A 135,471-nucleotide genomic window follows, 5' to 3' on the forward strand; every position below is an offset into this window, starting at 1 on the left:
AATTTCTTGCTATTGCACAATAGTTAATATAATAATTTTGGATCCTGATTTGGACCAACTTGAAAACTGGGGCAATAATCAAAAATCTAAGTACATTTTAAGATTCAGCATATCAAAGAACCCAAAGAATTCATTTTTTGTAAAAATCAAACTAAGTTTAATTTTGGACCCTTTGGACCTTAATGTAGACCAATTTGAAAACGGGACCAAAAATTAAGAATCTACATACACAGTTAGATTCGGCATATCAAAGAACCCCACTTATTCAATTTTTGATTAAATCAAACAAGTTTAATTTTGGACCCTTTGGCCCCCTTATTCCTAAACTGTTGGGACCAAAACTCCCAAAATCAATCCCAACCTTCCTTTTGTGGTCATAAACCTTGTGTTAAAATTTCATAGAATTTCTATTCACTTTTACTAAAGTTAGAGTGCGAAAACTAAAAGTATTCGGACGACGACGCCAACGTCATACCAATACACGACCAAAATATTTTCAATTTTTGCGGTCGTATAAAAACCAAGAATAATGCTTATTTGGTCCCTTTTCTGGCCCCTAATTCCTAAACAGTTGGAACAAAACTCCCAAAATCAATCCCAAACTTCCTTTTTTCAAAATTTCATAGATTTCTATTTACACTTAAGTTATAGTGCGAAAACTTAAAGTATTCGGACGAGGAGGCTGACGCCAACGTGATACCAATATACATATGTACGACCAAAAAATTTTCAATTTTTGCGGTCGTATAAAAATAGATAAATTATGCAACATTATTTATTTATTATTGTAAACAATGCATTTGACAGCTACATGTACAAAAAGGGTTGATAACACATATTTTTGATAATAATTTGGGTTTTCCTATTCATGAATTGGAATTTTGAAAGCTGAAATTGACAAATTGATTGGGTGTTTGAGCTCTGATTTATTTAATTATTCTTGCTTTTGGTTTGTATTGAGATCTATAAACTAGCAATAAAATGAATTAAAAAGAGGACTTATTAATTTATTATGGTAACTGTATTTGGTCAGGTTCTACAGAAGTCCCTGTAACTTTGAACACTTTTATATGAACTGCTGAATTATTTCTTATGAAGATTTCTGGTTCATGTTCATCTGTTTCAGGTTCTAAGTCATCCACAAGTTCCACTGTGGAGGTCTGTGTTTCTGTTTCCACATTTCCTATGGAAGATTTTTTCACTTCTAATGAAAGATTAACTGCCCTGTTTATAGCTGCACCTAAGCCATGAATATACACCTCATTTCCAGAATTCATTAGTTTATGACATCTCTCCAGCTGTTGTTTGAAATTAGTTCTTCTTGACACATACACATCATTTGTTCTCTTTGGTAGTTTTCTTGGCAATCTTTTACGGAGAGAAAACTCCTCTTTATCTATTAAATCTTTTATTTCTGCAAATTTACTCCTAAAATAATAAAAATGTAAGAAACTTAAAAAGAATATGCATCAACATATTTTTTTAATATGAAGGAGTACAGGTATTTGATGTGAAATCACTACTGCACATCTCACACTATATTTCTGACTCAATTGGAAGAAGTACCTCATTCAGAGTGAGGCCAGCTGAATTGTTATGGACTGTCCAGTGAGGTGATGAAATCTTGTTTGGATTATATAATGGGCATTTTTTTTTCCTTCCTGCAGAAGGTGTAAAAATTAACTAAGTTGGGAAACAACTTTGAGATGCTTCCTCTCAGGTAACAACTGGTTTGTTTTGTATTGATTGTCCTTGATTGGCATGGACAATAGATATCTACACATTTATAGGTGAGTGAAAGGTAGGAATTAAGTGGATCGTATCAAATGCAACTCAGGTGCTTGTTTATTTTACATTGTCTGCAGAAAGGAAAAAAATGCCCAAAGTCCATCAAAATCTAAAAACAATTTTATGTTCTGATATGCAAAATTAAAAATTTTATATATATCTAGTGGATGCCAGGTCTTAAAACTTTCCATACTGCACAGGTACATGTAAGTATGTATATAGCGTAGTATTTGAGGTGTAAATACAGCCATATTTGTCCATTTGTTATGATGAACCTTATAATAATTTTTGTTGTTGTTATTGATCAATATATAAAATAATAGCTTTCATGTCGATCCTGACCAAAGTCGATCCGGACCTTATTTTAAGTCGATCCGGCCCCAATAAAAAATATATTTATAAGGAATCAAAATAAAGATATATATTAATTGTAATTCATAAATGTTTGTGAATTTTATTATAATGTAATGGTAAAGGGGTTATGGGAAAAATAGGACTTTGAAAAATATAGTCTAGTTGAACAAATATTTTATTTGCAAAAGCATATAGAACATGATATATATATATGGCAATACATAATATATATACATAATGTGACAAAAGACTGGTAACAGAGAACAATACAAAAATACATGTTGTAACTAACCAATAATATCAGATCTAGCTTTCCATGCACTCTTCAAATAGATAGTCATACAGAGCTTAATTGTTCGAGATCTAGAATTAGCTTTCAACAAACAAGATAGTTTAAAATTAGTAGGCTATAACAGAATTTAGGACAATCAACAGTGAACAGACACCAACATTAATCAGCAGTAATTAGCATTTTCTTTCAACTGACTGTGATCCTAACCAGTCTTTCACCCTGTGTTATAACCAATAATTACATACACAACGGTACAAGCAGACAATTAATTTTATCTAAAAGATCATGGCATTCTATAGATAAAATATGTTTTTGACCTTTGTGGATAACATCGTACATCATGTACATGGCATGTGTGACTTTTTTTCTAAATCAGTAATGTTATATTTTAATACTATATTTGAAAAAAAAACTACAATTTTGCTTTTATTTACATTAACCTTCAATTTCCGAAGTTCACAATAGTTGTACAAAGAGTCAAGGATGTGTATAGTTAGACTATACAAATTCTTGAAAGAGTCAATTTAAGTTACTTTTGTAAGTCATTATTTTATTATATGTTCCCATTTAGTATCAAAGAAAGAAAAATAACAGTGACTGTATGCATGTTTCCTGACATTTTAAGGAAAAAAAATATTGGAATCTTTTGGACAGTTTACTTTTATCAACATATCAAGAGAGAAAAACAGAAGACACATTTTTACCATTACATTCTGGCTGCATGATCACCTTAAACATATAGATATTTGTTAAAATAATCTGTATAATAAATAATGAGTAATCGATTATTTTGTTAACAACGTAACAGTATTACTTACTTTGGCTTTACTTCTTCTTCAGAAATCATTTTTGTTTTTATAAGAACCGGAAATATCAAAACAATTATAAAACTAATTAAATCGGAAAAGAACCGTTGGAAAAACGGGTAAGATACGGATTGCATAAACAAGGAATCTGTATAAAGTTGTCACTGTATGTTGAGATAAATGCACATTTCATATTAGAAATATTGATTTAATGTAATATGTATTTTTCCTTGATTGCGATCAGTGAACAATAAAAATACGGATAATTTGGACTGTCCATACACCTTTCGTTTATTATTTTACTAATGTAAACATCCGCTATAAACAATGAAATGCATCAACTGCGGAACAAAGTGTAATAGTCTTTATAGACATTACTCTAAAGATATAATACAACTGGAACACTGCGTAAGTAATATTTCATATTTAGAAGACAATTTATAACCCATAGCATACCAAAACATTGAATGCATCACATATTAAACTTCGATTTGTTGCCACACGATTTCACATGTCTTCTTCTTCTTCCCGGTTACGAGTCAAACTCTGTTCTAAAGTGAAATTGACTCGTGCGCAACTCAAACAGACATCTTTGTCCTTCTTCTTCCAGTAAGCGGCCATCGTCAACTTTTTGACTGTTCTGCCACGTTTATGGAGTGCGCGCATGAATAAAATTTTAAATTTAACAAAAACAAAAACAAAAACTAGGTGAGATTTATATACAAGTGCAAATAAAAACGTGTCAATTTAATTTACTGACAGAGCTGAGCCTTGAAAGATTAAGGACTCGGGGCAGAGACCTTACAGTTGGGCAAGGTGTTCCACTCTCTTATTGTTCTAGGATAGAACGACGGGTAGAACGACTCCTTTCGAACTGTTGTTTTGCATGATGGAATTCTGAATGCTTTTTCGTTGTTATTCCTGGAAGGACGTTCATTTGGTATATATCAGTTTATTTGATGTATCAATCTTTACATAGTTGTTATTAAGCTTGTACATCATTATCAGTCTGCTCTGTTTTCTTCGTTCTTGTTGTGTAGTCCATTCTAGATGTTCAAGCATGTCACTAACAGATGAAGTGTTGTGGTATCTGTTAGTAATATACCTTGCTGCTCATCTTTGGACCATTTCCAATCTATAAATATCCTTTTGTTGGTACGGGTCCCATACTGAACTAGCATATTCCAATCTTGGTCTGACGAGGGACACATATGCTTTTTCTTTTATATAGACTTGTTGGAGATGTTTAAGTTCCTTTAAAGAAAACTGATGGTATTGTTTGCTTTGGAGGAGATGTTGCTAATGTGTTTACCCCATTTTAGATCTGTTGCAATGGTACATCCCAGGTATTTTGCTGCTGCAACATGTTCAAGGTTATGGCAATGTAGTGTGTAACTGTATTTAGCTGGTGTTCGCTTTTTGGAGATGACGAGTACGTTACATTTATCAGGATGAAACTTCATGAGCCATTTCGTTTCCCATTCAGCTAGTTTGTCAAGGTCCTTTTGAAGGTTTTCTGAATCTGCATCGGATGAAATTGTGACATACGCAATTGTGTCACCAGCAAACAGTCGTAAAGTTGATTGGATCCCCTGGGGCATGTCATTTATATAGAATAGGAAAAGACTCGGTCCCAGGACAGATCCTTGGGGTACGTCGGACTCCACAGGTATCGAGGTTGATGTTTCTCCCTCCTTCACTACTGATTGTGTTCTATCATCGAGGAAGTTCTTTATCCACTCATTTGTTTTACCTGTTATCCCATAATGATTCAGTTTGTGGATGAGAAGGCTATGACAAACCTTGTCAAATGCCTTTGAGAAGTCCATTATGAGACAATTATGTCATCGATGAATTCAATGAGTTGTGACTCACATGATAGTCCTCTCTGGAAGCCATGTTGTAAAGGATACATGATGTTTTGTGCATCAGCATGAGACATAATGTGACTAGTTACAATATGCTCCATTAGTTTGCATGATAAACAGGGGAGTGAAACTGGTCTATAATTAATTGGATCGTTTTTCTTCCTTTTCTTATACACTGAACAGATGTTCGCTGATTTCCAAATACTTGGCACATCCCCTGTAAGATATGAGCGGCAGAATATAATTGTCAGTATTGGAGCTATGTTTGATGCAAGTTCTTCAAGGACTCGAGGTGTTATGCTGTCTGGTCCAGCTGCTTTGTTTGGATTTAGGTTTTTCAGAAGTTTGTTCACATCATTTTCTGTAATATTGATGTCGGAGATGTTTTGAAAGTTACCAGACATATTACACTGCTTTTGGAATTCTTGGTTTGATATGTTGGTTTTGTCTGAAAAGGCTTTCTGAAATTGTCCGTTGAGTATATCTGCCTTTTCTGTTGGTTCTGATTGAAGAGTTCCATTATATTTTAGGGGAGGTATTGTAATCCCATCTGATCTCTTGTGTTTTATAAAGCCTTAAAAGGTCCAGAATCTCTTCATGCAGTTTGGTTTTTCTATACTGTCGATGTAATTCCAGTAAGCTTTCCTGATTTCTCTCTGTGTGCGACGTTTTAGTTCTTTGAATTTGTTTTTGTCGCCTCCATTTCCAGATTTTTTCATTCTCATATACCATCTATCCCTCTTTCTTATTAGGCGTTTGATGTCAGTTGTAATTCAGGGACTACCATCCTTCTTTCTGGCGGTCTTTTTTAGTACATTTTTACTTATGCTTTCTTCCAATTTAGTTTGAAAATGTGTCTACATTGCATTTGTTCCCTCTTTCTGTTCATTCATTGAGATGATATCTTTATGTAGGTTATTTAGGTCAACTTTCATATTTTCCCAATTTGTCTTCCTGTATAATTGTATAATCCTCGGTTTTTGGAATTAATTTACGGGGATTAAGATTTACTTCGGCAAAAACGATATCATGGTCAGAATGTCCGGGTAAGGTTTCAACTCTCATGAAGCTATCTGGATGATTTGTTACAACAAGGTCCAGTGTATTTGGTCCTCTAGTAGGTTTGTTTACAAGTTGTGCCATGCCATTATCATCCAATAATCCAATATGTCAGCAAACTTTTCGTGATTTGCAACTCATTGAGTGCGTAACTTTATTTCTTTGCTAGACAGTCCCAGCCTGGTAGATTGAAGTCACCAGCTGAGATGATAAAAGCATTTCTTATTTTGCTAGCTCTTTCAATGCTTATTCCATATTCAGTATATCTCTTTTGGTTTGATGTTTAGGGTTGTAATAACTGGAGAGATGGACAATGTTATGACCAATCAATATCCACCTTGCACCAAACAATCTCACAGTCGGTTTGCAGTTCTGGTACTGAAGCTGTAATGTATGAATCATTCACGTCTATGAGTACTCCCCCTCCACTTAAGTTCCTGTCTTTCCTGTAAATATTATATTCTTCTGGAAATATTGTGTATCTTTTATTATACTGCAATTAGCTATTTTACTATACAGATAAAGCTATACGTATAAACGTAAGCTTTATACGTCAATGACCTCGACTGACCTATAGGCCACGCCTACTTACCGGAACTACTTTTTAACAATGTCACGTCACTTCCTTGGGAATTGTGTCAACAATCGTTAAACTGTCGATAAACTGTCGGTGTTAAATAATAGAAATAATAAAAAAAATAATAATAGATTCGATAGTTGTGTTTTCTTACACCAATTATATGTTTGTTTTTATAATTTTTGACAATTTCAATGCATTCTTGAAAAGCCAACATATTCCAATGCCATAAACCCTCCCCCCAAACTTCGTCTGCTAAATTTCCAGAAAATGTCGGACGAAGTCGCAAATTTCAATCTCCTGTGGTCTCCTATGAATTTATTACAAGACGAACAAGATGTTAATCCAGATATTGATGAAGATCTGGAAAATGTCCTGATCCAAATAGATATGTTGGCTGATCAAGGAAGTACTGAAGTATGTCCTGAACACTCCCTTGAAACAAACACCACTGAAACTACAAATACATGTATTGCAACGGTTCCAACTGTTCCAGACACAACACATGAAAACATGGAACTTGAAGATAAACAGTTTGATGAAGAGTTTTTACATCTTGATGACAATGGTGTACAAAACTTTCTAGACAAACAGCAAAACAAAAACACTGCAAAGAAATCCTTTTATGATCTAGCATTGGTTACCAGGTTTCTTAAAAAGAAAAAGGAAACAAGAGAAATACAAACTATACCAGTCGTTGAGCTTGACTCGCTTCTGTCTAACTTTGTTTTAACTGTAAGAAAAAAAGATGGCCAAGAGTATGAACCGTCCACTATCCGTGGCTTCATAAGTAGTGTAGAAAGAAAACTGAGGCGCCACAAATATGGCCACTCTATCATGGGAGATGATAATGATGAGAGTTTCCATCTTACCAGAGAAACATTGAAGGCAAAGCAAAAACTATTGAAACAAAAAGGCAAGGGCAACAAACCTAAAAGGGCCCAGCCATTAACAGATGAGGAGATTGCCATGTTGTTTGACAAGAATGTTCTTGGTGACAATTCTCCAAAAGCCCTCCTCAACACAGTATGGCTGAACAATTGTGTTCAATTTGGACTGAGAGGTGTCTCAGAACATTACTCACTTCGGTATGTTTTTATAAGAAATAAAATTTAAAGTTATTGTTAACACACACCTTTATCTCCTAAATCTTGTCCAGTTGTTTCATAAGCAATCATATCACATCACATTGTTTCTTTTTTTTAAAACATGCAGAAAAAAAATCAAAGGAATAAATCACATTTTATTTCTATAAAATATTTGGAAACCACAAGGATAATTTTTACTGCACATTTTCTCTAGTACAAACTAAATGGATCATTTTTACTGCTCATTTGCTCTAGAAACCACAAGGATAATTTTTACTGCACATTTTCTCTAGTAGAAACTACATGGATCATTTTTACTGCACATTTGCTCTAAAAACCTCAAGGATAAATTTTACTGCACATTTTCTCAAGTAGAAACCTCAAGGATAAATTTTACTGCACATTTGCTCCAGTAGCAACCACAATGATAATTTTTAATGCACATTTGCTCTAGAATGTAATCCAATTTTCATCAGTTGATTGATTGATTGAACGCCACTTTCCGCCCGCACAGTTATACATGTTTTGTGGTAAACAGTTACGTGTAACATATTTAGTGTACAAACTGCATCTGGTTGTCGCTTTTAATACACTGAATAATACATTTGTACATGCATAATAAATCCACTCGATGAATAAACTTAATACCAACTCATTCTTTACTATTATTATCTTCATGTATGTTTGTATCACATCTTCATCTGTTAAAAACTACTGCCAGTGAAATTTTGCATCATACATTTAGTATAAAAAGTTTCTGTCACAGCTTCGAGTTTTTAATTCTATAAGTAATTCTAGCAGAATACTTGAGATCACTTGCAAATATCTATCAAATTCAGACGAATACATGTTACAACTCCTTAGTTAGTGAATGGTACATTTGTAGTGTTCAACTTTTTGCAGCTAGCTATATAGCAGAACAGAATCTGAAAATATAAATAAATACAAAATTTAAATGAGACTAGCCACTTAATTAAGGTGATTGGAGTATAATTCATAATAATAAAATTAAAATACACAACAAACATGACATAAAGTGTACGATTAAATAAGACATTTTGTTTTCTTGTTAAAATAGAACATTTTGGCCCTTTATATATTTTCTATACATTGTAGAAGGCTCAAATATCAGATACATTTTTGTCAATCTACAAACAAAATTAGTCCAAATAATTATGACACCTTGGACGGCTATATAATTTTTTTGCTTTGACGTCTTCCGCCTTTCTATAGATGTATGGCGTCAAAGAAAAATATATAATAGCCTTTCAAGATGTCATAATTATTTGGACTACAGCAAAATAAAAACTAATTGTCTAATATCATGACATTGTTAACTGTGATTGACATAGTCCACTTGTGTAACTGTTCATAAATAAACTATTAAATTTTCAAATTGTAAAAAATATGATAACACTGTTGTTTTTTTTCAGTTGGGGAGATGTTACTTTAAACACAGCATCTGATGGCACAAAATACCTAGAATTGAATGAAAGACAAACCAAAACTCGTTCAGGGGCAAATGTCGCAGATGTTAGAGAAGTGTCCCCAAAAATATATGGAACAAATGGGGATCATGATCCAATTAAGTATTATGAAATATATAAATCCAAGAGGCCACAAAATTTCTGTGATGCAGAGGACCCATTTTACTTGGCACCGCGCACCATTTCATTGGCCGACACACGCTCCGAAATATGGTTTCTTCGCCAGAAAATAGGAGAGAGAAAAATGGGTGCAATAGTGAAATCCATGAAGATTGAAGGCGGGCTAGATGAGAACAAGCGGTTAACAAACCACAGTGCCCGAAAGTATCTCGTTCAGAAACTTAGATCAAATGAAATTCCTGACACGGACATTATGCAAATTTCGGGTCACAAGAATGTGAATTCCATAAACAGTTATAGTTCAATTTCAGAAAACAAACAGAGAAAAATTTCACATTTGTTAAGTAATACAAGCAGCGAGGAATCTTTAACTTGTCACACTTCCACCGGGCCAAACTTACCGTGCACATCAGCTTCAACAGTCCTCCCATCTTTGTCTCAGCCTGTCAGTCAACATAACAACCTTGATATGATGGCACCTTCTATTAGCTCTCAAACCAACATGTCGAGCCGTATTAATTCCATGTTTTATGGCGCTACTCTCCATATCAACTCCCTCAATGTTTACATGGACAAACCGCCTCAACAGTAATGGCCGCGCGCCAAATACCGTTGGATCACAACGTGTAGTAACATTTGTCAAACTTTTGTAAATTTAAACTTTTTATGTCTTCAAACTGTTAATTTACATATTATATCTATTAAATGTCACTCTGTAATTAATCTTGTTCATTTTCTATTTCAATTTCCTAAAAATATCAATGTCTTATCGCCTGGACTTTTTAAATTACTACGCTATAAAGGGAAATACCCATAAATTGTACCCCAAAAGGGAAATTCTGAACACTTTTTCTTCTTTTTAACAATAAATATGTTACGATATTTATTTTTTATATTTTTTTATCGATTTCAGTATAAAAACAATATACGTATAGTGTCTTGAAATATGAAATTTATTTGTATTCGGCACGAAACTGGGGGAAATGCTCGGTAGAACCTCGCATTTCCCCCAGTTTCTTAGCCTCATACAAATAAATTTCATATTTCAAGACACTATACGTATATTGTCTAATTGATGCATCTAGCCAGGTCTCAGTTCCAAAAATAATGTCTGGCTTTGTGCTTGTATTAAACGTCAACTTCCAGTCTATAAGAAACAAACAGGGTGAACTGATTAATCTAAGCACAATAAGATTAATCAGTTCACCCTGTTTGTTTCTTATAGTTGGAAGTTGACGTTTAATACCCGTATAGTTTTAGGATTTTTATCATCTTGCTCTTTTTTCTTTTCCTCTCTGGCGTTGATGTATGTAGTGGTTTATGATACCAGGTGTTGGACTGTTGATGACGATATTTGATAGTATGCTAAATTGATTTGAGGTGCTGAAAACTAAAGAAAAGCAGAAGGTGGAGTAATGTGGACAATTACACATGATGCAATCCCATACAATGGCTGAGTCATTTACATGTTCTAAGTATGACTTGGTTTGCATAGACTGGCAATTGACGTGGTACCATTGGTTGCATGTATCACACACGATACCTCTTTCTTGCCATGTTACTGGTTGGTCGCATGTGCCACATGGATAAACAGTTCCACTTGTATCTAAACATTCAGGGTCCAGGGTTCATGTTTACATCATTTGATAACAAGATCAGTATCATTGAGATGTATCTTTAGTTCCCATTCTTCCAGCGTCTGGCGTACTAAATTATAATCCTGGTACCTTTGATAACTATTTGCAGCAAGTCTGTATCTTCTGTTTTCCTAATGCGGCGGAAGTGTAGATAGTCATCAGCAAACAGTCGAGCGCTTGATGTTGTTGCGTCTGGGAGGTTGTTGATATAGGCTAGAAAGAGTAAGGGGTCCATCTTAGTACCCTTGGGGTACTCCAGATACCACGTCAAGAGTGGTTTTCGAGAATCACACAATGAGCCATGTTGGACAGAAACTGTTTTATCCATTGAAGCTAGAAACTTCTTGCCCCGTAGTAATCCATTTCATGAAGTAGTCTAGCATGTGGTACCTTATCAAAGGCCTTGGCGAAGTATAACAGGATGATGTATGTCTGGTCGCCGTTCTCCATATTCTTAGCTATTTCGTGTATAGTTATTACCAGGTGGGACTCGCATAATAGTTTGGTACTAAAACCATGTTGTTCGTCGCAAATGATGGTGTTTTGGTAAAAGTGGCCCATGATAGAACTGTTGACTATGTGCTCTAGCAGCTAACATGTGATGGATGTCAAGGACACTGGACGATAATTTGCTGCTGTGTGTACTGTGTTTTCCACCTTTCTTAAAGACTGGGACTATGTTGGTTGTACTATTGGTCTGGTACTGATCCCTGGTACAATGCTAATCAAGTATAGAGTGTGCATTGACGGATAATTGAACTACTATATAGTTCCTGCCATCTCTAACAACTACCCAAACTAATACAATAAGGCAGAGACAGAGAGAACACAAAAAAAGCAAAAGCAAGTTGCAAAAAAGTGTACCAACGCTACAATCATTAAATGCTAAATTTCCAGATAAGTATTCGTCAAGCTCACATAACTTTTTGAAGCCCATGACCTCATAAGTTCAAAACCAAACTGGAACACTAAGACCTTCTGGTCCTTTATCAAGTAGCACAATTGCGCAGTGTAGAAGGTCTGGCAAATGATTTCTATCTACATAACGATAATAGGTGGTATAATCGATACCATATACCACCCCATGGCCACACTATAGAGACGGATACTGTTAGCAGATACTTTGACCCTTCAACTTTATGCTTGTCTGGCTTTCTAATTGTTAAGATTTGAGCGTCAGTGATGAGTCTTGTGTAGACAAAACGTGCATCTGGCCTATCAAATTATAAGCCTGGTACCTTTGATAACTATTTGACCATCAGCCAAGATCTATAATGACACAATCACATTGCTCAGACAAGAGACAAAGCTTAAAGAAGCTCAAAGAACAGTTGGGATCTGGGGACGCATCAACATGAATTATCCACAGTGAGTTAATCCATGGCATTTACTAGTGTATTTGAGTAACTTTTAGTATAAGTCTCAGTAGTCTAGGTACCATATTATTACAATCAAATTCAACGATACATAAATAAGATATGCCAGTCAGCAGTATTTTACCATGTTTACTACAGGAACTACAAATCACGAAACCCTGAATGTTCACTTACTTGCTTCACTAATTACCTCTGGATTCTTAAAACAACGAATGGCGAGCGATATAATCTTCTTTTTTCGTCAATTACCTATAGCTTTGTAAATTCCCCGTCCAACACGTACTAGATAAAGGCAACAGTAGTATACCGCTGTTCAAAACTCATAAATCCATGGACAAAAAACAAAATCGGGATAACAAACTAAAACCGAGGGAAACGCATTAAATATAAGAGAACAACGACATAACACTAAAATGTAACACATATAGACAAAATCCCACGAGAATAACAAATATAACATATATATATAACATCAAAACCAAATCCATGAATTTGGGATAGACAAGTACCGTGACACGTCTTATCGCAATGTGAATTTACCCTCAAAAATAAGAGAAAACAAACGACACAACGTTATAATGTAATACACACAGAAACGAACTATAATATAACAATGACCATATTCCTGACTTGGTACAGGGCATTTTTAAAGGAAAAAATGGTGGGTTGAACCTGGTTTTGTGGCATGCCAAACCTCGCACTTTTATGGCCATGTGAAATATAACATCAAAATGACAACACAGGACTAAAATATAAATAAATTGGAGAACACAATTGACAAAGAATCACACGAACAACAGCCAACAAAAGGCAACAAGTTCAAAATTTTAATACGCCAGAAGTGTATTTTGTCCACACAAGACCTATGTGTGACGCACAAATACAAAAGTTTGAAAGCCGAAACGAGTACAAAGTTGAACAGCATCGAGGACCAAAAGATCAAAAAGGTTGTGCCAAAAACGGCAAACACAATCAGTGGGACGTGGACTTCCCAAGCTAACAAGATCAGGCAATAAACTCATCATAGATATCAGGACTAAATTTTGTATATACGCCAGACGCGCGTTTTGTCTACAAAAGACTCATCAGTGACGCTCGAATCCAAAAAAGTTTAAAAGGCCAAATAAAGAACGAAGTTGAAGAGCATTGAGGAACAAAATTCCTAAAAGTTTTGCCAAATCCAGCTAAATTAATCTATGCCTGAGGTAGGAAAGCCTTAGTATTTCAAAAATTCTTAGTACTATAGTTGAAGTATATAAACACTTATTCATTCCTCATACTATTAAGATGTGGATCGAACGCTTTGTCTTCATATCTAAGACAACTGCACACTACAAACTGTTAACAAATCTACATACAAACTTTTAAGTAATCATCCACAGAACCCAATCATTTATTTTTAAGTGCCGATACAGTTTTAAAATACCATTTTTTACTGTACGGCCAATAAGTGCCTCAGAGTCTGGAGTAGTTAATCTCGTCTGATGAGCCAACTCCATATCTGGGGAAAAAGATTCAAATCATAAATCATATAGGAATATTACAAATGTACCTTTAATATCACAAGCATGGGATCCCGAGTCATGGAAGGCAAAAGGAGTACACCGGTGGATCCCGAGTCAATAAAGACAACAGTAGTAAACTGGTGTTTAAAAGTCATAAATCGATTGAGAGAAAACAAATCCGGGTTACAAATCAAAACCTGGGGAAACACATTAAATATAATAGGAAAACAAAGGAACAACGGGAACACCGAAGTGTAACAAACCACAAACGCCGACATACATATAACATGTAGAAACGAGCTATTTGATAACAACTGCCATATTCATGACTTGGTACAGAACATGTTAAAAAAATATCGCTAAAACACTATGTTACAAAAATACAGCGCACACAAATAGTATAACAGCCGACACAAAATGCAAACCGCAAAACAACAATGAACATATTCCATTAACGACAAACACAAAAGGATATCGGAATCAGTGACGCGCTTACGTAGCTAACATGCAATCTCGAACTTTTTTCAATTATTTTAACAATATTCGTCCAAACAATTTTCATGACAATAATGGTATGGATAGGGAATTTTATAATTATTTGGACTGCAAACGATAACACAAAACAGATTTTCAAACCGAGACTATATCAGAAACACAAAAAATAAATCCATGAATGTTGGATGTACAGGGAATGCACAAAACACCGAGATAAGCCGCACAGCAATGCAAATTCTCATTCAGTATAACTGCCATATTCGGGAATATGACAATGATAATATTGAAACTTAACTTTATATTTATTTGGAGAACAAACGATACTGCATAACACATTATTCATCCGCTGCTTCAAGACGATCTGTTCGAGTAGTACTAGTGGACCAGAATCCCAAAACATGATCAAAGTTTTGTGAAATCAACTCCTGATATCTGACCTACATCTAGAATTAAATATGATTGTCGGTTGAGAATAACACACTTTTGGATCCTCAATGCTCTTCAATGCTCTTCAACTTTGTATTTGTTTGGCTTTATAACTATTTTGATATGAGCGTCACTGATGAGTCTTTTGTAGGTGAAACGCGCGTCTGGCGTACTAAATTATAATCCTGGTACCTTTGATAACTATTTACGACAAAAAGATAATTCGAGCTTTCAAATCGAGAACTTTCTATTAAATGTTAAGAAGCAAATTCTAAGCAGCGTATGCATATGGAATATATATCTCCCAGTTGATCCGATATTCCAGAACTTGCATTTCCTTAGATTTTAGTTTCAGAAAAGGTGACAAAAGATGATACCATTAATGTGTGATTAACACCTCTTTTATTTTCCATACAAGAACCCTGAAAGTTGATGGACAGATTGTATCCATACATAGTTGTAATCCAGTTTTTACGTATATATTTTAGGATTGTTTTTGAGATATTACCAAAACCATGGACAAGATTTTAAAACTGGGAATGACAAATAGATTCACAATATTTGTTTTATAGATCTAGAATGTTTTAAAAATGAAAATAAATTCATATCATGATTTCAAACGTCATAAGCGCTTACCTAGAGTAACCTTCAACAGGAAAGCTCATACCATGATATGTCCAAGCCAGGCGTATAAATTTTTGGTTACGAAAGGAGCATTAAGAAAAATAAAAATTTCTTTTGAATATTTGTTTCAACTATTTTGCACCTCTAAATTCTAATTACCATGATTACCGTTTACTAGTTATGTATCATCGAGTCAACAACATTTACGGTACTAATTTTACTGCACCAGGTGTGTACGTTGTATTTCGACAATAGTTGGCTCTTCAGTGATACTCTAGACAAAATTTCAAATTTATAAAAAAGTCGAATAGCTTATAACAAAAACTGAAAAGTATAGACAGATTATTGCATAAATAAGAGGATTGCACCAGGGAGAAAAATGTATTTTTATACATCTCCGTGCCAAGATTACGTATATGTTGAAAGTACGAATGTTATTATGATAAGTACATATATATATTTGTTAAATTTTAGATCCACTGTAAAGAGCTTGTAGACAAATATATTGAGTTTGACCCAGTTATCATATGTCTTGATGCTTTATTGTTGAAGAGAGAAGCATTTCAGCATGTTCTCAGCAATAACTCAACCCAGGTAAGCTTGTACCGAACAACAACTAATACTGTTGATCCATTTGTCATGATAATAGATATTACAATTGCTTCCAGTACTGAAAATGAGTTATGTCTCTGAACGAGTTCCACAAAAATCAAATGACTAAAACTATTAAAACAATGGTTAAAAGATATTCTCATATCTAAAAGCAAAACAAAGGTTAATTAAGGGCGTGTGATTGGCTGATTATGATCTTTAAATTGCTAGTCACTTATGGTCGAAAAGTCTTGTATTACGAAAATGTCGCTCTTATCGTATTTTTAAGATTTTATGCTTATATATACCTCTTTATTTTTTTTTTAACTCTAGGGGATAAATGACTCATTAGAAATCAGACCACAATTTCTTATTAAAAACTAGTACGGAATTTATTTTAGGAGTATGTAGGGAGTATGTCAATTCTCCAACCTGTCATAGTTTTCCAGTGCTGGTCCAAACTTCCCGTTCTTCAACACAGAACTATTTTTTAGAGCTTACTTTTAAGATTGTTTGTTAATTTGTAAGCGTCCTGGGTATGCAATCAATATCTGTAGATGGACGTCAAGCAAACAACTATTAATCTTGTAAATAAGACATATGAATTACCGGTTTGTACTATCATGAGCAACAAGATGCGTGCTACATGTGTGCAGGATCTGCCTACCATTCCGTATCACCTGAGATCAAACCTAGGTTTTGGCGGGGTTCTTTATTATTCTGTGTTGTGTTTTGTGTACCATTGTTTGTCTGTTTGTCTTTTTCTTGTTAAGTCATTGGCGTTGTCAGTTTATTTTTGATTTATAAGTTTAAATGTACCTCTAGTATCTTTCACCCCTCTGTTATACTTAAGTACCAATACATTTTTTATTAGCCTTTTTCGGGGAAGTATGTTATGCACAGTAGGCGGAGAAATGTCTGATAAACAAATGTGGAATTCATACCAATAGTATGACATGGCTTTATAGAAATTATTTGAAGAGAAATCATCCTTATTAAGTCAAAACAGTGTTATACCTCTTTCGCATACCTTTCGGGTATTTTAAAAAACTTCAATAAAAATTTTTGATTTTTTTTTTCTTTATATGAATAGACAAATATGTTCTGAATAATTCAGCAAGAAAACACATTTACAAATATCTACGATAGGTAGGTTTGAATATAAAATCTCTACATTTGAACCTATAAATCTATATATAATACTGTCGACTATGAAATAATATTACCACTGGTTTCTTGACACAACAACCTGTCGAACAAGGATTTTGTTTTATTATAACAATTTCCAGCCGCTGAAAGCGGATCGTGTTGCTGTATTGCCTATGATGGACGAACAGCCCGTTTTAGCTCGAACGGAAACAGCATCACCGCGGTTAGCCTCTACTACGACTATTTGTGTTGCTGATGCGTAGTCATTATCATGCTGAGAGTCGGGATAAGATTTCCAATAACAGCATTATTCAAGACAAGCCCGGTATCGCAAACTGTATGTACTACAATAATTGTCCATGTAAATACATAGACCCCAGTTTCAGGTACAGTATATGCTCCAGTGTAAGGGTTGTAAGCTTGTCCTTTATCTGTCATCTCTTTGTCAAATTTTATCGGGTGGTTGATTCCAGAGGGAGAAATATCAATTGAAAGGTACGCATGGAAGGCTATCACTTGATTGCTGCTAATTTCCCTTTTCCCTGAAAAATATCATCTTTATTTTTGAAGACAGTATTTAGATAGTTTCAGTTTTTGATAGAGTTCGTATTGCTCAGTCTTTGTATATAGTTTTCTATGGTGTTTTGTGTTTGTGTTTGTCTTTTTTAGCGATGGCGTTGTCTGTTTATTTTCGACTAATTTATATGAATATCCCTCTGGTATATTTCGCCTCTCCAGGGTAACATTTGAATTATGTTTTTTTTAATAATTAAATCTCTACTCATAAAGTAAGTACTCATCGGGTCAATGAATGCATCTTATTCGTCTGGCCGTTCGTCACACACAATATTTTCGTCATACTTTTCTAACAGCAGTATACTACTGTTGCCTTTATATTCCCCAGAAAATTATGAAAAGAATGACATCATATATAGACTGATATGTATATGTAAGTATTGTTATGCGTTTACTTTGCTATATTGGTTAGAGGTATAGGGGAGGGTTGAAATCTCATAAACATGTTCAACCCGGCGGCAATTTTACGCCTATCCCAAGTCAGGAGCCTCTGGCCTTTGTTAGTCTGGTTTGATTTTTAATTTTAGTTTCTTGTCTGTAATTCGGAGTTTAGTATGATGTGAATTATCACTGTACTAGTATACATATTTGTTAAGGGGCCAGCTGAAGGACACTTTCGGGTGCTGGAGTTTCTCGCTACATTAATGACCCATTGGTGGACTTCGTCTGTTGTCTGCTTTATGGTCTGGTTGTTGCCGCTTTGACACATTCCCCATTTCCTTTCTCAATTTTGTGATGAATATGTCTCAAATCTGATCGATAGCCTTGAGCGTAGGTATCAAGACAGGGGACAACACCCATCAGTCTACATCGTATATTATATATATATATAATAAATGTAACGTGTATTTTTTTAGGATCTGTCCAAAAATTTCTTCCTGTTTGCCGATCCATTGAACTTTTTCACCTTGTTGAATTAACTTAAACATTTTCGTCACATTTTCCCCAGCAACTGCTGAACAACATGATCTCAAATGTGGACATGTAGTGGTCCATGCAATAGAGGTAAATTATTACGCTTTTACAGTTTTCAAATCGATCTGTCAATATAACTTCTTTTTGATACTTTGAAATACGAGTTGAGGTATGCTTAGCACGGCAACATGAAATCCAGGTGAAAAAGATTTGATTTTAAATGTGAATTTATTATGCTCTTTAGTAACATTTCGCGCCCTTCTGAAAAAAAAACCACGATGGCAATAGAGATGATATCTTACTAGATGATGTCTTGTTAAAGGTCATAATGGTATGACTACTCTTGAGATGGGAAAAGGGTGACCGACGGGATTACTGTGCTTAAGGAGGTTCGCTTCTCAGTTTCGAAATAAGTTTTTCATAACACTAGTATATATTGATAGGGGATAAATAAAGGAACCAAAAATGCAAAAAAAAAATATATATATAGGTCAATGTGATTGTTTTCGAGATATTAGCCATTGAAAGTTTGGCGGGAAAATGTTCTCTCTTGATTTTTTCATAGATTTATCATTGACAAATTAAAGTTCTCAAAACTATTAAAAAATAACAAGGATTTTATATTTTTATTTACCAATGACTTATAATTAATTATACAAGTAAAAGATAAATAAACAGAAAAATGGGGGTCAACGGGCAAAAACTGTTTAGCCATTAAAATGGATAAATAAAGGCAACAGTACTATACCGCTGTTCGAAACTCATAAATCGATTAATAAAAGAAACAAATCCGGGTTACAAACTATAACGGGGGAAACGCATCAAATAAAAGAGGATTCGAAAAATCTGACAAAAAACTCAAAACATGACAAGTAGTATATAATTAGTCAGGCTGAATCGGATAAGCTAGGAATTTCTTATTTAGCTCTTTTGGTTAGAGAGCTGACCTGAAACATAAAGATCCCGGATTCGAATCTGGGAGGAAAAAAAATGTGATTTTCTAATATGAATCATTCTCTCCGTTCACAAAATCATGAAGGTTTTTTTTCTCAAATTTTCTATTAAACTTAATTTACACGGATTGTTTCGAATCTGACCATACACATGTGATCCATAGAGTCCGTTATTAAGAATCACAAATGGTGTTCAAAGGAAAATCCCAATCTGTCAATAAAATTTATTGCCAAATAACTGTTAGCAAAACCCCACCGCATGACACGAAAAACACTTCTTAAAGCGTGTTGTAGTGGAAACTATTATTTTCCTTCATGACTCAACTGTACTCTTTCATTTTAAAGGACATTTTGCAACACATTTTTTAAAGGGTTCGAAGTTGGTCGTTAGCGAGACAGATTTTTTTTATCCCTATCAAACACCCCCTCAGTTTCCAGTGGCTGCCAAAGTTTTCATCCGCAATGTCGGTCACATTTTTATCTATAGGATTTATTGTTCAATAAGTTCCTCGTACATTGTATGCTAAATGTATTTTATTAAGAAGAAAAACAAGACAAAGAAAAATTTGAAAACAATTAAGATACTTACGCGTAGAGCGTAATTCGACTATATCATCTGACATTTTGTTTATCTCCGATTTAATTCTTTGAAAATCTGACAACTGCTCTGTCATTATTTTGTTCTCATTCTCCAATCGTTACAAGTCTTTGCGAAGGGATTCTATTTTTCTATCACATGTAGATGTTTCCCCGTGACTATCATATACCAATAGTACGAACACTAGAAGCGACAAAACCAACATTATAATCCGAATACGCAGCTTTGTTGACTATTAAAATAATGTCAAAATGGCTTATCAGTTATAAAAAGCGTAGTACTACGAATTGTCATTCAAGTGCTACTAAACTATGTTATCTTCAAGTAAAGAATATTGAAGGTAAAACTTAATAAATAAACGCATATAAATAATATGCACTTTCCAACTTGCTGGTCTCAAGCGTTATTATTTAAAGCTACCAAAAGAAATAAGTGACGTGTTCATGAAAATCAGTACCCAATCACAAATGTCAAACAGTGAAGGAATATGAAATGCTTAAAGAATATGAGAATACTTTCCGCGCATTGTATATTGAATTACATGATACAGACTGAAATGATTTTTTCATGTCTCTGATTTCATGATCAGAATAACAAAAACAAGTTATATAATTATTTAAATTTTAAATTTCACATGTTAAGTCATATACGAACGTTTTTTGTTACAATTAGCTACTTGTTTCTGTATTTATGTTAATGTCAACGCATGAAGTCATGAAATATCCTTACGCATTTGTAGTTTCGTCAAAGACCACGATAGAAAGCAAAGTTGATGAACATTTTGTAGAAATTAGCAGGACATTAAGGCTATTCATTTTGTGCTTTTCAAATACACACTTTCTGTTGGACCAAATCATTGACACTTATCAATTAAATATTGAAGCTGTCACAGAAAATGAAAACAAACTTCTTGGTTTTCCCGTTTTAATGGTTTTACAGTTAGTAATTGTTGGGCCCTTTATAGCTTGTTCGGTGTGAGCCAAGGCTCCGTGTTAAAGGACGTACATTGACTTATAATGGTTTACTTTTATAAATTGTTATTTGGATGGAGAATCGTCTCATTGGCACTCACACCATAAATTCCTATATCTATTATAAGTACGAATTTGTAACGCAACAACTCCATCTTATTTTTTTTTTTAAAATAACAAAATGGAAACGGATTTGTTTTAGGTATCACCATGTAATTTGGCCTTTAAAATGATACCAACTCTACCATTACTCGTGATGATTAACATGCCCTTAAAAAACAAACAGTTTTTGATCCATATTCGACACACATCGAGTTATTCATTTGAAAATCGAAATGTGTATTATGTCTGTTTGAAATAACGGTCTCTTTATGAGACAAAGAGATAACAAAATTTCCAAAAACCGAAGTTGACTAATTTAAGTTCAAGGTTTTCCATGATAGAATTGTTTTTACATTAAAGTTTTACATTCGGTGCACACAAGTGCATGACATTTGGCGAAATATTCAACTGAACAGAGTTGATTATTATCAGATATGATTTACCATTCAAAAATAACAGCACGTCGTAAACTCTTGCATCCAAAGCGATTTTTGTCGAGACTGCGAATTTTGTTGCAAAAGCGAGACATAGCGATCTAACATTTCATCGTCGTCCTCGGCGGCGGCCAAAAGTATTCACTCTGTGGTTGAAGTTTTTTTGAAATTTAAATGACTTTCTTTAATTATTCTGGATTTGTACCAAAATTGGACATACGCTTGATTATGATTTATGATCAAATAATAGTAAGCAGGAGAAAAATGTCTGCCACTTAACACTACATTAACTCTGTGGTCAAAGTTTTGAAAAGTTAGATTACCTTCTTTAAAAGTATCATGGATTTGTTCCAAACTTGGACAGAAGCTTGTTTATTATCTAAAATGACATTTTGTGAAATATTATTTCCTATTTTGCATATATACCTTGTAAAAGAACTTTGTTTTCCTTCAATTTAACATACAGTCTGGAGGTAAAATTTTTTAAACATTTATTAGGTCATAAACCATTCTGATTTTTAGCTCAACTGGCCCGAAAGGCCAAGTGAGCTTTTCCCATCACTTGGCGTCCGGCGTCCGTCGTCCGTCGTCGTCCGTCGTCCGTCGTCCGGTGCTAACTTTTACAAAAATCTTCTCCTCTGAAACTACTGGGCCAAATTTAACCAAACTTGACCACAATCATCATTGGGGTATCTTGTTTAAACAATGTGTCCGGTGACCCGGTCAACCAACCAACCAAGATGGCCGCCATGGCTAAAAATAGAACATAGGGGTAAAATGTGGTTTTTGGCTTATAACTCAAAAACCAAAGCATTTAGAGCAAATCTGACTTGTTCATCATGTCAAGATCTATCTGCTCTGAAATTTTCAGATGAATCTGACAACCCGTTGTTGGGTTGCTGCCCCTGAATTGGTAATTTTATGGAAATTTTACTGTTTTTGTTTTATTATCTTGAATATTATTATAGATAGAGACAAACTGTAAACAGTAATAATGTTCAGCAAAGTAAGATTTACAAATAAGTCAACATGACTGAAATGGTCAGTTGACCCCTTTAGGAGTTATTGCCCTTAATAGTCAATTTTTAACCATTTTTCGTAAATCTTAGATATCTTTTACAAAAATCTTCTCCTCTGAAACTACTGGGCCAAATTAATCCAAACTTGGCCACAATCATCATTGTGGTATCTAGTTAAAAAAATGTGTCTGGTGACCTGGCCATCCAACCAAGATGCCTGCCACGGCTAAAAATAGAACATAGGGGTAAAATGCAGTTTTTGGCTTATATCTCAAAAACCAAAGCATTTAGAGCAAATCTGACCGGGTGTAAAATTGTTAATCAGGTCAAGATCTATCTGCCCTGAAATTTTCAGATGAATTGGACAAGCCATTGTTGGGTTGCTGCTCCTGAATTGGTAATTTTAAGGAAATTTTGCTGTTTTTGGTTATTATCTTGAATATTATTATAGATAGAGATAAACTGTAAACAGCAATAATGTTCAGCAAAATAAGATTTACAAATAAGTCAACATGATTGAAATGGTCAATTGACCCCCTAATGAGTTATTGTCCTTTATAGTCAATTTTTAATAATTTTCATAAACTTTGTAAATTTTACTAACATTTTCCACTGAAACTACTGGGCCAATCATTATAGATAGAGATAATTGTAAGCAGCAAGAATGTTCAGTAAAGTAAGATCTACAAACACATCGCCATCACCAAAACACAATTTTGTCATGAATCCATCTGTGTCCTTTGTTGAATATTCACATAGACCAAGGTGAGCGACACAGGCTCTTTAGAGCCTCTAGTTTTATTTCATTGACTGTAAATCTATTATGTGTATTCCCTAATCACACTGAAAACATAGACAACAGCAAAAGTAGTCGAGATACTGGGTTCCACGTCACCCTTACAAGTTTTTGACTTCAGCAGTTAAGGTTTTGTTTATCTATCTTGTGTTAAATATAGAAATACGTGTTTTTGAGCAATCGAATGAAAATATGTAACATATATTGTTATTGGACCGACAAAGTATTGAGAGACTAAGAACTAGTATGCTCCATGTTCAGTTAACATATCACAAAAATTACAGTTGCTCGTATATGAATAGTAAATAGTTATCAAAAATACCACGATTATAATTTAGTACGCCAGACGCGCGTTTCGTCTCCATAAGACTCACCAGTGACGCTCACATCAAAATATTTATAATATACAAGTACAAAGTTGAGCATTGAGAATCCAAAATTCCAAAAAGTTGTTCCAAATACAGCTAAGGTAATCTATGCCTGGGATAAGAAAGGTAAACGTCGCGATATAGTCTTTTGCAAAGATACTACGGAAAGCATTCAATAATCAATCAATTTATGAACTGCAATTTATTCTGATGATTTAATACACCATTTTTGTTCGGAAATTGCCTGTGTCATCCATGACATGACATTTGTTTTTTACTTGTTCCTTTTATTGATTATTTTTGATTTTGTCACTTTTTATTTATTTCCCCTTTTTATTTTACCTTGGAGTTCTGTATTTGTGTTACAAATTGCGTTTCATATATTCGTCTGTGAAAATGACAAAAACAGCATGTTATTGTACCCAACATCGTTGGTATCTATAATGAGAAAACTGACACATGCTACCATTTGAATTTACTTTCCCATGTATTAAGTTTGTTCGAATAAGTTTGAATTATAATAAACCGTGTAAGAACATGTCAAGGCATAAAACAAGAGAAGTACACACACAAATGGTTGTATAGTTAAAACTAGATTGAATTTTAACATAGCTGTCATTAAAATAGTTCTGTGAAGTACTAGTAATATGCAGCAAATAATAAAATGAATGGTAAAGATATGACTTTTGCAGTTTAATTGAGAATAGTACTGTACAAAGTACAAAAAGTATGTTCAGTTGTTGTCCTCTTATAGTTGACGTGTTTCCCTAAGGTTTTGGTTTGTGACCCGGGTTTAAACCCGGGTCACAAACCCGGGTCAAAAACCAAACCTTAGGGAATTCAGTTAACGACAATTTAGAATTGATGACTTGTGAACAGCGGCATACTTCTATTACCTTTATTTTTCAGAGTCTTCACAGTTCTAATCATTACATACAAACTGCATTCATGTCCTAATTTCTTTTATTCAATTATCTTCCAGGCTCAATGGAAACTAACTTCAATATTGTTACTTTTTGACGCATACACAAAACTTGTTCATCAGAGACAGAACGGAGACCAGATCAACAGGCCTATGCCAGATAGCGTTTTATACTCTGCATTCGAATGGGATCTCTACTTCAACTATTTTATAGCCGTTATAGGTATAAAACAATCCGTAAATTATGAAAGGATGTTTTTATTCAGAAAAAGAGTCATTACATGCAATAAGTACTCTTTGAAATTCAATTTGATGATTAGATTAGAATGTTAAAGAAATGTTTGCAATATAATATCGTTTTGGTGTATATCTATTGTTTTTTGTGTGTTAATTTTAAGTTCATTGATTTGAGTAATTTCATTAAAACTAAGGTCTCTACTAAGTTGGATTACGCTTATTCATTCAAAGAGTTCCTTCAATTTCTTTTTATTATTTTAAATATCCCAGAAACGAACGAAACGCAATTTTATTCACTGCTATTATATTGTACTTTTTTCAGAACTAGTTATATGTATATGTGTCATATTGATGGTGTTTGCCATCGCCAGTAGGATAAAGCCTTCCTTGGAAAAACTTGGGTAAGTTTCATTTGAATAGGTTACATCACCCTAATTATCAGATCCTTTTTGTTTACATATTTACACCAATCTCAATCACACTTAGAATATTTGGGTTATTAATGTAATTTTGAAGACAGTAAAGCATAGTTTAAACGGCCAATTTTAAGTTTATTTTTTGGGGCGTTTTCTGTCACATTTAGTTTTAAACTAATCGTATTAATACAAAAATATTATACCCTGAGGTAATTATATAAATACTGATTATACAATGAGCTAGTGTTATTGAAAAGTTCTAAGATAGTAATGGACTAAATCAAACGCCGGACTACCAAAAGCGTGGCAAGGTCAAACTTATCTATAAAATAGAAAATACAAAAAAAATACTAAGTTGTATTTTGTTATAAACAGGATTTAAAATTTGTATACTCTTTGCTGCAACGTATTCTTTTTTTTTTAATATCATAATTGATTAATGTTTCCAAAACTGTATAACAAAAAAAGTGTTGACTTGTTTAAAACGTCCTTAATACAGATATTGAACGGACACATTTAAATTAATTAAGGTTATTAGGAACTGCAACTACTCGTGGTGCTTTATATTTAAATATAGAAATTTGAGAAACAAGCATGTAAAAACGAAGATGTGACAAATGTCTATGCATAATGATAAATCGTTAATACCCTTTTCTTTATATTTTGTTTGTAGATTTAATGAAATCGTAAGAGCCATTTTGTTGTCAAATTTTGGTAAGGTATTGGTGATCCCTGCTGTGTTTTGGGGTTATAACGAGATGTATGTGTGGTTAACAGCAATATTTGTCTGTGCATCAAATGTTCAAGCTTTTCGTGGTAAGTTACTTTTTTTAATGATTATTTAAGGTTATGCATTTCTTATTTAAGGTCTCTTTCATGGAACCACCAGTTATGTAGATATCATTTTATATATTGGATCAGATTTATTTGGTTTAGATATAAGGGAATCAAAATTGCTACATTTGTAGAAAATGTGTTTAAACGCCTGGGAGATGCTCCGTCGATTGGTAAAATTAACCTTTGAACTATTTATGTTAAATTATGTTAAAAATACCCTATTAAAAAGGGTTTACATCAGGCTATGTACTATTCCCGTACATCATGAACATACCTACCAAGAAAGTGAGATCGCCTGCGTTGATCGTGTCAACTTTTCCTTGTCGAGATGTGTTTACCACATAAAGCTAGTTTTCCTGTCTGAAAGTCAAAGTTTCTCTCCTGGTACGTTGGCTTCTTCCGCCAATAAAATCTGGCGTCCAAGTTAGCCGAAGCAGCAGATAAATAATGCGTAGTTCTTTTTGATTTTGGCATTTGACTAACAACCCATTAAGTTGTTTGTTATTCAATACGTCAAAGTCCTCGGTTATAACATGACTAACAGGAATGATTATAGAAGAGCAACTAATCAAGTTTAGTTTGAAGATTACAATAATTATTATTCGTCTGTATATTTTTTTGTGTGTGAATTTAATAGTCTTATAATTACATTAGATGTATGTTTCATTTTAATACTTTATTCTGATTGGCTAACTGCACATTACATGTTATTCCGTAAGCAATTGCATCACTCAATAAAACTGTTCATTCATGATAACACGTGGTCCCACAATAAAGTGCACAGGTGAATTAAATAAAAACAATATAAAATTCGTGTTTTCTTGATCATAGCTCAAAAATGTAATTATAAGTATTGAAAGCTTCTTTTTGTAACTTCATAGGGTTGTAAAAGCTTTGACCGTGCGCACATTTTTAGAATCAAGCGCTTCCGCGCTTCATACAAAATGTACTACGGTCAACGCTTTTACACCCCAATGAATTTACAAAAAGAAGCATTCAATTCTTAAATAGAGATTTTATTTGACATGGAGTTCATTTTCAATGTCCAGTTATTTGCATATTTATAGGTCGCGATATGGTCACTGTTTCTATAATTTAAGAAAAGAGTCGAGACTATGTATGTGCGTTTGTTTCTGTTAAAGTACAATTGCAAGTCAACCTACCGTGATCACTGTTTTATAGAATAAACAAATAGTGTTTTTTTTAATATTATCTAATCTAAGACCATTATTTGTTGAAATGCACATCTGGTGCATAATCATTTTTACTGTTGATGTTATTTACATGATTATCCTAATGATATATTCACTTTTTTTTCTATTTCAGTTTTATGTCCTTCATGGCCAGCTATTTTTAGTGCAGTTGTTGTCATTTCAAGTCATGTCATAGCGTCTACAACTGGCAGCATAATTTATAATTTTCATTTTGCGTTCAAATAAACTTATAAGTAGTTTCAGTCTGTATTTTATATCTAGCAATGTTCTGGATGTTCATAATGCTCACAATCAAAACATTGAACCCTCATATTGTTTAAAGAAATTAATAAGCTGTAACACCTTGTCATACTGTTCCAATTGCCAATTTTCTAGCTTCAAGTTTTGTTTTATACATTTTTCTTTGTAACACCGTCACTTTGATTAGCCCCAAGTGCACTCTTGTTTGTACATCTGTCTTGACGAAATAATACTGCGAGAGGCAACAGTCAGAAAGGAAGAAATTGTCAGTTTATATGTGTTGAATAGTATTATTGTGCTAGGGTTAACATTGAAAACCAAGGACGGCGGACAGACAAGATCATGATCATAGACAAACAATAGTACCCAAGACATTATGTACACAGAAACCTGAAACATTGAAGGCTAAATAATTCCTACCCCACTAGTGACACATGTCGTGTTGCTCATTACAAGTAAAAAGTTGTATGATGACAGATACTTTTTCGCCATATATTGTTGAGCCTACTTCTTACAGCAAAAGAAGGCGAGACATTTGGTTCTGTGGAACCCTTACACTTTTTTTATTTTAATCTTAGTAAAAACATTGTTTAACGAACAGTTACTTCTATTTCTGAGTTTTGTTTCGATTGACAGACTACTGATTCGGACCTTACTAGTTTGTCTTATTTTTCAACAATATTATTAGTTAAATGCCAATCAAAACAGTCGGAATATAGGTTACCCACATATCTCTGAATTAAGGACAAAAAGTGATCTGAAAAGGGTTTTTTTTTCTTAATTATTTTCTTCAGAAAAAGTCGAGGGTCATGTGGTCGCAGATAACAAGATAAACACATAACAAACTAATCAAGTGCAATTAACCTTAAAAAAAAAGAGGAAGTGTAAAAATATTATGATTCGTTTAATGACAAATCAGTATCTTTATTGAACAAAATAAACCATAACAGAATGTATAACAGAATAGATAATGCTTAAATATAACAATAATCGAAAAAAAAAACACTACACGAAACTCAATAAAAAAATATCACAAAAAATAATGTATAACCGTAAGTGTGTACTAGATAATAATTCATTGAGTAAAGTGTTATGTGAATAAAGATATTTTTTATTGTAAAATCGGAAGCACTCCGACGTAGAACAAGAAATGCAATATGTAGATCGCCTATGAAAAATCTTTTATCATTGATATGGTAATAATTATAAATTAAGTGTTTACGAAACACTATGGATTTTATATCCTAGGAGTGTGCAAACGGTGTTTGGATAAACCTTTCGGAGTTTTGTGTATGAAACTTTAGTGAATTGTTTATATCTTTTGACGTGACCTCCATTTCGATTTTTACAAATTTTATTCATTACAAAAGGGAAATTTTCCCTTTCCGGACATTAACTTGAAAACGCTTTGAGCAATTTTCTGATCCTTTGATGTATTGTTTTTATCTATTGACATAAGCTCCCTTCAAATTTTCAGATTTTACATTTACTATTTATGGGTTTTATTCATAAAAAGGGGTGATTTTTAGGTTTTCTAAAAATATCCTTAAAGTGCTTTGAACAGGTTACCTAAACGTTGGTGTCTAATTTATTTCTATAAAGATAACATTCCTTTAGTGTTTAAAAAAAAATCTGATTTGACATTGGGAAGTAATTGAACTTTATTCCTTGAAAATGCGACGTACGGGTGTGTCATGCGCTCACGGCGCAGCTGTTTATTCATTTATTCGAAAACCTTTAACGTTTTCCGAAAAATCAGAACTTCATTTTGACTTTCACTAAATATGATCTTAGAAATATTCTTAAATACGACTACACGAAAAGCTGGGGTATACGTCAATAAGACAGAAAGCCAAGGAGAAAAAAATAACTAATATTTAGTTATGGATTAACATGTCAGTAGTCTTCAAAACTTCAGACGTTCGATCGCAAGACCTGTTTTCAAGTAAATATTTAACAATTGTCAAGGTTCCACACCCTCCAATGTCGTCAAACGCCAAATTATTGTAGCAACTGATATATGAGGATGCAGGAGTGCAAATATACTTCGCCACAATTCCAAATGGGAATACACAACCGAATAGTAAAAATACAAACAGCAATGACATACTTATGCACATAAATTCTTTTTGACAATTTTATTTACACAGATGAAAAATATATTTTAGGGCTAATATGGTAGCACGAATTGCATGATTTTAATACAACAGTATAATTTATTTACTTGCAATCATAACAAATTGTAATCGTAACAAATAAAGTAAATACATTACTAAACATGAAATATATAGATGCTTGGAAAACCTGTGTAGTATATGCATTTGTAAGTGAATCTGATGCAGATAATAACCACTTGTCTTAAATCTTGTTCAATCGCAAACTTCCATGATTGTCATGCTACCACAACAATATTGACAATATAAATTTTGTCATACACTTTCTTAATAAACAACGTAAAGCTAAAAAAAAAATTTGTTCGGATAAGTTACACACATGTGCGCGTATTTATGAAAATCAGCTGTATAATTGACAATCCTGATCTGATTTTTATAATACGCAACCTTCTACGTTGCGAAAAGAAAGATCACAAAAATACTGAACTTACAGGAAAATCAATTCGGAAAGTCCATAATCACATGGCAAAATCAAATAACAAAACGCATCAAAAACGAATATACAAGAACTGTCATATTCCTGACTTGGTACGGGCATTTTCAAATGTAGAAAATGGTGGATTAAATCTGGTTTTATAAAGCGCTAACCCTCTCACTTTGATGACAGTCTCGTCAAATTCCGTTATATTTACATTGATGCGTAAACTAAACAGACACAATAAATAAAATAGTCAAAATATGGGTACATCAGTCGTCATCGTATAACAATTTTAAAAGGGACAATTTAACAGAACACAAAAACATTTATCTACAAACACATTCATTGATTTGCAAATTTTGCATTTTTAATGCACATAGCTGGTAAGCATCATCTCCTTTAGGATACATTATCAACGAAAATAGAATACTTCAATGTAAAAATAATAGATAAACACAAATTGTCATTCATAAAAAAATGGATATTGCCTTCTAGTCGACAGGAATTATTATATGATGAGAGCACCCTCTAAGATGGTTACTTTTTTCTATTTTCCCGACTATTGGACTAATCATAGGTTTTTACAATAGTAAAGCTGTATCCAAGTTGATAGGACTACAAAGAAAGTGAAATTCACAGGGATTGTGCAAATGCCAGTATAAACTTAGGTCAGTTGCGAATTCAGAGAGAGGTTGTTGACGCAGATAGAAGTCGTGTGAACACCTTTGATAAGAAGAAAAAAATGATATTTTCGCATAAAAGCATCCAAAAAATCGCTTCACATTTCGATATCCAACTTTTTTCTTTTGGGAATGAATCCCTTTACTATTCTTTAATCCAGGATCCGCTTATGACAGAGATGAGGCATAATTTTGAATGTGATCAAATGACTTAATTGGTAGTAACTTATGCTTGTCGTTCTAATTTTTTGGTACCAATTATCCAGAGAAAAGTTATTGCTCAGTACTTATGATACATAAAAAAATTGGTACAACATAATGCTTGAAATATGTTCAAATTAACAACGAAAAAGAACATATTTATTCTGATCCAATAAAGACATTTTTATCGTTGCTTTTTTGGCAAAACTAAACACCGAATTATAGCATCAAGAATACATTGAGATGTTTCATTGGGAGTTTGTAATAGATAGAAGTTAACACTTTTGGCTGTCGGTGTCACATGATCAGACACTCTTTTATAATACATAAATAGTGGCAAATTTGTGTTATTAAATGGAAAACATTGGTACAATTTTTTATCAAATAGCTTAAGAGATATTTAGATAGCCATATACGGTTGAAGTTATAAATCCATTCGGATGTTTTTAATAAGACCACCCCTGGTATTAAGCTACTGTCGCCCTAATTTGATTATTTAATTATTCTAATTTATAGAATGATGATGTTCTGATATGATGATTTTGTTCTATAAATATAGATCAAGTAAAAATGATTTCTATATTTGATATTTATACATGCTGCCTTTTTATAATTGGATGGAACATATTTTGTATTGAAAACATAAAACTATTGAGCATATTAATGAACATTTTATTGGAATTTGTAACAATTGAAGTTGTTTTTGTTTTTTTTTTGTTGTAAAGGTATACCTTTAAGGGTAGTTACAACTTATTAATGAGTAAATGGTACACCTAGGAACGTTATTTCGACCAATTGAGTCCCACACCATCAACCAGCAAATCTGATCTGTTTGAATTTGTAAAACTATAAACTGAACGTCAGAATTTATTAGAATTAATTATATAAGATTTTATTTAAGTGGAATGTCGATTTCTTCTAACACTATAACTTTGCCAAGGTTTATGTAAAAAAAAACCTACAATATTATGACAAATCATATAATAATAAGGGGACAATTTTGTCATTCTTCAAAATTAAAGGAAGCTTTAAATCAAATCTTTAAACCATACAACAGTACTCTTTTTGCAAAGAAGAATAGGAAACTTGAACATTTGGTTTGTATATGTCTCCATTGTATTGTAGTTAAGACATCAGGATCAACACATATGTTTTAGAAATAACTTAAGTAAGGCCTTTAGATAAACAATCTTAAATTTGTTAACACAAGTCATCATTAAAATAAATAGTTTTATAATAAATTGTGTACAGCGTATCATAAATACTGTCGTCACAAAGACAAGCAAAACAAAATCCTAGGTACATCCTGAAATAAGTTGTAGTTTTTGAAAGAATTTCTAAAAGTAAATTGGATGTACAATAGCAGTTGATTTTATTATAATGTAAAAAGTTACAACCTATTTTATAAAATTTCAAGTGTTTTGTATTCAATTTTATCATTAAACTCCAAATAAGTTCCTGGAAATTATCTGCTATTGATTGAAAAACATAAAAAAAATTGCATACCAATCATGAAAACGTGATTTTACGAAAACATTAATGGATAAAATAACAACCTTATGGTCATTTACATTTTTAACAAGCAGCGGTAAGACCTCTATAGCCTTCTCCTACAGAAAAACGTTAAAATACTCTACATATAACATAGCTGCAATTTAATAACAACAGATATCATTCTTATTGTCATTATTTTTTAAATTAACAGTCCTAGACTTCAGAAGTCTTGTGACAATTCTTTTCATGTTTCTTTGAAATGCTTTCTTTATTTGGGAAAAAAGATTATCTGATCAATTTAAGCGCAGTCACGTGAATATATAAAAGTGGCAATTAATAGCACAATTTTATTGGATGTGCTTATTATATCTCAATAAACAACCATAAGTTATACAGTAATTTCTTTACTCACAGATCATATTCAATTGGTAATGGTGCAAATATGTCAAATATAAAATCCAGTTAATAATCTTATAAATATAAGAAGATGTGATATGAGTGCCAATGAGACAACTCTCAATGCAAGTCCCAATGTGTAAAAAGTAAACCATAATAGGTCAAATGACGGTCTTTAACACGAAGCCTTAACTCACAACGAACAGTGAGCTATAAAGAGCCCCAAAATGACTAGCTGTCTGATGGTAAGTAGTAATAGTCTAATTAAAAAAAAATGAAAAAGGGTAGCACAAACATTGTCCATTGAGATGTGGAATTTATTAGTGATAAGTTCAAAATTAAATTCAGGATCATAATGGGTAACTAAAGTTTGAACCATGTATTAAAAGAAGTTTAACGATCTCGCGTACAAGAATGAAAAGGAAAAAAATAAATAAAAGAATGTGTCCAAAGTACACGGATGCCCAACTCGCACTATCATTTTTTTCATGTTAAATAAACGGAGAAATTGGGTAAAACATCTAATTTGGCATTAAAATTAGAAAGGTCATACCATAAGTAACGTGTGTACTAAGTTTTAATTAATTGGACCTCGACTTCATCAAAAACTACCTCGACCAAAAACTGTAACCTGAAACTCGCACTTTTATTTTCTGTGTTTAGTCGACCGTGAAATAGGGGTCAAAAGTCTTATTTGACTTTAAAATTAGAAAGATCATACAAAAGGAACATGTGTACTAAGTTTCAAGTTGCTTGGACATCCACTTCATCAAAAACTACCTTGACCAAAATCTTTAACCTGAGACTCACACTTTCATTTTCTATGTTTAATGGAGTGTTAAATTGGGGTCAAACGTATAATTTGGCTTTATAATTAGTCAGATTATATCATAAGGAACATGTGTACTAAGTTTCAAGTTGATTGGACCATAGCTTCATCAAAAACTACCTTGACAACAAACTTTAACCTGAAGCGTGACAGACGGACGAACAGACAGATGCACAGACCAGAAAACATAATGTCCCTCTACTATCGTAGGTGGGGCATACAAGTGAAATAGTTTTGTCCTGTGCATGTCATTCATGCCTAGTTATGTCTATCAAATATCAGAGGTACATCTGATTCCATATAATAATAAGTGTGTCATTAACCTTCTTTTCTCAACAAATATAAAACATGATTCATTCATTTCTTCTTTTATATCCAAAATTAAAAAGTAAGCAAGGCCAATATTACTCCAAGACCTTGATACATGCATATAGAGTACTAAGCTAAACCATAACTTCGCTTTCAATAACAACTCCAACTGAAATTTCAATAAGTTCCTTTTGTCTTTCCGCCGCTTTTGCCCTTGATTTTGAAAGTTTTATTTTAATGTCCTTTACCTTTTTCTTAGGGGGAGACACTGCTGATGATTCGTTAATGGAATTGGACTTTGATATGATTTGCATGGGACTTTTTTTCTATTTTATCTAACTCCTTTTCTAACTTCGTTTTCTTGTGTTCAGCACCTTTATTAGTTTCTGAGAATAATGGATTCTTTGTTACACAAGGATTAGTGTATTTGGTCCTCTAGTAGGTTTGTTTACAAGTTGTTCCATGCCATTATCATCCAATATGTCAGTAAACTTTTCGTGATTTGCAACGCATTGAGAATTTGAGTGTGTAACTTTATTTCTTTGCTAAACCAGTCCCAGCCTGGTAGGATGAAGTCACCAGAGATGATAAAAGCATTTCTTATTTTGCTAGCTCTTTTAATGCTTATTCCATATTCAGTATATCCCTTTTCGTTTCATGTTTTAGGGTTGTAATAACTGGAGAGATAGACGGTTTTATGACCAAAAATCTCCATCTTGCACCAAACAATCTCACAGTCGGTTTGCAGTTCTGGTACTGATGATGTAATGTATGCGTCATTCACGGCTATGAGTACTCCCCCTCCACTTAAGTTCCTGTCCTTCCTATAAATATTATATCCTTCTGGAAAATATTGTGTATCTTTTATTGATGCATCTAGGCAGGTCTCAGTTCCAAAACTTATGTCTGGCTTTGTGCTTACAATAATATTAATCAGTTCACCCTGTTTGTTTCTTATAGTTTGGAAGTTGACGTTTAATACCCGTATAGTTTTAGGATTTTATCATCTTGCTCTTTTTTCTTTTTTGTTTTCCACTCTGGCGTTGATGTAGGTAGTGGTTTTATGACACCAGGTGTTGGACTGTTGATGACGATATTTGATAGTATGCTAAATTGATTTGAGGTGCTGAAAATTAAAGAATAGCAGAAGGTGGAGTAATTTGAACAATTACACATAATTCAATCCCATGCAATGGCTGAGTCATTTCCATTTTCTAAGTATGACTTGGTTTGCATTGACTGGCAACTGACGTGGTACCATTGGTTGCATGTATCACAAACGATACCTCTTTCTTGCCATGCTACTGGTTGGTCGCATGTGCCACATGGATACAGTTCCACTTGTATCTGAACATTCAGGTGCAAGGTTCATGTTTACATCATTTAATAACAAGATTAGTATCATTGAGATGTATGTTTAGTTCCCATTCTTCCAGCGAGGTAAGGTATTTTTGCAGCAAGTCTTTATCTTTTGTTTTCCTAATGCGGCGGAAGAGTAGATAGTCATCAGCAAACAGTCGACCGCTTGATATTGTTGCGTCTGAGAGGTCGTTGATATAGAATAGAAAGAGTAAGGGGCCCATCTAAGTACCCTTGGGGTACTCCAGATACTACGTCAAGAGTGGTTTTCGAGAATCAATGAGGTATGTTGGTTAGAAGCTGGAAACCTCTTGCCCCGTAGTACTCCATTTCATGAAGTAGTCTGGCATGTGGTACCTTATCAAAGGCCTTGGCGAAGTCTAACAGGATGATGTATGTCTGGTCGCCGTCCTCCATATTCTTAGCTATTTCGTGTATAGTTATTACCAGTTGGGACTCGCATAATAGTTTGGTTCTAAACCCATGTTGTTCGTCGCAAAGAATGGTGTTTTGGTCAAAGTGGCCCATGATAGAACTGTGGACTATGTGCTCTAGCAGCTTACATGTAATGGATGTCAAGGACACTGGATGGTAATTTGCTGATGTGTGTTTTCCACCTTTCTTAAAGACTGGGACTATGCTGGTTGTCCTCCAATCTTCTGGTACTGATCCCTGGTACAATGCTAATTAAGTATAGAGTGCGCATTTTAAGGTTGACGGATAATTGAACTACTATATATTTCCTGCCATCTCTAACAACTACCCAAACTAATACAATAAGGCAGAGATAAGGAGAACACCAAAAAAGCAGAAGCAAGTTGCAAAAAAGTGTATCAACACTACAATCATTAAATGCTAGATTTCGTCAAGTATTCGTCAAGCTCACACCACTTTTTGAACTATGCCCATGATCTCATAAGTTCTAAACCAAACTGTAACACTAAGACCTTCTGGTCCTTTATCAAGTAGCACAATTGCGCAGTGCAGAAGGTCAAGAAGGCCTCATACATGTACAAAGCCACTAAATCATTAACACAACATCACAAGTGAAAGACAAAGGACCAAGCACATTTCTACGTACGACTCGTATAACTGTTACAGTTACATTAGTGTACACGCTTCTAAAAAATCTTTATAAACACACAAATCTCAAGGACCCGACTTAGTAAGTACCAGCTACCTTTTCGAAGGAACTGCCCAGTGCTTCATCTAGTACATCAACCTTTACACGGTTTCAGACGTCTAGATAGAAGGAGAAGTGGGACATGTCTTAAAAAAAGAAACAAAAGCAAAGCTGCCATCTATTTGCCCAGGGTCGTAACTGCCTATGAGGCAGGGGAGGCAGTTGGAGGAAGGCAACTGCCCCCCCTGAATTTTCTACACCAAAATTATTTTTTTTGAAGTAATAAAATGAAATATTGACAATATGTACACGAAGAACTTGAATTTATATAATAAACAACACAAGTTTACAGTTTTAACAGTGTTATCATGATACGTGATTTATATGTCATTTTCAGGATTTTTTACCGAAAGTGAACCGTTTCAGTATTTTATTTTTCGTGTGGCTGTCCGTCTGTTATTCAGTATTCGTACGAGAACACATATGAAACTTTGCTTTCGGCAATTTTGAATAAAACTTAACTATTCACATTTATTTAGGGGCTCCATTAAGCAGAGGAAGTTCCCTTTGTATTGTGAATCTTTTATGATATTGGAAATTAGTTACCGGCTGAATCAGCTGTTGTGTTATTTTTTTAACGTCTCTCGGCAGATCGTACGAGAACATTATGGTCAATGCCTTAGTAGTTAAACACTCCCATTTGTTGAAGCAGAGACTTTCTAAACTAAGTATATAGTACTAGTTTAGAAAGTCCCTGGTTGTAGTTATATACATGTCTGTTCAGCTTTCAACAATATTAAAATTCAAGGTCCTCGACAAAAAACATATCTTGCTTTTTATTGATCTTGCTTTATATGTTTTTTAACTTACCAGTTTGATTTCTAACAAAAATATCTTTAAATACAGATAATAATTGTTTGTATGAAAAATTTGCTTCAAGGATCCAGCAATACTGATGTTTCTTAAAGTAAGAAAATCGAAGGAAGACGGGTGATTTTTAGCCATATTGAGAACAGAATCTGCGGTCACAATGTATTTAATGTTAATAATTATAGGTCAAAGTACGGCCTCCAAGACGGAGCCTTGGCCTAACCCGAACAGCAATCTCAGTTTGTTTTTGCATAAAAATTGCTTCCAGGTTCAAGCAATACTGATGTTTCTTAAAGTAAGTAAATCGCTTATTGATGCTTAGAGTAGATTCTTGAGCAGACGTTCTAGTGAAACATAGATCATCGCATCAACCAAGACTTTGCAAAAGACGTTCAATATATATAAGACGGATGCCGTAATACTTGATTTTAGGAAAGCCTCTGTCAAGTTTCCACATCAAAGATTGTTCCTCTCAAGTTCCAATACTGTAGAATCAGTGGTTCAATCCTGAAATGATATGATAACTTCTACGCAGAAGAAGGCGTGTCCAAGTAGAAGGAGCATGTCATCGTCATATGACCCTATTATTTCTGACCTTCATTAATGACCCTAATATTTCTGACTTTTTCATTAATGAACTAACTTAACTTTGGCATCTTCTTTCAAACAGTTTGATGATGACTGTTTGATCCCCAAGAACATAGAAACAACAAAGAACTCGAACAGCCAACCAGAAGCATGACAAAAGTGGGGGAAATCAGGCTAATGATTTCTATCCACCATTGTTTTGTCCACAAAGCGATAAATGGTTGTATAAGCGATAAAATATACCATACTTATGGCCAGACAGGAATTGTAAGCAAATACCGTGCACCGTAACCCGAGATATATCACGATACAATCACATTGATGAGACAACAGTAAAGGCTCAAAGAACATTTGGGTTCTCGAGACGCATCACCAGAAACTTTCCACAGCGAGTAAATACTTGGCAAATACCACAGTAACCAGTATATGCCTACAAGTTTTAACATAAACCTCAGTAATCTGTCATTACAATCGAAATCAACATCACAAAAATGTACAATGCCAGGCATCAGTATTTTACTTCAGGAACTACAAATCGCGAAATCATGGATGGTCACTTATTTGCTTCATCAATTACATGTACCTTTGGAATCTCTGAACAACAAATTGTGAGAGATTGAATCATCTAATTCTTTCAAAGCACCTATAATTTTGTAATTTTGTAAAGTCCCTTTCCAACACCTACTAGAAACGCCACCAGCGTTTAAAAAAAAAAATCCCCATAACGTCCTCAGACTTTTAACAGAACCTCAGAACCCAATCATGTATCTGTAAATACGGGACTTCAAATGTACCAAATGGCAAAACAGGTTTAAAAGACCAATTTTAACTGTACGGCCAATAAGTGCCACAGACCCTGGAGTAGATACACCCCTCTGAAGGCACAACTTCCTTTGGGGGAAAATATCAACTCATCGTGCTCACTCATAATCATACGAAATTGTTTGAGATTTTCTTTCTTTCCAGAATGGTGATGAATTTGCTGGCATTTGGAACAGGATCTTCCAACCCTTCACTTGAGATAACATGAGATAACCTCCGGTTTTTTGTGGGGCTTGTGTTCCTTAGAATTATGTTTTTTATAGGGTTTTTTTACCAGGTCATTGTAATTTTATTTTTGACTCGTGATCGAATTTGTATACTTGATTGATATCTTTCGCAAAAGCCTTATTCCAGCTAAATTTCAAAACACATTTTTTACATTTGATATGGCTCTGTATGTCTGTACTTATACATCCCGTTGTGCTATTTAGTCCAGTCAACCTAAGTTTCAACATCAAACTGATTGCAACAGAAAATGTATTAGTTCTAATCTAGCATTTAGCCCCAAATATACACAGAAAAAAGTCCCATCAAATCTAACTTGAGGAAAACTCAAAATCAACATTTTTAATTTTTATAGAAATTAACATTGGAAAGGGAGATAACTCCGCAAAAATGAGTCGTTTGTTTGACAGTTTTTGGGTGATTTTCTTAACACTCATGTAAAGTATGATACTTTGATGGGGTTATAAGTTCGTATTGGACTACCTTACATAATCTCCTACTCATTAATGTACAAAGCCGAAGTGTTGTTGGTATTTTTTGTATTTTTATTGCACATTTTTCATTAAAGAAATTGCAAATTTAATTTGACATCCTTTACCTTGACATGTTGAAAAATCTAATAAATGGTCACTCAACTAATGAGTTGTGAAGTCTGGGTTGTACCTTACCAAAATATATGATATCCCCTTTACAGTTGTTTGTTATACTCTAAAGACAAGTGAGGAACAATACCAGGTGTTTTGACATTCCTACTAGTAAAACACCGCAACATTCAAATTCATTCTTTGTGTCCACAATAGTAAATTGGAACCATCTAGAAGACACTATTGTACGCGCAACTAATGTCGAGAGCTTTAAATCTGCTCTCGCGAAACGTCAGTAAATCGACGCCGCCTTCACTCCCGTTGTATAAAAGCCAGAATTGGTAGCTACGACGTATCCATACAGATACAGATACAGATACGGCTAAAATATCAAGAATCATTACATACTGTCGAATAGAAGCGGTAAAGTAATAATTTTGTATCAATTTTTATTGATTTTTTCTGCCTTTTTTGCAGAGCAGTTCAACATGTTCAATGTAAATCTCCATAGGAATTTTAAAATATATTTTTTTTAAGTTTTCATCACGTTAGATGTTGTTTGACATTATTCTGTGTATAATTGGGGTATAATTCTAAAGATTAAAACTTAATAATCTTCTGTTGCAATTACTTCAAGGTTAGGGTCAAATTTATGCTACATTGACTGGACTTATTGTAAAACATTTTTGTATTCTTGTCTTTTACTTTGCTAATGTGCTTTGTCTATATGCCTTTTTATGTTTCTTTGATACATATATGACTTGGGTCTGCACTTATACATCCCGTCATTGTTTTATTGTAGGTAAATTTGTGTATTCTTGTCTTGAATTTTAAAATGGGAAGAGTAAATAAAATCACAATATTTGTTTTATATACATGATATATAAAGTCTGTTTTAAAAGTGAAAATGACACTCATATCTTGATTTCAAGCGCCATAAGTACTTTTCTATATTCACCTTCACAAGGAAAGCTCATATCCTGATATTTTTAAAGCCAAGTGAATAAATACTTAGAAACGCAAGACGCATTAATCAAGAAATTATTTGCAAATGCACACTTTTACATATGTTGCAACAAGTATTCCTTCATAATTTTTAACCTCCTTTATTAGTCATGTGTTATCGTATAAATAACATTAAAAGTACTTATTCCACAGCACCAGCGGCGTATTTCGACAATAAACGTCTCTTTAGTGATAATCTAGACAAAAAAACTCATACAAAAGTCAGCGATCTTAGCATACCAAAAAGGACATAAATTGATAGCTTAATTGTGGCAATGAACCAAATCTTCCCAAGGGGAAGATCAGATAAAGTAATCCACTCATCTCCATGCCAAAATTACGTATTTATTGAAAGTGAAAATGGAATTATTATACAAATATATAAAGTTTGACCCAGTTATTATCTGTCTTGATGCTTTACTGTTGAAGAGAGAAGCATTTCAGCATGTTCTCAGCAATAACTTCACCCAGGTAAGTTTGACATATAGCTCTTCAACAGTTTCGGTACTTATAGATCTTCGGATTTCAAAAGTTTGGCTTTGAGCGTTGCTGATTAAGGTTAATCCAAAAAAGGGCTTCGGACGCAAGAAATTATTAAACGTATTGTTTTCATTTTTTTTACATCACTGGATCAATACCTCTGCTGGTGGACTATCAGTCCCCGTGGATATCATCAACTCAGTAGTCAGTGCTTCGGTATTGACATGATTTAACAAACTTTACTAAATTTTCCCGTTTATAAATTTTGAAATTATCAAGAAGCTAAGGTTTCAACTCCCTCAGGCAGAGTTGGATTTAGATGACTTTGGCTGTTAATTTGAGGTACTTTTGACATATAGCTCTTTAACGGGTTTGGTACTTATACATCTTCGGATTTCAAATGTTTGGCTTTGATCGTTCCTGATGGAGGTAAATCCAGAAAAGAGTTTCGGACGCAAGAAATGATTAAAAGTGTTGTTTTCAATTTTTTACTAAACAACACCTGACACTTCATTATTGAATCTCTGATCATAGCAGTTTAAGCTTAAATAGATATTCCAGATGATATATTAGAAGGACACATTTCAATTTGAAGCAAATGATCATGTTATTTTTGTTTGCTTGTGTTGTTGATTTAACTTAATCTATTTTTTCTTAAAAAAACTATATACTTTAAACGTTTAAATGATCATGTTATTTTTGTCTGCTTGTGTTGTTGATTTAACTTAATCTATTTTTTCTTAAAAAAAACTATATACTTTAAACGTTTAAATGGGTCATATTGACAAATATTTAATAAAATTAACAGTTCCAATTTTCTTGCACCAGATGCGCAATTCGACAATACATGTCTCTTCAAGGATGCTCGGGGCCAAAATATTTGAAAACCAAAGCTTATTTAAAAGATGAAGAGCTATAATCCAAAAGGTCCAAAAAGTATAGCCAAATCCGTGGAAGGAATCAGAGCTTTTCATGAGGGAGATACATTCCTTAATTTATAATAATTTCTATCATTTTGTAACAGCAAATTTTAATAACACAAAAAAAAAATCGTTTTTTCATGCCAATACCGAAGTACTGGCTACCGGGCTGGTGATACCCTCGGGGACTAATAGTCCACCAGCAGAGGCATCGACCTCGTGGTAGTAATAAAATTAACGGTTCCAATTTTCTTGCACCAGATGCGCATTTCGACAATACATGTCTCTTCAGTGATGCTCGTGGCCAAAATATTTGAAAACCAAAGCTTATATAAAAGATGAAGAGCTATAATCCAAAAGGTTCAAAAAGTATAGCCAAATCCGTGGAAGGAATCAGAGCTTTGCATGAGGGAGATACATTCCTTAATTTATAATAATTTCTATCATTTTGTAACAGTAAATTTTAATAACACAAAAAAAAATCCGTATTTTCATGCCAGTACCGAAGTACTGGTTACTGGGCTGTTAGATTATTCTGAATGTCTGGCTCATCTTTGTTGTATAGTGGTAGAACGCTCGCTTCGTATTCATGAAATCATGTGTTTGATTGCTGAACAAATCAAAATTAAAGACTTTAACTATTGAAACCTCAAACAAATATTTAACACAAAAGCACATGAAGCATCTATCAAATTTAAAAACCACATTCATTGCTTACTTATATATGTATTTTAAAGCAACTTTCCCTTTTAATGACTCGTATACAAAAGTGTCGTGATTGTTGCATGTAAAAGAACCCTTGCAACATCTCTTTGGAGGGTACGTATGGGTTCTGTAGCGAGACAAAAAGATTGTGGTCTCTGTTACATTCCCTGTTTCACTTCACTTTTATAATAGGTTCGAGACAGACTCTTACATGAGTTTTTTTAATAGTCCTTTATGTGAACTTTCTTCACTGTACAGAAATGAGGCAGTGTGTAACAATGCTCTATTCCATCGCAAGGAATCCAACTTGGCCTTCTTTCTGACCGTACATGATGAAATGATTGGTTTCGATGAACAAGAAGAAACGAGGAAGTATGTTTCGGTGTGGTTGGTATCTTTGATTTCAATACAAGTTCGCCGAGACTAGAAGATAAGTTAATGTAGGTGAATAAAAGGAGATTATGGATATTTATCTAAGGAACACTAACCCAATAAATCAGAAATTTAGAGATCAGCATGTGGTCTGTAAGAGAATATAGCCGACTTAACAGTCTTCTAATCGTTATATCATCCTGCGTGAGTGTGTATTTAATGGACTAATAGAGGTGGTGACAATGATCTCTCTTCCGAATTAGATGATTTTATTTAATTTTGACAGTGATTGAGTCAGTTCAGAGGGAAACACTTATTATAGTTCAATGATATTTGATATATAGTCAATACGGTACATGTCTGAATTTCATCACGAATTTTCAGTCATGGTTCAGTGTCTATTGATATTTGCTTTTGATGACCCCGCTTTATTTTGCATTAAGTTGTACACTTGTCCGTATGAACGTCCGTACGTACGTCCCAAAGTTGGTTTGGTTCTCTTACTTTAGTTTGCCTTAACCAAATCTTATGAAATTAATACACAAAGCTAATCACTACAAAATACAGAGCAAGTTCGAATTTAGATGGCGCCACCTTAACCGTTCTGCACCCCTTTGCAAATGAAAATAATCGCTGATTTTTTCTTTTTTGTTTTTTTTTCAACTTAATTTGCCTTTTGTGAAGCATATTCAAAATGCTTATTAACACAAAAAACAGATCCAGTTCGTTTTTTTTACCGTTCTAGAGTTTTGCCGCTTGCTGAATTTCAAGGTAGTTATGTCCTTTTATAACTGTATATGTATAGCTCTGATTCCTTTCACGGATTTGGCTATACTTTTTGGACTTTTTGGATTATAGCTCTTCATCTTTTATATAAGATTTGGATTTCAAATATTTTGGTCACGAGCATCACTGAAGAGACATGTATTGTCGAAATGCGCATCTGGTGCAGGAAAATGGGCACCGTTAATGTTATTATGCAAGCGGGGGCATCGTTTGCGTCCCATGGACACATTCCCCATTTATTTCATGTTTAGTTTGTAATTACTTGTTAAGTAGTTCAGCTTAAAAGACGGGCGAAAGATTTCAGAGGAAAATTCAAACTCATAAGTCGAAAACAAACTGACAACGCCTAGGATAACAAAAAAAGGCAGGCAGACAAACAATAAAATTGAGAATGGAAATGGGGAATGTGTCAAAGAGACAACAACCCGCCCAAACAAAAAACAACAGCAGAAGGTCACCAACAGGTCTTATATAGTATAGAATACACAACCTAGAAAACTAAAAAAAAGACTGGGCAACACCACCAAAAACTGGGGGTGATCTCCGGTGGTCCTGAAGGGTAAGCAGAATCTGCTTCACATGTGGCACCCATCGTGTGCTCATGTTAGTACAAACCCGGTAATAAAGTTGAAATCGGTAGATCACATTCGTGAGAAGGGAAAAGTGATAATCGAAATGCGTATTTTTCCATAGCTGTTTTGGGTTCCTGTTTACAGATAAATTTACGATACTTTCTGATAATTTTGGTTTTTATATATTAGACCTTAAAATTTCAATATTTTTGTATGTTGAACCGTATAACTCCTCTGAAACCTAAATGCAAAATGATCAAGGGCATATAACAATTGTAAACAATGTACAGCAGATAAATATAACTGACTTTAATCTTTATCAACTATTATAGTTTCCAGCCACTGAAACTAGATCTCGTTACTGTGTCGCTTCTTATGGACGAACAACCACTTTTAGCTCGAACAAACACAGCATCCCCAACTTCAGCTTCTCTGATGACAATTTCTGTTGCTGACGCATTGTCTGCATCATGCTCAGAGTTCGGATATGATTCTCCAATAATAGAATTATTCAATACAAGTTCGGTTGCGCAAAGTGTAAGTTTGACAACAAGTGTCCATGTAAATACATATATCCCTGTTTCAGGTACAGTAAATGTACCTGTGTAGTGGTTATAGGCACTTCCTTTATCTGTCATTTCTGTTTTAAACGTTATTGGATGGTGATACCCCAATGAAGAAATAGAGTTCGCAAGATACGCATGGAAGGCGATCACTTCACTGCTGCTACTTTGTCTTTTTTCTGTAAAATAAATTTGTTTTTATGATGAAAAAATCGGGATCATGTGTAACGATAACCTTTTGTTTGAATGAATAATGGATAAAGGGTAAACTAGCAAGACTACCGAAAGGAACGTCTATTAACCAATGCAAAATCAAAAGCTTAAACACATCAAACGAACGGTAAACACATGTTACATTCCTGACATGAAGAAAATGAATGATACAACCTTGGTTTTTAGCAAGCTAAAATTTTCACATGTTTAAAAGTCCCTTTGGTATCCTTTGTCTCTCATCGCATATATTTTTATTATTTTGACAACAATGTGTGAGCAACACAAACAAACATTATAGGTGAAATTTCAAAAAAAAATTGTTTAAAACTATGCAACTCCCATATTCTAAAAGAAATTCATCCATCTTATAAGAAACATTTTTTCATCGAAGTTAATTAATTAAGAAATAATTCAAGGAAGCCATAGATTGTTGGAAATTTATACATGGTCTGGGCCGTGATATTCGAATTTTATCCTGAGCGTTTGCGAGGGATAAAATAAACGAATATCACGGCCCAGGCCATGTGTAAATTTCCTATGCAAACTAAGGATTTATTAAGATATTTGATCTATTAGGGAGTAAAAAAGATCAGCCACACACACACCAAACCAACCCTCGCTTCAGTATTTTAATGACCGTGTTTGTCCTATTAGAATCGAAATAATTCATGGAACGCCCAGGCCATGTGTAAATTTCCAACAATCTATGGTTTTTATGAATTATTTCTTAAATATACTTACGTGTTGAACGAAACTCCTCTATATCGTCTAAGATATTAGTTTGAGTTTGGTTCAATCCCTTTAAATTCCTCTCAAATTCAAGCATTTTCGATTTCATCCTTTGAAAATCGGACAGCTATGCCTTCATTATTTTGTTTTCATTCACAAGGCGTGAGACATCATTTCGAAGTGTTACAATTTCATTATCGAATGGTTCCGCGTGAATTTCATTTTTCAGAAATACTAGCACTAGCAGTGAAAATGTCAACATTGTTCTCTGGTTACCTTCTTGTTCAAAATCAAAATCGTGTCATACTGCTTATCAATATAAGGAAGTGCATGACCTAACTTATTTATTGATAGTATGCACTTAAATTTCAACTCTTCACGAAATGAACCTAGATAATTATAGAGATATATAAAATAATGGTTTTCATTTATCATGTTTATAGATATAGGAAGATGTGGTGTGAGTGCCAATGAGACAACTCTCCATCCAAAAAACAATTGATAAAAATAAACCATTATAGGTCAATTTACGACCTTCAACACGGAGCCTTGGCTCACACCGAACAACAAGCTATAAAGGGCCCCAAAATTACTAGTGTAAAACCATTCAAACGGGAAAACCAACGGTGTAATCTATATAAAAACGAGAAACGAGAAACACGTTTAAATTACATAAACAAACGACAACTACTGTACATCAGATTCCTGACTTAGGACAGATGCAAACATCTGCAGCGGGATTAAACGTTTTAATGGTACTAAACCTTCTCCCTTTTTTTCTGAAACAATAGTATAACATCACAACATAGAAAAACACACGATAAAATATCAATTGGAAGGCTTAACTCAATCAAAAAACGTAAATAAACACACTATGAACGAATAAATTTGATCTGTGATACCTGAATGCAAATACAAAGTTAATAAATTATTATTCTCGCGAATTAATTGACTGTTCTGTTTAAGTACTCAGTATTGTTTCACATCCTCTGAATATTTAATAGATATTTTATCTTTTCAAAATTTTACTTATTCCTGAAACGTGTTTTATGTACCATAATTATAGTGTACGTTTTTTTTTGGTTGTTTTTTTTTCAGAATTACTTGTGTGTTTAGTTGTTATATTGACAATATTTATCATCTTTAGTAATGCCCGCGTCACACTGTCCCGATTTTTACGCCGATTGCAACACGATTATGGAAATTTTCAAAATCGGGACTAATCGTATCCAGATCGGGCTATTCGTAGTGCCATCTTTAACCATCGTAGAACCATCGGCCACCTTTTCTAGCCTTCGGGGACAACTTCGGGAAGGGTTCTAAATTTTTTAACATGTTAAAAAATCCCCGAAGGTGCGTCCGATGTTGAGGGTTCGTATTGAGTTCGTATCACCATCATCACCATCGTAATGTCACCGGGAATGCATCTTTGAACATCGTATTGCATTCGTGTTTCCATCGTTTCCATCGGGCAGTTTTGACATTACGATGTCTACACGAATGAATCACGAAGCTACCCGACGGTCTTACGATGGCAACACGACTTCGTGAAGACCTCGTAATCCAGTCGTGTTGCCATCGAATAAAAGTACGAAGGCGACAAGATGGAACTACGACGGCAATAAATCCAGCTAAATGTAAGTTAATTTTCGCGCTAAAATACATTTAAAGTGCCATGCGCGAAATGCACTGGTCAGTCTAATACGACAGTTAAGAAAGACGTTCACAAAACATGGAGCTCATATCATCTGATTCTATGAGAACAAGAAAGGCGACAGCGTTGTTTCTATTAATTCGAATGGAACAAGAATAGCAGCTATTACAGGCTCAGGATTTACTTTTACAAATAAAATATTATTTCTTGTCAATTTTTCATATCAAGTAACATAATGAAAATCTTAAACGCGCCTCGTACATCAACACTGCAGGTACACGTACAAAAATGTATATAGGGAAACCAACTTTTTCTTCATTATTCTGATTTTTTATCTATCGTATGAGTTGTTGTCACACGAATGTTTACTCCATAACCATTTTTGTTTTCTATACGTCATATTTTGCCGCATTTGTTGCTTTCCCCACATCCTTCCTTTTGTCTATATTATTATGATATTCTCCTGGAAAGAGCTCTTTTTGAATAAAAGTGACCAACGAACCCATTAACTTACCTTTAAGACCGATCAGTAAACATGGGCATAATTATGGGTGATTTTTCAGACTAGCACACATTTTACAGTTCAAACAAGGCAATGCCGAGCGTGGCATCCCCTCGTATGTAACATATTGGGGACAAATATGGACACTATATTTGTATATGAAACATGCAGAAAATGGTAAATTGAATATGCATATTTGATACATAAACTATTTTTTAGAAATCAACCAAAACATTCAGTAACTGGAAATATCTTTAATATTGTCTTTAGAACCAGCAGGTAAAAAATGAGCAACCAATTTCCTGTGCATTATGCTATTTCAAGGAGCAAAAACAAGTCCATCTGCATGACCTTGACCTTTGGCCTTGAACGTAAAAAATGTCAGATCATTACAAGGAGGAATAATATACCAAATGTGGTTAAAATCTTTTGAAGCATATTGGTTTTAGAGTGTCCACAATGGTGATACTGCCTTGTATTACAACTGCCACTGTGGCCTTGACCTTTGAACTTTGAAGTCAATAGCGCTTAAGATATTCTTAATGAGTAACACCATACAAAGTTTTGAGCATTTTGGTTCTAGAGTGTCCATAACAATTTTATTTACACGCAACTTACATGTAGTAGGCGAGGGGATAATAAACTAAGTTTTATAAGAATTAGAAAAAAAAAGATCGATTTCCCGACATGCATGGCAGACTTGTACAGAAACGATATGTTGTAGAAATTCTGTTCGTATCATAAAAAAAGTAAGCTGTACACGACGTCTTTTAGACATCGTATGGCCATCGCGCATCATCATAATCCATCGTGTAGCCTTCGTAAGCCATCGTGTAGCCTTCGTGATCCATCGTATAGGCTTCGGCTGAGATATGAAGCTTAAATACCCGTCTTCGGTTAACCTTCGTATGTCCATCTTTTGCTATCGTATATAATTTCGGCACCATCGTATAGACATCGTTATTCATCGTACTTGCTTCGGTCACTTTTTGGTATTTTAACGAGATCGGAACCAACTTCGTACGAACTTACAATTTTCGCTTTCGGGTGTCCATCGTATATATAAATCGGGACAGTGTGACGCGGGCATTAGAAAAGGCCTTCCTCAGACAAACAAAGTATGTATTATAAATCCTTTAAACACATTTTGTTGTATGTCGGTGTTGTTTTTGGGGGAGGGGGTATATAAAAATCACTCTACTTGTCTATTCCTGAATCTTCCTTGAAGGATTTTGTTGACACTTCAATTTATTCAAGAGCTGGTATCCATGATGATTTTATTCACAAAGATGGGAAACTGCTTATGACTATGAATATACATGCTACTACATGATAGTGAATCGAATGCTTCAATATATAAAAAGAATTGCCGGCAGGGTCTATCATCTGTCAGTACACTCAAAGATGTAGTTAAATACGTTTGTATAACAGTTTTATTGTGATCTCTACATATGATAATTCGTCTCAACTCGGCCGATTCCGGATAGAAGGAGAGTAGCGGTTTCTACCGAGGATTGCCGAATGTACATATAATATCACCAGTATGGTCTGTTTAATAATAACCTTTCTTGTTCATATCTTACTCATATTTAGAAACAATTAAATGACTTTGACGCTGTCAACTACATAAAGAATATGGCGGGTTTGTTTGTCAATGCATTCTCTATCATGATACAGTGGTTCAACTGAGCTTATTTTTCATTATCTATTAATAAAAGTTTACACTACAATTCGTATTTATTTTCATTTTAAAGAGAATATTATGTTTTGGTGCTAATTATGCAGTGGACATAATTGGAAGCTTCACGACAAGAGATTAATTTAGCGGACAATCAAAACCATGAGCAAAAAGAAAGAGATTTAAACATAAAACAAAACTCATTATATAATAATTGAAATGAAATAAAAATGTATATTTTACTCTTTTCACAAAAAAACCTAAAATATATTGTTCTTTTGTAGATTATATGAAATTGTAAGTGGCATTTTATTGTCCAATTTTGGTAAAATCTTGGTGATACCTGCTGTATTATGGGGTTATAGTGAAATGTATGTATGGTTGTCAGCAATTTTTGTCTGTGCATCAAATGTTCAAGCTTTCCGTGGTAAGTGTATTTCAAAAATTATTTAAGGTTATGCATTTTCTATGTAAGGTCTCTCTCATATTGTACAAATTCTGTAGATATCAATTACCATTTCATCTCATTCATTTAGCTTTAATGAGGGAATGATATTTGTTTTCCTCTAAGAAAATATATATTTATCAATAATACAAGTGTGGACACACGTCCGTGTGGATAGTATGTTTGGATGTTTGACAGTGTTTTGTATGACAAAAGAAGTTCTATGTTTTTCCCATAGGGTTCTATATTATTAACTGTGTTGCACAATATGACAACCAACCTGAGCATTAGGAGAGTTGTTTATTTAATATTTACTTTTTTATGTTCAAAACCGGCATGGAAGAGACACTAATTGCATTAATTGCAAAATGATTATGATAAAATATGTTCCACATCTTTGATTTTGGATATATTCACAAAAAAATAAGAAATAAACAAATGAATGATAAATGTTAAACATGTACAATGAAATATAGTTTTAGAATTCAATTAGGACAAATAGGCCTTACACATTTTTTTTAGCATACTGGATGACCATTTACACTCAGGACTAAGGTGTCATGTAGGCAGTATAGATGTATAAAATAAAGTGTAACATAACAATCAGGGGTCATATTGCTAGTAGCTAGAGTAGCGTTGTTTGGTAAATTTAAGTTTTTTTAAATAAATTTGCTAATGGACAAAATGTTTGATTCAAATCTAAATAAAATGCTATTATCTCCCTATTACTTACATTGTACATAAAATGGATACAACTTTGATAATTACTTGTACATGAAGAGAGTTGTCTGTCAAATCTTTATTTCCCAATGAATGAATTGCATAACAATGAACTGAGATCAAAGCAAAGCACTTTAATAATACACTTGGACAAAGAGCTCAATCCAGTGATATACTTTGTACTACATATATATACAAGTCCTTCATAAACATCCATCGACCAAAACCATATCTCAATAACATGCCATACTACGTATACATGGTTTGATCAGAAGTCCTGAAGTGAAAAACATGAATTTTATTATTGTATTTTAAGTATAAATACCGGTTAAAACTTTCATAAATTTGTGGTAAAAGCATTCAGTATCTATCAACTATCAATCACTAATGCACAAATTGATATAAGTTGAGTGCCCCTCTGTTGGAAATAAGAACATATATCCACCTAATTTTATTTAACTAATGAAGAAACATTCAAAACTATAAAATTTTATCTTAGACTTGTGAGTTTCTATTTACCATCACCACTGAATCAATAATATATGTAAACATATATAAGAGTAAAATTGACAAACATATATAAGACTAAAACTGACATTCTGGCTGTGCTCCACCTTCATATATCAAGTCCATGTTCAAATCTGACTTCATGATAAAATACGATTCCATATCGATGAAATTTATCCCTCTGATAGACTAGCCGCAACGAAATACCAGTTTTAAAATAACAGGTGGGACCTAAATTTTAAACGATATATAATAAGTATTGCTAATATATATCATAATAATTCTTCTCAAAGCTGTTCTATATTTTTCATTATTTTGTCTTTTGTTTAAAACTGTGTATTGACCTCTAGATGTCTTTTAATTACATCCAGGTTGGCTTGGGTTGATGTCTGATTATTGTACATGTTATATATTGTACAGCAATGTGGGATTTGTTTACATAAATAACAACTATTCCTTAAAATTCAAATAAAATGGATGCAAGAAATTAAAAGTCATCCATAGGCATTCTACTTTCAATAACCAGCTCGGCCATGAGCGCATGAACATGATGATAGGCTTGTCACATGTACATGTACTAAGAATAAAGTTCAATTACTTCTCAATGTCATATTAGAAATTTATGAAAATCAAACAGGGAGTTTACATCAATAGATATACACAATGCACCAAAGTTTAATGAAAATTGTTGATAACATTATCAGAAACTTGAAAATTCACCCTTTTTAATATATAAAACCACCATGACTTGGAAATGTAAAACTTGTAAGATTCTATCTAAAGGCAGCAGCTTACATCACCACATATCAACAATTCACCAATGTTTCATGAGAACTGATGAAAGCATTTTTGAGTTAAAATTTTAAAACTGGAATATCCCCCCTTTTTTTAGGACTCAGACATAAATTCTAAAATTAGTAAAAAAGAAAGAAAGGGAGATAAGCGTCGATAGATATAAACAATTCACCTTAGATTTATGTAATTTTATTTAAGCCTTTTAAAGTTAATGTCTGACATGTTTACAAAGGACGGACAGACAGACTAACAACAGTATTCAATTATACAATGTACATCCTGTAAACAGGCCTATACAAATGAGAAAACCTTATACTGTATATTATGCTGTAGAAGAGCCCAACATGTTCATATATTGATATCAAGATCAGAGATTTATCAAAACAAACTTTCATGGCATCAAAACTATAAGTATTTGCATGTGTTCTGTTTATTAATATAGCTATAGTTATGGTACATGTACATGAGGACTGGGATGAAATCAATTATAAATGTATACATGTATAGTTCAATTCTGATCAATTGTTTCATAGTAAATAAGTAATTTTTAACTTGTAGTAGGCTATTTGAAGTTTGCAGCATATTCAACTTTGAACATCTTTTTCAGGTCTGCAATCCATATTGAACAAAGTATATGTGGTATGATTGCCAATGAAACGACTATCCACAGAGGTTCAATTAAGAAAGTAAATATAGGCAACTATATAGCCTTCAAAAAAAGAAAGAAAACAGTCCAGACCTGTTAAATACGCTACAATTAAATTGAGAAAAAGTAATGGCCGGATTTACAACTTATTAACAACAGGTTCAAACCATCCCCCCCACCCAAAAAAAAAACAAAATTCTAAAGAAGGTAAGAAATAAATAAAGCCTTTTCAACCTCTTAAGGGGGATCTGGAGGGGATTCATTTCATTCCGAACAACTTTTCTTTAGGGTGGATACATATAAAAATTATAAAAAAAGGCCAATAAAAAATATGTATGTCTGTTTTAAGTCAAGGGACTTATTGAAATACGGGCTGTCGACATTGTCTTTACTTTTGACATGAGTTCAGTTTATTTTTTGCTTTATGGCGGATAAAATAACTTAGGGTCGACACTCAAAATAGGGTGGGGTGGGTCGTGTAACCGTAGCCAGACATATATTTTTATTGGCCTAATATTTGATACGATTTCCATTGAGCATGATGAGACAACTATCCACAGAGGTTCAAATAACATAGCAATTACAGGCAACTATGCAGCCTTCAAATATGAGGAAAACTGTCCCGACATGAAAAGTACCCCCTTAAAAAATGAGGGATATTTTGCTGCTTTAAAATAAGGGTAAAACGATGTAACTTATAAAAGGTGTGTTTGTGGGGGGGGGGGGGGAGGGGAGGTCATTGCCATAAGAACAACTTTTCTAAAAGATGATTCCACATATATTCATTATATTTTCAATGAACAATAAATATTGAAGTGTATCTCAGGCATCTGAGAACAGACTATTGAATTGAATTGGTACATCTATACATTTTTGTTCGGGGTCAATCAACATCAATTTTTTGGCCTCTCTAATTGACGTCCAATTTTTAGCTTCTCGAATTGACGTAAGGTTTATGGCCATATGCAAAGATCCAAACTCCAAGATATTTGGTCTGACATGCTGCATTATATGGAAATGTCCAAAACAAATGTCCACACTGCAAATTGGGACCGAAATGATTTATACTTGTATACCAACTGAAACTTTGATTGTCTGAGAGAGATATAGACAGTTCTAGGTCAATATTTTTATAACAAATAAAAATTTGTTGAAAAATATCTAACGAAGTCAAAATTGTAATACTCTCAAACAGTTAGCTTTACCTCTTTATTTTGTCCATCGTTGAAGACTGATTGTTGCCCTCTATATGTCCTATATGTCGTAACGGTTTTGTTTTCTTTGTCATTGGGTCCTCATTAACGTATACTCGCATTTAATTTATCAATGTGAATATGAATGAAATTTGTCAACGTAGAACGACCTTACCCCTCCCTCTATTGTCGTATACTCGCATGTAATTTATCAATGTGATTATGCATGAAATTCGTCAACGTAGAACGACCTTACCCCACTCCCCGTATTGACGTATACTCGCATGTAATTTATCAATGTGAATATGAATGAAATTCGTCAACGTAGGATGACCTTACCCCCTCCCCGTATTGACACATACTCGCATGTAATTTATCAATGTGAATATGAATGAAATTCGTCAACGTAGAACGGCCTTACCCCCTCCTCGTCCTTTTCTAGATAAAAATAAGGATAGGGGTTGGGGTGTACCTTTCTATTTTTTGATTCTACTGTGATAGTCGAGTTTGTCATATCTTTACACCGTCATCGCTCGAATTCGAAGTTCTGTGATTATACATGTACATGTTTAAATTTGTTTTGTAATTGGTAAATTCGATATGGCAGTATGGTATTTGCAGAATTCCCACGTAAATGCCATGAGTAAAATTGGGATATACGATTTTTATGACTGTAATGTAGGTCATTTAGACACACTCGAGTGTAAATAAACTGTGTCATGTTTCTGTATAATTAAGTATCATAAAATTGAGCTGTTTTCATTAAGAAACACCAAACATACTTTTATTATACAACCCAAAATATAAACAACCCCTAAAATACAATGTTAAATGGAATCGTTCAACAAACACTTATCATACGACTCAAAATGTAAACATCCCCTATAATACAGAGAATCGTCCATATCCAAAATGATAGCAGGTGAATGACATAGAATTCACGAATACACGGTTTACGCTGATTTTGTCAGTTGGTCAGTTGGTATGACTGACATTAGATGAAATAAAAATAGATATGTCAGCTGATAAAATATTCAATAGTTTTTTTGTTTGTTGAAATGTTTGAAATGTGATCAGAACATTTATCCCTTCACCACTTCACTGGCTTCAATTTTAAATATAGACTAGAGTAGTATGGCACGCCGTTTTTATATTTATTCAAATTTGAAGATATCTTATTTATTTAACAAGATATCTTATTAAGTATTAAGATATCTTTAATTTTTATAAGATATCTTATTTAATTTGAAAGTAAATAAGATATCTCTATTAGTTTATAAGATATCTCTATAAGTTCATAAGATATCTCTATTAATTAATAAGATATCTTATAAAGTATGTTTTTAAAAGATATCTTTATAAAGAAGTCTGGTCTGTGGGTCCGTTCGTCTGTTCGTCCGTTCGTCCCGCTTCAGGTTAAAGTGTTTGGTCGAGGTAGTTTTTGATGAAGTTGAAGTCCAATCAACTTGAAACTTGTACACATGTTCCCTATAATATGATCTTACTAATTTTAATACCAAATTAGAGTTTGAAAATTAGAAACTCAACATAGAAAATGATAGTGCGAGTAGGGCATCTGTGTACTGGGGACACATTCTTGTTTTAAAAATGTTATAAAGGATAAAGATTCTTCGAAAAGTGTTAACAATTTATTTTAAAAACACCAGGAGATAGAAAATAGATTTGGTGAAATTGACACAATTAAAATTTGTTAAAATGTAATTTATAAAAAGTGACAAAAGTAGTAACCTACCTATGTTCCATACGTGTAAATATTGGAACATACATACAAAGAGAGCGAGGTCAGATAAGTCGACAGTTTAATATTCTTCTTAACCAGATGTGTTCCATCTTAATTACCAGATTGCCAGTTTTCCTTTCTTTGGTGAGATGTTGTCTTCTTTTACTCAATCTCCAATAGTAAAATGCGGTCGTACATACATATTCAACGTTAATGTTACAAACATGATTAATTCTTATAGTATATTAAGATTTGTTTTCTATTTCAGTTTTATGTCCTTCATGGCCAGCCATATTTTGTGCAGTTGTGGTAATTTCGAGTCATGTTGTAGCTTCTAAAACCGGTAGAACACTCTATAATGTACATTCAGCAATCAAATAAATTCAAAATTAAACAATTGTTTAGTTTTAGTCTGTATATTATATTGCATGTGCTGACCTAATCAGTAGAGGAAATTTCCACCAAGTTATGTTCCTATTTCCGAATACGTTTGTCTGGTTTTCCTCTTCGAGTTTTCTTTTGGACTGATGTTGTTTTTTTTTATAGTATATGCGACCATGACAAATTCATCGTTATGACAGTTTTATTTTTAAATTTGTCACGAGCTTACCTATAGAATATTTAGGTCATGACTATTTTGTATAAGTCAACGTTGGAAGCAAATATTTCATAAACATACTGAGGTACTATTGATAAAATGAATGATGAGCAATTGCAGATCTTAGTTCCACCGAGATTGTCAAACTTTTTTAACGTACACGTTATTACGACCATAATACCTCTCATTCGGCCATTTATATTGTTAAAGATGAAGAATTTCTATATTGATGAAATACTTTACATCACTTCAGAGATTTCCACGTTAAACCTAGCTACTAAAAACAATCATTTCATTTCCGACGACGATCTTTTACATATGAAGAATAGTTTTTTGACGATCAGTACATTTGTTTTCCTCTGGAGATTTAAAAAAAAAATCTAAGTACAGGTAATGGTTAAGGGAGCACCTGTGATCATCCCCCGTTATTGGTGGCGTTCTTGTTGCTGTTGTACCGCTATTTGTTACATTTTTACCTATTGTGTTTGTTTTGTTCATACATCGTTGTCAATATAATGGAATTTGATGCGACTGTCATACAAGTCAGAGGTTTAGATAGCTTTAAAACCAGGTTTAATCCACCATTTTCTACATAAGAAAATAACTTTACCAAAAGTCAGGAATATGACAGTTGTTAATATCCATTCGTTTGATGTGTTTGAGCTTTTGATTTTGACATTTAAATAGGGACTTTCCGTTTTGAATTTTCCTTGGAGTTCAGTATTTTTGCGATTTTACTTTTCACTTATCGTACTGAACTTTGTCTCGATCGACTAGTCGCCTATTGATTCGGACCTAACTAATTTGTCTTGTTTTTCGACAGTATTAATGGTAAAATGCCAATCAAAACAGTCGGAATACGGGTCACCCACATTACTCTGAATTTAGGACAAAGAGTGATCTGAAAAGCGGGGTTTCCTAATTATTTTTGTTTTCAGAAAGAGACGAGGGTCATGTGGTTGCAGATAACAAGATATAGACTTAACAAACTTATCATGTGCATTTTTCCTTAAAAAAAATAAGTGTAAAAATATCATGATTTGTTTAATGACAAATAAGTATCTTTATGGAACAAAATAAAAGAAATATATTCAGTATAACACAATAGATAATGCTTAAATATAACAATACTCGACATAACACTTTACGAAACTGAATAAAAAATATTACAAAATCAAATAATTACTGTAATTGTATACTAGATAATAATTCATTAAGTAAAATGATATTTGAATTAATTTTTAGCTCACCTGGCCTAAAAGGCCATGTGAGCTTTTCTCATCACTTGGCGTCCGTCGTCGTCGTCGTCTGTCGTCGTTAACAATTTTTCAAACATCTTCTCCTCTGAAACTACTGAATGGATTTGAATGAAACTTAAAATGATTGTTCCTTAGATTATCCTGCACAAAGTGTCTGCTTCGATTTTTGATCCGTCAAAAAACATGGCCGCCGTTACTTAAAATAGAACATAGGGGTCAAATGCAGTTTTTGGCTTATATCTCAAAAACGGAAGAATTTAGAGCAAATCTGACATGGGGTAAAAATGTTCATTTGGTCAAGATCTATCAGCCCAGAAATTTTCAGATGAATCAAACAAACCATTGTTGGGTTGCTGCCACTTAATTGGTAATTTTAAGGAAATTTTGCAGTTTTTGGTCATTATCTTGAATATTATTATAGATGAAGATAAACTGTAAACAGCAAAAATGATCAGCAAAGTAAGATCTACAAATAGGTTAATATGACCAAAATTGTCAATTGACCCCTTAAGGGGTAAATGTCCTTTAATGACAATTTTTCACAATTTGTTCATCATATTTGCTAACTTTAAAAAATCTTCTCCTCTGAAACTACTGAATGGATTTGGATGAAACTTAGCATGATAGTTCCTTAGATTATCCTGCACAAAGTGTGTGCTTCGATTTTTGATCCGTCAAAAAACATGGCCGCCCTTACTTTAAATAGAATATAGAATGATTGTAAGGTGTACATGTCTAGCTGACAGGTGTCATCTAACCTTGACCTCATTTTCATAATTCAGTGGTCAAAGTTAACTTTTTTAGTTTTGGTCTATTTTTTTAATAATTTATGCATTAGGTCAACTATATTTGGTGTATGAAAATATTTTATGATCTATATGTCGGTTACGCAGGTTTTATTTGAACTTGACCTCATTTTCACAGTCCATTGCTAAGTTTTAAGTGTTTGTGTTTTGGTCTCATTTTCTTTATTTATAAACAGTAAGTCATATATATTTGTAATATTGAAGAATTGTTAGCTGTACATGTTTGCCTGGCATGGTTCAATATGTTCAATAAGGCATTGTTTACCAGGTGAGCGATTCAGGCTCTTGAGAGCCTCTTGTTTATAGTGAAATCGGAAGCACTCCGACTTACGTAGAACAAGAAATGAAATATGTAGATCGCCTATGAAAAGACTTTTATCATTGATATGGTAATAGTTATAAATCAAGTGGTTACGATTTTATATCCCAGGAGTGTGCAAGATGTGTTTGGAAAAACCTTTTGGATTTTTGAGGCCTCGATGCTCTTCAACTTCGTTTTTTTATTTGGCCTTTATATTTTTTTATTCGAATGTCACTGATGGGTGTTTGAAGACGAAACGCGAGTTTGCCGTACACAATTTTAGGTATTGATCAAATATTGGAAGAACTGTCCACTTTATCCCTAATATGTTAAATGAAACAAATTTTTAAGCATCTGAGCTTTTATATTGAAATTATTAGTTGAGTTTTTCACATATTCCAATACCTTTAACGTTTAACGAAACATCATAACTTAATTTTTTTCCCAATCAATACGATCATAAAAATATTCTTAAACACAACTACAAGAAAATTTGGTCAATGAAACAACAAGCCGAAAAAAAATTACCAGAATACAGGTATGGCTTAACATACTAAAAGTCTTCAAAAATACACACGATCGATCGCAAGACTTGTTTTCGAGTGAATATATAAAAATTGTCAAGGTTCTTCACCAGGTAATTTCGTCATATTAGTGTTATGTCAATGGATATATGATGATGCAAGGTTACAATTATACTTCACGACAATTCCAAATTGCAATACACAACCAAATATAAAAATATACAAACAGTAATAGCATATTTATGCACATAAATTCTTATGACAGTTTTATTTACAAAGATGAAAAATGTATTTTAGGGCTAATATGGTTGTACGAATCACATGATTTTAATACAACAGTATCATTTATTTAATTGTAATCATAACAAATAAAGAAAATACATTACTAAACATTAAATGATAGATGCTTGGAAAACATGTGTAGTTTGTGTATTTGTAAGTGAATCTTATGCAGAAAATAACCACTTGTCTTTAATCCTGTCCAATTGTAAACTTTCACGATTGTCATGCTACTACAACAATATTGACAATATACAATTTTGTCATACACCTTTATAAAAAAGTAACATAAAGCTTTAAATTTTTTTGTTTGGATACATGTGCGCCTCTGTATGAAAATCTGTTGTATTGTTGATAAGCCTGATCCTTATAAAAAGCCTTATGATACGCAACCTTCTACGTCGCAAATTTTACTTGCTAATTAATGCAGATAGCTCGTAGCATCATCTCCATTTAAAATACATTATCAACTTTAATTAAAAAAAAATAGATAAATACAAATTGTCATCTATAAAAAATTAAATCGCCTTTCAAAAGTATGAAAATTCAAACCACAAAAGGTATTTATCAGACAAAATTGTACCTTATTTGTAGGGTATCATAATAGATTTTCACATTTAGCCAGATTTGTGTTTTTCTGAAAAAAGTTAATTTAGATTAAAAAAAGACTGATAATAATGGATGTTGCTTTTTAGTCGACAGGAATTATCATATAATGAGAGCACATTCTAAGATGGTTCTTTTTTTCCCTAACTTTATCGACAATCTAACTTATCATAGGTTTTCACAATACTTAACCTTATCCAAGTTGATAGGACTACAATGCAAATGAAATTCAAATGGATTATGCAAATGCCAGTATAAACTGAGATTAGTTTCGAATTCAAAGCCAGGTGTGGGCGCAGAAGTCGTTCTGACACCTTTGATAAAAAAAAATGATATCTTTGCATAAAAACAGCCAAAAATTGCCTCACATATCGGGGTATACATCTTTTTTTTTCTCCGAATGAAACCCCTTCTAATCCTTAAGTCAGTAACCGCCCATTTGTATACATAAATAGTGGCATTTTTTTTTTAATTAAATGGAAAACATTGGTACTATTTTTATCAAATAGTTTTCTAATAGCTTAAGAAATAATCAAATACCCATATACGGTTGAAGTTTTAAATCCATAATTTTAATAATACGATCACCGGTGGGACCGTATTAAGCTACTGTCGCTCTAATTGATTCTTTATTTGATTATTTAATTATTCTAATTTATAGAATGATGATGTTCTGATATGATGATTTTGTTCAATAAATATAGATCAAGTAAAAATGATTGTAATATATGAATATTTATACATGCTGCCTTTTTATAATTGGATGGAACATATTTTGTATTGGTAAAATAAAACTATTGAGCATATAAATGAAAATTTTATTGGAATTTGTAACAATTGATATATTTCTTTTAAATATTTTTTGTTGTTAAGGTATACGTTTAAGGGTAGTTACAACTTATTAATGGGTGAATTATACACCTAAAAACGTTTTTTCGACCAATTGAGTCCCACACAATCAGTCCAGCAAATCTTATCTGATTGAAGTTGTAAAAATAAAAAATGAAAGTTAGAATTTATTACAATTAAGATTTTATTTAAGTGGAAGGTCAATTTGTTAAAGAAAGCTATATGTCAATGTTTATGAAAAAAATCCCACTATTATGACAAATCATATATAATAAGACAGGACAATGTTGTCATTCATCAAAATTAAAAGAAAGCTTTCATTCAAATCTTTAAACTATACTATAGTTCTTTTAGTGCAAAGAAGAATAGGAAACTTGGTTTGTATATGTCTCAATTGTATTGTTAAGACATTAGGATCAAATCATATGTTTTGAGGGATACCTTAAGGTGGTACCCAACACTACAAGGAGATAACTCTGTAAAGTCAGCTAAACGTTTTAATTACATTGTGTTGTAAAATGAATATTAAGCTTCTCAATGATTAAAATTGGTGTTTGTCAAACTGCTATATAACTACTCTTTACTCATTTTGATTGAATTATAAATAACGTCATCACAAAGACTGTGAACAAGAAAAGCAAAATCCTAGGTACATCCTGAAAAAAGTTGTAATCTTTCAAAAAATTTCTAAAAATAAATTGGATGTACAATAACAGTTGATTTTATTATAATGTAAAAAGTTACAACCTATTTTTTTAAATGTTATATTATTAAGTGTTTTGTATTCAATTTTATCATTAAACTCTAAATAACTTCCTGGAATTTCTCTGCTATTGATTAAAATACTTAAAAACGTTGCATGGTCATGCATTGGGAGATTAAATTTATTCCAATCATGAAAAACGTGATTTTACCACAACATTAATGGATAAAATGACAACCATATTGTTATCTATATTTTTAACAAGCAGCGGTATGACCTCTACAGACTTCTACAGAAAAACGTTCAAATACTCTAGATATAGCATAGCTGCAATTTAATAACAACAGACACCATTCTTATTGTCATTATTTTTAACATTAACAGTCCTACACTTCAGAAGTCTTGTGACAATTCTTTTCATTATTATTGAAATGCTTTCTTTATTTGGAAAAATCACACGAAAATATATAATAGTGGCAATTAATAGCACGATTTTCTTGGGTATGAATATTATTTCTCAACAAATACCCACAAGTAATACAGTTATTTGTTCGATTGGTAATAGTACATGTATGTCAAGTACAAAATTGAGTTAATAATCTCATGTTTGATGGTAAAAAGAAATAGTTCATTTCACATTTTGTTTTAAAAAGGGTCACAAATAAATTGTCGATTGAGATGTGTAATTTATTTACGATAAGTTCCAGAACTAAATCAGTATCGCAAACATCATCAACTAAAGTATGAACCTTGTATTAGCAGTAGTTGACGATCTCGTATGCAAGAATGTTAAGGAAAAGGAGATAAAATGAAATACATTTGTAATTATAAAACTTAAATGCATGCCTTGAGCATGTCATTCATGCCTAGTCTATCAAATATCTAAGGTACAATAATGAGTCCATAGTATCAAGTGTATCATACACTCTCATTTTACAACAAATATAAAACACAATTCATTCATTTCTTCTTTTAAAACTAAAATCAAAATCGAAGCAAGGCCAACATAACTCCAAGACCTTAAAACATGTATACAGAGTACAAAACTAAACCATGACTTCGCTTTCCATATCAACTCCCACTGTCTTTGAAATTTCAATTAGCTCCTTTTGTCTTTCCGCCGCTTTCGCCCTTGATTTTGAAAGTTCTATGTTAATGTCTTTGACCTTTGTTTTTGGAGGAGACACTGTTGATGATTCGTTAATGGAATCGGACTTTGATATGATTTGCATGGGACTTTTTTCAATTTTATCTAACTCTTTCTCCAACTTCGTTTTTTTGTGTTCAGCACCTTTATTAGTTTCTGAGAATAATGGATTCTTATATCGTCTTAAATTTTCTTCGTTTTCATTGTTTGTTCTTTGTTCAATATACTCAGCATGTGCATTTGATCTTTCAAATCGTCTCTTTTGTCGTACATGAAACACAACTAATAGAGCAATGATCACTATGCCAAGAACACCAATCGCTGAACAAATTACTGGAATGAGGTAAACTGATTCTGAAAGATAAAATGTAAATGCATCTTGATTACGAGTACAAATATGTAAGTTTAAAAAAGGTTATCATTGTTAGAATTTTTAACAGTTAAATGTGTTATTTGTGTTATTGTAAAATAACCTCTATCTGGTTCCCTAAAATTATTGAAAGCCAAAAATATAAAACGTTTGAGAGCATTCAAGCCATTAGAACCTTGTCTCTACTACCAAAATCATCTGCGTTTATTTCGTCTAACGGTTTGAGTCCAAAAACATAGTCTTGTGCATTTGGAATTAAAACTTTATATTTCATTTAAATCATTCCAATATTCGCTTGATTAAATATGCAACCACACCCACAAGTAAAATGAGTTGTCGTGGTAAAGGGATACGATGCATTTCAGATACTGAAACAGCAAAAAAGTTTAACCAACAGCTAAATGTATATCACCCCTTACCAAAAAGTGCTAACATGTTGCACATAAGTTGCACATAAGATGCTCACGTTAGAAACTAACATGATTGCACACGAGTTTTTTAACATGCAAATTAGGTGAGCAAAAAAATTGCACATATGAAACTAACCTAATTTGCATGTTAAAAACCTCACGTGCAACTGCTCATATGAGCTTTTGTTTCACATGTGCATTTTATTAGATTGCTCATATGAGCAGTTGCTAAAATGTTGCACACATGAATATTATAGTTGACCAAAACAAAATGGCTGCTTTAAAAAAGGAATATTTTTCAAATTTAAATGAAAATCTTAAATAATTCAGTTGAAAATAAAATAACTGATACATCATGTTAAAAGAGTTATTCTTTAATTATTGTCAGTTAATTATGATTTTCATATCACTTTTTTTTTTATTTAAACAATAATCATGATCATGACTAAAAACATAACATTACATTATAAAACTAATAGAGGGACTTGCAAGTTTAGTACACAATGAATGTCTTTGATTAATAAGTACTGTATTTCAAAAAGTTTAAAAGGAAAAATCTTTATGCCCGCGTCACACTGTCCCGATTTTTACGCCGATTGCAACACGATTATGGAAATTTTCAAAATCGGGACTAATCGTATCCAGATCGGGCTATTCGTAGTGCCATCTTTAACCATCGTAGAACCATCGGCCACCTTTTCTAGCCTTCGGGGACAACTTCGGGAAGGGTTCTAAATTTTTTAACATGTTAAAAAATCCCCGAAGGTGCGTCCGATGTTGAGGGTTCGTATTGAGTTCGTATCACCATCATCACCATCGTAATGTCACCGGGAATGCATCTTTGAACATCGTATTGCATTCGTGTTTCCATCGTTTCCATCGGGCAGTTTTGACATTACGATGTCTACACGAATGAATCACGAAGCTACCCGACGGTCTTACGATGGCAACACGACTTCGTGAAGACCTCGTAATCCAGTCGTGTTGCCATCGAATAAAAGTACGAAGGCGACAAGATGGAACTACGACGGCAATAAATCCAGCTAAATGTAAGTTAATTTTCGCGCTAAAATACATTTAAAGTGCCATGCGCGAAATGCACTGGTCAGTCTAATACGACAGTTAAGAAAGACGTTCACAAAACATGGAGCTCATATCATCTGATTCTATGAGAACAAGAAAGGCGACAGCGTTGTTTCTATTAATTCGAATGGAACAAGAATAGCAGCTATTACAGGCTCAGGATTTACTTTTACAAATAAAATATTATTTCTTGTCAATTTTTCATATCAAGTAACATAATGAAAATCTTAAACGCGCCTCGTACATCAACACTGCAGGTACACGTACAAAAATGTATATAGGGAAACCAACTTTTTCTTCATTATTCTGATTTTTTATCTATCGTATGAGTTGTTGTCACACGAATGTTTACTCCATAACCATTTTTGTTTTCTATACGTCATATTTTGCCGCATTTGTTGCTTTCCCCACATCCTTCCTTTTGTCTATATTATTATGATATTCTCCTGGAAAGAGCTCTTTTTGAATAAAAGTGACCAACGAACCCATTAACTTACCTTTAAGACCGATCAGTAAACATGGGCATAATTATGGGTGATTTTTCAGACTAGCACACATTTTACAGTTCAAACAAGGCAATGCCGAGCGTGGCATCCCCTCGTATGTAACATATTGGGGACAAATATGGACACTATATTTGTATATGAAACATGCAGAAAATGGTAAATTGAATATGCATATTTGATACATAAACTATTTTTTAGAAATCAACCAAAACATTCAGTAACTGGAAATATCTTTAATATTGTCTTTAGAACCAGCAGGTAAAAAATGAGCAACCAATTTCCTGTGCATTATGCTATTTCAAGGAGCAAAAACAAGTCCATCTGCATGACCTTGACCTTTGGCCTTGAACGTAAAAAATGTCAGATCATTACAAGGAGGAATAATATACCAAATGTGGTTAAAATCTTTTGAAGCATATTGGTTTTAGAGTGTCCACAATGGTGATACTGCCTTGTATTACAACTGCCACTGTGGCCTTGACCTTTGAACTTTGAAGTCAATAGCGCTTAAGATATTCTTAATGAGTAACACCATACAAAGTTTTGAGCATTTTGGTTCTAGAGTGTCCATAACAATTTTATTTACACGCAACTTACATGTAGTAGGCGAGGGGATAATAAACTAAGTTTTATAAGAATTAGAAAAAAAAAGATCGATTTCCCGACATGCATGGCAGACTTGTACAGAAACGATATGTTGTAGAAATTCTGTTCGTATCATAAAAAAAGTAAGCTGTACACGACGTCTTTTAGACATCGTATGGCCATCGCGCATCATCATAATCCATCGTGTAGCCTTCGTAAGCCATCGTGTAGCCTTCGTGATCCATCGTATAGGCTTCGGCTGAGATATGAAGCTTAAATACCCGTCTTCGGTTAACCTTCGTATGTCCATCTTTTGCTATCGTATATAATTTCGGCACCATCGTATAGACATCGTTATTCATCGTACTTGCTTCGGTCACTTTTTGGTATTTTAACGAGATCGGAACCAACTTCGTACGAACTTACAATTTTCGCTTTCGGGTGTCCATCGTATATATAAATCGGGACAGTGTGACGCGGGCATTATACATGTAGTACTTATTTTGAAGCAACCTGTATATATATTCCCATAAAGGACTTAAAATTGTAATATATTTCAAAATCTGACACAAATATGAAAATAATAAAATAGAAATGATAACTTACAAATAATTAACCACAGCCACACTGGTTTTATCAGATTTCAACAATGCCTTTCTTCAAATAGCACAATATAGGACTTAACATTTTCCATATCCATCTACCTTCATTTATTGCATGCTTTTCATGAATTTGAATTTACAGGAAGTACGTGACTGGGCATGTCATTTTGAAAAAGCTCATATGAGCAATGGTGTAGGTTAGTTTTGAATGGTTAGAAGAATGGAAAAACTTTTCAAAGTACAAAACTAACATAACACTAACATGGATGATAAAAGCTCACCTGATGTTTGAATTGCACCTATGAGCATTATGTTAGATTATGGGCACATATGAACTACCAAACTGCACATGTGAGCAACCTGATTTTCATACAATTCTTACTTGCATCTCATGTGCTTCACATATGAAACTTATGTGCTTTTGTTAGCAATTTCTGTACGGGATACAGGAAAAAAGAATGTCCTACGGATTTATTCTCCCGACATAATTGACTTCAGCCGTATTTTAGCAAGTTTTCGACGCTCCTCAGCTTCCTTTTTGATTGACCTTCCAACTATTTTGAACTGAGCGTCACTGAGTAGTCTAATGAAGACGACACACGCGTCTGACATACCTAGTTATAAGCTTGGTTTGTTTCTTTGCTCAGTTTGATCGATATTGTACTTCATCTTGTCTGTAAATTTATACACTCATCAAAGATACCAGTATTAAATTTGTACGCCAGACGCACTTAAAATACAAAGTTGAAGAGCATTAAGGATCCAAAATTCAGGAAAAGTTTTGTCAAATACAGCCCAGGTAATCAATTCTGGTGTAAATAGTTATCAAAAGTATCAGGATTATAATTTAGTACGCCAGACGCGCGTTTCGTCTACATAAGAATCATCAGTGACGCTCATATCAAAATAGTTATCAAGCCAAACAATACAAAGTTGAAGACCATAGAGGATCCAAAATTCCAAAAAGTTGTGCCAAATACGGCTAAGGTAATCTATTCCTGGGACAAAAAAATCCTTAGTTTTTCGAAAAATTCAAAGTTTTGTATCAGAAAATTCATAAAAATGATCACATAATTGATATTCATGTCAACACCGAAGTGCTGACTACTTGGCTTGTGATACCCTCGGGGACGAAACGTCCACCAGCAGTGGCATCGACCCAGTGGTGTAAATAGTTATCAAAAGTACCAGGATTATAATTTAGTACGCCAGAAACGCGTTGCATCTACATAAGACTCATCAGTGACGCTCATATCAAAATAGTTATAAAGCCAAACAATACAAAGTTGAAGAGCATAGAGGATCCAAAATTCCAAGAAGTTGTGCCAAATACGGCTAAGGTAATCTATTCCTGGGACAAAGTCTTTAGTATTTTAAAACTTTCAAAGTTAATAAACAGTTAACTCATAATTATGACCACATCAATGAATAGCCTCATAATACACAGAAACACGTATCCTTTGCATTATTTTATATTCTAATAATTAAAAGTTGATGATACCCATAGTTAGTGTGTTGTCAGACATTGTCATCAACACCTCTACTTCTACTACTGCTGCAAGAGCACTACTTCCTGTCTGCTTATGACTAATGACTTGTGTTATGTTGTCGATAGCTGTTTTAAGTGTGGCATCTATCTGATTGTTTGACTTAGTAGCTTCCACTGACTGAAATATTGTATAAGTAGAAATGAACTTTACAGATATACAGAGTTTTATACAATTTCCGAATCATTTAGTAATAGTTTTAAAGTGACATACACATGTATATTACAAAAATTCCGAACTATCAAATAAAGAATATCGAATATTTTCTCATGACGAGCTATACGCAACTGATTTTTATAGTTTGTTCTAATGTTTACTGACCTGCAGGTTGTAAAAGTGTTTAGCTTTCACAAACATGTTTAGCCCCAACAGATTCACAAGCTAGGAACCAGCAAATCAGTGTCGTTGTAAAAAGTAAATTTACAAAAATACTGAACTCCAAGGAAATTTCAAATGATATTATCAGATGATACAATCAAAGGCTTAAGTTTACACATTAAACGAATTGACGACAACTGACATATTCCTGACTCAGTTAAAGCATGTAGGAAATATGCGGACTATAACTCTCATTTGTATGACAGTCGCATACAATTGCATCATATTGGCAACTATGTTTGAACAAAACAAACAGAAATACTAGGTAAAATGATATAAATAGGAGTTCATCAGTCAACATTTTGTTATAATTTTAATCACTATAAAAACGAACAAAAATGTAACAAAGAAACACAAAAAGACTTATATACAAATACATATGCAAAATTGTACAAAAAAGAAAGAAAAGTATAGAGCCACGTCTTATTAACAACAAAACACAAAACGGAATATAGACAAAGCACATTAGCTTTAAGAAAACAAAACAAAATAACATTTTAACCATAGCACAATAACACACTGACGGGATGTATAGGTAAGAAACGAATTCTAATCAAATGGATATCACCAAAAACAGACTAAACAGTAAAAGTAATATTCATAAAGACAAATAAAAGAATATTATAACACTTTATTAAGATAATAAACAACGTCAATACCCAAAATCTATGCTTCGAGACCATCGTGTATTATTGTTCTGTTTTGTTGTTTGTTTAAGGGCAGCCATTTTTTCTGTAATAAAATTGAGAATGGAAATGGGGAATGTGCCAAAGAGACAACAACCCGACCCTAGAAAAAAACAACAGCAGAAGGTCACCAACAGGTCTTCAATGTAGCGAGAAATTCCTGCACCCGGAGGCGTCCTTCAGCTGGCCCCTAAACAAATATATACTAGTTCAGTGATAATGAACGCCATACTAATTTCCAAATTGTACACAAGAAACTAAAATTAAAATAATACAAGACTAACAAAGGCCAGAGGCTCCTGACTTGGGACAGGCGAAAAAATGCGGCAGGGTTAAACATGTTTGTGAGATCTCAACCCTCCCCCTATACCTCTAGCCAATGTAGAAAATTTTCTCAACCCTCCCCCTATACCTCTAGCCAATGTGAAAAATGCATTTTTTTCACATTAAAAAAGTGATGGTGATTCATTTGATGAAGACATATTATTTTAATCCGTTTAATTGAAGTCTGGAGCTGGAATGTCAGTTAACTGCTAGTAGCCTGTTGTTATTTATGTATTATTGTTATTTTATTTATTTTCCTTTGTTACATCTTCTGACATCAGACTCGGACTTCTCTTGAACTGAATTTTAATGTGCGTATTGTTATGCGTTTACTTTTCTACATTGGCTAGAGGTATAGGGGGAGGGATGTGATCTCATAATCATGTTAAACTCCGCCGCATGTTTGCGCATGTCCCTAGTCAGGAGCCTCTAGCTTTTGTTAGTCTTGTATTATTTTTAATTTAAGTTTCTTGTGTACAATTTGGAATTTAGTATGGCGTTCATTATCACTGAACTAGTATATATATATATATGTTTAGAGGCCAGCTGAAGGACACCTCCGGGTGCGGGAATTTCTCGCTGCATTGACGACCTGTTGGTGACCTTCTGCTGTTGTCTGTTCTATGGTCGGGTTGTTGTCTCTTTGATACATTTCCCATTTCCATTCTCAATTTTAAGTATTGCAAGTAGATTTTAGCAGAAGTATATGCTTGAATCAAAAACGATGTGAAAAACTTACCAATAAGATATCTACTGCGTTAAGACGTACTTTATGTAAATTACAGACAACATATACATGTTGGTCATTAGACAATGTCTTAAGCACAGGTAACCTTCGAATTGTATTACAAATTGTTTCAACAGATACTCCCTGCAATACAAATACAGGTATGATTAAAATACAAAACTGGGATTTATACATCACCCCTAAAGAACACGATTGCATACAAGTGAGGAAAAAAGTTGAATAAACAAAATTGTATGTTGCCAAAAATATATTTTTTTAATATTTTTTTACGGTTTTTTGCATATCTTAAATTGTTTTGTTGTTATGCATCATCGAAACGTTATATTGGATCATTAGCAGTAACTCGTCTTCAATTGTAAAGGAACTATTAATCTTTCCTCAGCTGAGTTTGTCAGAAACTCGTCATTAGTCGGGCATAAACTAGTGTCCTTCCGGGGCACCTGAGCTCGCCACTTTTTATTGGATTCGTTTTGCGGATATTTACTTTTTATGAATTTTACTGTTGTATGTCTCTGCGTCGATTTGTTTTTTGTTGTTGTACTTAGTGATGCCTCTTTCTATTTGACATCAGGATTGCCGTCTCTGTATCGTCTCTTTCTTTTTCCAGCCTAAAATATTGTACATGCTACTAAGAAAATATTGAACTGAGTTAATTCAGTCTGTATAAAGAAATAGAGCAGAGAAGAATATGAAATGATTTTTTAGGTGACTCAGAACTTACCGCTGGCGTTTTTGATTTGTCAAATATCAATAAAATCTTGGCACAATTATTAGATAGTTGAGGACTGTTCGATTCACAATTTGAATCCACATGATAAGGAATGGTGTCTTTGTTTTCCCGGAGGTCTTCACAATGACCCCAAGGAACACACGGCGGTGTAAAACATATTTTATCTGTCTGTATAACACAGGTCTGCCCTTCAGAGCATTCTATAACATTTCCTACGTATCTCGAATTATTGAGACAATTCGATGGTCCACACCAAATCTGAAACACAATGACGATAACATTTTTTAGCCTTCACATAATTATTAAAAGTGTAAAACAAGGACAATTAATTAAGTCAACACTTTATGTTCTCAAAATTATTTTAACTTGGACTATTATATCAGACATTTATATATATATATACGATAATTTTGATTTAAGAACGTTTTGTCTGCCTGTTAAATCCAATTGTAAATGTCCTGTACCTTGTCAGGAATATGACAGTTATTTCTTTAAATGTCGGCTTTTCATTCTTTTTTTGCACTTCATTGTTCCTGTTATTCCTTTGTTTTCCTCTTTGATTTTGGTTCCTGTAGATCTACTTTGTAACATGGACTTGTTCTATTCTATCAATCGAGTTATGCATTTTGATCACCGGTATACCACTGTTTCCTTTATTTTTCTTATGTTTGATAATAATCCTTTGTCGCATTTGGTGTAACTAACGATAGGGCCTGTTGTATTGAAGTCATATTGATATGATATCATTCTAATAACCTTCTGCGTCAAGGTTTATGATAATGCAAACATTTGTTGTAAAAAAAATCTTTCAAAGGGAAAAATTTATTACTGAATTACTAGAATGATCAGACTTCTCAATAGAAACAGACATGAGTACGTGCTTACTACTACAAAAAACGTACGGTGACATATAGTAGCTTACATCCACGCATGTTGGGCTCTACTAGATAGGTGTCTCATCGGCAATTATACCACATCTCATTTTTCTATATATAAAAACTCTATCTAACAATTAATTATAAGATGAATACAATGTTTGCATAATTTTGTTGATAATTTACATTAAGGATAAAAAAGACTATGTGAACATAGAGAATTCTGTTCTGACATACTTGAGTAAATTAGTTTGAGCGACAAACATTTTAACGTTATGCTATTACCTGGCTACAAGTAACTACACCGTTTTCGCAGCTACAAGAATTACATTCATGCTCCCATTTTGATTTATCAGGATATGTGCGTCTGTTAAACAGACAAGACAATGGTGAGGGCATTTTCCCCGCCACCTCCGCACATAATGCACCAGTTCTACCAGGCGGACATATACATTTAAAAGATCCTATACCATCAACACATGTACTGCCAAATGTACATGGATCCGATATACACTCATTTATATCTAAAAAAGAGTTAGAAAAAACTTATCATTTATATGACATATGTTTTTTTCGAGATATTGAAAGAATTACAATGATATACAAAAGACAGGTTTATGTCAGGATATACTGAACAACCCTTTAACAATTAAGAACAATCCCAGTTTCATGAGAAAGGAAAGTTGTTTCTACTCGTTGTTTGCACTGCTGCTGAAAGGATATATACTATCAATCATTGATTCTAATTAATATATATAAGAAGATGGGGTATGAGTGCCAATAAGAAAAATCGAGGTCAAAATTTTTAAAAGTAAACCATTATAGGTCAAACTACGGTCTTGCATACGGATTCTTGGCTCGCACCGAACAGCAAGTATGTTTAAATGTTTGTTTGTTAAGGTACAATACGGTAAATTGCCATATATGTTAGATAGTAAAGATAAAGGATCCATTGGATAAGAATATTTGCCGTAAAATATTTTGAACGTCAAAGCAATATTGAAGAACTAATGAAGTTAATTGAACTTTGGAACAAAGTTGTATTGCATTATATTCATACACTGCTGTCAAGATATAATACACTGGTTTATCTTTCACTACTGTTTAACTCTAAGTAATGGCATTTGGAAAACTAAATTATGAGACATATTTACATAGTGTAACAGGAGACACACTGCGGGTTTCACAATCTAGCAGAAAGACTTAACCATTACGCAGTAATTGAACTCATCCCCGTTTTTGTTTTTTGTTTGTTTGTTTTGTTTGTTTGTTTTTTGTTGTTTTTTTTGGGGGGGGCGTGTTGCCCAATTAAACGTATGTAGTTTTGTTGTTATTTTCTTACCGTCGCATCATGATTTCTCCTTTTCAATTTTTGCGATTCCGTCGGGGTTTGTTTATAACGAAATATGTTGATTAACGAGATTAGAACATCGGTTAACTACTGTTGCCTGATCGTTAAGTACTTAGAGTTTTTGATTATTCCCTTTAAATCCATGCCCCTTTCGTATGCATTCTGATTAGCAGCTGTTCATAATAAATGTTGTAAATTCTTTAGAACCATTGCCTTTGTATAAATGGCGGGCAGTATTCTATAACTTGTCTCTAATAATTTAAATTACTATTAATTTGGAAATATGTCTCAAATAAGGATGTGCCTCCAAATAGCACAGCTAAAATAAAGTTTGGATTTTTTTGCTTTTGGAACTGAGCGCAAAGAGTCTTGACACTTACTGACTCTACAGTCTGGTCCAGCAAATCCATTTGCACACTCACAAATATACCAGTTTTCACCATCAATACATCGACCACCATTATAACTTCAAATGTAGAAATAAGAAATCAGCAAATAATAATGAAATGACAAAAACTTTAAATGGAACTATGCATGAGAATAAATAATTACCATTTATTAAATTCTTGTAGAAGTGTCCTATTTTACCGAGTGATTTGAGAAAGTTCTGCGGTACTGGCTTAATGCATTATACGCATCAGTAAATATGTATGTGGTTTAAAAATTCGCCGTTGATGAATCAAAACATTACTAAGAAAACGTAGTTTCAACTCCCCAGGCACAGTTTGACTTTATATGTCTCTTTTCCTCACATAGCTTCTTACGTTGCTATTTATAAGTTATCAAATGTACCAGGCTTATAATTATACGCCAGATACGTGTTTCGTATTAGCCTGGTATTTTTATGAGTTTTCTAAAACCACTGGTCGGTGATAATACTGGCAACTCTTTCATGTCTAGGGTTATCAACTTCCCATCAGTCAGTTCTTTGTGTTTACATGGGATATTTTTGATGGCTTGGAATACTTTCGAGTCTCATTTTGACAACACGTACTTTTTTTTAGTTTTTCATTTGGTAACGTCACGTAAAAACTGTTTTGAATATGGTATGTCAACCTCCTGTATAACTGGTTACATGTTACAATGCACACAGAAATTACAAATGGATTATCTTCTCTATGCAGCGTTTCTGCATTTATGGAAGAAGACATTTAGCTATCACAAGTGGTAGCAGAATTCTGTAACAAACACTGGTTTGAAAGTTAGGTTTTTAATATTTAAATAAAAAAAACTCTTAGTTTTTTCCTGAGTTCTGTTTATTTTTTTGGCAATTACATAGAATTGTAAATTTGTCAGTAAAAAAATCAATATGACTGTAAATAAGGAATCTAAAAACTCACCATGGGAATGGATTGCAATCGTTAATGTTGATTTCACACATTGACCCTTCAAATCCTTCCTTACATAAACAAGTATAAGTATCTCCACTGTTCACACATGTTCCATGGTTTCTACATGGTGAATTATCACATGCATTAATTGATCCTACATGTTGAAAATGAAACATGTTTCAAAATGGACAACATTTAATTAAAAAAAAAACATAAATTATTATATTATTTGTATTTTATTATTCATTTGCATTACCAAAACAAAATTCGATATGTGCTGATGGTAAAGATAAAGGTTCAATTGATAACAGCTGCATTAATCAACTATATATATGAGTATTCTCTTTCAAAGAAGTGAATGTATTTCTAAAGTGTTTGATACTCTAAAGAAGAGAGACTTCTTGTAATTTGTAAATTAATAAACAATCAAACTGTAAAACTTCCTGAATTTCGTAAAAATGATATTGAAGTACATATATTTCTATTGAAGGGCAAATAAATATCTATCAATGAATACACTTTTTTTTCATTTTTTACTGCATTAAAACTTTCAATGTATATCAAAAAGAAGTTTCTTACGAATTTGACAAGTGCTTCCATCATAATCATCCGGACACTGGCAGGTAAAAGTTGTGTCCAAGTCAATACATTTTCCTTTGTTAAGACATGTGGAATTATCACAATGTGAGTCCCCTGTAAGTGAACAAAGAAATTCAAAAACAAATATGAAAAACGGTAAAAAACACAAACAAGTCCACAATACACCATAGAGAAAATCACAGACTGGGCAACATGAACCAAACAAATACAAAACGGTACCGATATAACATGCTTTGGAAGGTTAGAAGATCTTTAGACATATTATTTATTTAACATTCAAAAAATATTATTTATTTATCATTCAAAAAAATAATACATCAATTATTTTATTAAATTTCTAATTTAAATAAATAATGATAAAAATATTTAAAAAAATATCCTAATTTAAACACGCTGCTTTAAGGATTATAAGTCAAGCGAACAATATATCTTTGTCTGAAATACATGATTATAATTTTGTTACTAAAATAAATATGCTTGCATTTAGAAAAACCTAAAAAGATACTTTTCCCAAAGTGATCAAGATCAATATATCACGCTTGCACTTCTTTTGTAGCTTCGCTTGCAATAATTGACGTGAAAACGATATATATCAACAATAAAAAACACAATGTGAGAAAGTTTTTTTATAAACTACTAAGTATTTTCCCGCTCCTTATTGATGATAAACAAAATTAAAAAAAAAAGCATACAAACAAATTGCATATGCAAAATATTTCCTTTAAGTGAATCTGTTTAATTGAATGTATGTTACACACATAACATACATAATGAACGCTCTCCCGATTGTTACGCTTTCATTCGTATGAATATCTCTTTTGATCATATAATTATATAGAGCAGGCGTCTACCAAACTATTAAAAGGAAACAGTTGCACTTATGTTAAAAAATGTGCTTTTACATTGTATTTTGATGTCTTTTCATAATGTTTTATTTCGTAGTGTTGTAACTTGTTGCCGCACTAACGAAGATATCCTAAATTATTTTCAAACCGCACATTATCACTAAACTAGACCAAAATACTTACTCAGGGCACATGTCTTCCCTTTCCAACTGTTTGGACATTGGCAAATGAAATCAGCTACCAAATCCAAACAAGATCCTCTATTTCTACATGGATTAGGGTAACAGTCATTTTTATCTATTGAATAAATGTCAGAAATAATACAATGAACACAAAACAGCATTATGAAGAAAATCGTGTTCTCTCAATACGTGACCCTGTGAAAGACATAAATGTTTTAAAGTTCACGATACTGGAAGACATGACTACGAAGTACACAATTAATTAGAACAATCACAAAGGCCGTTTTTTTTATGATGAGTCAAAAGATAACTCTATCTTATTAACTGCTACGGCAGATAATGATATTGTCTTTAAAATTCCTCGAAAATGGAAAATGAGATGCAATGGTCTAATCTTCATTCTAAATCTCTTGAAAGATTCTGCTAGATAAGACTGTTAGTTTGGGCTTGTGCTTGGTCTTAAAATCTGACTACTTTGATAAAACAACGTCGATAAAAAGATAGAATTAGTAACATATGTATGTTACCACAGAACATAAGCGCCGCCTAAAATGTTGCCAGATATATTTTAATAACAAATAGTATTCCTGTTGAAAACATTAGGAAGATACCAAAGTTGAAGCCTACGATTAGTCCGACTCATCTCCTGACAAACATGAGGGTCGGTTATAAACAAAACGTTGCAACAAAAGAAAAAAATTCATCTTCCTATTGTGAACTTCTCATTACGATGTAGCCATATTCACGAAGCGCATGTAAATGAAGTATATATATCACATTTGATACGATATGTCAGGGCTCGTGTTACCTATAATTCTTTTCTTGTTTCTGCTTCAAAGGAAGCTATTAAACCAGTAGTTCTAAATGATGAAGTTAAAATCATCCTTTCGAGAATAACGGACGCCATCTCGAGTTAGTTGACAGTTTTTTAATATCAAAAATATTTCACAAATGGAAACGAACATGTTCCAATCGTCGTTTCCACAATTTTGTCTTTTTACCTCCGAATATGACCGACTAAAATAGACGCACACTGAGTTTGTACTGATATCAGCAGAGTGTCACGAGCCCAGTAGTCAGCACTTTTTGTTCTGACATGAATTATCATTGAAATGGTTATATTTATAAATTAACTGTTTACAAAATTTAGAATTTTTGAAATACTAAGGCTTTTCTACCTCAGGAATAGATTGCCTTAGCTGGATTTGGCAAAACTTTTAAGAATTTTGGTCCTCAATGCTCTTCAACTTCGTACTTTATTTGGCCTTTTTAACTTTTTTGGATTCGAGCGTCACTGATGAGTCTTTTGTAGACGAAACGCGCGTCTGGCGTATATACACAATTTAGTCCTGGTATCTATGATGAGTTTATGTGAAACATGATTTGCTCAGTCTTAAGGGTTTTTTGTTGTATTTTGTATACTGTTGTTTGTCTGTTTGTCTGTTTGGTTTTTTTTTTTTTTTGGTATGGAGAGATCAGTTTATTTTCGAATTATGAGTTTGAATGTTCCTTTGTATCTGTAGTATCTCTGTACATGTATTTATCAAACATTCACAATAATAAAAAGGTGTTACTTCAACAATACAGGTATAGATGCACTTACAACTGGGATAGTAATTCAAACATGCAAATAATCATATTCAACAATACATATAAGGAATTATGTTTATGGAAGGTCACAGATGCACAGACCTATGAGTGTATGGACTAGACACTGATTGTTCCTTCCTACTTCAGTTTTAATGCAATTACATAACATAAATAGTAAAACACAATAACAATGTACCAAATGAATAAAGCTAGTATCGATGCACTTGCAGTAGACAGACAATTTTATCAGAAGTTCAACAACATAATTCAGGAACAAAATGTCCATGTTTTCAATACAGTCAATTATGAATAAAAAGCAATAGCAATATGGATTTATAGAAGAATGAAATAACCCAAGATAAAAAAAATAATTTTATTGAAGTTATATTATGTTTATTCATATACATATACATGTTTTATCTGCAATCTTTTAAGTTGTTCAATCGTCAATGTAAGCGTTATTATTAGGTCATATATTAGGGATGAGTACTCGAGTACTCGCTTGGAAGGCCGAATACTCGAGGACAATTTAAGTACTCGGATACTAGTATGTCTTCTATTAATCTGGAGATATTTCTTCTTACCATTTCCCCTCACGTTAGTTCCCCTTGGAATATCTTCGTAATACTAATGAAATAATATTTATTCACAACATAAACATACGTTTATCTTGAGCCTTCAATGTGTTATAATTTAGTCTCATGTTTATCTATAATCACAAAAGGTGTTTTGGAAAAACCAGCATAGTCTTTCTTTTCGAAGGAATTATTTCATGTGCAAGAGTTGTTGTAACAAACAGACTTTGATCTAAAGTTTTGTGTCTAATCATATTTCTGAATAGGAAGAAAATCACCCTTAATCGATGGATAGTTCTAAAAATAAATTTAACGTGTATAACTTACTGTTGTTACAAAGTAGGCCTTCGTATCCCTCTTTACATATACATTGAAATGAGTTAACCATATCTACACAAGTGCCTGAATTCTGACATGGATTACTGAGGCAGTCGTTGATATCTGAAAATGAGATAACAAGTTGTGATACACTATTTTTCTTGAGAACTGCATAGCATAATAAAATAATAATAAAATAAACTGTCTTTATATTTTTGTTAAATAAAGTAGTAGGTTGAAAATACATATGGAATATTTAAAAAGGTACTTTTGTGGGTTACATCTATGGATAAAAAGACGTGGTAATAGTTCAATCTTTTTTTCTTTCAAAAAACGTATTTAGATAGTAAATATTTAAATTTTCGGGTTCTGCATCTAACGGTATCACGTGCAGGGAAACAAAATTTATCGTACAGCTTGAACAGTAGAAAACATATTTAGTAACATCAACGATTACCAAAGCTAAGTAAACATTATCTTTGTCACTATTTCTCTCAAACCATACACGCTAAGAGCAGTATGTAAGTAAAGCAAGTATTTCTCTCCAATAGGAATAAACTCGTTAAAGTTAAAGGTTCCAGGCATACAGTTAAGTACACCAGCGGTATATAAATATAGTCAGTAGGACTTGAACAAATACATTATAAACCATTTTAATTTGAATGTAGCATTCTAACAAATTTTATAACAAAAACATTAGTTAAGTAATCGATTGTGAGTTAAAGAGTCTACTCGAAAATTCGGCAATAAGCCTCGGTATGATTTTCAGAATAAATAATTTCTACAAAGCATTATGTCAGAAATCTAATGCCATATTCGAGTTAATGAATTACACGTTAAAAGATGGTTTTCGTATTTACTTTCATGACAGTATGCTCCAGTAAATCCTGTATCACAAACACAACTATACTGGCCGCCAGGTCTACTTATACATATCCCGTGCTTTCCACAAACATTGGATGAGATTAGCTGTACTCCTCCTATTGAGTTGTTATTTGGTAAAGCTATTGTACAGCTGTCAATCACTACAACAACAAAATAGTTATTTTGTTTTAATTAAAGTATGTATAGATTTGAAAACAAAAGAAAATTAACACTTCTTGTACACATCATAACATATTATCATTATGCAAGCGTTTTTCATATCAATGAAAGATGCTTTAATCATAAGTCAAACTAACCAAAATATCGACTCATAAAAAACTCATCAAAGATTCCAGGCGTAAAATTGGTACACCATATGTGCCAGCGTTTCGTATACATCAATTTTTTTTGTTTAACCGTCATGAAATATATATGTCACAGACGACCATGGATATGTTCAAATTGTTGTGATCACACTCCATTCCTCTTGTCCTCAATTGTGATATCAACCAATGAACTCGTCAACAAATGGTCACCAACCAATACAATGGGTGCCACATAAGAAGCAGAATATGATAACAATTTCAGAGCACATGAGATCACTACTAGTTTTGTTTAAATATGGTACATGTTAAACTTGCTCTAGTTGTCCGAGTTGTGTTTTGTGCTTTTGAATTTTTCATGTTTGTCTTAATTTTTAAGGTAACAACGTTGTCCATTCTTTCCTTTTGAAACACGTTTTTGAATTTTACAATATCTTCTTCGGTCAAGATATGAGGTAAGCAAATTTACACAAGCAAAGGTATCAGAAGTTGTAGTGATATTTGTCAGTATCTTTTCGGCATTTGAGTTTATATTATTTCTGTCTCCTTTTTACAAAACAGAAATGTGTCATACCTTGACATGTATCCGAATCACATGTTGTTTTGATTTCATCACAAAATCTCCCTTTCCTGTCTTTAGTACAATGACAGTAAAAGTCATCCTGGAGGTTAAAACAACTAGCACCATTTCTGCATGGATTGGGAAAGCATGGGTCAATGTCAATCTGAATTAAAACAAAATTAAAATGAAACACATGTAGATGCGTGTTGTCTGCAAAAAATATGAAGTTTGAAAATTTATTACTAGCAATTCAGTGGTTTTGTGTTGACATGAATTTCCATTGATATGGTCATAATTATGAATTAACTGTTTACAAAATTTTGAAATTTTTAAATACTACGCTTTTTCTACCTCAGAAATTAATTTTCTTTTGCAGAACTTTGAGGAATATTAAGTTCTTAATGATCTCCACCTTCATACTTTATCTGACCTTTTCAACATTCTTTAATTCGTAGACAAAACTTTAATCCTGGTATATATGATGAGTGTATCAGCAGATTTCTTTTCTGACTTACACTAGAAATGATCCAATTCAACAACTGATATGAATTTAAAGTTGATGGAGATCATTCAAGAACCTTGCGTTACACGTACTGAAACCTGGTTCTTCAGTTTTTATGTATTACTGTGCCCCTCCTGAATAGGTTTTTGTATTATAACTACTGTTGCCGTTGCCGTTTGCTCTGTCATTAGTGATGTGTTTTTCAGTCCTGTTGACCTCTTAAACTCTTGGTCTCGATCCTTGTTCATTAATGTGATAAATAGATTCTCATTACATTTTTGCACTTACCTCACAGTTAAAGCCCGAGTATCCAAGAACACATTCACAACTATAGCCAGCTATTTGATCATGACATTTTGCTCTATTTTTACACGGGTTGCTGTTACATTCCATTATTTCATTTTCACAGTTACGTCCTGTATAACCGGAAGTACATGAACAATGGTAATCTGCAACAAGATCCTGTAAAGAGCCATTATAATTATAAAGTCATAAAACAATGCATCGAGTAGTTATTCAATGCAACACTGTTTTGCTATTTAATCCTAGCTGCAAATGTTTCATGGTTATCATAAACATGACAATGAAAGTTAAAAATAAATAAATTTGTCGTGTAATGGCGGCATGTTGGGGAAAAAAGAACTGCCACAGGCCTTATGTAGTAAAACATTTTAGGTCGCCAAGCCCATTTTTTAAAGTTCAACAGTAAGTCTTTTATAAACGACTCGAAAACATGTCTAAACGTGCAGGAAAGAAACACTATATATCGACGTGAAGGAAATATAACACGTACGGTCTCCAACGATTAAGCTAAAAAATTTGATATTGTTGGTGTTACCATGTCTTTCGCTTTTATGTTGTGTTTTGTGTAACATTGTTTGTATTTTCGTGTTTTCATTTTTTGGAATGCAATGTCCGTTTTTTCAATTTGCGTTTGTATCATTGTATGTCTCTTTGGTTACTTTCGCATCTCTTCTGCGACTATGTTGTACTCTTCTTTCGTCTATTTGTAGATCCTTAGATCTTGATATCGTATTTAAATATTTTACTGTCACCTTCACATCACAAATGGTTTGACCGTTACGATGCGTGTGTGTCCGACCACACAAGAGACATGTGTTCGCCAATCGGATTCGAGGTTATGCGATTCCAACAGTTTGTTTTTAGGTTTGATTTGTCTCCTCCTGATCTATTTGTTATAGATTTGAACATCAGTTACCTTCTGTCGCCTTAATATTATATGTAATTCACTGGTTGTGTCCTTTAACAGTTTGCGATATTTTGCGTGTGTTGATTCGAACAGTTGATATTTGAGTGCATAGTAGGACAGAATTACATCTGTCGACGCAACTAATCTTGCACCTTTCGATTTTTTTTTATTCCCTCAGTTTTTTCTTCGTTAACTTAATATATCTTCTCAACGCCGATTCATTAAATTTGAACATCTTTAAATTACTGTTGTCTTAGTTTATTCTGCGATTCGTGCTGTACGTATTTAGGCACGGTATTGTACAGAGTTCAAACTTTTTTCATATTGCAAAATATGGATGTGTGTGAGAATTATTTGTTCAGGTAAACAACATAACTATTTTAAGAATCATAAGCCGGTTTGTTAAAAGGTGAAGCCACTGAACTCTAAAGAGTTCTCCCTACCAAAAGCATGGACATTGTCTATATCCCTACATCGCTTGATATTGAAATAAAGAACAATCCTACAACCGGCTTTATTTTCCCCAAGTAATATCTACTTACGATGCATCGTCCACCATTTTGACACTGATAATGACAGTCGTTGATATCTATAATAATAATAGTCTTTAAAATATTTTTTACACTAATAAAACAAAATAAACATCAGATTAAACCGATTGTTGAATTAAAAAAAATTGACAGAGAAAAATAACTATTGTTTGTTGTAAAGACACTATATTTTCTTGATAAAGATTATAACACAATTTTTATCTACTAAAAGTCTGTTCGTTTTGTTCCCGCATCCTTGTCAATATAATGGAATTTTAGGCGACTTATGATCATACAAATGAGAGGTTTAGCTACTTATAAAACCTGGTTTAATTCTCCAATTTTTCTACATGAGAAAATGCCTGTACCAAGTCAGGAATATGAAGGTTGTTATTCAATCTTTTGATTTTGCCAATTGCCTTAGGAATTTCCATATAGAATTTTCCTCGGAGTTTGGTTATTTTGTTATCTCACTTTTTCTTGTTAAAAATTAAACATACTTATATCACAGTTTTTGCCTTTCCAGCCTTTCAGACAATGGCATATGTAATCTCCAAGCATATCCTCACACGTATGTGCATTTACACATGGACTTCCACTACACTCCGTTTTGCTCAGCTGACATTGTGGACCTTGCCATTCTGATAAACACTGACAGTGATATTCGTTGACGTCATCAACACACGTTCCTTCATGTAAACAAGGATTAGATTGACATTCATTTATATCTGTAAAGAAAATTAGTTTTTATATAGAATACACAAATGTCATTCAAATAAAAATAATATGCCTTTTTTTGGTTTTCCCGTTTGAATGGTTTTACACTAATTTTGAGGCCCTTCATAGCTTGTTATTCGGTGTGAACCAAGACTTCCCTGTTAAAGGCCGTACATTGACCTATAATGGTTTACTTTTTTTAAATTGTTATTTGGATGGAAAGTTGTCTCATTGGCACTCACACCACATCTTCCTATATCTACTTAAATCAAATTACCCAGTAATGATCATCGTGAATTATTTCAAAATATTATGGTATTATTTATTTTTTTGTTGACTTTTGCCATAACAATGTCTTATCATCATTTTCCAGTGGAATTCCAAACTTCCCGTCCTAAATCCCAGTCGAACCCACTTACACTAACTACCTGTTGTATTGACTGTTTCTTTGTTCTCGTTATGTTCATGCATGATATGTTTTCCACTGGACGTAAAGCAAACTATATAAATCAAATACATTGTATTCATTGGATTTTCCTTCTGCCATTTACATAATAAAAGAAGCAAACCGGAGTGCATATAAGTACTTTTTAAAGAAAATTCTATAACAAATTATTCTATTAAAGTTTGGCAAATAGACTTTGTATTCCCAAGAAAAAAGACTTTTACACATTCAGGTTAAAATAAACAGTCCGAGACAAGAAGTTGTAATATCAGTAAGCACGCTTACTTTCTTCACATAAACTTCCGGACCAGCCAGGAAGACAATGACATCTAAATCCGCCGTTTACATTCTCACATGTAGCTTCATTTAAACAAGGACTAGAAGTACACGCCAAATCCGCTGAAATAATAATAATAGATAATTAATAATATGTCTTTTGTTCTAGTTATTAAGATTATACCACAACGTTGGATGTGTTTGTGCTTTTGCTTTTGATATCATACAAACAACTTTCATGTTTGTCTATTCTTAAATTTGTCGTTCCCTTATCGTTGGTCTAATGTCGCCTACAAGGGTATTGCAGCAAGTAACGAGCCAGGCTCGTCCGTCTGGAGAAAACACTTTTACTTGGGAATCGGTCTATCCGAACTTGGATTTGTTTTGTTTGCTGTCTGTGCATCTGTCCTGACATTCTTTGGGAAGAGTCGGTCAAGAACAGCCGCGAAAATTGTTCTATTTCTGAAATTTCCTTTCAAGTTCGTCATCGTATTAACTCAAAGATTACTTGAAGAGAAATGTTTTCTACATTATAAACAAAAAATTCTCTGAAACTGATATTATCAAGATGCTTGATTTCTTGATTGACAACATATTTGTTACGTTCGATGGACGTGTTTTTCAACAGACTGTCGGCATTTCAATGGGAACAATCTGTGCCCCTCTACTTGCCGACTTGTTTCTTTATTATTATGATGCTGACTTCATGCAGGAACTTCTTAGGAAGAAAGACAAGAAGTTAGCAATATCCTTTAACTCTACTTTTCGCTATATAGATGATGTTCTTTCACTAAATAATTCAAAATTTGGTGACTATGTGGAACGCTTCTATCCAATCGAGCTAGAGATAAAGGATACTACAGATACAGTTAAGTCGGCCTCATATCTTGACTTACATCTAGAAATTGACAATGAGGGTCGGTTGAAAACAAAACTTTACGACAAAAGAGATGATTTCAGCTTTCCAATTGTGAACTTTCAATTTCTAAGTAGCAACATTCCAGCAGCGCCTGCATACGGGGTATATATCTCCCAATTGATACGATATTCCCGTGCTTGCATTTCCTATCATGATTTTCTTGATAGAGGGTTGCTGTTCACAAGGAAGCTATTAAACCAAGAGTTCCAAATGGTGAAGTTGAAATCATCCCATCGTAAATTTTACGGACGCCATCACGAGTTGGTTGACCGTTATGGAATAACCGTTTCACAAATGATATCGGATATGTTCCTTACGTCGTACCTACAATCCCCTTCCCTTTCATGAATGTGACCTACCGAATTAGACCATTTACCGGATTTGTTATCACATAAGCAACACGACGGGTGCCGCATGTGGAGCAGGATCTGCTGAGATCACCCCTAGTTTTTTGGTGGGGTTCGTGTTGTTTATTTTTTAGGTTTCTATGTTGTGTCGTGTGTGCTGTTGTTTGTTTGTCTTTTTCATTTTTTAGCCATGGCGTTGTCAGTTTGTTTTAGATTTATGAGTTTGACTGCACTTTGGTATCTTTCGTCCCTCTTTTATAGATGAGCCATTTTCTTTACAATATTTTTTTCAATCAATAGTTAATTGATTTATGTATTTTTTGTAATATAAATGTCTACATTCTAACATAAAAAAGCGTGTTGTAAATTAGTATTGTGAGGAGTATATGACAGTTGTATAAAGTAAAATGACAAAAGTACTGACTTTAGAGAAAAATCAATTCGGAAAGTCCATAATCACATGGCAAAATCATATAACAATACGCATAAAAAACAAATAGACAAGAACTGTAATATTCCTGACTTGGTACAGGCTTTTTCAAATGTAGAAAATGGTGGATTAAACCTGGTTTTATAGCGCTAACCCTCTCACTTTGATGACAGTCTCATCAAATTCCGTTATATTTACATTGATGCGTTAACTAAACAGACACAATAAATAAAATAGTCAAAATATGGGTACATGAGTCATCATCGTATAACAATTTTAAAAGGAACAATTTAACAAACACAAAAACATCTATCTACAAACAAATTCATTGATTTGTGTGACTGACGTCAGAAAATTTTATACGTCACAAAGATTTGTCGTTTAATGTGCATACAAACAATTTTAAAATTTACATAGGCAATGTTAACATACAGGGTTAAAAAATCAAAAGTATGTAAGAATAAATTTCAGAAATAGACCGAGATTTAAAATAGTCCAAAAGCTATATATAGAATTTATAAGAATCCACAAATATTTCATTCCACTACGCGATTGAATGATTTTGACGTTTGTTGTTCGACGTATTTTGTAATTCATATTAGAAATATATTATAATGACATAAAATAGAACAATATCATACTGACGGGATCTTTTAAAGTACAGAGTCACTTTATAAGAACAAAAGACTTACAAAAAGTCGCATATACAAAACACACCACCAAAAAATGAAAGACAATACAAACACATTGACAAGATGTATAAGTACCGAGCTACGTTGTATTCCATTCGTGTCATCGGTTGTATAGTCTTGCATCTGATTTTGTCAGACCTAGTGGACTTTTTTTTTAATTTATCTTAGAGAAGGTACTTTTTTGCACTTGTGTTTTGATGACATAACGTATTTCAAAATTAATGCAAATCATTTTCAAATCCAATCACGTTTTTGCAAAGTCATTAGACTAGATTTACATACTTAATTGTGTGTGTGTATGATTTTTTCGAGCGTCACTGAAAGGCTTTTGTAGACGAAACGAAACAAGCGTCTGGCGTACGAAACTTTTAGCCTGGTATTATGATGAGTTTCAATGTTTATTACAAATACTTCAAATTCATATATAAAGTACTTTTATATAATTAGTAGACTAAACGCGCGTCTGGCGAAAATATGAATTTTTAATCCTGATATCTATGATGAGTTTATTTACTTACTTCTTTGACAGTTATTGCCTGAATAACCAGGCGGACATTTACAATCATACTGATTTGGTGCAGAATTCAAACAAATCCCGCCATTTGTACAAGGATGGTGACGACCACAGAAATTCAGGTCTACAACATAAATTTAAATAAACAGAATGATATCAATCGATTTAACAGTTAGAAGCAACAGTACATAATAAGCTAGAGGCAATGGTAGTTTACCGATGTTCTAAACTATTTAATTCTTCCGGAGTTCTCTAACTGTATCATGTAAATAAGGTGGAAAACCTGCACGAATGAATGAATTCAAAAGATTGTGGAGCTAGTGGTGTATATGTCTCTTTTTCTATGCAACCATCACCCACCAATCTTTAGTGACGTTATACTTAGTATTTAAAAAGAAGATGATAGAAATGCACTTTTTAAACAAGACAGAACTGAAAGTGGATGTCGTAATTGTAGGGCCAAGGTGTGCACTATACCGAGATGGTGTATTTATATATCTTTTTAGGGATTTACGCCCCCTTTCAAACATTCTGAATAAGTTACTCGATCCATCGTTTGGCATTTACATTTTGCAATTGATATGTGACGCACGTGTATGTACACATGTATAGAAACCATTTTTAATCCTCCACTTTCTATGGAAAATGCGTGTAACTTTCATCTGTTCCGTTATATTTCAGGGGCGAGTCCATAACATCAAACTTCTCCAACAATGGTACGACAACGTGCGACAGAAATCGTCAGTATACACATTTCAGGGTCAGCATCACATGCACTAATCGGTTGACCGAAACGATGTTCCTGTGTCTCAACTCACCACAGGTAATTTTAAGACTTCTTACATCTAAAGATACCGGAAAAACTTATAATTATGATTATAAGGTTGATCGAATGTAATGAACAATTCAGTAAACAATAATTCATAGTCGTAAGTATTTTTTTGTGAAATTGACTCAATGTGTATAAAGAGGGAGCAGGACCTTTTTTGGGACGTCGGGATCGGGTGTTTTTAAGCTCGGGATTTCGGGATTGATCCTTTCGTGATCCGTAAATTCATTTTTCGAATTTCGGGATGTCGGGATTTAATTTTTTTAAATTCGCAACCTCGGGATTTCGGGATCAGAACAAGCTCCGCCTCTCCCCCTCTATAAATAAACAGATTGTCGCTATCGTTACAACTTGATTTAATCTGTTGCATTTGCATGGCGGAAAGATACGCTTGCCCTGTCGCACACCTTGCCATGCTTCTTTTGAAGTTCGTGTGGTTATCCTTCTTGTTTTCAATTGTTTTCTATGTTCAAATTTATTTGCAGGCTTTGAACAACGATAAACACCTACTAGTATCATTACCGCTTAATTAGATCATTTTTGACAGCAAATGGGTATAATATCTTAGTGTTTTCAAAAGAATTCATATTGTTGCATTCTTTATTTTCAAAGTCTTATTTCTTTGTGTTTCTTTTCTTTTGTTCTTGAGTCTGTTTAAAATTTCTTTCTTTTTCAAATTAAAAATTTCAAATTATAATTTGAAAATAGGAAACATAACATCTGCACTGTTGTATTGCTTTAAATCAGTGCTATTAGGTTTTCCGATAATTTCTATCTTTTTTACGATTGGTTATTTCTCTATTGAAATTCATGTTGGCAATTAACATGATATACGACATTGAATGTTTACTTTGCAAAAAAGAGTTGTTGAATTTTGTAACAATAACAAAAATAAAAACACGATTTTTAGGTAGAAAATAAAGAAAATATAAAACCTTCAAACAATACAGACATAAATATTATTAAAAGTCAAGAAATCGTCTACAACTAATAAAGTGGAATAAAAACGTAGCTATGATTTATAATAATAATGTTAACATTTATGTGATTTTTTTCTTTTTCTTTTCTTTCCTTTTTTAATTTGCTTCCAATCAGTTTTCATATTAAACAAAAATATAAAAACAAAAGAACCATATTTTCACCTTTTCTGTATCAAACATAAATATTATTAAATTGAAAACAAACACAAAACTCGGCTTTTATGTTCGTTTTTAAACATATAAACAATAAAACAAAATTCAATACACATACAAAAAAAGATATTTATTTTCATTCTTAAGTTCAAATTGTAAAACAAAGCCCTTTTCCAGTTTCATTTTGATATGGTTTAAGAGCAAAAAATATGAAATGCTTGAGGACATGAAAACCTAAAGAGTCTAAACAAAACCTACAAAAAACAATCCAAAGGGTAAAACGCTGTTGTACGTGTTAAAAAAGTAAAACTATGATACACTCGACGCGTGTTACTGGAATACATTGGTTTGACAAATCATATTATGTTTGAGAGCATAAAAACAAAATAATATTATGTTAACATTTCCGTGTTATTTTTTTGTTTGTTTTTGTTTTTGTTTTGTTTTTGTTTTTGTTTTTGTTTTTTTTTGTTTTTTTTTTTTATCTTTTTTGTAAATTTGCTTCCAATCAGTTTTCATATAAACAACAAATATAAAAACAAAATAACCAGATTTTCACCTTTTTTTTTTATCAAGCATAAATATTATCAAATTGAAAACGAAGATCAAACTCGGCTTTTGTGACTTTTTTTTTGGAAACATATAAACAAAAAAACAAAATACGCATTATCTTTGAAAGCACAAAAGCAATATAACACCATTTTGTTTTAGAACTTTTGAAGTTCATATCTGTGTGTCTTTTTATCTTTTAGCCATGGCGTTGTCATTTTATTTTCGATCTATGAGTTTGACTGTCCCTCTGGTATTTTTTGCCCCTCTTCTTTATTTACTAATTAAGTTATACTGCATCAGTTTACATAAAATAATGCCAGTCACTCAGTGTCGCGGGAAATTCGCAAATAAAACTGAAAAAGACAATTTCATTTTTCGTTATTGATTTGTGGAACAAAAGCAGAAAAATATTGTTTTTACTTTATTACATTTGATTGAAAGCCATGAAAACGTGTTCAATGTAGCTAGCGGTAGCGAATTTGTCTTGAATTGTTATCCGGAAAAAAAATCATGAGAAACTGTGTGCCAAGTTTCAATTTGGTAGCACTTCAACTTAATTAAAAACTACCTTGACGAATAACTTGAACCTGTAGAAGGACAGACGAACGAACAGACGAACGAACGAACGAACGGACGGACGGACGGACGGAAAGACGGACGAATGGACGAACGGACTTAAGGACGAACAAACGGATGAATAGACCAGAATCTATAAATGCCACTCTTCTCTCGTCGATAGGGCATATAAAACCTCAGGTTTACCTTGATCACATAAAGTTCCACCCCAGTTTAAATCACAAAAGCATTGCCATGGTGATCCGTTACATGATCCATGCTTACATCCGGGATATGGAATACATAGGTCACAAAGTTCACCTTGCCACCCATAGGCACACCTATAAAAGTAAAAAAAAGCTTTTGGCAAAGTTTCACATGTTATACATATTGGACTAAATGATCAAAATAATATAAAGTCGGTTTTATGTAGGACACCTTCCCGGAACAGATGGATGCCTGGTCCAATTTCGGTTCATTTTTTAGTATTTATAAAAAGATGAAAAAAGTGGGGTTTTTTAAGGGAAAACTCAAGTACTCGCATCTCCACAATTGATTTAACTTTGAAGTAAATAGCATTTGTACATAGCGTAGAAATAATGATATTCATTGGTTTAGATTTTTTTTATACCAGGATGTTTACTTCTTATTTTTTTGCTGCTTTTTTTTTTTTTGCATGTTTTTATAGGAAACTCTGATATATTGCTTTTAGTTCCTATTCATATTTCTTATTTATTTATTTCAACTCAAATAGTTACATATGTATAAAAGTTATTTTTATTTTGTAGACAGAAAATGGCGCCTTGTGTTTATTAACGAAAGTAAATCATCATAAAAGAAAATATATTAATTTCAATTTTTTTTTTACAAAACGTCATATTTTCAATTTTAAGGTCATGTTTAAACACTACAAATTATCCTGTTTAAAAGACAAGTTAACTACACATGATTAACTATACAGATCAAAAAGTCGCTCTTCTGTTAAAATGAACATGTAAAATCGGAATGATGTCTTTTGTTAACATAATATATAGACAAATTTATTAAAGCCACACTATACGGTAATAAATTTAAGATAGTAGACTTTCACGCTTGGATCGTACACGCTCCAGCAAACTTTCACACGGGAAAATGTTGCTTAAATACTATGCTGTTGTTTATCTTTGGCAGAAAATGATAAATCATAAATCACAACAGGTATACAAATGACAGCCGTATACTCATTTCAATGTAAAATTAAACAATTATTATTGTCTTTACCCCCGAAAATAATAATTATATCAATATCATGACACTTCTTTCAAACTATTATTCAGATTTAATTATGTGTATCACTCTTTTAATTAATTATACCTTTCTGCATAATAAATTGCATAAATAAAATAATAATAATGTAGGTCTTTTGCTAGACTTTTATAGCAATTCACAATAATTGATCATAAGCATAAAAATATGAAGCAATAACATTTAACGAAAGGAAGTTCAAATCAAATATGAATGCAATAAAATCTACATACATAATTTCTTTAAGGTAGCGTGGGGAGGCTTCTGCCATATGTACGATTGTAAAATAGCAAAAAACAATAGGTATAGATTTTCAATCCGATCAGCAAATTTCGATGCAGGATTGCAATTTACTAATAAGAATTATCATTTCTATTATCAGATTTGTTTGATTTCATTTTATGAGTATAACTGTTTTTAACAAAGGTTAAGTAGAGCATGTTTACTTGATTAAAAAAAAAACTTAGCACAGTAGGGGGAGGTAACTCCCAAATTGTATAATTTATTATTTTTTCTATAATATGAACTTTAAATATAGTGGTGAAAGCCTTAATATTGTTACAAATTTTCAATACCTTGGTATTATATTTTCATGTAAGGGTAAATTTAATGACGCCAAAGCACATCTTGTACAGCAAGCAAGAAAAGCCATGTTTATAGTCTTAAGCAAGGCTAGGAAGTTGAATTTACCAATTGATATGCAATTAGAGCTATTTGATACAATGGTTGTACCTATTTTGTTATATGGTGCAGAAGTATGGGGTTTTGAAAATTGTAATATTATAGAAAACTTGCATATGCAATTTTGTAAAATAATTTTGAAGGTTAAAAAAAGTACTGCTCATTGTATGATTTATGGAGAATTGGGTAGAATACCATTACATATTCTTTTTAAAGCTAGAATGGTTGGTTTCTGGCAACGTATCATGTGTGGTAAAAGAGAAAAAATTTCATATACACTGTATTCTATATTGTATCAGCTTAGTAAAAGGGGTATCTACCACTCTAAATGGTTGTTAGAAATTAAAAATACTTTATATGAATGTGGATTTAATTTGATGTGGGATGATCAAGTAATTGCTAAATCTGATAATATTAGTAAGAATGTCAAGAAATGTTTAAGTGATAAATTTATGTTGAACTGGAGTAATAATGTTATGAATTCTGCAAAATGTCAAAAAAATTACAGAATATACAAGTCTGATTTTTGTTTTGAGAAATATTTATCGGTGTTACCATCTGATCTCAGAATGTATTTATGTAAATTCCGTTGCCTTAGTAATAAACTGCCCATTGAAACGGGCAGATTTTTTAATATTGATAGATCTGAAAGACATTGTAATCTTTGTAATGCTAATGAACTTGGTGATGAGTTTCATTACTTATTCAAATGTACCTTTTTCAACAATGTAAGAGCTAAATGTTTACCTTTAAATATATGTAAAAACCCAAATGTTTTAAAATTTAAAGAATTGATGAATACATCAGATCTATTTACACTTACTGGAATAGCAAAATTTTGCAAAAGTGTTATTAAAACCTTTTAATACATGTGCTTAATCATGTTACTATAATTTGTACTTCCTGTCAAATATCTGTATTAATTATATATATACTATTATTGCACCTTTGTTAACCATGTTGTTCTAATGTAAATATGTTCACACTTTTATTGTTTGTTAAAAAATGTTGTACTAACATACCCCATGTGGGGGCTTTAGTGAAATAAAATGTCTTATGTCTTATGTCTTATTATGTCTATTTTATTTCCACTAAAATATGGAAGACACGGATCGATAACATGTTTCAACATTGGCATTTTTTTGAAGAAAAGAGAATGTTTCAAAGACAAATTTAGGGGGTACGAAACACTACGTTTATCAATCATATCACACATATTTCCGACTTTTAAGGGTTTCGGAGGAGTTGCGGCTCATTGTGTTTTGTAGAAAGAAGATGTTTAGAAGATGTCAGCTAGTAAGCAACCCACTGACATCTATAGTTGATTTCGTTGTCTTTATCCCTGCTGTTTTAATTTTACAGATTTTTAGAAAATGGTGCCTTATTCACGAAATAATATATTATTAGAGTATGTGCCACCAAGAAGTTTATAACTTGTAAATAACATCACAATAATGTTGTATATTTCATCACACGTGTTTGATTTTGAATGTATATACAGTTTGTCGTCTCTTAGTAATTGGCTATGGATAAATTGATATATCTTTTATGATTGTGTTGTATATCTGTATATGCATAACGTAAGACGTAAATAGAATATCGAATTGAAATGAACTCCTTTTGGTGTCAGTGCTCACCACTTTAATTTTTCCAATTTGATGTTTAACATTATCCATATCCTTAAAAAAGTTTAATGTTTGTAAAGGAGATCATAAAATGAAAGTTTGATTTTTAATAGAGCTGCGTTTATTAAATACTCGTTGCATTCAATCCATTAAAATGTATGCATCTTACATAAATAGGTAATAATAATATAAGCATTCAGGTGTCAAATTAGCATAAAAGAAGCATGGGAAAAGGTCAGAAAATAGCTTATGGAATGTATTATCATATGGATATGAATATATTATTTTACGAACATGAAAAACACACAGAGTTAGATGTCTTTGCTTTCAATAGTAGTGATCTGCATCAAGAAACCACAAGATATTTATTGTTAAGATTTTTTATAAACATGTCATCTTCTTTCAGTAGTAAATTATATTTTTCATATTTTTTTATCAGGTGCCATACTCGTTATTTTTGGCATATAAAAAGGATTTAAAATTATAACAGTAAACTTTAAATAAGATTTTAATTTTATCTTATATATTTCCATGTTTTCATTTAAATATTCACGAAATTGATAAGAACGTTCGATTATTAAAAATATCACGACATTGTACATCAGAATTGGAATTGCATCTAGAAATGTCTGCAAAGACTAGTAACCGAAATGTAGTCAAGTAGCTGAGCGATAGTAGACCGAAATTCAAGTTTGAGATTGTTTGCTTTCGTTATGTTTATTTTGTAAAATCATTAGTAGAAATATGGTTTCCGGTATTCAATCTTACGGAATCATACTAACTCACAAAACAAAGTCTGAGGTTTATTAACATTAAATTCAGCCGTTAGAATATCACAAGTAAATACGAAATTGCATTTGACAGTCAAAATCATTTCAGAAACATATTACCTGACCCACGTGAACCAGAAGTATTCTAACAGTCCCCTTTAAAACTAAAGTAAGTTATAGAAACATATCGGATACATATATCTGTGCACAAGACACGTTTCCTCGAATATTAAATCAGGAAGACTTAAATTTAATTATTAGTTAAAATTTTACTTTGAACTAGCTTCAGCACTCTAAGATCGATAATTTGTGTCTTTCGATAATCGTGTTTGTGCTTGGTACCAATCAGATAAGTAAACAGATATAAGATGTGGTATGAGAACCAATGAGCAAACTCTCCACTGGTCGCAATTAGTAAAAAGTAAACTATTATCGGTCAAAGTATGGTCTTCAACACGGAGCCTAAGCTAACTTTTCCCTTTTTAAGCCTATATACCAAAGCTGTATTTGACCAAACCTTTCGGAAGTTTTGGTTCTCAATGATCTTCAACCTCGTACTTTATTTGGCCTTTTTATTTTTTCAAATCCAGCGTCACAGATTAGTGTCTGATTACAATTTTTTATTTTTATTTTTATTTCTGATGAATTTATTTACAACTAATTATTAAAGTTTATTGTGTTGTGTTGATACATCATAGTCCCTGGCTTATAAGATGGGTAAAAAAACTCACAACGATTAACTTCGCCTCAATTTTTATGTACTAGACAAAATTAAAGTTTATTGTGTTGTGTTGATACATCATAGTCCCTGGCTTATAAGATGGGTAAAAAAACTCACAACGATTAACTTCGCCTCAATTTTTATGTACTAGACAAAATTAAAGTTTATTGTGTTGTGTTGATACATCATAGTCCCTGGCTTATAAGATGGGTAAAAAAACTCACAACGATTAACTTCGCCTCTATTTTTATGTACTAGACAAAATTAAAGTTTATTGTGTTGTGTTGATACATCATAGTCCCTGGCTTATAAGATGGGTAAAAAAACTCACAACGATTAACTTCGCCTCAATTTTTATGTACTAGACAAAATTAAAGTTTATTGTGTTGTGTTGATACATCATAGTCCCTGGCTTATAAGATGGGTAAAAAAACTCACAACGATTAACTTCGCCTCTATTTTTATGTACTAGACAAAATTAAAGTTTATTGTGTTGTGTTGATACATCATAGTCCCTGGCTTATAAGATGGGTAAAAAAACTCACAACGATTAACTTCGCCTCAATTTTTATGTACTAGACAAAATTAAAGTTTATTGTGTTGTGTTGATACATCATAGTCCCTGGCTTATAAGATGGGTAAAAAAACTCACAACGATTAACTTCGCCTCAATTTTTATGTACTAGACAAAATTAAAGTTTATTGTGTTGTGTTGATACATCATAGTCCCTGGCTTATAAGATGGGTAAAAAAACTCACAACGATTAACTTCGCCTCAATTTTTATGTACTAGACAGAACCTTGTTATAGATGGTGTTGTCTTTGTAGTTTCCAATAACTGTTTCTCGTCAACTGATGTAGTATAAATTGTGGCATTTGTGGGTTGATTTTTTCAAATGTTTAAAATTTTGTCATCATGTCGCTTTTATTAACTCACTATACGGTTTTATTTTTTACTCATTGTGGAAGGCTGTAGAGTGGCCTATACTTGACCACATATTTGTTTTATTGGTCTTTTATGGTGAATGTTTCATTGGCAAATCATAATAACTCTACTTATAAAAACACTTAAAACAAATATATTTTAGTACAAAAAGATTCCAGCATCAGAATCAAACAGAATACTCTAAACCATCTTTTTGCATGGAGAACTTTTCCAGTTCAGTCTGTTGGTCAGTTATTAAGAATCTGAATTAGAAACTTAAATTATCTTAGTAATATTTTATATATTCAATGATGGATGATTTTTCTTGTTATAAATCAGCAAATATTTCATCTAAATGACATCAATTGGTATACTTCCAAAATATGATGATAAAAATTTAAAAAGATGTGACATTTCGATATTTAAGGGCATACGATACAGTTTTGATCCTGTATTTACAGTTTGATGAAAATTTCCATATTGGCTATTTTTTGCCTGATTAAATCAAATATGTAATAAATAATATACCTCCATGTGCTACTTTTTGAGTTAAATGAGGTCGAAATTTTGTATATTAGTTCAAAATTCGGATTTGTGGCCGTATTTTTCCTTTTGAAAGAAAGACATAACTTTTTTGTTTTAAAAGATAAACACATATTGTTTTTTGTTAAATAATTTGTAATTCCTGTATTTTATAAGTATCATAAAAATTTATGCATTTGTTATTCAAAAATAACTCAAATTCATCAAATGGTCATGAATTGAGAAAAAACGTCTTTTTTTGCTGTATATTTATCAAAATTAAAAAAAATGCACTATTTACAGTTTTATAAAATTTGGTCCACATAATCTCCCTGTAAAATGAAACAAAATGTCGTTTTAAAAAATAGGGGTCCATGCACTCGTTTTCAAATTAAATCAGTTTGAATGGTAAAAACCAGTCGAAAAATGCATCTTTTCCCGATATGTCATAGTTTAAACAATTAATTTACTCTCTTCTGGAATTCTTTTGCAAGATCATGTCGGAATACTCTGGAAACAACTGGTTCTCTGTATTGTTAAACAAAGATTTATTGATAATTAAAATGGTCAACAATACAGAGAACCAGTTGTTTCCAGAGTATTCCGACATGATCTTGCAAAAGAATTCCAGAAGAGAGTAAATTAAATTTTCTATGACAAGTGAATGGTTTTAAAACAGAAATTTCATTTCAGGGCTTCCGAAGTTTTTGTTATTTATTTCTAATAGAAAAAAAAGATGTTGTATAATTGCCAATGAGGCAACTCCTCAAAAAGACCAAATGTCAAAGAAATCAACAACTATAGGTCACCGTATGGCCTTCGAGAAAACTATAATGGCCTAATTGATGTACTAAGTAATGCACGTAAAACAAATATATAACACAGCAACAAACGACAACCACTGAATTACAGTCTTTCTACTCGGGAAAGGCACATACATAATGTGGCGGTGTTCAAAACGTTAATGGGCGCCCAACCCTCCCAAACCTTGGACAGTAGCATTACAGTACAACATAAGAACAAACTATAAAAATCAATTGAAAAAGGCATAACTCATCAGATGGATACAAATAGAAATAAACCTAACAAAACTACAAGGTGGACGTGGCTGGGTACTTGTACATCCCAACCACAAAGACACATACTACTTAGTAGCATAAATAATTAGTCTATTAGATAATTACTATTTCGACTTAGGGCTTAAAATATTCATGTGCTCAATTTTAATATTGTTTTAATCCCTACCTGCATTCTCCGGGAGTGTCGCAGGACCCGTGACTGCAACCTGTTTTACAAATAGCTGAAAAAGTATTCATGTTTTATTAAGAAACAATTTTATACGAATATTAAAAAAAAATGTGTTGTTGCGCATGAAAGTCAACCAAGTCTATGGTAGGAATAATTAACAATTCATGTAAAGAAAATCAAACAATTTATCTATTGATGGTCAAGTTTTGGATTTTTTTTTTTGTTGTTTGCCATGAATGGAATTCCTGAGAAAAAAAAAGCATAATTTAATTTTTTCAGAAGGGGGTGAGAAATTCTATCTAAAATTATTCAAAACAGTACCCCTTTACATAGATGTAATATCTATGCCCTACACAAGCATATTTCTAATGCAATTTCATGCCAAGTTTAGATTAACTTTAATTTAACAGTACAAAAGTTATGCGGCTGACATGAAGCAGGAAGAACGGACAGCCCTCCACACACACTTTTTTTTTATCCCCATGAGAAAACAAATCTTTATCCCATTCCGATCCCATCCAGCCAGCCATACAAACGTTATCATAAGATTACAAACCTTTGTCCCATTCCGATCCCATACAGCCTTCTATACAAACGTTATCAACACAGTGGCGGATCCAGAAGGGGGGTTCCGGAGGTTGGAACCCCTTCTTTTTATGGCCGATCAATGCATTTGAATGGGGACATAAAGTTGGAACCCTCCCTTTTATCCTGGGTTGGATACATCCCTTTTTAAAATGGCTGGATCCGCCCCTGCTGAACATGAGACTTCAAACCTTTATCCCATCCAGCCATCCATAAAACTTTGTCCCCATGAGAATACAAATTTTGATCATATTCCGATCCCATCCAGCATTCCATACAAAATTTATCCCTAAGAGAATACAAACCTTTATCACATTCTGATCCCATCCAGCCCTCCATACACACTTTGTCACCATGAGAATCACACTTATAATGTCCAAATGTATCATTTCGTGGGCGACAGAATTTTGTACACGTTGTATTATAATAATGTATATCACAAACCACCCGTATTCTATAGATAAGACTAGCTGTAGGTCCATTGTGTGTCCGTGTGTACCAGTCTGGTCCTGGTAGTAATATACCCGAGTAGGATGCACGTTCGATAATCTGACCATCATCTGTCAGAAAATAGAAAAAAAAGAAAAGTCAGAAGCACATCTTATAAATTGGCCATCAACTGAGAGATAACAAAGATAATAAAAAGAAGAAAAAAGAACTTTCGATAATTTGACCATTAACGGTCAGAAAAACAGCAAAAAAAAACTAGTAAGATGCACGTTCGATAATTTTGCCATAATCTTTAACAAAAAAGAGAGATGCACGTTTATTTGACTATCATTCCTTCGGATTGACTAAAAGAAAAAAAACAACACTCGTATGTTAATTTAAAATACTCACTAAAGTCCTTGGATGTTTTAGTGGAAAGTTACTGCAATGTTAAATTCATAGGGGGATATTTGAAAGACAATTCTTTCGATGATTAGAAGAATATTAAAGGTTGTGATAAATACATACAATTTTCTAACCTTAATTGAACTTTCTATGACCCCCATGCAAGTACCTAACCTGCCGGGTGAAACAGAATTTAGTTTTTATCATTTTACATCTTTCTAATCCATCCTTTATTCAAAAATTTTCAAAGTGCGTCGGCATGACAAACGTAATTTAACTACACGATTTTTTTCTTTTGATACATGAAAATTAAAATTGCTACTGCATCAGGGGAATCCTTCATTCATAATTTTGGAAGATAAAATGAATATGTCAGTTTAAGTAACAAGTGATGATGTTCATCATGTAAAAAGCTGACATTTATAACATTACAAAAGTAATGCCGGACAACATGATCATTTATAACTTTAGTTTTATCTGGCAAATCATTGTTTACATTAATGGGATTAAACTGATTAATTCTTGTACTGAATATTTGCTTAGTGCTTATTTTTATTTACAAACGGAAATAATATTGATATAATCATAATCTTTTATTTAAGAATTTAATATGAAACAGCGATCTATTGGAATTGATGATTTTTTTTCATTTTGAAGGAACGTATTTAGTTCAAACATATTTATTTATAGTGGATTGGTAAAACAAATTTTGCAACTTACATTAATCCTTTCTATTTTGTGGGTGCGACTGCTGCCTTGTAGGAATATATTTAGTTCTCAGTATAAATAGATACAGGGTATACATAAGTATCAATGATACTCCAGGAATCCAACAAATTAAAAAGACACCAGTTATTTTAAGGATTAGTATAACCACGAAATCCAATCTCAGCATTGCTACATTTCTCTAGCTTGATTTTTTTCTAAATTTCAAGACAAGCTTTGACATTATTACGTTTATATTTAGAAAATCACACAGTTTTGTAAAATTCCTTACAAATTTCTATTAATGTATGAAATTGATCATATGGCGATCATAGGATACACGTATATAAAAAATTATGGCATTATTGTATTTTGTAATTAAATCGTAATATTTTTTTAAACCTTCAGCTTAGATGCATATCCCCGCGACAGTGTGATATGGAAAAATTCTATTCAAACGTGGAGGATGAAATATTATAATAAAATCGCAATCCTCTTGTTTAGATGTGTATTTAATGGTTTGTGTGTCCCTTTGAGACACAAAACGTTACAACCCTTACAGTAAGTAATGTACACCACACTACAAGTTCGATATCAACTGAATTCCTATCCGAAATATTTACAATATTTCACGATATATACTGGATAACTCGAAATAAATTTCGGAGAGTGCAAATTGTATCTTGAGTGTTAACGGTATCATGTAAATGAATAAAACAAACAACTGAATCAATAATTCATATATTTCTTTGGCAACGAATTTACTACATGCATCGTAGAGGGTGTGGATGGGGGTTTGATCAATGGAGAATAATGGCCTCAAAAAATAAAGAATTCACTAAAATAGACCGAAATTAAAGAAAAGAGAGTAATCTGCAAATTAAACAAAATAAAGACAAGAGAAAATAGGCATGATTTAAACAGTTAAAGATCACTCCCAAAATAAAGACAACAGGAAAAGGGTATAAAGATTTAAAGACCCCTCCCAAAATAAAATCTAGACCCTCAAAGTACGATAGCGTAAAAATGGTAAGAAGATTGCATAGAAGAAATGTCTGAAATGCTGTTATGATGTAATCTTGAGAATATTATCGACAGTTTACAGTTTTAACCAGCTGTATAAGATAAGTTATTATGTATATCAAGAAATGTAAAAACATATACTCAGATATTCTCTCTCGTCATTTTCCAAAAGTTTCAAAACATCCTATTCTTTATAACCCTGGACATACTTTTATTCAATCAAACGTTAAAAATTATTATTGTCCTCTATATTGGAACTTGATATTAGAATTTTTCACGGTAACCTTTATACCATGAAAAATCACATACCAGACTGTGTTTGCATTCCCTAAACGCGATATTGCTTTATGACGCCACACTGATCAAGTAATTGATAATTAGGAACATCAATGTTTTCAGTTTTCTATGATAGAATTGTTAGTAAACATAAAACTTGAAACATTTGCTCCAGCCTCCCAACCATGTTCTTCCGGATACATACGTTTACGCTCCGCTTCCCCTTAAAATGATATACTAGTATAGATTACAGTAGTCGGTTTCACAAAAAAATTGATTTGTCATTTGTCATGCTAGCAACGATAAAATTTATTAAAAAGAACAAAGATATGGAAATCAAATAGCTAAAACTAAGTATACTAAAGCCTTCGACAGTAGAAAATCCAGGAGTTAAAGGTGAGCAAATCTTGCTTCGCAAACGACACCCGTCATATTTTAGTGATGTGATAAATACACTGAAAAGTATCTAATAAGGATGATTAATAATTATAGATATAATTTTCCTTTTAGACATAAACGCATGCTATGCATGCAAACATGAGTACATGGTTGAGTTCAATATCGTAGCAGCTACGTAGCCGCTGCTGTCAATATCTATGTAGCAACTAGTCTATAGCTACACGTACAATAGTCAAAATCTACGTAGCACTATGTAGCCGCTACGATATTGAATGCGGCCCAGGTAAAAACTCACCTAAACGTGCGTCTTGATCCCAGGCTTCTAATGTTAGACTGTAAGTCAACTAAAACGAGAAAAAAACTATAATATAAACTCAAAGTAGTCACGTAATATGATTTAAATTCAATAACAATGAAATTATGGAGTATGAACTCAAAATCCAAAAATTGTTTATTGGTTCTGTGTTCTTAGACATACTGCTTTAGAGTAGGGTTTTCTGGGCAGACGTGTATTGGAGTGAATAAAATTTAACATTTCTTTTCGTTAAGTGTCTGATATTTGTTGCATCTTCCGGAACTCATTTTTTGTACACAAAATAGTTCCTGCACTGACACTAAAAACTGGAATATTGCCTTTGTTCTACTCTCATAATCTTTCATATTGCGTCTTTAACAATGATGGGAAACAGTTGGTGGAAATGCATAAAGGCGGAAAAACAACAATATTGGGGTCACATTTTTCAACATAGATTGTTAACAATAGTATAAGTATGATCCCATTTTTTTACAGAGATTGTCAACAATATTACTAGAAGATTATCTGTGTATCAACCACTATGACAAACTTCTTTATTTTAGAGATCCTTACCTTGTTTGCATCATAATAACAATTCTTTCTTGTCGTATTTGTTTTTAAAGCTTATAGTATTGTAAATATATACAATAAGTCATAACATACAACTATACCAGATATTTAATGATTTATCAAACAATAAATCAGGGAGAAAATCCATGTAAATTCAACTGTAATGGCCTTTTGAATGGTTGTAATACCAAAAGAACATTGTTACAGTTCTAATTGAATGTAACATATGGTCACGAATAATAGATTGAAATTTCACAGATTTTTGTCGTTATGTATTTGTAAATATTAGAGTATAGAGTTAAGAGTAGAAAATAATTGAACAAATAAATTATTGAATGGATGTACTAGCATGAACTGGTCATTGAATATAACAGCTGACGGTATTTATTTTTCTTTATTTTCATACACTAAGTTTTAAAGTTCTTTAACAGTTGTTTCAATAGAGTTCGACGGGATATATGTCAATTACCTATACGTACAATTGATTCCGATGGGAACAAGTGACAAAATATCACAACTACGTTTAGGACATTGCCATTTGGGACTTTGCACCAATAGTTTGTGCAAGCCATGGTCAACATGAGTGGTTCCACCAATGGAACAGGATCGTATTACCCTTCCGGAGACCCGAGATACCTCCACTGTTTATATAGGGAATTGTTTTGACTTCGTCGTCCTTCATTTAAACCCCGGCATAGTAAGTTTCTCTTCCACTTATGATTTTTGAATGTCCCGATTTCGGAGTGAACATTCAACAAAAAACAAATTCAAGAACAAGTGACAAAACTTTTACTCCATGAACCTTTAACGGTATTTTTCAACGGTATGTTTCAACGCATTGTATATTCGTTATTTAGAAACCCGGTCTTGTATTTGCACTGAACATTTCATATAACCTATGAAGTTCAGAAAACATTGCGTGCAGGTCCACTGATCTGCACTGATAATCATAAGTTGTAAATGTAAAATGTCAGATCAGAATATATTTACTTTGCAACCTGCGAGACAATATGTACTTTTAGTATATATCTAATCAAGTTAGATGCATCAATATATCAAACAAAAACGGTTTGTGTACTCTGAATCTATGAATGTAAATGAGATAGTCAATGAGACTGAAAGTATATGCAAAGTATATGCAAAATATATGCAAAGTATATGCAAAGTATATGCAAAGTACATGCAAAGTATATGCAAAGTATATGCAAAGTATATGCAAAGATGAAGAGGCTATAAAAAAGTCTGAATTTCAAGGGTTATTATAAAAACTATTTATACTGGGGAGTTCAGGGGAAATATCTTCAAACACGCGATTCTCATTGAAATAAGCCTTGAAATAATTACAATTGTCTCAGGCATAGTCCTGATTTGGTACAAGCACCTTTGAATGAAAGCGAAAGGTTGCACCATGTATTGTAGAGCTTACTGGCCGCCTAACCTTCCACTTGTTGACAGATGCACGTAAACTGTACATCTGTTGAAATGCACGTACACTGTACATCTGTTGAGATGCACGTAAACTGCACATCTGTTGAGATGCAAGTAAACTGTACATCTGTTGAGATGCACGTAAACTGAAAGTACATCTGTTGAGATGCACGTAAACTGTACATATGTTGAGATTCACATACACTGACTGTGCATTAATAAAGATTAATATATAATACCATGATCATCTTTACATGCATGGAATATTTGCCACTGGACGTGATGCAACCAACAATTAATCAATCGAACTTTACAGATGGATATAAACTGTTAAGATATATATGAAGTGTGTACATACATCTTTTCATCTTTTCAGATATATATATTCAAATGCGTTTTGTTAAAATATACTTTTTCACTCTTTTGGTCTTTTGGAAAATGTTGTTTGTGCTGTATTTAGACCCTTCTACAACGAAATTTGTTTTATATGCACACGTATAAAAAATGCGGTTTTTATCCAACTCAATCATAGGTTTGAACGTAGTTTTCAATTTAGACTTGTTTATATTTTTTCGTTTGGGCTTGTATCATATTTTCCATCCAGTTTATATGATCCGTTCATCCTACTTTGACTCTTTAAATTCAAGAGTCTATCCTAAATTGAGATAAATTATATGGCCTTTCAAATACCGTTTCGATCCCTAACATCACTGAAAAGACATTTATTGTCGAAATCCGGATCTGGTGTACAAAATTTTTTTTTGCACCTCATGTTTGTGGTATAATATCTTCGCTGCAAATTTATTGTTTTTCTGTTTAGTATAAAATTCATATTAAGATCCATTTTGTTACATCTTGTGATCAATCTATTTGGCAATCGCCATTGGCAGTCAGCAGGGTTTAAGAACATCAGTTGTTCGACCTGTTAGTCAAATGCGTTTTGTTAAAATATACTCTTTCCCTTTTTTTGGTCTTTTGGAAAATGTTGTTTGTGCTGTATTTAGACCCTTCTACAATGAAATTTGTTTTACATGCACACGTATAAAAAAATGCGGTTTTTATCCAAAAAAAATGCGGTTTTTATCCAACGCAATCATAGGTTTGAACGTGGTTTTCAATTTAGACTCGTTTAAATATTAACCAACGCAATCATAGGTTTGAACGTAGTTTTCAATTTAGACTCGTTTAAATTTTATATAGCCGCATTTTTTTATACGTTTGCATGTAAAACAAATTTCGTTATGCAAAGTATATGCAAAGTATATATATATATACATGTATGTGTATATATATAAACGAGTCTAAATTATATATAAAGTTTGTATACATCCTTATAACGTCCATTGATAAATATTCGAAGCATATCCCGGACTTCATTTTTCATATAAGGAGTAATGATCAGATGAAAAATTGTAGGATAGCATGCAATTTTGATAGCAGGAAAATGGAGTATTTATTAAAGGAAAAATAAACTATTCAAAACGAAATTTTAAATTCTACCAGAAGTTAATTTATGTATTTTCTTTCAAATATAAAATTATTTCAGAATTTTTGGTTACGGAGGTATTTCGATGTAAAACCCCAAGGGTTGACTTTGGTAAAGTAATATAGTTACTCCTGGACTTCTCCCGTTTGGCAGTAACACCTTTTCTAAAGTCGGGCGTAGATTGATCATTGCAGGATACATAATTATGGAGCCACGTCCGTTCGGAACGGGGACGTTAAATACAATGTCCAGAGTAAGGTGAATGCCACGCCCTCTTCGGTTGTCTGATGCTAGGTATTTTATGCTGGTTAAAATGCCCTCATTTTCTATTTTCCGTCCGAATTTCCTGACTTTAACTCTTTGTCGATCTACCTTTCATTTAGTTTCGTCCTGAATGTTCAGGAAATACTTGCCACCGGACATTAAACATGCATCAATCAATTATAATTGTACAAAATTCAACAAAAATTTAAAATATGCAACATTTTAAATGAAACGGAATTTTCTTCAATGTGAGTGTCCCGTACAGTCTTTAAATTGAATAACATTTTGATTTTATGAATACATATCTAATTGGTGTAAATCTTTTCAGTACATTATTATTTAAATATTCAGATCCCTTGGTTTTCTGTAATACACATTCACAACAAAATCAATGCTAAATCTGCAGGCGAGGTGTCATTCCAATATCTTGGTAATTTTCATTTTCTTGACATGTGTAAATGATAAAGTTCTTTGTAGGGGTTCTCATTACTATTAATGCATCACGTGCAGTCAGGTATTATGTGATTTTATCGGACATATTCACGGTAATCTGCACTCACGTGAGCACGTGATCTAATCACTTCCTTGATATTCCATTCATTTTATTCACGCAGACAAATATGTGTTAATGATGATCGCATTAGTATATTATTAACACAATAACTTGCATGAAGGCCACACCATCTATATTTCTTGGTTTTACGTATATTTACCTTGCCAAAATAGGAGTGAACAGATGGTATCTTTTTTTTACTGTATCTTCCCCTCTTTTTCTCTCACCCTTTTCCACACACAACCAGTTTGGAATAACAGTAATTCGAAAAAAATGCTTACAAACGTAGAGAAAATAGAAGTGAACAAACTTTACTTTTATTTTGATTCATTTTCACCCCTCCCCCCCCCCTACACACCGTTTGAAATTACAGTAATTTTGATTTTAAAAAAAATGTTAAAAGAAGTATGTATAGGGTATTACAGTAGGACATTATTTATTTGTCTATCCATTTTTAGAATTTAGTAAAGCTTTGTCCATTAAATCCAGACTTGTTTGAGTAATAACACAGGTGGAACAACAAGTGGAATTCAAATCGAGAAAGTTCTGAGGTGAACGGTTCTAAAGAATTATTAGTTTTGAGTAGTCTATTGTACTTATGGTCTCTTTAAGCTTTGTTATAGGTATCTAGATACAAAATGTTTCGTAATTTGAATATTAACTCCATATTTATCAGATGTGTATTTTTTATACTATGAACTTAAAGATATATTCGGTTAATCTGTTGAAAGAGGATTACACAAAAATGAAAAAAGTTAGTTAAAGTTAATCAAACAGAAATTGCTATTTAGCTTCTGTCAAATGATGTATGAAATTGAATAACATCTAAATTTGTGATTACTGACTTTATAGAATTCAGTTTAAAGTATTTTTTAGCATATGAAAATGCTTGATTCTCATCCTATATGTGAAATAAAATCACGTTAGTACAAATTAAACCACATTATTTCTTTCAGAATTCAATGACTGTCCTCTACTTAATAATGACTGCTCCTTATCCCCTGTAAATGATTTGGTACATGTACCAGATGAAAGATTGCCCCCTTTAGTTCATGATTTTGTGCAGGCTAAAGTTTTGATAGGGTGTATGTAAATTACAGGTAAGTTAAGATAAGATTGGTGTTGCACAAAAATTTATCCATTAACGAACATGAAGACCTTGCTTAAAACATAGGGGGTCATGTCTAAGATGTTTTTTTTATGGCGAAAATATATGCCATTCGACTTGTTTGCGTTCTACATTGTGTTTATTGTGTTTTCTTATAGAACACATATATTACAGTCGACTGGTATATATTTCAGCCCCAAAAACATCTCTGATACGAGCCCTTGTGCTGTAGATAATACTAACGACAACGAAAGCACAGGTCCAACCGAAACAAAGGATGAAAACACATGCCCCGGAAAGGTCAATAATTCCACTTACTCAACAGAAATCTCTATCCTGGTGCAAATGTATGTTTTGGCAGTAAGTAAGCGATTAGCAAATAATAAAATATAAATATAGGAAATTGTGGTATGAGCGCCAATGAGACAACTCTCCACACAAGTAACAATTTATAAAAGTATACCATTATAAGTCAAGGTACGGCCTTCAACATGGAGCCTTGGCTCACACCAAACAGCAAGCTATAAAGGGCCCCAAAAATTACTAGTGTAAAACAATTCAAACGAAAAAACCAACAGTCTAAGCAATATAAGAACGAGAAACGAGAAACACTCATAATATGAACTACTTAAACAGACGAAAACTACTGTACATCCAATTCCTGATTAAGGATAGGTTCAAACATTTGCAGTGGGATTAAATGTTTTAATGGTACCAAACATTCTCCCGTATAACATCACACCATAGAAAGACTGAATTATACGGAAAATATCAATGACATTCATATTTCAAATTTCTAAAACTAAATCATAATGCTTCGTCGACAGTATAACGGAACTATTATACTTAAAAACAAAGACTCAATGGTATATATCAACTGATAGATAATGCTGTGACATGTTTAATGACTGTTAATACACCTGCCTTTCAATACATACATAAATGAAAAGTATATATAGATGCTCTTGTTTAGTCCTTTTTTTTCTTCAATTCAATCTGACATGTCTGCCCGTGTAATGAAAACGTTGTCTTTGCTTCGTTTATTACAATATTTTCTCAATTGCAATTTTCGTATAAAAAAAAGTATGTTTTCCATTGCAAAAGAGGGGCGAAAGATACCAGAGAGACAGTCAAAGTCATAGATCGAAAATATACTTACAACGCCATGGCTAAAAAGAAAAATACAAACATACAAATCATAGTACACAAGATACAACATCGAAACATAAAGACTAAGCAACACGAACCCCACCAAGAACTGGGGGGAGGGGGTCTCAGGTGCTCCGAAAGGGTAAGTAGATCCTGCTTCACATGTAGTACCCGTCGTCAGGTGCTCCGAAAGGGTAAGTAGATCCTGCTTCACATGTGACACTCGTCGTCAGGTGCTCCGAAAGGGTAAGTAGATCCTGCTTCACATGTGGCACCCGTCGTCAGGTGCTCCGAAAGGGTAAGTAGATCTTGCTTTACATGTGGCATCCGTCGTCAGGTGCTCCGAAAGGGTAAGTAGATCCTGCTTCACATGTGGCACCCGTCGTCAAGTGCTCCGAAAGGGTAGGTAGATCCTGCTTCACATGTGGCACCCGTCGTCAGGTGCTTCGAAAGGGTAAGTAGATCCTGCTTCACATGTGGCACCCGTCGTCAAGTGCTCCGAAAGGGTAAGTAGATCCTGCTTCACATGTGGCACCCGTCGTCAGGTGCTTCGAAAGGGTAAGTAGATCCTGCTTCACATGTGGCACCCGTCGTCAGGTGCTCCGAAAGGGTAAGTAGATCCTGCTTCACATGTGGCACCCGTCGTCAGGTGCTCCAAAAAGGTAAGTAGATCCTGCTTATATGTGGCACCCGTCGTCAGGTGCTTCGAAAGGGTAAGTAGATCCTGCTTCACATGTGGCACCCGTCGTCAGGTGCTCCGAAAGGGTAAGTATATCCTGCTTCACATGTGGAACCCGTCGTGTTGCTCATGCAAGGTTCGTATAAAAACAAAAGTTTTTTGAAAGTTTGAGAGAACATAAATATATTGCTTTAATGTCCGTTTTTACTATGTTTACTAATTAGGTCTGAGTCAAAGTTTTCGTCCTTTGATTTTCGTTGTCCATAGGCCTTAGTGTGGACAGTGTGTTTAAATACTTGCCATTTTTTTTATAACCCTTCCAGAATTATTTCTCCATGTTGTATGCCTCAAATAGAAAAAAGGGGGATGAAATGACACTGTCAAAAACTATTGGTCATGAATTTTAAAGTAAAATGTAGTGATTTGGTCCAGCTGAAAAAACTTTAGAAATTAGCACTTCGGAAGCTGTCAAAAGATTTCAAGAACCCTTTAACATAAAATTATCAATATTTTGATTTAGAGCCGATGAAATTTTCTATAATTCCGATAATATTTGTCCCAAAAGTAGTACAACACACTGTAAACATATTATGGAGAAAGTGCACGTGGGATTAATTTCCATTTCATTGTCTAAAAGAAATGCACTACGAAATAATTGTGTACTCGGACCAATTGTGTCCTGGTTTCGGTACAAAAATAGTAAGCTAAGTTTGTTGAATGCACTGCATTTTAATAGATTAAAAATCCGACAGCAACTTTGAAAAAATTTCCAGACACTATATCTATATAGGATAAAAAATAAGAAAAAAAGGATGAAAACGAGTTCAGAATAAAGTGCTTTACCTTTAATCACATTCTGCTTATTCTATTTGATGAGTTTAGATGACACAACGTGGAAGTAAAGGTAAATCTAGTTAAGAAAAAGGAAATGAAAAGACTTAATCTTGTCATTAAAGGTGTCATACCGGATATGGAAAGTTGTCATACCGGATATGAAAATCGACTGAGATGTTAATCCGCCCTTTGTGAAGAAATCATTAATTCTTCGTCGATTTTAAATAAGTTTAATTATTGTTATACATTTTTAAATCAATATTCTCACCTGAAACAAATATTACTGTTCCTGATGATCGAATAAAGAACAATAATTATTCTGAGACCAATGTTTACTTTGATCAAATGATTAGGAATAGATATGAGTATCAAACTGTGTCATGTTTAAATTATAGTGATAGGGCAGTACTCTTTTTCACTTTTCTTTTATTTCTTATTTGATTATAACTGTTTATTTCTTATTTGACGGTCTTTAAATGAATAGTTCCTTTAGTATTTTTGACAATGAAGATTTAAGTACAACGGTATACTGTTCGGACATGTGTTTTCAATCTAGGGAAAATAGAAGCTTGATCTTAGCCTCAATCTTTCTCCATGTTAACGTTTGTCCATAAAGCATTTTTACAACACCACACTCGTGAATAGAATATCAAATAAAACAAATCTATGATTTCAAAATGTTCAATAAAATCGTCATACAAAATTTCATTAAAGTCCATTTGAACTTAAATTTCGTTATGCATTTTAAGAACCTAGCCTGTCAACACTGCGGCTGTGAGTTAAAATTGAGAATGAAAATCATTAATGGGGATTATGTCAAAGAGACAGTCACACAACCATAACAAAGCAGAAAACAGCCGATTAGAATTCTACATATCGCAGGTGCGCTCGACTCATATTTTAATTGACTATAAGATCGTCAGTTTTCTTAGTTCTCTCTGGGCATGTTGGCTTCCCCAATCAAATGAAAAATTACCTCCACGAAATAGCACAAAAAGATTGAGGTGGTGTTTTAAAAACACCAATCAATCAATCTACTAAACAAAACCTGACCGATGGAGTGTTAATCCAAGAACGAAAACAGCTACATGTAAATCCCTAATTCGAAATAATGATGCTGTATTTTTTTTATTAAAATTCTTAAGATAAAAAAAAGAAAGTATTACCGAAATAATATTTGTCTCAAACTTAGTTTTAATTTGATATCCCGTTTATAAGAAATATTCCCTTAATATTTGTTTACTCTTTTCAAGTTTAATATGAGATTGCATGCGCTTACCTTGTGAATTTCAAGAGAGAAAGTTGTAAGTGTGGAAAAGCAAAATAGTCATTATTTTATATATATCCTGAAAAATCGTATCTATATATACTGTTTTTTTTCTGGAGTTTTTCGTGATCAGTTCACTCACGAAACTTAGCAATCCTTCATTGTTAAGACCGCAATACCATAAATGGTACTAATAAGAAGAGACTGTTTGAGTCTGTGAATAAAGTAACCTCTTTGGTCAGATTGTTGTCTCTTTGACAGCATTCCCAATTTCCATTTTTAATTTTATCTTCCTTAAACACAGTCTAATGTTTGCTGCGAAATCTAAAATGATTACTTTGCATATTTGAAATGTGAATGCCTTTTGGTAGGTTGGAGTACTGATATGTTCAAGGACAGACCAAACCCTACAGCACTTCGTTAACTTTGAATCTGTCTGCATGGGCCTAACCAACGTTTTGTTAACCTATAATGTCTGCGAATAAAGTAACATCCTCCATACGCACAGTCTCATTTTTCCTGCGAAATTTTAAAATGATTACTTTGCATATTTGTAAGGACAGACAGAACAAACCCTATAGCACTTCGTTAACTTTTAATCTGTCTGGGATTATCCAACGTTTTGTCAACTCAGAATGTCTACTGCAATCCATGTCTGAGGCATGGCAACGATAATCTATTGTACAATCCTTTATTGTCGGATCAAGAAATATCTACAATATCGTGCTTTTGAAATGCAAAATAGAACTTGGAAATTAGAACGAATTGCTTCAAGGCTGCGGTTATTCTCACTTTATATCATCCTTTGCAATCACGTTAAAGAATATAAATATATTTGTATTGTACTCGTTTTTTTTTAAAGTTCGATTGTCTATCATTGTCATGAAATAAGGTAAACATTTTAGTTGTCCTTTATTTAGGACAACTGAAATAATTCTAAAAAATAAATCTGCAAGAACATATTTCGCCAGATTAATCAGTAAAAATAAAGTTGATTCCAAAAATACAATGAGACCCAAAATGTAATATTTATAACTAAAAAATTCCCAATACTATAGCGTGTACATGTTAAAAAAAAAGCTAACCAAATAAGAGATTTGTGAATATGAATTAAATGATTTAATGTACATACGTCCCTGAAATTGCAACTGAAAAACACAAATAGCCAAAAATACATCTATAGAGGGCAACAGAGTCTTCAACAGTCATATACCATATGTCAAACTCGCAACCGCCAAGAGTCTATATAAAAACTGAATAAATATACACAGTGACTTACTTTGGCCTAAGTACTGGTAAAATATAAAAGAAAATAACAGTTGAGAAGCTTTTAAAAAATTGTATGTAATTATACATAACCTAGAATTCAAATAGAATGCGTCTTGAATATGCATGAAATATTTGCCACAGGACGTTGAACAATCCGAACAACCAATCAACAGTATAGTATGCACATGAGACGGAAATAACATAACACAATCGGTGATAACGACCCAGTGTTATAGTAATTCAATGTTCCTATTTATAAACATACGATATGGGGCGGTAAAACAAAACAAATCTAATGCGTCTAACCATAACTAAAAGGAACTAAAAAGAATTTCCAAAACCCAAGGCAAACTTAAACATTGCCTCAGGTAGTTTAAACCTTTAGTTCTCCTTAAATTTATCCTATGAGTACTTACAAAACAAAAAGTGATACCGATATTTGTAATACCATCGGGAAATAAATAGTTCATCAGCAGTGGTGCCGGTTTTGTAAATTAATGTTCACGTATAATGAACGAGTCTGATTTTGGATAAGTCTTCATTAGGAACACCAAGAGCCAAACCTTTGGAGCAAAACCAAATTTTTAGCCACATCTTTGGAGCATTGAAAACTAAATCGGGAGTTCTGACCCATAGTAGGCTCAAAAAGTTCAAACCATCTCAGGTGAACTCTGTCTGAACAAGTCTTTATTCAGATTTGGTAAAGTTTAAGACGGACGTTATCTGCAGTCCCTGACTATTTTCCAACTTAGATCAGGCCAACAAAAATAGTTGTATTTACTGCCTTCATACTACAAACACAAAAATTGCCAGCCTAATTTTTAAGGACATTAAGTTTGAGAATATTACGACGGGTGCCACATGTGGAGCAGGATCTGCTTACCTTTCCGGAGCATCTGAGATCACCCCTAGTTTTTGGTGGGGTTCGTGTTGCTTATTCTCTAGTTTTCTATGTTGTGTCATGTGTTCTATTGTTTATCTGTTTTTCTTCTTTCATTTTTAGCCAGGCGTTGTCAGTTTATTTTTTATTTATGAGTTTGACTGTCCCTCTGGTATCTTTCGTCCCTTTTTTACCTAATATCGTGTAGGTAATACGTGAAATTAAAAAAAAATCCTACAAGTACTTTGGAAAACTGATCTGCCTTTAATGACTTTTCATATTCAAAGAAAACAAGGATAAGTAATTAAATTTGAAGTTTACTGCTTATCTGAATATTTATTATCAAATGATATTTTGAACTGTTTAGGCTCATATTAATACAAATTACATCAAATGATGCAAATGTGAAAAGTCACTTAATTGTGTCAACCATTTATTAAATCTGACCAATACCTTTTATTTGACGAAATCTCATTTCGGTAATTAGATTTAATAAAAGATAAGCAGGTGCATATATACATAATGCTATTATTAGGTTAATAAAATGAGAGTTTATGGTATTTTAGTTTGATATGTTTGTATATTGCCACCTTTTCATCCACCACTAGCGACGGAAAACCGCAGGTGTATCAATTGCCCGCTGGCAGTTAGGGTAATCCGTTCACTAACTTTGCTGACGGATGCAACATTTGGAGCAAGATATGCTTACCCTTCCGGAGCACATGAGATCACCCAGGTGTTTGGTGGGGTTCGTGTTGTTTTTAGTTTTCTATGTTGTGTTTTGTGTACTGTTGTTTGTTTATTCGTCTTTTTTTCCACTTGGCAATTATCCGTATACAGTACCCAGTTTTTAATTTTAGAGAATTAAACATTCCCATTTCTCATCACTTCTAAAATGGTTAGTGCCTGAATTATCAAAGATGGAAAAATATAGTTTTGCTGATTCATGTCTCATAAACATGTTTAACCCCGCCGCATTTTTTGCGCCTGTCCCAAGTCAGGAGCCTCTGGCCTTTGTTATGCTTGTATTATTTTTTAACTTAAGTTTCTTGTGTACAATTTGGAGTTTAATATGGCGTTCATTTCACTGAACTAGTATATATATTTATTTAGGGGCCAGCTGAAGGACGCCTCCGGATGTGGGATTTTCTCGCTGCATTGAAGACCTGTTGGTGACCTTCTGCTGGTGTCTTCTATATGATCACGTTGTTATTTCTTTGACACATTCCCCATTTCCATTCTCAATTTTATTCTAATAGTAATATATACCGGTGTTCAAAAGTAATAAATCGATTTAAAGAAAACGAAGCCGAGTAACAAACTAAAACCGAAGGAAAAGTTGTTTTATCAAATTAGGAAAGGAACTGCTATGTTGCATGTTGCGTGTTGCACGTTGCGTGTTGCATGTTGACTTTATAAAGGATAAAGTTAAATGACTTTTTTGTACATTAAGGAAGCCTTACCGATCGTGCGAGGGCTGTATAGTTAGTCAAGGTAGTTAAACACTTCCATATATAAGGAAGCCTTATAAGTTTTTCAAGTTCTTTCTTTTTCGTTTGTTATTGTGTGATTTTTTGCTGTTTCAATGACGTCATTCAAAATTATACTACAATACCATCGTTATGATAGATGAATGGTGGTTTGGTTTTTAAGGGTGGTTAATTAATCATCTTAACTTTTTTATGTTGAAGTGACAAATCTGAAAAAAGGCTATAAATTTTCAATATTCATTTGTTTGACTTGATGTTCGATGTTTAGGTCATATTAAACTAAGCGAATGAGTCAAATTTGTTCTGCAGAATATTATGCTTGAAGATATCCTTCAATTCATTTAAAATTTATAATTAACCTTTTAACAGAAGTCATCAAAACTTGGATTCTGGAGACTGATATTATTAATTAGATGATATAGGTAATTAGGCAGAATTGTATGACCTGTTAATTATTTTCAATGACAGAAATTTTCTCTCAACATCTTCAGCTAAAATAAATAAACAATTTATCAAGCTTATGGTGACATGATCTCTTATCATGCTAATAGTGACCACATTCAACAATTAAAAACAATTAATATTAAGGAATGCCCATGTGAAACGGTAGTTACTACTGTATTCACTAGCCAGTCAACATTGAGGTAGTGAGTTCGAACCCTGGGTGCACTCGACAGTCCGAGTAGGATTGTCAGTTTTTCTATCGACGGTCGGTGATTTCTCTCCAGGCACTCCGGTTTCCTCAACCAATAAAGCTGGCCGCCACGAAATAGCCTAAATGCAGTCCTTAAAAGTGGCGTTAAAACACGAAAAATAATTGTTTGAATATATATAAGAAAAATATTTTGAATTAGAAATATTTACATTTTAATACATACTAGAACACACCCGCAAAATCGCTTTACTAACATAGAAAGTCCCTGACAGAATACAGAGTCTCTATATATTAAAGTAGTATAATCGTAGTTTACATGCAGATAAACGCCGAAAATGATTCTCCTCTCTAAGGAGGTATAATAATTGTTGTTACTGCGATCTAAACACCAGGATATGAAACGCGAAAAGTAATTGTCCTCTCTATGAAGGTATAATAGTTGTGATTCTTGCGATCTAAACACCATGATATGGAGAACGCTCTGAATGGCTTATTTATTATTTATTTTTGTTATCTATCATACGATTGGTTGTACTTGTGTCACATGTTTTACTTATTTTAATATATAGGCAACTGGTGTGACCCCTTAGATAGTAAATGTTAACATTTCAAAGAAAACAGTAGACAGAATACAGAGAGTCTCTATATATTGAAGTAATATAATCGTAGTTTACATGTAGATAAACGCGAAAAATAATTGTCCTCTATAAGGAGGTATAATAGTTGTGGTTCTTGCGATCTAAACACCATGATATAAAGAACGCTCTGATTGGCTTATTTATTTTTCATTTTTGTTATCTATCATACGATTGGTTGTATTTGTGCATGTTTCAGGCCTATCTATGACTAAAATTCAGTCTGATGACGGAATCATATCCGGACTCCTTTTTTGTCGGTTTTCTCCCAAAATAACTCAATCTGAATAATCATAAGAATGGATGACAAATGCGACTATGCATGTTACCTATAGGACACAGAGGCATGATGATTGATTTATTGTGGAAGGAAGAGAAGCGACACACAAGCAGGTCTTCTCGTTAATAGTATAGATATTCATTATGAAGTTTAGGAAATGTGTAATATACTTGAAAAATAAAGATTTATTAAATTTTAATCATGCAAAGAATATATATTGTCTTAGCACAATGAAGCCAAGCCACTTTGACATATTTTTTTTTATATTTTTTTGATAAATTTTGTTTACAGATTGATATACAATAGTGCCAGAAAAATTCAAAACTGTTTTTGCAAAAAAAAAAGCTTTTTCTTATTCATAGAAAATAATCAGAAACTAGAGGCTCTAAAGAGCCTGTGTCGTTGACCTTGGTCGTCGTGCATATTAAACTAAAGAACACAGATGGATTCATGACAAAATTGGGTTTTGGTGTTGGTGATGTGTTCGTAGATCTTACTTTACTGAACATTATTGCTGCTTACAATTATCTCAATCTATTATGAACTTTGCCCAGTAGTTACAGTGGAAAATATTTGTAAAAAAATAGCAAAATTTATGAAAATTGTTAAAAATTAACTATGAAGGGCAATAACTCCTTAAGGGATCATTGACCATTTTGGTCATGTTAAAACATTTGTAGGTCTTACTTTGCTGTACATTATTGCTGTTTACAGTTCAGCTATATCTATACTAAATTTGAAGATAATAACGAAAAGCTGCAAAATTTTCTTAAAATTACCAAATTAACACAACAACGGGTTGCCTGATTATTCTGAAAATATAATATAAAAATATACGGGTAGTAATGAGAGATAATTAGAGTTGAAACAAAATTAAACATCAAATGAAACAGTCAATTGTCAGTCTGCTAAAGTACAGAAAAAAACAATTAATTAGCAATCTCAACCCTCCGAAAATAGCAAATGATTGTCAACAATTAAATACTGATTATTGATGGGATAAAGTTTCCGACCTTAGCTCAATGACAGTATTTTAAACTTTAATTGAAAGACATATATTGAAAAAAGTGCAAATTACATGATGAATGTCAATGAAATATGGTGAAAATACAATGACTGATAATAAATTTTAAAGAGGAATTTTACAAAAAGTATATGTATATCATAGGAGGTCACTTAACCTCCTTGGTATATCAAAAATAAAAATTCTTCCAATTTTACAAAAATTGTAAAAGAATAAATAAAGATCACATGAAATGCAATATGCAACATGAAACACGCAACACGCAACATGCATAATAGTCGATTTCAATTAGGAAACAAATTTCGAAGTCCTTATTAATAACACATAATATGTATGTGGGAGAAAAAATCAAATGTTTTATAAAGTTAGAAAACGCCCATCGTGTACTTGAATATTCTCTAATATCAAAACCATGTCAGATCAAGGCCATCTGTTTTGGTTATTATAGGATATTAAAGCAATTTAAGAATTGAACTGTCATTCATTGAAATAGAAATGATTTGTTAGTAATGATAGCAGTCTGACTGTCGTACCCCCTGTATTATACTATTGTTTGTATTACATTTAACTCCTATGGCTAGCGTTCACCCATTTAGAAACCTATTATCATTTGAAAGTGTACACCAGTACTCCTTACTTACAACTTTAAAAGGTTTACCTGACGATCTTAGTCACTTTCCCACGGTTACTTAATTTGTCGCAATGAATTGAATTTTGTGGGTTGGAAAATGTCCATTTCAAAATATTCTATTTCAATATTATCAATTATGATCCAGTTAAGTTATGTTAGTATGAAAACATATGAGAATAGTTAAATTTTGTGGGTTTGAAAAAGTCCATTTTAAAAATATTCTACTTCAATATTATCATTATGATCAAGTTAAGTTATGCTAGTATGAAAACATGAGAGCATATCATTTTAAAATATTCTATATCAATATTATTAATCATGATCCAGTTAAATCATGCTAGAAACAAACACACATGACCGTAATTTTGCTTTCAATGAAAATAGTGACGATATTTAGCATTCTCATTCACTGTGGATCTGCTGTGATGGAATTCGTGAGCATTCAAGTAATGTCTTTGACTAGTTGGCGTCACATGGTGTTATGGATTGGCGATATGGACAAATGTAATCCCTGGCATGTCAAAAGTTCATTAAAATTTTCAGCTACATATTATTCATTCATATATTCATTCAATTTACATTTAAAAAGAATGATCGTACCCTTATAATTGAAACCCAAGCAATTATGTATTACTACAGTGGCGGATCCAGCCATTTTAAAAAGGGGGGGGGGGGTTCTCAACCCAGAGTAAAAGGGGAGGGGTGTGGTTCCAACTATATGCTCCCATTCAAATGCATTGATCGGCCAAAAAAAAAGGGGGAGTTCCAATCCTCGGACCCCCCCCCCCCCCCTTCGAATCCGCCACTGTATTACTACCCTAACTTAGACCCTAACACATGAAGAGCTTTATAATCAAAAGGGACATAAACAATAACAAATCTTTCCCTTCAGGGGGTCTCATTTGGGGTTTCCGATCCCGGATCCCGCTTAATATTTTGTGTAAGATTCCCGTATCCCGCTTACACTATGTTCGTAAGCAATTCTCATTTTTTTTTGTCATTTCCCGGGTCCCGCAAGACCTCATTTCCCGTTTTCACGACACAATAATTTGACTTTCACGTTTCACGCTTACGAAAAATCGGCAATCCCGCATCACGCTTAGACCCCAATGAGACCCATACTACAGTTAGCATCAAGTTGTCCTCTCGTCGACATGTTTCTTCCAGTCGGAAAACAAAAAAACAAAATACATACAGAATTAGGAACCAATTAGCCTGCATGGACAGTTAAAACTAATAGACTCATATTAAAACGATGGTTTATATGACAATCTACGCATTATAGCAATTCGAGAAGTTTTCGGTTACACAAATATCTAAGGGCTACTTGAAATAAGTAAATAAAACATTGGTTTTGTTGTACATGGCATACAATTATTGCATACGTTTGAGACCTTGTATAACAGGCTTTATGGTATGTATATCTACAGTAATGACCATAAATATATTGAACTTACCGTCCAAGCAAACTCGAAATGTAGCTTTAGTCTGCTATTGTTACTTCCTATCGGATATGTGAATGAATTTCCGCCAAATACAGAACTCGTTATATTTCCAAATGTACATTTTCCATCAAAAGTTATAACACTTTGGTATTCCTTTAAACACACACGAAACATTGTGTTACATTCTTTAACGCACCTATTGTTCCCGTCTCTGACCCCGTCACAACACTCACCCTCCATTACTTCCCCGCGGGGGTTGTGAATTGTTATTATTTGTATTTCAAAATAGCCCGATCCTTGTACAAATTCTAAAATAACAAGCAAAATGTTCAAATAGAAGAGGAACATATTTTCTAAACTTATAAATGGATTGCATACATGTATTTGTCTTACAAACCATTAAGACTGTTAGCAAAGTTGCACTGGGGTGTAATACAAGCACATATCCACAAAAATCTTCGAAAACCATTCCTACGAACAAATGTTGGAAAGCCTGTCCGTTTGAAGTTTCCGTATATCACTTCCATTAAGTATATGATTTTATGCAAAATAAATCAACATTATCCTCGTCAATCATTACCTTGTATTTAACTGTTGAAAATATAATTTTAAAATCTGTCATCGTTTTTTGTTGTGTCCAACAACAAAACACTTTTTACAAACTGTCCCGGTAAATTTTTATCTGCTATCACCATGTGTTACACATATTTGTAGAATTTTTATCAAAAGTTTCACATATTTACTACAATCAAGATCTCGTAGTAAAAACGTAGTATTTATAGTAATCCAAACCTAAGTATAGATTTTTCTTGGCACGCGTTGTTCGCGCGACTGCACGACTCGGACATATCCAGAGTTGTAATTATATTGAATTAGCACACAAGGCGGTATCCAATGATTTTTTCAGAAATACATCGGTATATTGATTGAAAACCACACAATGTCACAAAATAAAGGCTCATTTAAAGAAATTATTATCAATATTATATTTTTTTCTATTGAAAAGATCACATATGTTTCACTTAATCACCGGCTGCATCTTCTTGATACGGCAGGTCATTGGAAATAATTTAAAAGATCGACGAGCGATATACTATCCGTGACTGACATGTAGCTATTCGAACTTTATCACTTGTTAAATAATTTCAAAAGCACACGACAAACATTTTGATTGTTCCTTTTAATGTTAAAGAATTTTTCTTTCGATCGTGGGAAAAACTCCTAGTACACCTGAAGAAATTTGTCATGCTCAGAATCCTGTTATCTTTATTAATATAACATTTAATGCACCTGAAATTATACCTGTAATACATTTCATGCTTCAATGATAATGATGTTTAAATAAATTCATGTAATATATATACAATATAATTCAACGAGAGCGAACATATGCGATTCATTTGACGTTTTGTCTGATTAAAACACCTAACAGTGCATTAACCTTTATGCAACTCAAAAGCAAAAAAAATAAAATAAAAATTTAAGATTAAATAAAACTGCTCATGCATCAAGTAATGTTTTTCGTTTAAATATATTGGATCATATTGCAAATATTACACCCAATCTTCTATTTTAGAATTTGAATGACATATCCGTTAAATATTTGTCAATGACATTTTACCATTTCGTGTATACAGAGCCATAAATGGTATATTAATCAGGTCATCATTTGTACCGATTTCGTTGATTTATAATCTAATTACAATGGTGTAGAATAACCGAACCTCAAGGAAAATTCAGAACGAAAAGCACCTATGTAGTGACAAAATCAGAAAAGAAAAACTATAAGATATTTCCTCACGTAGAGAAAAGACCTTAATACCGAACTCCAACAAGGAAAATTCAGAACAGAAAGTCACTTATCAAATGACAAAATAAAAAGCTCAAACGCATCAAAAGAATGGAAAACAGCTGTCATTTCTTTTTGCAGTAAATGGTGGATTTAACCGGGTTTTATAGCTAGCCAAACCTCTCACTGATATTGCTAATATTTCGGTGCTAATGATAATTCTAATATATTCCTTACCTTGTAATCCTCATATCGGATACCTATTTAGAAAAGCGTTAAAAGAAGAAAATTAAGGGTCCTAGATCTTACATTCAACCTAAAGAATGGTATAAATATTATAATTAACTAATGAATATTAATTATGATAAGAAATTCAATGTTCTTAAAAAAATGATAGTACTGCGTAGAAGGATTGTTAAAATCAGATTTTAAATAGTTATAATTCAGCTGAGAAGGTGTTTATTGCAGTTAAATCTTCAGTTAATGAATAATAAAGTAAGTAGCGCAGATTGTATTACAATTGAAATGGTGTAAACTTCCTGCAATATTCATATTGTTGTTTACGTAAAACATTTAAATATCTTGCTAATTTTATGTATTAATTTTATTCTTAACTTTTATCCAACTTTATGCTTTTTTTAGTTGGGGGGGGGGGGGGGTGCATATATTAGTTATCAATCTAGTTATAAAATATTTTCAAGTTGTTTTTTTTTCCTAATACCGGCGTCACACATCAGCGTATAGCTCCAACGTACGCCGGGCGTGTTAAAAAATCATGTACGCTGCCAATACTCTAGTAATTTTGGATGCATTAAACCTGTCAATTATATCTGTAACGTGTGCACAACGAGCTTTAAGCGAATATTGGGCGTACAAGAAGCGTACCTAAGCGTTTATCGGGCGTTCAAGAAACGTATTGTTGCGTATGCCTGGCATTTGTCTAACGTAGATGGAATGCAAAAAGTTTCTTGAACGTATTTGAGACGCGGCCCTGTAGTATCTTGGACGTTCTTTTATGGGATGTTTGTTACAAACACAACCGCATGCCATACGTTTTAGTTAAAGTCAAACGATCATGAATCGTATACAACGTGCCCTAAACGTGTTTCAAACTTATCTGTAGCGCGTTAAACGCGCTTGTAGCGTATGTATAACGTGTGTGTAGCGTACAGGAATACGCTAGACACACGCTTGAGATTAATGAAAATTTTTGTGCTGCATAAAAATTTCCTCGAGTTGTAGCGTTCACCAAGCGTATAGCTTTGTATTTCGACGTACTTCAAACTCATGCAACGCGCGTTTAACGATTGCTTGGTGTTCTATTTTCTCTGTACGTTTGGTGCATGCTGGTCTATACACCAATGTGTGACGCCGGCATAAGTGTTTTACCTCTATACGCCCATGTGTGACGCCGGCATTAGTATTTTTTGCCGGCGCTACACGCACGTAATACGTATCGTACGACTTTAACTAGAACGTATGCAGATATGTTTGTAACAAACACCCCATAATGAAACGTCACAGACACGCCGAAAGCACGGATTATCGTCCCAGATACGACCGGGACGCGTATGACAGGTTGAATGCATCCAAAATTACAAGCGTATTGATAGCGCACATGATTTTTTACACACCCCGTGTACGTCGAAGCTATACGCTAATGTGTGACGCCAGCATTACATAGCTGATTAGAAATATATCTGTCGTCAGCAAATTTGAGTCAGAAAGGTAAATCGAACCAGTGATCATTTTCTAACTTTTAAAACTATAATTTATAAACTTTCGAATGAAGACATTCCGTAGGAAGTCTTTGTGTTTAGTTTTTTGCGAATGTGCTTGGTCCATATGCCTTTTTGCTTTACTTTATTGACATTGATAATTTACATATGGCGTGGCACTGTACTTATTCATTTAGCCATTGTGTTATTGTGCTAGCAAATTGGTAAATTTTGAGTTCTTGTCTTTCATTTTTGCATATATGCCATCTTGTGTATCTTTGTTAAATAGTTGTTAGTTTAATAGTGATCAAGATTATAACACAATGTTGACTAGCCGCTGTACCCCTATTTTTGACAATTTACCTATTATGTCGGTTTAAACAGCAGTATACTCCTATTGGCTTAATTGTTCACACATAGTTGTAAATAAAATGGAATTTTATGCGACTGTCATACAAGTAACAGGTGTAACTTGCTGTTAAACTAGGTTTTATTTACCATTTTCTACGTAAGAAAACGCCTGTACCAAGTCAGGAAAATGACAGTTGTTATCTATTTGTTTGATGTCTTTCAGTCTTTGCTTTTGTATTTTGATTAGTGACTTTCCGTAAAAAATTTGCATCGGATTTCGGTATTTTTGATATTTTTCTTTGTGACACTATTAACAGAAATGCCTTCTTTTACAATTTATCTTATTACAGCACAAACAATATCTTTTCAGTATAAAGAGAGATATGCATAAAAAAAAGTTTAACATTCAGGGAAGACATCTAAATGCATCATTGCGACTTTTTGAACTCCACATTTGTAATGAAACAAGGGTATATATTTAGCCCTTCATGCTTTTTTTAAATGTTTAATGATTATGTATCCCCATCATTTTACATTAACACACGTACAGCATCAAATTTAAATGATAATGAAACAATGTCTTTTATATGCTAATCAACATAAACTCATCTTATATACCAGGATGTGTAGTGTCTGAAAATTTCATTGGTCTATAATGGTTTACTTTTTACAAAGTGTTACTTAGATGAAGAGTTGTCTCATTGGCACTCATACCACGTCTTCTTATATCTATTTATAATAGCAGATTATAAGGTGTCAGTTGTCTACTGGTTGCATGTGAAAAAATCTAATAATAATTGGTTACGAGAGATGTATATAATTCAAATTGTTATCAAAGGTACCAGGATAACCTGCAATTACCCAATTGGTTTGGAATATGATGTTGCAGTTGCGTAATTGCTACATTAAAATTTTCACATGTTTAGAAAAATCAGAACACCTTTTTGAAAAGGCTTTGATCAAACTTAATTATATACATTAGGATCACCGGAAAGAAAATGAGATAATAAATCTTTGAAAAAGCGTAAAAAATATCATATTTTATTTTATTTGACAAAAAGTAATAGTAAAAATAACAAAAATACTGAACTCCAAGGAAAATTCAAAAAGGAAAGTCCCCAATCAAATGGCAAAATCAAGAGTTCAAACACATCAAACGAATGGATAACAACTGTCATATTCCTGACTTGGTACAGGCATTTTCTTATGTAAAAAATGGTGGATTGAACCTGGTTTTAAAGCTAGCTCAACCTCTCACTTCTATGACAGTCGCATCAAAATTGTGCTAAGAGAGGCGGAAGATACCAATTGGATAGTCAAAGTCAAAGTAAAAAACATAAACGAACGGACAATGCCATGGGAAAAAATCGGAAAAAACAACAAAAATACAAACAAAGTTTACAAAACACAATTTGGAAAGTATTCGCAAAAGTACAAATGTCTTCAAATAAAGGCCACAGTAGTATACCGCTGTTCAAAACTCGTAAATCTATGGACAAAAAACAAAATCGGGGTAACAAACCAAAACTGAGAGAAACGCATTAAATATAAGAGGAGAACAACGACACAACATTAAAATGTAACACACACTAACTTGGACTAAGCATTAGACAAAATCCGATGAGAATAACAAATATAACATCAAAACCAAATACATGAGTTTTGGATAGAAAAGTACCATGACACGTCTTATAGTAATGTGAATTCACACTAAATTCCTAATTAAACAAGATCGACATACAGTAGTACTTAAACTCCTTAAGAAGAGAGCACTTGTTCCTTGTGCCTTTTAGAAGGAGAAGACGAATTTCATTTCACTCTTAATTGAGCAAACTAAACACATTTATAGAACAACAATTTTATGAAATATGTGAAATAGTTCCTTCCAAATGTATGACTTACAACCTAATTCGAAACAACTGTACATCCGGTTTTTTTTATTATTATTATTAAGGATGGGTACCAAAACTGGATCAGGAACGTATTAACTATGTGAATATTGTAATGTAACTTCATGATCGATTAACGTCACTTATTTTTGTGGTGGAACTCAATCTACTATATATTTTGGTTTCAGTGTTGTGTGAGGTAGGTCTTGGTTTTAATTTGGGTTTTAACGAATGTACAGTAATGCAATAATAATATCATCTAACAATGAAAAAAGTGTATTATCGGTTTCAGTCGTTATTTCAATAATCATGTTTGAATAAAAATATATGTTATGAGCACACACCTGCTCTTAAAGGGCGTATTATGTGAACATGCGAACAACGTAGCAGACTAGCAATGGAAATACCATAAGAAGGGACGGAGATTATGGTACTACATGGAAATAGAAAGCTTATAATAGGAAACAGAAAAACCCTCGTCATAGATCCTTGTTTGAAGTTGTCAATCGTTTCCGATTTCCAGAGAAAGATACAAGTATGAAAATATGTTGAAGAACTATAATCTTGAAAACATTTCACAAAAAGATAAGAAGTCGGAATCCTATGAAATTATCAAGAAGCTTAGAATACTATAATGCCCTAGAATAGAACGCAGCTCTGCTTCTTCTTTTAGCATCGCTTATGTTGCATTTGATGTGGGACATTCCGTGATTAGTCATGAAAAAGGAAACGTTTGCTTCTACGAATTTCATTACGTTTTCGTTGTAACTTGTGAAAAAATATACATCACCAGTTTATGAAAGAGATCGACCGTCAAAATTTCGAGGAGATGATTTAAACCTTCAACAATTTTGAACTCTTGTTAAAATGATCTCTCACAGTAAAACATATGAAAGTTTGTGTAATGGACAGGCAAGCATATTTAGCAAATGAATATTCTGGCTTGGTAATAGTTATCAAAGGTACCAGGGTTATAATTTAATACGCCAGATGCACATTTCGTCTACATAAGACTTATCAGTGACGCTCAGATCAAAACAAGTACAAAGTTGAAGAGCATTGAGTATCCAAAATTCCAAAAAGTTGTGCTAAATACAGCTAAGATAATCTATTCCTGGGATAAGAAAATCCTTAGTTTTTCGAAAATTCATTTTTGTAACAGGAAATTTATAAAAATGACCATATAATTGATATTCATGTCAACACTGAAGTGCTGACTACTGGGATGGTGATACCCTCGGTACGAAACGTCCACCATCAGTGGCAAAAACAACAAAATAATTAGCCTTTGCCAAAATAACATTCTTTCAAACAAAGTGTAGGAAATGGTTGTGTACAATAAAATCATCATAGTTACTAGGAACAAAAAATTGTACGCGTATATACAAGACTTGTCAGTGACGCTTAGGTTGATAGAGTTAAAAATACTAAACAAAAAGATAACAAAAATGTTTGCTCGTGGAGACTAGCACCAGTTGAAATTAAGTATTCCGTACACAAAAGACACTCTCCCAAGAATAACAAGTGTTTGCCCTCCCCCTGAGAATCAGAGTTATATTACATACTCACTTTTGGTTGTGTTACTTTTTAGTAGATTGATAAAACATTTAGATGAAAATGTTTGCAGTAACTTATTGTAATCAAACTATGTATACTAGAAACCTTTCCCCCTCTTTTATCCCCTTTTACCGACTTTGCGTTTTTTGTCGGTATACTCTCTTTGTTGATATTTACGTATGAAGAAGACCTAATCGAAAATATTTTTTTATTATTTTCTACACTGTCACACACTTTTAAAAATCTAGTTAACAGTATTCCAGTTTAACAGTCCACGAGATACCTCAATAGTACATCTCCTGCTCTTCCCGATGTGGTCTAGAAAGATGACAATGGATAAATGGCTCTTGTGTCTTTGACATTGACAATTAACAGTGCAATATTTATGTTTTCTAACCCCTATAGCTTGCAAATAAACTAGATTAATTGGCTGTTAACTTTATTTTTCATAAGAATTTATTACTCATAGGATGTAATAAAGACTGAGCATATCATGGTGTAGGCATAGATGTTGTAGGTGAAGGTCAGTAAGAATGTCGCTTTACTATTAGATGAGGTTTTACTACTATATAACTTTATCACACTAAATGATTTAAGACTTATGAGATACTAAGAAACATTGAAAAACATTATTCAGCTCTCTCTCTCTCTCTCTCTCTCTCTCTCTCTCTCTCTCTCTCTCTCTCCGATCTTTTCAAACAAAAAAATAACGTGAAATGAATAAATGATACGAGATGACTAATTATTACTTTCGATGTTGCCTGTGTTATTATGTTTGGATAATAAGCCCAACTGTCCTTCACAAAATGTTCGTGTGGATTGTTTTCATTACTACGACATGTATATATATATCGTGTACTACATACCAAGTAAACACTTTTCACTAACGCAAAATAAAATGTAAGTCAACATAACCGAATTGTTCCATTTATAGCTCATCTTTTCCGAAGGGCTAACTAAGCTTTTCTCAACACTTGGCGTCCGTCGTCCCTCGTCGTCCGTCGTCGTTAACTTTTACAAAAATCTTCTCCTCTGAAAATACTGGGCCTAATTTAATCATACTTGGCCACAATCATCATTGGGATATCTAGTTTGAAAAATGTGTCCGCTGACCCGGCCAACCAACCAAGATGGCGGGCATGGCAAAAAATAAAACATAGGAGTTAAATGTAGATCTTGGCTAATATCTCAGAAACCAAAGCATTTAGAGCATATCTGATGTGGGGGTAAAATTGTTTATCAGGTCAAGATCTATCTGCTCTGAAATTTTCAGATGAATTAGACAACCCGTTGTTGGGTTGCTGCCCCTGAATTGGTAATTTTAAGGAAATTTTACAGTTTTTTGTTATTCTCTTGAATATTATTATAGATTGAGATAAACTGTAAAATATTATTAAAGATTGAGATAAACTGTAAACAGTAATAACGTTCAGCAAAGTAAGATCTACAAAAATGTCAACATGAGTTGACCTCTTAACGAGTTATTTCCCTTTATAGTAAATTTTTCGTAAGTTTTTGTTATATATTACAAAAGATTTCATCTACTGGGATAGATTCATATGTTCGTTAGATAGATATAATTGTAAGCAGCAAGAAAGTTCAGTAAAGTAAGGTCTACAAACACATCACTATCATCAAAACACAGTTTTGTCATGAATCCATCTGTGTCCTTCGTTTATGATATGTACATAGACCAAGGTGATCGACACAGGCTCTTTAGAGCCTCTAGTTTGTATGATAAATATATCTGATAGAAATCTTCACTAGACTCCTTAGGGGAGTTGATTTTTTTTTAGATATCTAATGTCACAGATTACTATAAAAAAAATTTCAATCTGTGGTTTCAACAATCCTATTTTCTCATTTTAGTCGTCACACAAAAGAAAAGAAAGGATAAAATTGTTTTAGTCATCCCCCAAATATCATAAGAGAAACATATTCCACCACCATTATTACTCGTTTACTACGATATTTTCCCACTCTATATACCTAAAATTTAATTATTTAAATTGGTCAACAAACCTCGCGCTTTAAATATAAAATGTAACTGTCTCGAGTGGAGAAATATCGTTACACACTTGATACAGTGGTTGAATCTACATTTCTACTTTCTTATTTCATGACTTATTGTCACATGCGACTTACCACTGTATATTAACTAGTGTCTCCTTTCTTAGATATAAGATACTTTTTCTTCATTTTTCCATATTATACGGTTTTGACTATTCCATTATTAAAGAGGTGTTATTGGAACCCAACTGACAAAATCTGTTCTGTTAATAAGACAGTTATGAAATATAATAGCCTAAATTACTTCTTAAAGATTTTTTATTACGAGAAGTACGCTACAAATGATATTAATATCCATTAATATATCATAACAGTAAAACATTATCAATTTGATTGTCTTTTGTCAGTAAATCACCTTCATTAAAAGTTGCAATAATTCATTTTAATTGCCCGTCATATCTCTTTATCCTTGACTTAGACGCTATTAGTACTATTAGGACGCAAAAGGCGAGTAATCTAATTCTATTAGAAGCTCATGCACAGATTGTTGTAGTAACATTATATATTTAGCTGCCAATTCTATCATTAATATTTTACAAACTTTCACAATTTGTACAAGGGTGTATCTGAATCAATGAGTATTTTGATTGATGTACACGCATATTGATGTTTTTTTTCTTGTGGATTTTTACACTCTGAAGATTTTTTTACCGATTGAAACTAATGAAGAAAATGAAAAACGACAATGAACTAATGGTAAATTTGATTAAAGTGCGGGTGTGACTGTGCACAAAAGAAAGAACATTGAACTAATGTAGTCAGATGAAAACAATATAAATAATCTAAGACTATTAATTATAGTATGAATAAAAAGATTTATTGGATATATGACAATTGGACAGCGTCCGAACGACATGCAAACATAAAAGACACATTGAGGGAATGTACATTCTTCAACTTAATACACGTGCTTATACAATATGGCCCAAGGACACAGTTATCGTCCTATAGTCCCTAGTGTAAACAGTGTATAACTTGCTTGTTTTATTTGATACACTTTTCCAATTAGTTTCTTGATATTAAATGCATGAAATATTAAGAAGGGGGTTGTTAATTACATGTTAAAAAAATTTGGGTGCTGTATCTTAATGTTAAGTAGTGACTTGATCCAGTTCAAAAAGGTCAAATTTTATCATGTCTGAAGCTATCAAACTGAATTTTACACCCCTTTAACACAGAATTGTCAATATTTTGAGTAAGAGCTGGTAGAAGTTTCTATAATTTTGATATTATTTGTCTCACTGGTAGTACACTACACTGTAAAAATCTTTTTGAGAAAGAGCAGGTGTGATTTTTTAAATTTGAATTTATTGTCTAAAAGAAATGTACTACGAAATAACTGTGTTCTCGGGCCATATGTCCACCAATGCTTCAAAAACTTTATCGAATATAATGTGTATAATTGAGAAAATGTCTTGTGGTCATTTAAGCTATACTTTTTGGACCTTTTGAATTATAGTTCTTCATCTTTTATATAAGCATTCAAATATTTTGGCCACGAGCATCACTTAAGAGACATGTATTGTCGAAATGCGCATCTGGTGCAGGAAAAAAGGTACCTTTAATGTTATTATTTAGCCTATGATTTCATCTAAGGGAGGCGAAATAAAAAAGAAGATGTGGAATGATTGCCAATGAGACAATTGTCTCCTCAAGAGTTCAAACTGGCACAGAAATTAACAACTATAGGTCACCGTACGGCCTTCAACAATGATCATAGCCCATACTGCATAGTCAACTATAAAAGGCCCCAAAATGACAATGTAAAACAAAAGAATTTATGTAATATACATAAATTCGGTTATTCTAGTGGAAAGTTTTAATCTTGTCCGTTGTAATGCTTTCTTTTATAAATTCATATGTAGTCGTTAAGATGTATAGTTGTGACGTCAATTTGACGTAAACGTTCTTTTAAACTTTTAGCTGCAAGAGAGCAGACGTGTATAATTACAGCGGTAAGTATTTTGGAAATACCACATTCTACTGTACACACATTCAATGTGTGTTTAATAGTAAAATGCTGTGGTCAAATACCTCCGTAGTATTTCTGACCATAAATGATAGGTTTTGTTATGTATACAAAATAGCGGTATACGACTGTTGCCTTTATTCGAAATACCAACCCTCCCTCCACTTTATATAGTTAAACCATGTATTTTTGTTTGGGTACTGCTCTTTTGTTCTTTTTATTTTTAGGTACATGTATATACGAGTAGTTAGAGTTCCAGTATGAAAAATTCTTCTCCATTGATGATTTACCATGTGATGTCGATAATTGCAGTAGTTAGTTAGATGATGGATGTAGAGAAACATTTGATCGTTAAAAAGTGAAAAATGTGTTAGGCAACTTCGCTGCGTGTGATAAACTACAGTTTCAGTTGTTTATATTTTAGTGATAAAGTACATTTTATGGATCGCTGTATCCCAGGATCCAACAGCTAAGTTAGTTGATCGCTGTATCCCAGGATCAAACATCTATCTATCTACATATCTATATATCTAGTTATCTATAGGTTGCCAGAGTTAACCAAAATATGATCTATACATCTATGAATCTAGTTATCTATGGATCAATCTAGTTGAACAATATATATCGTTGAATCTTTATGTGTGTACATATTTAAATGTGTGTTTAATAATAAAATGCTGTGATCAATACTGCCAATAAATCTTAGTTTTACAAGCCATCTCGAATAATTCATACGAGAAAATTGAAGGCCTTATTAATGTACAAAAACTTAACAAAAAACAAATATGTAGCACATAAACAAACGACAACCACTGAATTACAGGCTGTTGACTGGGTACAGGCACATACATAAATAATGTCGCGTGATTAAACATGTTAGCGGCATCCCAACCCTCCCCTAACCTGGGACAGTGTTATAACAGTACAATATAAGAAAGAACATTTATTTGTATTTATTTAAAAACCAGATTAAAAAAAAATATACAGTAACTTGAATATTATACATACTCTTTCTTAAAAGCATTTAGATACTTAGATAAACTCATCATAAATACCAGGATTACAAATGTCTACGTCAGGAATCAAGAAAGCTAAAAAGGGTTAATAAAGTAATAAATTTAAGGGCATTAGGAACATTCCAAAAGGTTTTTCTAAACACAATAAAGGTAATCTATCCCGGGGGTAAAAACCTCCGTAGTGTTTCTGACCATAAATGATAGGTTTTGTTATAAATACAAATCTTTGGTCAACTTTTTTTTCTCAAAATCCCATGTTAAAGTGGAGTGTCTGTTTAGCTGTTCGGAATATTTAAAGTTCTATTACCTTTACGGGTATAAAATCCTTGCGACAATTTTTGACGAATGCGTAAATGAAAATAACGCTCTGTAATTATTGTGCATTCGAATGCGTTTCAGGATTTATCTTCACCAAGAAATGCGCATACACACACATTTCAAAGTCATGGAAAATCGTCTAAAGCCAACTTTGCCTTACATTCTTAATTATTTCTTACTTCACCAACAGAAAATTTAAGAAAAACATTTGATAAAAATAATAATACTGCAGCACTGAGTAAATATCGATCCATTGCTATTAAATGAAAATAACTGTCTGTTATGAATTGAAAGCTCTACTCTTGATTTCCTTTCATATGGCACAATCAAACCCAATTATTTGAATACTAAGGATGTTTGAGACCAAAACACATGGAAGCTAACTTGTAAACCAGTTTTAAACTGAAATAATAGTACTACTTAGTCATTTTGATCGTAACCGCTCTTTTAACGGCTAAAAATAAATTTTAGGTAATTTTCAGTCTTTCAGATAATTTTCAGACGTATCCAATACGGTAAGTCAATACTGTTTAGACCGTCAGCTTGCAGTCCGTTAAGATATGTTATTTCTATGTTCATATTGGTAAGAAGCTGTAACTTTCTTGTTCAGAACAAGAACATACTGAGCAGTACTGTACTGTATTGATTACAATTAAAGGTTAAAAAAAGGCTGAATATACCACAAGACAATATACGTTTGGCTTATATACAAAATTTGGTCCTGGTATCTATGATGAGTTTATTTACAACCACTGGGTCGATGCCACTGCTGGTGGAGATTTATTTCCGCTAGGGTATCACCAGCCCAGTAGTCAGATTTTTTTGTGCTGACATGCATCATCATTGATATGGTTATATTTATAAATTAACTGTTTACAAAATTTAGAGTTTTTAAAATACTAAGGCTTTTCTATCTCAGGCATAGATTACCTTAGCTGGATTTGACAAAACTTATAGGAATTGTGGTCCTCAATGCACTTCAATTTCGTACTTTATTTGGCCTTTTTAATCTATTTTTTTTTTTGGATTCGAGCGTCACTGATGGGTCTTTTGTAGACGAGACGGGCGTCTGGAGTATATACAAAATTTGGTCCTGGTATCTATGATGAGTTTATTTCCAACAATAACTTAAAAAGACTAATTGTTTAAGTTGCAAAATTTTCAGATTGCGTTAATATCAGATAGACTGTTTCAAACAAAAAATCATTTACTGGTGGCTATATGACCGAAAAGATCGTAAAAATAGGCAAAATCACATAAGGTCAACTTTGCCTGTTTGAGTTGAAACCTTATAGTTTCTTTTTTTTTTATTGTTCAAAATTTACTTAATCTACAGCTTCAATTAAGTATGGCTGTAAATCAGTTATTGAATACCTCGAAAAAATATTCAATATATGATAGTTATTATATGATTTGCATATCTATAAATACTTGAATTGCATTGGTCAATTAGAATTTTTCTCTTGGTTTACACTTCGATAAACCATGTTTCCGAAACTACTTTCGTAATCTATTCATGCGCGATACATACACATAACAGTTGTTTTTATGCTAATGCATATAAAACAAAAAAATAAATAAAATAAATAAATAAATGCACTATAGCTTCGAAAATGTATAAAAATAAAATTTAAATAAATTCCGCGACATTTCATGAAGGATTTGGCGAATTTACGTCATTGCAAAACACGACGTCATACGAATGAAAACTTCTAAGGGAAAGATTATTTCGTTACGTGTGCGCTTCAAATTCGGACAACATTGAATTGGAGTTTTAGAGGTAGGTGTTATTTTATTTTAAATTCCGTTGCATTTATCGAATATTTATGAACATTAGAAAGTCAATATGGCGGCTAACTCCTTAGTTATCCTCATCACATGCACAACTGACAGGTCGTAACTATTAGCTACGACCTGTCAGTTGTGCATGTGATAGTGATTATAGTAACCTTTACACAGAAAATGTAATAAAAATTGAGACTACTTGGCTTCAGAATTATAAGGATTAAACACATTTTTTCTAGAGGTTATTGATGTGTAAACCGGGGCTCTTACTCACAAATTTTACATAAAAGTCCGAGTTTAATCCTATAGTAAATCATTATTTGGCTGGAGTTATTTCTCTTTCAACATACATTTATTTTCAAATTATTTATCTGTTGCCATGGATCTATGCTCTTATCGTCAAATAGCTTTTTCAATCATTATAATTTTAATCAGTTTGTAAGCTATTGTGAATAGAAGTACCAATGTCCCAATTAGACATTTATTTACCAAATGTCAAAGACAACTATAATAGGTCACCGTAATGCATTAAACAACATGGGAATAACGCGACCAATCGCGTGCGTTCGTAGCGTTTTTCTTGATTTGCCTATACCACAAACTCTCAAACCTGAACATGAGAGATCCAATGATGTATAACCTGAAATATGTAATAGAGTAGTGATATTTCTCTTTCTATGTTTATGTAATATTAAGATGTTTTATGAATTTTTTAACGTAAAATGACTTGTTTTCATAATTCCCTGCCCTGAATAAAAGTAATAATGTACAACTTTTATTTACCAAATGCCAAGTTTGTGGACAATTACAGTTCAACCCTTAATATTTCTGCCTATTATAGAGGGGGCGTGAATCAGATGTGGATACTTAAAATTTCCAAAGATATTTTAGAGTACATACAATCTAACTCACTTTCATCTTGTAACAGCATTAAAACATTTGACTTTTCTACTCTTTACACAAGTATTCCACATTCAAAACTAAGAGACAAATTGAAAGAGTTGGAATTGCTTTGCTTTATAAAAAAGAATGGCCAACGTAGATACAAATATCTTGTCTTAGGGAGGAATAAATCCTACTTTGTAAAGGACCACTCTGATTCAAACAAAAAATTCTCTGAAACTGATATTATCAAGATGTTTGATTTCTTGATTAACAACATATTTGTTACGTTCGGAGGACGTGTTTTTCAACAGACTGTCGGCATTCCAATGGGAACAAAC

At 32.9% G+C, this 135,471-nt stretch overlaps 4 protein-coding genes and 1 long non-coding RNA gene across 5 annotated transcripts; 2 read left to right on the forward strand and 3 right to left on the reverse strand.

The window, feature by feature from the left end:
• Nucleotides 1-993: 993 nt before the first annotated feature.
• On the reverse strand, nt 994-3,351 carry LOC143069675 (ribonuclease P protein subunit p20-like). The gene is made up of 2 exons (XM_076244429.1): nt 3,253-3,351; nt 994-1,428 (listed from the first exon to the last, which is right to left on the reverse strand). The coding sequence occupies exons 1-2, from the start codon at nt 3,279-3,281 to the stop codon at nt 1,011-1,013; spliced, it is 447 nt and encodes a 148-aa protein (XP_076100544.1). The 5' UTR covers nt 3,282-3,351; the 3' UTR covers nt 994-1,010.
• A 157-nt stretch (nt 3,352-3,508) lies between these two features.
• LOC143069674 (protein ARV1-like) lies at nt 3,509-27,842 on the forward strand. Its single transcript, XM_076244428.1, has 6 exons — nt 3,509-3,648; nt 15,977-16,096; nt 24,957-25,119; nt 25,456-25,534; nt 26,223-26,365; nt 27,713-27,842. The coding sequence occupies exons 1-6, from the start codon at nt 3,568-3,570 to the stop codon at nt 27,823-27,825; spliced, it is 699 nt and encodes a 232-aa protein (XP_076100543.1). The 5' UTR covers nt 3,509-3,567; the 3' UTR covers nt 27,826-27,842.
• Nucleotides 7,971-9,979, reverse strand: LOC143069672 (uncharacterized). Its single transcript, XR_012976457.1, has 2 exons — nt 9,841-9,979; nt 7,971-8,758 (listed from the first exon to the last, which is right to left on the reverse strand). It is a non-coding gene; the product is annotated as an uncharacterized LOC143069672 (long non-coding RNA).
• A 13,435-nt stretch (nt 27,843-41,277) lies between the features above and the next one.
• Nucleotides 41,278-56,548, forward strand: LOC143066866 (uncharacterized). The gene is made up of 4 exons (XM_076239677.1): nt 41,278-41,388; nt 45,339-45,343; nt 50,376-50,518; nt 56,407-56,548. The coding sequence occupies exons 1-4, from the start codon at nt 41,278-41,280 to the stop codon at nt 56,517-56,519; spliced, it is 372 nt and encodes a 123-aa protein (XP_076095792.1). The 3' UTR covers nt 56,520-56,548.
• Nucleotides 56,549-58,552: 2,004 nt separating this feature from the next.
• On the reverse strand, nt 58,553-121,122 carry LOC143069676 (protein jagged-2-like). The gene is made up of 22 exons (XM_076244430.1): nt 119,799-121,122; nt 102,140-102,188; nt 98,913-99,167; nt 98,020-98,074; nt 90,454-90,587; nt 87,182-87,301; nt 84,285-84,398; nt 83,338-83,565; nt 82,850-82,896; nt 81,386-81,559; nt 80,608-80,758; nt 79,707-79,871; nt 78,856-78,969; nt 76,365-76,478; nt 75,316-75,429; nt 74,746-74,890; nt 73,786-73,871; nt 72,340-72,578; nt 71,171-71,437; nt 70,441-70,572; nt 68,268-68,433; nt 58,553-63,564 (listed from the first exon to the last, which is right to left on the reverse strand). The coding sequence occupies exons 1-22, from the start codon at nt 120,132-120,134 to the stop codon at nt 63,110-63,112; spliced, it is 3,660 nt and encodes a 1,219-aa protein (XP_076100545.1). The 5' UTR covers nt 120,135-121,122; the 3' UTR covers nt 58,553-63,109.
• Between the last annotated feature and the right edge of the window lie 14,349 nt (nt 121,123-135,471).

This window comes from Mytilus galloprovincialis, chromosome 3 (genome assembly GCF_965363235.1).
Source record: "Mytilus galloprovincialis chromosome 3, xbMytGall1.hap1.1, whole genome shotgun sequence".
NCBI lineage: Eukaryota > Metazoa > Mollusca > Bivalvia > Mytilida > Mytilidae > Mytilus > Mytilus galloprovincialis.

Excerpts from the sequence above, each read along its gene's own strand:
- LOC143069675 (XM_076244429.1), bottom strand. The coding sequence starts at position 3,281 with ATGATTTCTGAAGAAGAAGTAAAGCCAAA. Across the intron at positions 1,429-3,252 it reads GAAGAAGAAGTAAAGCCAAA|GAGTAAATTTGCAGAAATAA; the intron begins GTAAGTAATACT and ends TTATTATTTTAG.
- LOC143069674 (XM_076244428.1), top strand. The coding sequence starts at position 3,568 with ATGAAATGCATCAACTGCGGAACAAAGTGTAATAGTCTTTATAGACAT. Across the intron at positions 16,097-24,956 it reads TCAGCAATAACTCAACCCAG|GCTCAATGGAAACTAACTTC; the intron begins GTAAGCTTGTAC and ends ATTATCTTCCAG. Across the intron at positions 26,366-27,712 it reads AAATGTTCAAGCTTTTCGTG|TTTTATGTCCTTCATGGCCA; the intron begins GTAAGTTACTTT and ends TTTCTATTTCAG.
- LOC143066866 (XM_076239677.1), top strand. The coding sequence starts at position 41,278 with ATGGAATTATTATACAAATATATAAAGTTTGACCCAGTTATTATCTGT. Across the intron at positions 50,519-56,406 it reads AAATGTTCAAGCTTTCCGTG|TTTTATGTCCTTCATGGCCA; the intron begins GTAAGTGTATTT and ends TTTCTATTTCAG.
- LOC143069676 (XM_076244430.1), bottom strand. The coding sequence starts at position 120,134 with ATGTTCCTCTTCTATTTGAACATTTTGCTTGTTATTTTAGAATTTGTA. Across the intron at positions 90,588-98,019 it reads GACACTCCCGGAGAATGCAG|GTGTGCCTATGGGTGGCAAG; the intron begins GTAGGGATTAAA and ends TTACTTTTATAG. Across the intron at positions 70,573-71,170 it reads ACAAATCAAAAACGCCAGCG|GGAGTATCTGTTGAAACAAT; the intron begins GTAAGTTCTGAG and ends TTTGTATTGCAG.